At 37.8% G+C, this 144179-nt stretch overlaps 4 protein-coding genes across 10 annotated transcripts; 1 reads left to right on the forward strand and 3 right to left on the reverse strand.

Annotated features, from left to right (window-relative positions):
• Positions 1-1284: 1284 nt before the first annotated feature.
• WEE1 (WEE1 G2 checkpoint kinase) lies at positions 1285-21232 on the reverse strand. Its single transcript, XM_081935325.1, has 11 exons — positions 20411-21232; positions 13701-13909; positions 12228-12294; positions 11965-12137; positions 8235-8356; positions 6578-6724; positions 6120-6215; positions 5947-6032; positions 5614-5784; positions 5379-5524; positions 1285-2744 (listed from the first exon to the last, which is right to left on the reverse strand). Exons 1-11 carry the CDS (start codon positions 20999-21001, stop codon positions 2594-2596), a joined length of 1959 nt encoding a protein of 652 aa, XP_081791451.1. The 5' UTR covers positions 21002-21232; the 3' UTR covers positions 1285-2593.
• Positions 21233-36564: 15332 nt separating this feature from the next.
• Positions 36565-62952, reverse strand: ZNF143 (zinc finger protein 143). 3 transcript variants are annotated; one of them, XR_014175026.1, is made up of 17 exons: positions 62813-62952; positions 56373-56491; positions 56078-56170; positions 55070-55153; positions 54767-54853; positions 53340-53536; positions 51633-51707; positions 50520-50639; positions 49570-49645; positions 49281-49406; positions 44498-44677; positions 42368-42595; positions 40425-40570; positions 39873-40034; positions 38754-38900; positions 37140-37289; positions 36565-36941 (listed from the first exon to the last, which is right to left on the reverse strand). XR_014175026.1 is itself a non-coding variant. In XM_081948799.1 (16 exons), the coding sequence occupies exons 2-16, from the start codon at positions 56482-56484 to the stop codon at positions 37206-37208; spliced, it is 1911 nt and encodes a 636-aa protein (XP_081804925.1). In that variant the 5' UTR covers positions 56485-56491; positions 62813-62952; the 3' UTR covers positions 36565-37205. The 3 variants fall into 3 exon arrangements, 2 of the variants coding, with proteins under 2 accessions (XP_081804925.1, XP_081804924.1); XM_081948799.1 differs by having other exon boundaries at positions 36565-37289; positions 54767-54847; XM_081948798.1 differs by having other exon boundaries at positions 36565-37289.
• A 3909-nt stretch (positions 62953-66861) lies between these two features.
• IPO7 (importin 7) lies at positions 66862-115930 on the reverse strand. 4 transcript variants are annotated; one of them, XM_081948766.1, is made up of 27 exons: positions 115677-115930; positions 99990-100071; positions 96748-96901; positions 96255-96413; positions 94265-94421; positions 93991-94080; positions 93193-93287; positions 92996-93080; positions 91121-91255; positions 90782-90881; positions 90392-90468; positions 89361-89477; positions 88014-88103; positions 84169-84334; positions 81337-81497; positions 80528-80656; positions 79022-79088; positions 78799-78924; positions 78549-78646; positions 76819-76914; positions 74785-75005; positions 74316-74524; positions 73327-73533; positions 72131-72247; positions 69446-69481; positions 69295-69353; positions 66862-69200 (listed from the first exon to the last, which is right to left on the reverse strand). In XM_081948766.1, exons 1-26 carry the CDS (start codon positions 115830-115832, stop codon positions 69322-69324), a joined length of 3162 nt encoding a protein of 1053 aa, XP_081804892.1. In that variant the 5' UTR covers positions 115833-115930; the 3' UTR covers positions 66862-69200; positions 69295-69321. The 4 variants fall into 4 exon arrangements, 3 of the variants coding, with proteins under 3 accessions (XP_081804892.1, XP_081804890.1, XP_081804891.1); XR_014175022.1 differs by having other exon boundaries at positions 69114-69200; positions 69295-69481; XM_081948764.1 differs by lacking the exons at positions 69295-69353; positions 69446-69481 and having other exon boundaries at positions 115677-115928.
• A 5549-nt stretch (positions 115931-121479) lies between these two features.
• Positions 121480-143666, forward strand: TMEM41B (transmembrane protein 41B). Of its 2 annotated transcripts, none has more exons than XM_081949552.1 (7): positions 121480-121757; positions 128346-128463; positions 130596-130724; positions 134682-134775; positions 136234-136338; positions 137900-138038; positions 142423-143666. In XM_081949552.1, the coding sequence occupies exons 1-7, from the start codon at positions 121652-121654 to the stop codon at positions 142590-142592; spliced, it is 861 nt and encodes a 286-aa protein (XP_081805678.1). In that variant the 5' UTR covers positions 121480-121651; the 3' UTR covers positions 142593-143666. The 2 variants fall into 2 exon arrangements, with proteins under 2 accessions (XP_081805678.1, XP_081805679.1); XM_081949553.1 differs by lacking the exon at positions 121480-121757 and adding an exon at positions 124682-124769.
• Positions 143667-144179: the final 513 nt, after the last annotated feature.

Genomic DNA, 144179 nt, shown 5'->3' on the forward strand with positions numbered 1-144179 from the left:
TTACTGGTCCCAATTCCACCGAGGACATTTGTTTCTTGCACGTAGCCTTTCATTTCAGAATTACATCCAGCATCCCTTTTCCTACCTCCCAATAGCACAACTCTATTGCAATCTTTTTTTTTCCAATCCCAAGCAGCTTCCACATCTTCTCTTACATTCACTCTGTTGGGAAATGAATATTGCCACACTTTGCTAGTTATACTACACTGACTCATTTCTTTCAGGTTAATTTTTCAAAGACAGACTCCTCATGCTACCAGTCTGTCCAACAATTAGGATCTCTCATTATCCTTTTATCTTTCATTGCTTCAATAGTTCATCATTAATATGCTTTATTCATTCTTTTTCCAAGTTTACTCATATTATATTAACATTGTGCTTCTATTACCAAGTGGGAACAGTTCTTTTTCTAAGCAGATATTCATCAGTGACTCATCAATCTCATTAATTTTTAGGACTTGAACTGGCCCATAGTTTTTATGTATGCTCTCATCTTTCCATTTGCAATAGAACAACAATGAGCAGCCTTAGCTTATATTTAAAAAGCCGGATATACTGTAACTAAAATAGGTCCTAGTTCTTTCATCACCACCATTCATTTACTGGTGTTTAACGGTAACATACATCTAGGAATTCTTATTTTCATAGAATATGCACGCACAACTAGATAATGTTGCTCTTTTAATTTATAACTAACTTTTTTCATATATATACCACTCCACATAAGATTTTATTCAAGTCTATTTATATTCTCCCCTTTAATTTCACATTTTTATTTCCATTTCATCTGAAATCATGCTTTGCTGTTTACTCCCCTTTCATTCCAAACTGCAACTTTCCAAATGCTGTGGACATCACCAGCTGGACCTATAGATATTGATCTCTGATTATAACTTATCTTCTTGCTAAAGACGGTACCACCATTGTAGGCATTTTTAACTAGTACAAGCACAGCCAAAGTCATGTTTTATCCCAAGTATCTTGATGATATGCTATGAAAGTTAGGATTTCTAATCAGAGACAATCTTAATAGGGCAACCTTATTACCTGCATCTATCTAACTAGGAGTTATGTATACTGTAACTGGCACACATCCAGGATGAAATGAAGAGTACTAAAAGCTACATCCTGTCTCGAAAGCATCAGGCATTACCTCAGAAGACATACTGTCCTGAACAGCAGGACTGCATCAATGGGCCTAAACAGACCTAGGAATGTTTTTCTAGAATGGTACAGGTGTAATCTTTGTAACTGACCTCTTTCCCGCAAAAAAGACAATGTTAATTTCCAAGTGGCACTTTAATATTTTGATGCAATGCTAATTAAAAACAGAGTGAAACATTCAAGTAGGAAACTGGTTTAAACCAAAAAGCCAGTAATAGATAGCATCTATTTGGGAGATACTGAAACAGATTATTAAGGTACCGATTATATTATTCTCTTAACTAAAATGAAATAAATTTGAATAGGATCTTCTGAAATTGTAAACTACAGTTTTTATGTTGCACAATGTAACAGCTATATACAGTTATTTTGAAAAATGTTAAAACAGTATAGTTATGTACAAATAGTGAAACATATGAACAGTGACATTCACATATTAATAGAGGAGGGAAGAGAAGGTAGAAATGGAAGAGGAATTAACGACAACTTTTATTAGAAACAATTATAAAAAAGACATTTACACTAACAATGTAATTCAAATATAAAATTGGTGTGCTGTACACTAGCTTCAAAGAAGGAAGCTGCTTTCACTAGAGCAACTCTGGTATTTTTTTTCACATAATTTTTTAAAAGAAGGCCCATTAACACAATGATTGTTTTAATGCTACAGTTTACAGCAAAACAAACTAAAAATAGCAGCAGTTTCACATGGCATGCATCCACAAGGTTACTCCTGTGGTTTGCAACAATGCCTAACAAAGTGCTCCCAGTTGATTCCACGAATAAATTCACAATAGATTTACCTGACAGCAGGTATGGTTTGGCTTGTTGTCCTTTAGACTTTCTCCATGGCACTTCTTATCTCCATGCCCGATGGAGCAATTTATAAAGTAATTCTTTATATTATCAGGAAAACGCCTTTTCTAACAATGCATTAAAACTAAAAAGCAGCACACCATTTCAATGGTTGGCTCTGGATGATATAATATATACTATATTCAAAAGCCTGTTCAGCAGTGGCTCCATCCAGTGTTCTCTGAGCAGCCTTCCTTTGTGCATTGGGGTCTCCCTTTCTTCAACTCCACCAAACATCTCCCAAATCTACTCATGAGAATCCCTTTCCTGACAACCCTAAACCCTCTAGAATACATTTAGGGAGTGCATAGCACTGAGGAGAAATCCATTTCACTTGGCGGTGGCTATTTTTCCAGAAAATGAAGATCTTGAATGTAACTTCTAAATATTGGGAGAAGCAGAGAAAAGATAATTGTTTAACTGAATCTTTTAAAATTCAAATTGCATAAGGCTTCTTTATAAAACCATTGACAATGATTAAATAGAAACTTAGGAGCAGACTCCTCTCTACTGTTCCTAATTCAATCCTGCAATAATCAATTCTCTTCCTTTGTCAGTTTATGAAATAGAGTCATTAGTATATTGTGAGACTAACTGAACGGTTCATTTTTTTCCCAGTAAGACGAGCAATTCTATTCTGTGCTGTAGATCTAGTTGTCATTCGATCTGTAAATTGTGCTCGCTCCTCAGCAGCCGCTTTTGCCATTTGTGCTTTCTTCAATTCCCTGCAAAGAGGTAAAAGTCTGTTATTTCCCCTTCAGATAATGTTGCAGAAATTGAATCTAAAATCGTTAAAAAGAATCTGAAACAAAGGTATAACATAAATGGCATTGCTCCATATTTTACTTCTTCTACAACATGATTAATTTGAGATAAGAGTAATTCATAACACTCTGTACATTTGGGCTGTGTTACTTCTTTTCACACCAACTTTAATTTGATCTCTCTTCCTATGGAATTATTCTTGTAACATCCCCATCTTAAGATCCTTGACTCTTCACAACCAGTTTTACCCTCTCTTGTGCCCACCACCCCAAGAAAAAACTGCTCTGAATCATACTCCTGCCACTATTCATATACATAATAAATAATACTAGAACATCCCAAATCACACATATACAGTCTTACCCTAACCACCCCACTATTCTCTTACATTACAACCCACCATTCTCTTATCAATTAACATTCCTTCTTGGCCATCTAAACAGAATAGCCAACAAGGATCCCTTCTTACCACTCTCAATATAATCCTCTCAGATCAATCCCTCTCCAATATACAAAACCTTGATTATGGCACTGCAACTCATTTATTCATCCTTCTACTTCTCACATGAAGGATGATACCCAAGAACCAATTTTCTATTTTAATCCGCCACTGAAGTCCAAAAGTCAATTCACCCTGGCTACACCTCCAGAGATCTAACTATTTGAAGAACTCTACACAGAACTCCATCCCAGTTTTCAAACCAAGTCCAACTTTGTTCTTAAGCAGACAGCCTTGCTCTGCCCTACAGTCAACCAGCAGCTTACCAGGTGAGGCTCCAACCCCAAATTCAAATATCACCATTAATTCCTGAAGGATGTTCCAGCCTTCATATGTATTTTGGAAGCAGCCTGACAACATTCATGCTGCTTCTTCCTCCCATATACCAAGACTGTTCTCTTGCTGCTGTCATTGATGAAATCTTCAAGCCTGTCACCCACCAATTGCTTCTTCCTTCCTACTTGCCCTGGACTGCCAGGCTCTAATGGAGAGTTTTCAGGAATTAGCCCTAACTTAGGTCACATTGTCAAAATCACTGAAATGCTCTTGTAGTTCAATCCTTCATGAGGCTGTGAGCAACTGTCAAACCAACTGCTATATCCACACTAACACCAATGTTTTAACTTGTTGTCTTACTTCCCCAATATTGTTTTGCATATTCTGTAATACCCTGCTTTATACTCCTCTCTTAAACTTATCCCAACTGGACAATTTACATCACATTTAATACATTTTCAAAAAGGAAGGAGAAAGGGCTGCAATAAGTCTATATAGGTAGTACTCGACTTACAACCTTTTATTTAGTAACTGTTCAAAGTTACAACAGCATTGAAAAAACAATTTTTCACGGTTATGACCGTTGCAGCATCCCTATGGTCATGTGACCAAGATTCAGATGCTTGACAACTGGCATATATTTGTGACATTACAGTGTCCCAGGGTCATGTGATCACCTTCTAACAAGTGAAGTAAATGGAGAAGCCAGATTCACTTAACAACCATGTTACTAATTTAACAACGGCAGTGATTCACTTAATCACTGTGACAAGGTAGGTTGCAAAACAGGGGAAAACTCACTTAACTGTCATGCTTAGCAATGGAAATTTTAGTCTCAATTGTGATTGTGAGTTGAGGACTACCGATAAAACCTTGCAATTTTGAGCCAGTCAGGTCTCCTTTAAGAGCCCTATTGAAAAAAAAATCCATGCATCACAAAAGAAAAAAAAATCAGAATTGGGCGGGCGGGCGGGAGATCATGTAACAAAACTAAAATAAAAAGCAGATTCTTTGCTGCCAAACCAACAGATGGATGAATGAGGGGACTGTAGATGAGTTTCAGGATATATGCAGGATGGGGGATATTTCCTACCAAAATTTGAAAGCTTTTTAAGTTCCATGAGTACAATTTGGTACAGATGCCATTATCCACAAGATAATCCCAACTTATTAAGACTGAAAAGGATGCTATTTCTGACACTGGAGGCACTTCCTTTAAATTATCAATTTCAAGCTCCATTGATAAAGAAAACAAGTTATTTTGATTTTCATGGTGCAACCTGGCATGCCACACTTATGGGTAATTTTCACATTCAACTAGAACATTCACTGAATTCTCACCTTCCTTCTAATTTATATTCTATGTATATTCTGTAAATTACCTTTGGGTTTTGATTTCATCAACTACACTGATAATACTTTAGAAAACCATCCATCTTCCGGGGATGAAAGCTAGGATGGACTTTTGGTCATGTCTATATCATTCTTTTAAAAAGGTGATATAAGCATACCTCTTGCAGAACAGCAGCAACCACCCTATCCATTTTCTTCTTATTGGGAGCACAAAGATCTTTCCATAGCAAGTGAACACATTGTCTTTAAACACTTAGAAATCACAGTTTTACCCCAACTTTCTGTACTGGCACCCTGAATTATTTTCTAAAGCCAAAATATTGATGTTCTAGTTCAGATCCTTATGTATTAATGCTTTAGAAAAACTGCAGACCTCTTTATTTTGTTAGACAGTTGTTTACTATCAATATTATTTCTCCATACAGTACTTCAAAACTAAAATAGGCAGAGTATAGATTAAACTTACTTCTGCAACAAAGAGTTTTTGAACTTTTCAGCATTCAGTTCTATTCGTAGCTGCTCAGCACTTTTTCTCGCAGTGGATAACAATGCAGAATGCTTAACTAGAGCAACTGCTGAGGGCCTTTTCTCTGGGTCAGGGTTTATCATAACCTGAAATAGATTAAAGATTCGTTTGATTAATGTCTTCATTTTCATATATGAAGGAAATATGTATTGTTGCTATATATGCTTAAACTTACTTTTAGCAAGTCTAATAAATCTTGAGAAAGGACTTGTGGGATTTTGGGTAGTCTTCCTTGTCGAATTTCATGCCATTGATCCCCATTGGCTGGCAATGGTTCTGCCCCAGCAGCACATATCAGAGTTAATGCCAATGCAAAAATATCCGCTTTTGGCAAGTGATTATAGTTCTGGAAAAAAAATTGCCATACAAAAGACACCAAATTAAACTATATTTTCCCCTACATTCCAGCTCTGTTTATAGAACAGAAATCTAAAACAATCCTTCTATAAATCTAATCAAGATTAATACTCAAAGTTAGTTGTTTTGCCATAATTTGAAAGTGCATTACCTCTTGTAAAACTTCATTGGCAAGAAAACGACTATCTCCTTCCTCCACCTGAGGACTGGCTATTCTAGTGACGTGACCAAGATCACCTTTATTAAAACAGTAAAGGATAAAAAATTACTTTCTCAAAATTAAAAATGGTTTGCATTAATAGATACCGTTCTAGTATTTCCTACCTATTTTGAAAACAACTCTGCTAGATGACCATTCATCTTCATCTCCTTCTTCAGATATAGTAGTTGGAATTGAGGTCCTAGATATGAAGATATTACCTAACAAAGAATAAAATTATTAAAAATGTATCAAAATATAAATTAATTTCAGAGGTAGACTTCTCACTGCTCTCTTGTGCCTCTTTGAGTAATGTACACTAGTATTAACAGCTTCCTTGGAAAGAAGCCAAACTTTTAAAGACAAGCAAGCAAACTCCCACAAAAATATTTCCAAAACAAATACAACAGTTGGCCAACCACGTTTCAAAAAAATAACTTTTACACTGTATTCTGTAGTTGGATTTGAAAAGTTTCAGTTGCTAAGGTGTGGTTCACTATTCATTACTACTGTACATGTATGTTCATCGTGGAAAAACATTAAATCTTTACAATGAAGAAGACCTCAGATTTAAAATACTTACTAGGTTTTATATCCATGTGCACCAGTGACATTGAATGGATGTACTTTAAACCATGAGCAACTTGTAGTAGCAAATCTTTCAATTCTGGTTCACCAAAGTAACGCATATTTCTATAGTTTTCACTTATAGCATCAGCTAAACTGCCACCTGCATATAAAATTAAATGATATCTTATTTTTAGCATGTAATATTTAATAATTGTTCTCAAAAATATTTGGCTTCATAATGTTTATAGAAGCCATACGTTTACAGAATGGATCTGTTTATTGCTGGTATTTCTATGCCACTCTACTCCAAACAGCTCCAAGCACAAGTGGTTAAGATCACTACTAAGTTCACAATAAAGAGGAAATAGGAAGTATAACTCAAGACTTTATATTGATGCTAACTTTAGATGCAAGCAGCACAAGGAAAATCTATACTTTTTAAAGTACAAGTTCACAATGAACTGAATTACAAAATCCTCACAAATGTAAATAAGCCTGACTTTAATGAAATGCTTTTTAATAATAGTGTGGGAGCTAAAACTATGAATTAGAATGACTGAATTACAAACTGATAATAATCTCAGAAAATCTATTATTTTTAGGCTTCTCTAATTTATATGCAATAAGGAGATATTAACATTAATATTAACCAGATTGTCTAAATGATGTTCATGAATGTATATAAAACATTTGAAATACTTAACAATTATTGATATGCAAAGAAAACATTTCTTTTTGTGTAAATTAAGAGTCAAATTTGCTTGTACAGTCTGTTTGATTTTTATCAAAAGCTTCAAAAGTTTCCTCTGTTATTTTACATTATGGATGCATCAATACATGCCTCATAGATGCCACGTGTGACTTTTTCCATTGATTGGGCTGAAATCCTGCCTATAGTTAAAATATATCACTGGATCAGAAGGCAAGAAAAAAATTAAGGAAGCTATAGTACAGAGCTGTGGCCTGCTCACAAGAAAACTAAGTAGTAGTAAGACAACGAGAAGTTATAATTTTGGCTTCCATATGAATTCCTGGTTGTCAGCAGACCCTACATTTCCATTGTGGAATAAAAGATGATACTTTAATGTGTATGTTTTGAGGGGTATAACGAGTCCCTCACAATTAATATAAAACAGAATTAGCAGCAGATAAAATGTATTTCGATATTTAATTTTACAGCTTCAGTTGAACCTGAAGCACATTAGTCAATTACTAATAGTACAATATTACAATATTTTTATTTTTTTTAGTCAGGAAATTTGAAATAATCGGCCTTGATGGTAGATAGATCCATCAAGCAAAATACACAACTATTCTGAGCTCAGGGCAAAAAAGTTTTTCTTTTAATATTCGAAAGAAAAGCTTCCTGTCTCATTTTATTCAATATGCATAAATTTATTATAATTCAGCTTTGATGATTTAAAGTATCAAAGTTCTTCCATTTTTGTTCTGCTGTGTCATAATTGTAATCACATACTCAAACACCTGTACAAATTACTGAAACTGAAATCCCCAATTGTTACTAAATCTTTTAAGATATTTTATTTTAAGTAACAAGGATTGACAAATCTGTAACAGGCAATAAATATACTATTTACCTTTCTAAGCCACTTGCTTAACAACTTACTATAGGCATTTTTCCACAGTCATTAGAACAAAAGTTTACTTACCATTACAATATTCATTCTGAATAAGCATATGATCATCTTCAGCCCAAGCAGAAAAGTATCTGACTACATGTGAATGCTGTCCCAAAACCGCATGAGCATAAACTTCTCTAAGAGCATTTTGCCTATCATATTGGGGGGAAAAAACAATTTCACTAAAAGTTATTATCAAATATTAAGTTGTCAAATACGTAGAATTCTGGTCATTTCACTAAAGTAAAGTCCTGCTCAACCAGTCTGCCTGCATGTTGGAGGCTCCCAAGATGTGCTCCGCCCATAGGGAGAGGATGTGCTTCTCCACTCCACCTCTCATGAGCGCCTTGGAATAGGTGCCCCCTTGTCTGTTTACATGCGCTCTGGCGCCACATTGTCTGTGAACAAGAGAACATGTTGGCCTGATATCTGTGGCTGGAAGTGATGGAGCGCCAGATGTGCTGCTCTCAGCTCCAGCCAATTGACGTTGTACTGAAGGTCCTCTGGTGACCACCACCCCTGGGTCACCAAGGACTGGAGATGAGCCCCCGCAGCCAAAGAGACTGGCGTCTGACGTTATGCTCACACAGCTTGGTTCCTTGAACAGGTGTCCTTTTGCCATGGCTGGTGACTTCCCCCACTTCAGGGAGCGACTCACCCTGAGAGGGACATGGAACTTGACTTTGGAACTGCTGCTCCTGGACCCCTGATGTTGGAGCAGGAACCATTGAAGGGTTTGTGGGTGTAGCCTCGCCCAGGGAATGATGGCTATGCAGGAGATCATTTTCCCTAGCAATTGGGAAAGAAGAAGCACCTGCATCCTGTGATGAGATGTGACCTGGTTCACGATGGATCAGCTGGTGGCTCAACGTTCCAGGGAAAGAGAAACTTTGCAGGTCTCCGTGTTGATCACCACTCTCAGATGGAGAAGTCTGGTGGAGGGATTCATGTGACTCTTTTCTACGTTCACAGAAAATCCATGACTCTGGAGTACTTGGACCATGATCTGGAGATCCTGACCTGCCTGAAGCGGTGACGACAACTCGATGAGGATGTCGTCCAGGTAGCATTGTAATCTGATTAGTTGCTCCCGAAGACGGGCCACCACCACTGCTAGTAGCTTGGTGAAGGTTCTGGGGGCGAATGAAAGGTTGAAGGGCATGGCCCGGTATTGGAAGTGGAGCCCTGCATAGGAGAACCTGAGGAATTGCCTGTGGAGGGCCGAATCGGGACATGGAGGTAAGCCTCCTTGAGATCTATAGATATTAAGAGACCTCCCTGTCTGATGCAACCCAGGATGGACTGGAGGATTTGCATCTTGACTGGCTTGTATGCTAAATGTCCATTGAGCCATTTCAAATCTAGAATGGCTCTCCATCCCGCCGAGGCCTTCGGGACCAGGAAAAGGATGGAGTAAAATCCTATTCCCTGATGTCCCTGGGATACCGGCTCGATGGCCTGGATGTCCAGCAGATGCTGTATCTCCAATTCTAACTGCGTCCTTTTTGATTGTCCCTGGGAATGGGACACCAGATAAAGCATCTCAGGGGAATGGAGCAAAACTCTAGAATGAGGCCAAGCTGCACTGTCTGCAGAACCCAGGCGTCCATAGCAGTCTGTTGCCATTGGCTGATGAAAAGAGCTAATCGACCGCCAATGGGATGATCCATTGCAAGTCACTTAGACCAGTGAAAAGACCGGTTGTTAGACCCTTGAAAGGGCTGCCTGGACTGTCTGGTCCTATCCCTGAAGGAGGACCTGTCCTGAGGTCTGTCAACCGACTGGGGGTAAGGTCTCTGATATGACAGGGGAACTAAATCCTTTCTCTGGGGCCCTGCGATAGTAGGGAGTGGTCCTTCGCTCCGCCCTCCTATACATGTGCGGGAGAGTTTTTCTCTTGTCCTTACCCACTACTGAAATAGGGTCCAGGGCCTCCCCAAATACACTGTCACCCTTAAAGGGGGAGGAAGCTAACTTCCATTTAGACTTCATGTCTGCTTGCCTGTGGCGGAACAACAAGAGGCGACAAGAGGTGACTTTAGATGCCATGGTCCTAGAAGCAAACTTGGCCGCATTGAGGGTGGCGTCTGGTGAATACTCAGCAGCTGCTATCAACTTGTTGATGTCCTGCAGTAACCTGGTGTCCACTATGTTGGAAGAAAGGAGGGACAAGGAGGCTAAGGTAGCCATAGGAGCATCCACGGTTGCAATTTTAAGGAGCTCCTCGAGTTCCTGGCTTATCCCATACATTTTCCTATCAATCCCACTAGGGGCTGCGATGGCACCTGGTTGGTGACACTGTCACTGGATGACATTGATAAATAACTTAGGGGAAGGAACGACCTCTTGTTCCATCACCGGCTCCGTGAACAGAAGGGAATTAGGATCCTGTGCAACTGGAACCGAATCTGTGGGTCTATCCCCCTATTCCCATATTGGCCGTTGACTTGGCCTTAAAGAGTAGGGTTTGAAATAGGGCAGGATAAAACAGCCCTGTGAAAGAAGTCCTTTCTGGGATGAGGCCTTCATCCTCCGATAAATCCTGCTCCCCAGGTTCCTAATCACCTATGATCGAGACCTCACTGTGAAGGGGAGGAGGAGGAGAATGGGCATCCTGCCTATGAGATAAGCCAATTGGAGGCTGCAACTGCATACTACATAAGCAAGGGATCCCTACTGGAGGATGGCTCAGGAGACCTCTCTGGGTCAATGCTGAATCAATGGCCTCTGTAATGGTCGCAGCTATTATGGCATGCCATTCCTGTGAAAGAGCAGGGACTGGATCCTCCCCAAAGCGAAAGCCTGCCGCTTTGGGAATAAAGGTAGCTGAAGGGCCAGAGGGCATGATAGGTGTAGCAGCAGACCCCAAAGATGCAGGTGGCAGACAGAGGGAGGAATGAAATCCTCCTCATAAGGCGCTGTCTGAAAGGGATGCATCTCACTGGTATTGGGTGACCATTCTAGTTGACTATCCTCCAGAATCTGTGAAGGCAAATCAATCTCCAAAGGTTGAGAGATCTGGGACCTAGCCACTGGAGGTCTGGAGATTCTATCAGCTTCTGCCTGTTTTGGGGCTTTGGAGAATTGTTTATCCAATGCCTTCTGCCTCCTCAAAACAAGGGGAAGAAATAAATCAGTCCCTCTAGCCAGATTGAGGAAAAAAATTGAGGAAGCAGCCAAAGGAAGAGGCGTGGCCAAAGCTTTTAACTCCTCAGTTAGACTGAAGATAACCCATACTTGGACTCTCCAAGCAGCGCACAGGAGAATGTGTGATGCAATTTAGGTAAAACTTCAACCAAACTCATAGGAATGTACAGGAAACAATGTTTCCTGCATGAGGCAAACAAATTTGTGAATTAGAGATATGCCTGGCCCATTTCTGGTAGGGCCAAATCAAATCCTAGAACAAAATTTGGAAAGGTCTAATGGGGTAAATACGGCAAGGCTGGTGCTCCTTATCTTTTTTCCTTTTTTCCCCACAGCCTATGTGCTAGTCTTCCCCTAAGCTCTAATTTTTCTTGATCCTTGCTTTTGCTTAGGAACTGCACTTTGCATTTAATTGCAACTTGCTCAAATTGGTGTATCTGTATTCTGAATCCATGTCAGGAAACATAAAAATGACTGGTCTGTTCATGGAACATTTTATTTTGTACATCCCTAGAAAGGAGCTACTGTCAGTTATTTTGTCAGTTATATAGTCGGTTATATTTAGGATTGTTCCAAATATATTAGTTGCATTTAAATTGTTACTAATACTTACTCATCAATTGATCCAGCCAATGGTTTCTTAGATCGCTTTATTGCATAGATGCAACCATCAAGCCGTTTCACACATTTGAATACAGAACCAAATTCGCCAGAACCAATCTTCTCCAATTCATGAAATTCTGTGGCATATCGAGATTTCATATTGCTTTCTGTTATGCTGATCCGCTAAAATGGTGTAGACATAAACACTGCTAAATTCAATGTCACTGAAATGTGTTCATTTAGAAATAGGAAGTTTTATGGAATTTATTTTACCTTGGCAGGTCTGACAGTTTCATCCTCAAGTTCTCCATCACTTGCTTCCATGTCCTCATCACAGGAGCTAAATATATAAAAATATACAGAAATACAATGAAATCTTAACTTTCCAAGATTTTTTTCTAAGTAATACATCATTCATTCAGAGGCAAGATGAATAGAGGTCATGTGGGCAAGAATAATGCTAGGAGATGACACAGAATCTTAAATGAACTTCACTCCTTGAGGTAGAATTGTTTCTTACTGTATTATGCTGATACCACAGCATTTGACCAGAATAAGATATCTCTGTGAAGCAGTGAAAAAGTGAAGTGAGGAATGGAATTATTTAAAAGAGAAAAAATAGGAATATAAATTAAACAAAATGCAATTTATTTTTACATTAGTTTAGAATAAATAAAAATAGAAATCTGATCCATAGAAAAAACTTGGCCATAAGCTCCTTTCTTAAACAATAAGAACATTTATGCTAGCAATTCTTAACCAAGAACCAATCAGTATGTTTCTCCTGATATATAATGTCCAACATCTCTTTATCTCCACATCAGTGTAGGTAATAGCTTGTAGCAATTTTGGTAACAGTGACACATTTTAACATAATGATTTTGTTTTGACTATCACTCCTAGCTTCATGAACTTACCTTTTTTGCAGGGAGCAGGAATCAATTTCCATTCTGGTTTAGCCAGAATTCATGTTCCATAAACTTGGGTCTAATTTCTTGCTCTGTTAACTAACATTTAGCTTTCCTTTTCTGTGCCATAGTAGAAAGCGAGAGCTTCATTGTAAATATACTTTAAGTTATTGTTGCTTTCAATACAGATGGTTTGAAATGTTTTGCTAAGTCATAGTCTGAACACTGAAACCATGATTCAATATACAATAACGGATTTCACACATGTTATAAAATATATTTTATCAACAATGTTTATACATTAAGCGAACAATTTGTTAACAAACCATTTTGATTTAGTTCAATGTATAAAGCCAATTATAATTGATCTCAGGTTTATAGATTAGTTTAAATAAAATACAACATAATAAGCCATACCAGGCTCATATCTACTTTACTTCTAAAATTCCTGTTTTTACTTCTTCAGGCAACCACAGAAATTCTCTATTGTTCCCATTCATACTATTAAATAGCATTTATTGCTCATTGTTCACTATGAATCAGTAAGATGATATGGACAAAATCCATTTTCTTTCTCAAGGTAGGCGTCTGGCTGGTGATTGTAAGAACTATATTTTAATAAATGTATGGCAGATCAGATTAGCCAAGACTGTTGTTAAGTATAATACAGATTGTACAACACAGGTTGCAGAATTATACTTTGTATAGTAGTATAGTTTTTATTGTCATTGTACAAAATATAATGAAATTGGTTGCATTTGTAAGATCTCAAGTAACAGTTAAAAATTTTTTTTAAAAAAATATCCCTGATGTATCAAAGATCAATTTTGATACTCACTCATTCCAATGTGTTCTCTTTCTCCTTCGACACTGTCCAACCGAAGATTGAAGAAAGACAGAGTCTGGAGTAAAGGGATTAATGTTCACATGAGGGGCTTGTCCTATATCACATTCCTGTTTTACTAGTTTTCCAACATTCATAAAGAGAGAGCCACCTCGAAGTTTAGCTGAACTCGAGCCCATTCCTTCAGCTCGACAAAGGAGACTCTGAAAAACCAATACAATATATTTAATGAAATAATGAGCATTTAAAAAGTAATACATCCATATTCTTGTCATAAACCGTTCTTTGTGCTTTTTTTCTGACACATTACAGCAGAAATAGGCTTCTGGTGTTATTCTTAATGCGTAACTCCTCTGACAATGAACAAAACAAATCATTATGGGAAGAAATACTGTAAAATATTCAGCTATTTTCAGAGTTAAGTTGCAATCAAGGCCATGAGTTTTAGCTATTTTAACAGGCAGAGAAGTTATTTTCTGTCACAGGGGTGTCAAACTCAATTTCATTGAGGTCCGCATCAGCGTTTTAACCTGGGGGGGGGGGGGGCAGGAAGGCATGGCCAGCTCAAATCCACTCGTGTTGGGGGCGCCTGTAGCGGCCCAAGTACTCTGCCAGCAAAAGGAGAGCTCGGGAGGGCCTCATACAGCCACCCAAGCTCCGTTTTCTCCAGCAGAGGAACTGTGGGATTGGTCCCTTGCTGTTTCCAGGGTGGCCCCATGGGCCAGATCTAAGCACCCCGCAGGCTGGATTTGGCTCCCAAGCCTTGAGTTTGACACCCCTGTTCTATCAGTACATCTTGGAACTGAAGCCAAGATACGGTGTAAAAACCATCAATAATGCATGCTTGGTATTAAGTCTTTAAAAGTTTCTAACCAGAAATAAAATCCTTTTTTTTAAATTTATCAGAAAATCCTGCCATGTAAAACACAGGCTTATTTTAAAAAATCAGGACATAAATGGGCAAGCTGGCTGATAAGGCATGTGAAAAGGCCTGCCTTTCCCACTAACTCATTTAATTTCTCTCTGGGCATGTGGCAGTTTTACACTTGGCTACAGGAGTTCATGTCCTTTACAAATGTTACTCTCATCTTCTTGTTCTTTTGAATTGGAAGGAACACTATTCCTAATGGCTAATGGTTAAATATAATATATTATTGCAACAATGAGAGTATCTATTTCAAAAATGAAACAAAAATTGAAAATTTCTAGCAAATTTTGGCAAACTTTAGGATAAAAAGTGCTAATAATATTTTTAATTAACAAATGTTAGTAAAAGATATAGCTGTTGCTTACTTCATCAAATGCATAAAATGGCCTGACTGATATAAGACTAAATTGGGGCAAGATAGGGTGTCTAAAACTTTTTGATGCACATGAGTTTTGGCTCAATGATGCTGTTAGTTCTGCTTTTCCAAAACAGTCGCACTGAGGTCTGCTATAGAGCAGGGGTCACCAACCTTTTGGGCCTCAGGGACCACTAAATAAATCCCGCAGACCACTAGTATGATCTGCCTAGTGACTAGCTGGGTGAGTGTGGCAAGATGATAATATGACTGGATGGGCACGGCCAACTTGATGTCACTCACGTGGAGGGCGCCTTGCCAGCCTCTACTCACCACTCCTCACGTTCCTGCCCAAGCTCCTTAGGGCCCCAACAGGAAGCAGTTGCTGAAGCTAAGCAGTCACCAGGAGAAAGAGTTGGCAAAACAGCTGGCTAAGTTCAAATTGGATCTGACTGAGAAGAAGGCTCAGCAAAAGCACCTCACTGAGGACTAAGAGCATAGGCTTTCCAACCAGAGGGAAGACCTGTGGGAGTGCAAGGCTAGGTACCAGTGCCTGGAGGCTCAGTGGGCTGAGATGGTCAACCAGTTCCAGGCCATGATGCAGTCCCACTGGAACAAGGCCCTCTGGCTCTTCGCCACCAGCAGCACTTCCCTCCAGCCTTCAGCCCACACTAGGAGGCTGAAGCAGACCCCAAAAGACCCAGAAGGGGGAGACTCTCTACAGCAACACAAATGTTCATTGCAGGTACCCAGCCCAGCGGGCATAGTTTGAAGACCCCTGATTTAATGCAAAATAAAAAATATAAATAATTTTTCTGCGGACCACCAAAAATTTCTCACAGACCACCAGCTGGTGACTGTTCCTAGAATGTCCTGGATGGTTTAAAATGCTCTGATATACTTTTTTTTCTTGTTTTGAGTCCTGATATCAAGCGAGTACCTATTAATTATTTTATGCAAGCTTGCCCATTGTCCTATGTAGAATCCAGAGGTGAATGACAGCATATACCACATTGAAAGAATAACAAGTGAAAGTATCCCTCATCTTACTGTACAATACAATAGCAGAGTTGGAAGGGACGTTGGAGGTCTTCTAGTCCAACCCCCTGCCTAGGCAGGAAACCCTATACCGTTTCAGACAAATAGCTATCCAACATCTTCTTAAAGACTTCCAGTGTTGGGGCATTCACAACTTCTGGGGGTAAGCTGTTCCACTGATTAATTGTTCTAACTGTCAGGAAATTTCTCCTCAGTTCTAAGTTGCTTCTCTCCTTGATTAGTTTCCACCCATCGCTTCTTGTTCTACCCTCAGGTGCCTTAGAAAATAGTTTGACTCCCTCTTCTTTGTGGCAACCCCTGAGATATTGGAACACTGCTATCATGTCTCCCCTAGTCCTTCTTTCTATTAAACTAGACATACCCATCTTGTGTGTGTACTTGTTGGTGCTGCTGATGTGGAAATGGGAGCAAAGTATACACCTGGTTTATTGCAAGGTGTATACTCATGCTTGCATTCTTTCATGTTTCTTGTTGCTCATGACAATCTGATGATTGTCCATATGTAAGCATGGACCTATCAATACCAGAAAATGTGCAGTCATTGTCCAGTATAGGCTGTAGCTTACACATAATGTGTTTCAGGAGCTGGAGCTGTAGATGATAACTATTGGTATTCTGTTCTTGTCTGCTTTTTTAATAAGTCCTTCCTGGGACTTCAACATCCTGAGTGATTGATTATTCAGAATTGTAGGATGATTGCACTCATCTTAATCAAATAACCTAGAATAACTGAAGGAATATAAGAACTGATCTTATAAATTTAAGAAAAGCTGAAAGTTTCCCCCTGTCACTTTCAAGATGTCCATAAGGAAAATCAGAACTGATATACAAGAATCTAACATTTCCAGCAATATTTATACACTCTAACCTTCATGAACCTATTCTGTCAGTAACAGATTTGGCCAGAAGAAATGTTACAACTCAGATCTCCATCAGTTTAAGTAAATTTAAAATACGTATTAATCAGATTACATATTCTGATTCTATACAAATCCACTCATAGCCGAGAATGGATGCAGACCTTTATATGTATTATGTTCTACTTACTGAAACTTTGAATCTTTTGATAAATATGAAAGATTGATGTAGCAAGAAATAAATAAGAATTTCTATCAGTAACAATCAATTAATTATAGAATATCCTAGTGATTCTTCATCCAAGTAATAAGTAGCACTCACAAGCTTAGCTTTTTGAGATCAGCCAAAATGCAGTACAGGTATTCTTTGACTTATAACCACCATTCATTTAGTGAAGTGACCTTTCAAAGTTATAATAATGCTGACAAAAGTGACTCACAACCAGTTCTTGCACTTACGACCATCCAATGTCCCTGGGCACTTGGCAATCAGCATGTATTTATGATGGTTGCAAGATCCTAGGATTACGTGATTGCTGTGTGCTTCCCATAAGCAAAATCAATGGGGGAAACTTAATAACTGTGGCAAAAAAAATTCATAAAATTGGGTGTAGTCATGTGTTGATCATATCACTTTTCAGAGGACATTCTAGTCTCAAATGTGATCATAAGTTGAGGGACTATCTGTAAGTATTGCCACAAACCAGAAAATAAGGTCATTATAAATATATGAAGCTGTACAAATATAAGCCAGTTCATTAGTTTCTCTGGCCAAGTACTTCTGTGAAGTATCAATAGCTGTACATTGTTTGGGGCAAATGAGACATTTTTCATTACCAATCACCCAGTCTTTCTAATCACAGCAGCCATGCGATACTTAATACATTCTGAATACAACACCTTAAACTCAAATTATGCATTAAGCTCTGATCCCTTTTGACAGTGGTTTAAAAATACTGTACCTAACCTGTGACCTATAATTGCAGCAAGACCAAACTAGAGTCATTTGTTCTAACTAATGCATAATTTGAGCCTTATATTGTCAGATTACTGCATAATTTTCATTTTTATAGTAATTTTATTAACAGCTAGTTAAACTCTACAGAAAATTGCAATATTATAGGCAGCACAGCCCTGTCATAATCCATGATTAGAACATCATGAATTATCTCCTTGGCATTGTTATGGCTGAGGCAGGCAAACTTTGATCTCCAACATCATTTGTGATTTCCCAAACTGGGTGCAAGTATTTTTTTCTAGAAAATGTACAGTATCCTTTATACCTAGTACAGGTGAAGTTAAGGGATAACATGGATATTTAGAGCCTCTGCAAAGTTTAGGACAAGCATTTGACTCCTCAAAATACTCAAACCTCCATATTTCAGTTCTACCACTCCAGTGACAGGCACTAAAAAGGTTATATGGAAGATATGTATCACAACATTCAATTAAAAATGATAGCAATCCCCTTGTTTTAGGTCTTGAAATACCTAGGATAGGGTATAAATGACTAATATCCTAAATGCAAACCATTTATACATATTCCCAAACTCACAACAAAAGCTGTTATAAAAACATGAGTATGATTTCCAATGGAATCTTTGCAAAGAACATACAATTTTTCTATACATCTAAAGTTTCCCCCGATTCTTCATAGGTTCCTAAATATGTCTCAGTAATCCAATCTAGAATTCAGTTATGTCTTACTATAAGTAAAATCATAGTTATATTTCCTTCCAAATCATTTGGAATATTAAGATTATCTTAATAGGCATGAAAGCCAGCAGAGTGACTATCAAATCCAACCTCCCTCACAGGGTTGTTCTGGGGGAAAATGAGGAAGAAAGAGTATTATATATGTTCACCTCTTTGAGTTACTTATAAAGTAATAAAGGTGGGATAAATATTTAATAAATAGGCTTCCATTTTTAAGATAAGCATTATCTTACACATACAATATTGACAGAAAAACATTAATTGTATAGTATGAATGACAGCCTCATATGCTGCTATTACGAATTTAGAGAGCTTGATACATAAAATATCAACAGAAAATTAGCCAGTTGCAAAAGTATTGATTCTACAGTTTTGTACAACTAGACAACTGTTTCTTAATAAAAAGCAAGAAAAAGCAATACATCACTCTCAAAATCAACTCATTTACCTCTCAAGATTTCTTTAAAATATAAAATTTACATAAACTTTCATGGAAGCTTTACACATTTTAAAGTAAATGCTTTACTTAGAAAAATCACCACAAAACTTTCTCCATTATTCTTTCTTTTAAAAAGGGTGATTTCCTAATATATACTGAGCGATCCTTGAACTGATTTCTTTCAGGAAAGTAAACATTCCAAAATCACTAAGCAAACCAGTAGGTCAGCATTAGGATCATAAAGGTTGAGTACTTTTGTAAGCCAATTGTAGTGGATTTACCACATACTTCACAATGTGGGGGAAAATTATTTTGTTACAAATTTTAGTTTAGTTACATAATCTTAACTGACAATCTGTGGGCAGGCCTTATCAAGATGCTAAGTTTTTTGTAATAGGCAAGCAAATCTGTTACATAACTTATGACAAAAGGGTTTGGCACTGGAGAAAAAATTGCTCTTATTCTTGGCATTGATTTATGAACTGAGAAATGAAGGGCTGCCAAAATTTAAAAGGTCCTCCCGATGACTTTAAATCCACTCTGTCTTTAGCAGAGCTTGTCTGCTATCAACCACAGGTAAAGTGGCACGTAGGACATTCAAATACATGCTGAGAGAAGATGTACGTGTGAAACATGACCCTTATCATTACATACAGGGGGAAGACCCAGCTAAATAGACTGAAGGTTAAAACTCCATGTCGAATTCATCTTACTTCTTGAAAAATGTCTTTTGCCTTCCCACAGGGGTTGGGCATTGGTCAGCTTCTTTCCCTCATCGTTAACATTTGAGACCTTTAACAGTGGAGAAAGCACCCGCAGGGAAAACACTCTAAACCTGTCTGGCACCAAATGGATAATCCCTCTGAAATGTCCTGCGCAGAAAAACTGACAAAAGACAGAAAGGGGGCGTGGCAGTTAATCCAAGAGCGCCTTTTGCCGTCTTCCCTGAAAAACAATTCTTTTTTCCCCCAAACCAGACAATACCGACTTTAGTCTGACCACACAAAAGGCCAAGAGGTCATGGTCAGGGAGGAAACCAAACGATCTACTCGCCTGGCACGGGATCGATCACCTAAACTCGCCTGAGGTTCCCACATTACCCACGTGCTCGAACGAAACAAAACCAAACAGGGTTCCGACTCTAGGTTGGTTCCCCCCCCCTCTCAAAAATAAATAGCGTCCAGCTGCTTGCTTGTCCCGCCGAAGTGGCCAAACGTCCCTTTTCCTCCCAGCCCTCCACCGGCAGCAGAAGGAAGGCGCTCCTTCTCTCGGCCCGCGGGCCGCGCGTTCCGCCCACCTCACCATTGTCTTCCTCCAGGGCCTCTTGCCCTGCTAAGCCTCCTCTCTCACCTTCGGCGTATGCGGAGTATCGAAGAGGCGCAATTTGCGAAAGGTCTTGTGCGGCGGTGTGCCGGGATACTCGGGCAAAGGAGAACTGGGATCCGGGTGTTCCCGATACCGGATTGTATCCGTTCGCGGTGGCGGCGATGACGACTGACCGTAGAAACGGCGAGGACCCTTCAGCGGCGGGGAGCCAGCCATGAAATAAGCTCCGGGGGATTTCACTGGGGACGAAGAGCCGAAGCCTTCCTCTTCCCACGAATCTTCCTCTCCCGGGAGCGCGGTCGAGGCCAGTTCTCTGCCAACCTGCTCGGGGTTGCGCGGTGGCTGAGGCTCCAACCGAGCCGGAGTGCGATTGACCGAAAGAGGGGAGTCGGCTTCCTGGAAGGCCGAATCTTCCCCGGTGCTGTTACAGCTGCTGCCGCCTCCCTCCTCTTCCTCCTCCTCATAGCCACCTTCTTCCTCTTCTTCCTCCTCCTCGCAGTCGCTTCCGCCGCCCGAGAAAAGCAGTTTCTGCCGGATAGGAGACGCAGCCCTCCGGACCGTCAGGCGCCGCGCCTCCGTGGCCAACGGCGGTGGCTGCCGGCTCAGGAAACTCATGGTGGTGGCCGAGATCGTACACGCTCTTCTCTCCCTGCCGAGGCTTCCGTTCAGACAGGCGCCTTTGACAGGCCAAATCCTGCCCCCCTGCGGTCAGACTCTCCTCCGGCGTGCGTTCACACAGTCACCCGACGAGGTTCCCAGTTTGTCCCAAAAATCTCCGGCGCTCTCCACCCGACCCACAGAATCGCCTGTTCAGACTCCGCGGCTTTCCCGCGACCGTTAGTCACGTGCCGGTCACACTGGCCAATCACACACGCCCCCTCCGTTTGAAAACACCAGTGGCGAGAGGCGGGGCCCAACGTGATGACATCAGAGATCATTTGGCGCGAATTCGGGGGGTGAAAGAGGGAGGGGCTGGCTTATTGGTGGGTTGGAGTGAGCGTGTGGAGGGGGGGAGTTTGTCGTCTGAGAGAAACGGGAAAAGTGCTTCAAAGTCGTAAACGTGACTGGAAGTTTAGCATTTGATCTTGGGGGAAGCGCGCTGGGGGGGGAGATAAAGAAGGGTTTCAAGTCGGTCCTTCGAGCGGTCGGGCCTGACTCAGATGGAAACCCCATATCTAGAATAGGCCGAAACTGCGCGTTATAGTCATTATATGTGTCATCAATCTCCCAGTTGTTTTAAGGCCTCTTTCCTTTTGGATGCGCTTTGCTGCCTGAGGCCAACAGTTTTATAGTCTCCGGGAAGCTGAATCAGCGCTCGTTTAAGATCAGCGAGCCTCACGTTGAGCCGAAAAAAACTGCCAATCTTGATCAGAATGATTTAAACTGAGTCTAAACTGAATCGATAACGCTCCGAAAGAATGAGGGTGCAAAACTCCGGATGCAGACCGGCTTGCGCAAACGCGAACGTCTCCTATTCCCTTTGAGAGGAAACAAATGAGGCGCCCTGTGTAGAGACCCTTTCCCCCCCCCTCAGCTTTCTAGGCAGATTTCCTGGTTCCTCGAGGCTGCAGTCACGGGGCCTCCGTCTGTTGAACGTAGCATTGGCGTTAATTAATCGCTTTCTTGCGCTTCTTATTTTCTCTCTCCCCCCCCTCCACGCCCAATTGGAAGCAGCCAGAACGGTTTTTTTGCGGTTTACGTTTAGAATGGAGATCGTTGTGATAAATGTCTCCTCCAAACGGTTAACCGCAGGGGAATGTTGCTCGCGCTAAACTGTTTAAAGGGTTTCGTCCCTGCTGAAAACGGAAACTGACACTGCGAGGAGAAAAGCCTGTAGACGACTTTCGCCTGCCTGAACAGGCAACGCCCGCGGTTAGGCTTCCCAGCCAAAAAGAAAAAAAAATCGAGCCGAAAGCGGCCTGAAGGGGCAATGGTGGACTTTTAAGGCTTGCCGGGAAAAGAAAGAGCAAGTTGTCATAAGAAGGCGTGAGATTGTCGACGCGCTGAGAGAAAGCACCGTGTACAAAAGGCGGTCTCATCGATGGTCCCAGATGGGTTTTGACTGAACTGCAAAGTAGGGCTTTCTTCTGTGTTGTCTCCTGCACCATTTGTTTCCTGCTACGGTGCCATTGAGCCAATTATTATTGCGCCTTCTCTACAGTCGCTCCAGCTAAAATAACTACGTGAAAGAAAGAAGAACCCAGACCAAAGTTTGCAACAAAACAGCCCCGTTCCCATGGTTGGCCTGGCCGTATGAGGGCTGGACACAGTAGTATCTACAGCTCAACAGTTCATTCATAGTTTGTCTTTGAATTTACTCGAAATGTAAAACATTTTTTAAAATTCTAAATAAAACGGGCTCAGTGGACACAAATTTAAGGTTAATATACCGAAACCAAGACGTTTTTACTTTTGTCTCTGAAGATAAACTATGGCTGATTTTAAAAGTCTGTGAACAATATATCAGAAATTCTAATGTATGTTTACTTAAAATCAAATAAATATCAAAGACAAATATCTAATTGTCAACATGTATGTTGAGAATGACTTGTGATAATCACTTGTGCTGCTTAAGGGGAAACATAATCACTGATTTCTGCATTCATCTCTGAAGTGTTTACAACCTTCACCCATTCACAATAAAGATTAATGTATATCTAAAATTTGGCACGTGCATGTTTATATATTTAACTTTATGCTTAAGTAGCTGTGTTCACCCCTTACTAAGCCACTGTTTTACCTCTAGCTTATTAAATGAACCATAATCTGCATGGTCATTGTATGTTGATCAAAATCAACCAACCATATACTGTATAAATCAAGAAAACTAAAAATTAGGGTTTTTTTCTAAGTGCATGGTAGCATTTGTCAAAGACTGAGCCAGATTCTGAACTCTTGCTTCCTGTGATTAGGATGTGACTTCAATTGTTTTGTTACCTTAGCAAAGCCTCAATAAGAATTGTATTTACATAACCCCAGGCTAATTAAACCATAATTTGCTGAATTAACTCATTGGTATGTGCAATACACTAAACTACAAATTAACTAAACACCTTTTTGTATGCTGATCAAATCCAAACCCTGCCTTGCTTGAATTGTGCTTAATAGTTCCCTGGAAGCTATTTCCCAAGGGAGCCAGTCAAAAAATAGGAAACATACAAGTGCTGAGATTACAAGCTTTTAAAATTACAAATGTAATAATAAACTGGAAAGTAGTTTTGATGTACTAGTTAAGGGTCCAGGCTAGAAACTAAGAGTCTAAGCTCTATTCCTGTCTTAAGCAAAAAGCCAATTGAGCGATCTTGGATCTTAGAAGGCTGTGGCAAATGGCTTCAAAAAACATTGCCAAGAAAACTGCAGGGATTGTCCAAGGTGTCTCTAGGAATCAAAAACTGACACTAAAGGGGGGGGGGGAAGCTACACGTGGAGCAAGAAAAACAGAATACCAGTTGAAGATACTGGAACAGAAATGGGAAAGGTATTGTTGGGAGAAATGTCCTTCTGGGTTCGGCTCCAAGTGGGGAAAAAGACACTGGAGACATGGAAGCTGCTTGGAAAGATGGTTTTAATGGTGGACAGGACCACATGGCCTGAGCCCTGAACAGCAAAGGTGATCACATGCTTCAATGTTGGTGGAGAAGAGAAGAGAAGGGAAGAGAAGGAGAAGAGCAGACAAGAAGAAGGGCTTGCAGGGATTTTTATAATCTGTTCTGCCCCACCTATCTGTTTCCTGTTCCTGTGTAAGAAATGTATTCTGATTGGTTGCCAGACTCACATGGGCCCATGCAAGGGCAACCCTCTAGGCTGTTTTGAATTCAGGTTTGATTGAGTTCAGATGCCATGTGGTCAGTTGAGTAAAGGCTTATTATCCTGCCTTAATCCCATCACAGCTGAAGAGGAGAACTCTTTATTATGTAAAGTGGACTAGCTTGGCCTTCTTAATGGCCCATTGACAAAGTGGGGATGGGCAGGAAGCTGTAGGAATTTAGTGTTTAAAATGTGTTTCTCCCTTTTTCACATCCAGGAAAATATAATATTCTGCCTTATCAATATTTCCTAGGATATTTCATTTTTCTGGGAGAGGGCTAGGTGATAACTTCCTACAATCTGAAGAACTTTTTTTCATTTGTTCTTTCTAGCATTCTTCCATTCTTCTGGGTTAAAAGAAACATGACACTATATTGATATTTTGTTTAATTGTTTTATTGATTTACAGAGGAATGTGTTCTATTGTTAAATCACTGTTACCTGCATTTGCCTGCATATGTCATTGTGCTGTTCATTGGTTTTATGCACCTTATCTGAAGAACCATTCATTTACGGTTTTTCAGAAATTATTACCATCTAATTGTTTTTTGTGAAAGATCAGATAACCTGCGTAGAATAATCTACTAAATTTCCAAGATCAGCAAAGGGTTTGATTAAATAAATCCAGAGGCCCCTTCCGCTTCTATAATGACAAATTTATATGAACAATAAAATTGTCATCTGAAAGTGACGTTTTTTGCTGCAATTCTAACTGATTTTCTAAATATGTTGTGACAAAAGGAAATATAAAAGAACACAGAGCGAAGGGGTCAATACTGGTCTGCTGGAAAGGGGAAAGTACACTTTATATACTATTAATATAATAATTACAATCATAATTGTTCTATGTTTTGACTCTTAAGAGTGAGAAGTTTTTTTAAGTCTTTCAAAAAAACATGATTTGTGTAGGACTAATGCTGCCATCTAAACAGGTGCTGCAACATTGTAAGTACAATTTACGATACACAATATTTTATTTCCTAAGTATATGAACTGCTTTTTACCAGAGACACTTGATAGAAATATAAATACCATTAACGAGTCATTCATGCATAATGGGGCCACTTGCAATATATTTGGACTGATCTCACTCACTGGCTTTTCCAAGATAACCATTGAAGGCTCTTGGACAACCAGGAAACAGCACAAATTATGCCAAAATAGTCTGCTCCAGTAATAAAGTTGGAGAGAGGTACTGAACGTGGCATGCACAAACAAAAGAGGTGTGCCTTGCATGAGATGGTCTGACACTGCCTCCATTAGTTTAAAACCCCAGTTTCTCCCCCTGGCTAGATTGCGCTGCTACTGTTCTTAACAGTTTACTGCAGGACAAGAGATTTCTCAGCTGATGAAAGAAGTTTCTATCAACTACTCCATCACACGTGTTCCAGGTTTGGAGCTTGGAGAGAAAGTAAGTTTTGTCAGAAAAGTTTTAACCATCTCTCAGACCCAATACAGTTTGTTTTATACAGGTCCTGATCCACTGGATTCTGTATCAATAACAGTACACCAAGAAATCCTTGTGTCTTTTTCTAACTATTTGGTGTTACTACGGAATGTTTCTGGAGAGAACCAGAGTCCAGATCCTCTGTAAGCATAAATAGATTTATGGTGGTAGGAAAACATAGAAAATACTTCTTTCACATCATGTCAGAAAAAAAATCTGAGTTTAAAAAAAGTCTGGATCATGTGGAAGTATCCTTTAATAACTGATAAAGAAAGTTAAGGAGATGTTTGTAGATTGAATGACAACTTCCAGTGTCCCTTGCTACTAACCATATTTCTGGAGAAATGTCAGCATATAAAATTGCTAACACATGGATGACCACAGGTTGACTACCTGTAACAGAAGTACAATACATAAGATGCACCAATCAGATAAAGATAGATTCCACTATAAGTAAATTGGTACATTGTATTCAATAAGTCAGTGGGGAAAAATGAAAAAATAATGGGGCAAAATTCTAAGTAAACTTATAAAAAGAGGAACAAATGTTATTTACTACCTAAGAGAATGTGGGGATAGAGTATTGAATTAGATTTCAAAACTTTGTCCAGATTAGGCTGTTCTCACATGAGACAAGAGTTCTCATTTGAATAATGATAATAAACGGCAGACAGAGATCTTATAGCCGGCTGGGAGACCGGGGTCGCTGGAGTCGGCCGGTCTCCTGTCCCAGCCCCCGCAACCTAGGTGGTCAGGTCCTACAGAGCTGGGGCCTGAGACTGATGCTATGCAATGCCAGGTCCGCCTCTAATAAAGCCCCCCTCATTCATGACTTGGTCTTAGAGGGGGAGCCGGACCTGGCGGGGATAACGGAGACCTGGCTGGGTCACGAGGGAGGTCTCCCCCTCGTGGAAATGTGCCCACCAGGCTACCGTGCATTCCATCAGTCATGGGCCCAGGGCAGGGGTGGTGGGGTAGCGGTCATTATAAGGGAAGGTCTTGAGCCGAGAGAGTCCACTGTGCCACAGATAACCGGGTGTGAGTCCCTGTGTGTGAAGTGGGGCCCAGGGAGGCAGTTGGGCTTGCTGATTGTATACTTGGCTCCTCGCTATGCATCAGCGGCCCTGCCCGAGCTCCTCGAGGTGATCTCCGAGATGGCGGTTGAGACCCCCAGACTTTTGGTCATGGGGGACTTTAACTTTCCATCGGTAGGGGAAACATCCGAGGTAGCTCGGGAGTTCATGGCTTCCATGACAGCCATGGACCTGACCCAAGTAGTTCAGGGCCCCACACATGAGGGAGGTCACACACTGGACCTTATTTTTATCTCTGGCCAGTGGAGGAGTGATCTGGGAGTAGGAGATCTAGTCGTTGCACCCTTGTCATGGTCAGATCACTCACTTCTCCGGCTTGACTTTCCATCCGATACCCCCCATCGCGGGGAGGCGGAACCGGAATGTTCTACATGGTTCCGCCCCAGGCGCCTGATGGAGCCTGATAGGTTCCAGATGGAGCTTGGGCCATGTCCTGTAGCCCTGACCCGCGCCCGGATGGAGGACCTAGTGGCTGCATGGAATAGTGCGGCCGCGGGGGCCTTGGACCGGGTTGCGCCTTTGCGGCCTCTCTCGCGGCAGCGATCCACCCTGGCCCCTTGGTTCACCGAGGAGCTGAGGATGATGAAGCGCCGAAAGAGACGCCTAGAGAGCAGATGGAGATCGTCACGCTCTGAATCTGACCGATCACAGGTGAGAGCCCATTTACGGACTTACCTTGTGGCATTGAGAGTGGCCAAACGTCAGTACTGTGCCACTCTTATTGCGTCCGCAGATAACCGCCCTGCCGCCCTGTTTAGGGTGACCCGCTCCCTCCTTTTTCAGAGGCTGTGGAAGCCCCTTTACAGGGTAGAGCAGAGGAGTTTGGGGAATATCTGCAGGACAAAATCGCTCAGATTCGCAGCGAATGGGTCCCCTTTAGTGGTCCAGAAGAGACGTCGGAGGTGGTCTTGAGGGATTAGGCTGGGAGGAGTTTGACTCTGTTACTTCCGATGATATGGACAGGTTGCGTGGGCGACTGCGAGCCACCACATGTTTACTGGACCCGTGTCCCTCCTGGCTTATACTGGCATCCTGGGAGGTTACACGAGGCTGGCTCCAGGAACTAGTCAACGCTTCTCTTAGAGAGGGGTTCTTGCCGGACGTCTTAAAAGAGGCGGTGGTGAGGCCCCTACTCAAGAAGCCTTCCCTGGACCCGGCTATATTGTCTAATTATCGTCCCGTCTCCAACCTTTGCTTTTTGGCGAAGGTTGTAGAGAGTGTGGTGGCACAACAGTTCCCATGCCACCTGGAAGAAATGGATTATCTAGACCCGCACCAGTCCGGTTTCCGGCCCGGCCATAGCACGGAGACGGCTTTGGTCGCGTTGGTGGATGATCTCTGGAGGGACAGAGATGGGGGCTGTTCCTCCATCCTGGTCCTATTAGACCTCTCGGCGGCTTTCGATACCATCGACCATGGTATCCTATTGCATCGTCTGGAGGGGCTGGGGGTGAGGGGCACCGTTTTGTGGTGGTTCTCCTACCTCTCTGGCCGAGCGCAATGTGTGTTGACAGGGGGGCAGAGGTCGACCCTGAGGCTGCTCACCTGCGGAGTGCCCCAGGGGTCGGTCCTCTCACCTCTCCTGTTCAACATATATATGAAGCCGCTGGGCGAGATCATCCATGGATTCGGGGTAGACTACCATCTGTACGCTGATGATACCCAGCTGTACATTTCTACCCTGAACCACCCCAACAATGCCATCGAAGTGATGTCCCAGTGCCTAGAAGCCGTGCGGATCTGGATGGGAGGTAACAGACTCAGGCTCAACCCATCCAAGACGGAGTGGCTGTGGTTACCGGCACCCCGGTTCAACCAGCTATGCCCATCACTGGCCACTGAGGGCGAACAGCTGGCCCCCATGGATCGGGTTCGCAATTTGGGCGTCCTCCTAGATGCCCGGCTGTCAATGGATGACCATGTGACGGCCGTGGCAAGGGGGGCGTTTCACCAGGTTCGCCTGGTGCGCCAATTGCGTCTCCTATTGGACCGGGATGCCCTCCACACAGTCACCCATGCACTTGTGACGTCTCGGCTGGACTACTGTAATGCTCTCTACATGGGGCTCCCCCTGAGATGCACTCGAAGGCTGCAGCTAGTTCAGAATGCGGCCGCGTGGGTTGTTGCGGGAGTCTCTAGGTACTCCCACGTAACACCTCTCCTGCGCGGGCTACACTGGCTACCTGTGGCTTTTCGGGTGCGTTTCAAGGTATTGGTTATCATCTTTAAAGCGCTCCATGGCACAGGACCAAGGTACTTGCGGGATCGTATCCTGCCCCATACATCCCTTTGACCGATCCGTTCTCACAGGGAGGGGCTCCTCCGGGTTCCGTCCACGAGGCAGTGTCAGCGGGCGACGCCCAGGAGGAGGGCCTTCTCTGTGATGGGCCCGACCCTCTGGAATGACCTCCCCCGTGACATCAGAACAATCACTGATCTCCGCTCCTTCCATAAGATGCTCAAGACCCACCTGTTTAGCTTAGCAGGCTTGGCCTAATCCCGATCTAGTCCCTCAATTCTGTACTTTTAAATTTTGGGGGTTGTTTTTAGTTAATTTTTAACTTTTATTACCTTGTACAGCCTTATAGTTTAATTGGTTTTTAAGTGTATCTATTTTATATTAGGTTTTAATGTGGTGTCTGTACACCGCCCCGAGTCCCTTCGGGGATAGGGGGCGGTCTATAAATTTAATAAAATAAAATAAATAAAATAAAATAAAATTCAGGGTTTTCCTTCTGAGCTATAGGACTAAGAGGAAATGCTCAACATTCAAAATCTATCACTGGACAATGACTTTTTTAGGACCAACATGATCAAGTTATGTGGCAATTCTGCCCTAGTGTGCACAGCCACTCATGCTCTAGTCATCTCTTGGTCCAATTAATGCAACACACTCTACATGGTTTTTAAGAGTTTTTGGAATCTACAGCTGGTGCAGAATGCAATGGCATACTCTAGGGTGGTATGTAACACTCCTGTTGCATGTGCTGCATTAGTTACCAATTTGCTTCTGAGTCCAATTCAAGGGGTTGGTTACTACCTTTAAAGCCTGATATGGCAAGGGGCCAGAGTATCTGAGGAGCCATCTCACTCCATGGTACTAGCCACTGCATTCACACCAGCAGGCTTGCAAGGGACCTATTAGCCAAGGAATTCTGATGTGTAGGATCAAGGAGAAGAGCCTTTTTTGCTGTGGCCCTGACCCTGTGGAACACTGCACCATTGGATATGAGAACTATACCAACACTTTTGGCCTTCCATAAGAACATTGAAATGTTTTATCAGTTGGCTTGAGGCCTCAAAAGGGATGCTTACCTCTGTAGGTGGTTGACGGAGTAAGAAGACCTCATCTGTCACCTTTGCTTCTGGTTTTATGTGTAATTTCATTTTTTTTAAATTGCATTGTTTTAAAATGTTAAATTTTTCTATTTATCTTTTTATGATATGTATGTCACCCAGAGTTGCCTTGTCAGGGAGATAAGCAGCATATAAATTTAATAAATAAATACATAAATATACTTTATTATTTATCTTCAATATTTACATACCACCTCAATAATGAAAGCTCTTTGCATAGAAACAATTAAATACAAGAATACAGCATGCAATAATACCGGTACCTAATTTCAAAACCAGCCTGTGGATAAGCAAACAAGTGAACATTAAGAGATATATTGCAATGTGACCTTTGGGTGTTAATTATCTTAGCCTTTGTTGGATTGATAACATTGTTTGTTCCTGCTCCTAAACATTCTTAACCAAAGCTAATCAGCAACATTGTATATTGAACAACTCTAGTTTCCTAATTAGGGAAGGTAAAACAACACACTTAAGAGCTGTGATCCTTGCAAAATTCTCAGGAGAAAATTATACGGTATTAATATAACATAGCATGAAATGGTTCTAATTATTTTCCTGTACTTGCTCTGGCAGTAGTGGAATCTCTCCTGGTAGTTTTTAAAAGTCTTAGGCGAAATATGCTTGATTTAAGGACTTAGATTATTGTTGATTGATTGTTAGTTTTATATTCTGACTTTCCATCAGAAGCTTTAGACATTGTGCATAGTACACCTTCTGTAATTTTTCCACATAATCACAACCTGATCAGTTGGTTGGGCTGAGAGAGAGAGAGACAAGTCTAAATTCACCCAATGGATTTCAATAGCTGGTTGAATAATAACCATTACTTGAGGCTGCTTAAAGTTATCCTTAGTTGTTCTAGTACGAAATTAACATTTTATTCTTTAAGCAAATAACAAGCCATGGTAGTTTGATTGTGAGTATACTCTGACCCACTTCACTGACCATCTGATTGGTGGCAGAGTCAGGTGACCATAGGGGATGGGATTAACTTGAGACATAGTACAGGTGGTCTTCAATTTATGAAGTTAGGAGAGATCCTCCCCAAAAGGTAGTTATGACCCATACAGCAAGTTCTGACAGCCTACACCAACCCCACCTCATATGACCACATGTAGAATAGTCAGCAACTAGGCTGCCTTTACAACCGTTTGCTGCATCCTGCAGATGCATGGCTATGGTTACTTCTGCTTTCTGACAAACAACATCCATAGCAAGCTATGGGTTGCCAATTACTGTGGTATTTGCTGAACGGCCACCATTAAAAAGTGTGTAAAATCAGACATGGTCACATGACAACACACTAAAAGACCAGCATGACTTATGACTGTAAAATGGGCTCAATTACCATCATATCTTGACAACTACCTGTGGCCACCTTAGATTCGTGTAATCATGTGACTTCCCTGCTGCCTCTGGAGACTTTTTTCCATGGGCATTTTAAATTAGGCAGCAGAAGAGTCTTGCTCTTTCAGATTGGCCTTTCCTTCTGAACCCATAGGCCCAGAGACAAGGAGAAACAAATAACCAATGGTGGGGCAGCTGTGGGAGATGGATGAGCTGCCTAATGAACTTTTATTGTTGTTGGTTTTCATATACATTAAGTTCTTCCCAGGTTTTAAATTCCTCATCAAATAAAGCTGATGATTATATCCCTCATAGGAGTGAATTGCACAGTGGCCACTTCCTGCCACTGAAAAGACCGTATCTCTAGTTATTTCTAGTTGTCTTTCAGGTACCCTTGTAGAAGGCAAATTAAACTTCTTTGGTAGTATAACAGAGAAGCTATAAAGGATTTTTATATTAAAACAACTGCTTGGATTTGGCTTAGAGAGCAACAGGAAATCAATGCAACTTCACCAAGATGCATGTTGCGTGTTGCAAATATGGTATGACTGCCATAGCCTAAGATCACTGGAGTTTTCTTGATCCTTTAATTCCAGGCAGAAATTTAGAGTCTACTGGACAACGTTCGAACTACATCAGAAAACCTACAGGCTGTTCCATGTTACTTATTACAGGTGCACATTCTATGATATGTATGATTTGAAACTGTTCTTGTTGGTTAACTTCTTCTGCTTGGTGCAGCTTGGTCAGAAATACCCAATATTATTGAATGCCAGATGGCTTTCTGATGGAATTTAGTGAAGAGACATGTTTTATAGCACTAGTAACTGATACTCATTTCTATAGGTTAATGGAATGTAGACCTGACAGTTCTATTCATTTTTAAATTTATTATATATGCAGGCAAACTCACATGTGATTTGTTTGAAAATTTGGGCCAAGCATATATCATAAATTAAATCAACATGTTAAATGTGTAGGCTACTGTGTGCATAGATCTGCTGAAAATTAACTTGCACCTAGTTTTTTTTTAATGTATGCTTATTGTTGTATGACTAGTTGATTTTTTATGGTCTATCTGCAATAAAAACAAATTATAGGGGTTTTTGTATAAAATTACTATATTTCAATCTCAAACAAATAAATATGTGTTAATCTTGCAATCTTATATACCGTACATATTTAAGTGAGAACAAGTCTGACTGAATTCAGCAGAGTTGATGTCTGAATAGTTAAGTATAAGCACAGTGTAAGTGCTACATCTCTATTTATTAAAAAATAATTCCCATCAAATAGAATGGGTTTCCTCCTGAGCAAAAACACCTGCGTGACAATCAAAGATGAAGCCCAAAAGTATGCTTCTGTTTACTCTACACAAAGGAAAAAAATAGTCTGCTAGTGGAATTGAAATCAGGGGAGGGGAATTTCCTCTCCATGTGTAACTCCTTCATGTAGGCAAAATAAAATAATAATAAACCAAACACACACACGCAAGCACACACACACACACATACTTTGGAGGTACAATTGTCCAAAACAAATTAAGGGTGAAAAGGTTATCTTCTGGCTGTATCACTCATAAGCCAAAGCGCAAGATTCATTTCAATCATTAATAATATAGAGTTTTATTGGGGTTTATTTTTCCTAAAGAGGTCATAGGCTTTGCTTTTTTTTTTAAGGAGCTGCACTCTTAAGCAAAAATGTTGGTTAAAATTTAATGGCTACCCCTGTGGGTGGGCTTTCTATGTGCAAATTTAGCAGCAATAATCTTACAAAGTAAATATTGATAAAGTCGGTACAAGAGTACTGTGCTGGTTTTAAAGGGAGTGAAGGCCAGAAGTGTTGTCTTTAACATGCAGTTCTCATTCTGAATTGAACTGAATACCTACCTATAAAAACTGTATATAGACCTTGAAGATTTTAGTACTGTGGATAAAGATTCCATTAAAACACACATGGATGATTTATTAATTAGTCACTGTCAGAAAAAAAAAGAGAGCAACACATTCATAGCACCCATGTTTTCAGAAAACAAAGTTGTAGTGCTAGTCAGTTTTGTTTATTCATTGGCCCCAGGTAAGAGTTGCTATTCCTGTCTCTCCCTTCCAATCTTAGAGAGCTCATTTTGAGATCTTCAGCACAATTTTAGATTCTCTTCTACCTCTTATTCTGTATTTTGCTGCCAGAGCTGCAGTTTATTTCTGTCTTTGTAGCATAATCAGGATTAATTCTACAGTAATCTTAATCCCTGATACTACTTAATTCAGAAGTATCCTTTCAAAAGAAAGCCACATACAGTAATACCTGCATTTATCTGCATGTCCTTTAATCTTTGGCATTAGCTTAATGAAACACTCAGGTAGTAGATAGTAGATAATTTTCATGCCACCAACCTAGAGAGCAGTCACTAGTCAGAATAAACAATTTTTGCCTGATGGACTATGTATACTAGATTGTGTAAGGCAACATCTATGTCCTACCCTTCCTTTAGAAAAGTTCAGAAAAGTTTGATGTCTTTATGTTGGTAACCTTGTTCAGTAAATTTTCCAAGCAATTAGTATTGGTTTCTTCATCCTTTACTCTGAACATTTCAATTCAAAATATTGTATCCCAGCAATATATAATGAACTACAAAGATACAACAATATTTTTAGCTCTATTTACATATTTTCCTTACATATTTTTCCAGACTGAAAGATGTTAATTATAGTGTATTTGCAGAGAGGCAGCTGACCATATTCAATAAGTCATTCTGTTGCAATTGTTGTGTATAACATTTTGTAATGTATATTTGTGTATGATCATATTACATGTGATTTATACATAATTGTGATGTATTATACCCAATCTCATGTATTACTGTGTAATATACCAGCTAAGTGACAAGAGATAAATGAGGATATTATTTTACTATTCCAAGCAATTACAAGGTAGGGCTTAAATCAGTTATTATCTATCAAATGGGGTCAAATGTTTATGTGACTTTAATGTATAAATTTTTATTTTCCCTAGTCATTCTTTATCTTTTGCTACCTCTACAATCAATTGTTTTGTAGTCTTTTGTATCAGCAAAACAGGCATTCCAATTAAAAATAAACAATATAAACTGCATGTTTGGTACTTTTTTCCCCAGATAAATAAAAATATTGAAAAACAATGAAGTTGCTTTAAAAACCTTAGATTATATTAAATATTTTAAGAATCATGCAGCTATAATCTTTCTAAGATAAATTCCTTAAAAAAACACTGCCCCTTTTTCCCAGAAAAATTATAAAGTCAAAACCCAGTTATGGGAATAATTGCTCATTCTTTCATGTGATTAGAAAACATCAATAGGCTGTTAAGATACAATTTCTGTGTCAGGTTAAACAATCATTGTTTTAAACCTTAAATATTAGGCTCAAGGTCTAAGAAACTATCAGATACATTATTAAAAAAAATAGTGGCCAACATTTTCTACTGCTTTGATTTACAGTGGCAGAGTGCTCCTGCAGCTGCATTAAGTTCAGCTAGATGTTTGTTAACTTGTTTCCCATTTGTTTTCATGGTTGCTATAGTGACACCATTGGCAGGGCACCAGAGCTCCCAAATTACATAATAGTACCTTTGCAGAGGATTTTGAATCAGGTATATCTGTTAGAGATGTCTGTCTTGCTACGACAATTGTTGTATACTGCTCCATTTCCATTTTGGATTAAGGTTTACATTTAATTTGGGAACTGGTCGTACAGGTAACCCTCATTTACTGACTGTAATTGGGACTGGCAAATCTGGTCATTAAAATGGTCAGTGAAAAATATGTGATAGCAACAGAGTGTTTTTATATAGGATAGGTATTAATAGATTGTAATTGCAAACACATAACAAAGATACTACAGAAGTTATAAATGCAGGCATTGGTCATATGGTTACTTTTACAGTATTGCTGTAATTGCAAATAGTTGTTGTCCAGGACGGTTGCTAAGTAAAAACTATCAGAAATTTTCAGTTTCAAAATTTTTTCCCCATTTCCCCCCCACCCCACAATATCCAAATGTAGGTGCCTGATGAAGTAAATTCTCCTTTACAAGTTTATGCCATAATATATGTAGTCTTGATGAATCTGATAACCATTGACTTTTAAATGTCTACACATTGCAACAGAAAAAGTGGAAAGACCTGTCTTTGGACATCCTGCTTATAAAAAAAATGAATGTTTTTAATAATTTTTATATATTTTCCTGTAAGTTGAGTAAGATTGTGATGAGAGAAATGTAGGTCACTTTATACTTAACTAATCACATTCAAACTAGCTAACCAGTCTCTTATCCTATTTCAAGATGTTGATTTCAAGTTAAATATATGGGCAGAACAGCAAAATGTTAGAGTGGAATATTCCAGTTTAATGTTTCAGTTAGCCACTATATACTTTTTAAATACATTTGTTATACTGTATTACTGTCCCAGTGAGCATTCACAATCACTAGAGATTTCCTTCTTTTTCCCTTTCATAATTTTTTTTGCACTTCTGTAAACCTTACTGTAAACCTGCCAATGATTCCTCTCTTGTGGCTGTATTGTGTCAATTTGTGACATAAGAACCCATCTTTTACTTCTCCACAGTTGCTATCAAGCAGATATCCAATGAATTAAAATAGAAATAAGAACACTTGCTTCACTCTTTGTTACTCTATAAAGAAGAAAAATGACTGTTGCAAAGTGCCTCTCTCTGTATAATTTAGATCAGGGGTCCCCAACCCCGTCTCTGGACCCGCACCGGTCTGGGGCATGCCAGAAACCAGTCCGCAAAGCCCCAATCACAGCATGCAAGCAACACATGAAACCATACCCCCTGTGGTCTGTGGAAAAATCTCTCTCCACAGAACTGGTCCCTGGTGCCCAAAAGGTTGAAGGCCACTGATTTAGATCCTGGAAAATCAAGGTTTTAAATCACATGCATAAGAGTAAAGATATCTGATGCTCGCAGTCACTCATGTTACACAAAGTATGAATATAATAGAGAGGCCACAGCATAAGCAATATCATCCCATTTTTCTTCCTTAGAGTTTATAAGTATGTACTCCAAATGACTGAACAAAGATAAAGAAAAAATGTGTCTCATATATAACATGATGGTAGGCTAGTAAGTAGAAACACCAGTTTTAATTCTTTTAATATTGAACAACCAAAGTTTTAATTTTATACATAATCCAATTCAAAGGCAATATAATAGCAATTCTGGCAATTGTTTGTATTTACAATCAATGAGACGGCAGAGGAAACTAAAAATGATAAATGTTCAACATGTGTATGAACCACAATTAAAATGAAATATTTACAAAGGTTTCAAAATTCAAAACTACATATAAGAAACAATTAAATTCGTGCTTCCAAAGGATTTTTGAATGATGATTGCTGTTATGATTTAAAGAGTTGAAATCTTCAATAATGCCTTCGTTGATTTTGTATGACTTTAAAATTAATTCCAGCATTTTTTCTGTGACTGTTGCTTGTCTTTTGTCTGGTTTGGAATATAAGCAAGTAAATTTAATACAAAACCTAATTCTTTGTCCTGGGTAGAGAATAATGAATCTTAAGAGATGGAATTCAGTATTCCCAAAGTTCTTATACATAAACATTATACACTTTAAATGTTCTTCACTGTTGCGTAAAGTATATGCACAGTATTAGTGAGGGAAAAACATTTTATGGTTTTCACCTGGCATAGACTTTTGTTGAACAAAAATAAAATAGAATTCTATTGTTCCTTTAGCCAAGTTATGAGTTAATCATCAATTCCTGGTGTTTCACCTTGTTGTATTCTGGAAGCTATTCGAATTGCTTCTTCCAAAGACTGCTGTTCTCCAAGCTGAAACAAACAAAAAAATACCTTAAAATAAATATTCTAAAAGCGTTTAAGCATATTTTTCTTAAGTGTTTAAATGTGTACCAATATTACTTATATATGTATAATAGTAGATTGTTATGGGGTTTTTGGAGCTCACATACATAATTTCAAGTGATTTCTTTTTGAAACATAGGAACTTCTTTGAGGTACGTGTATTGAAAAAAGCAATTTATAGCATATTTCATGGATACATTAACTATTTTAAAAAAATTTTTTACTTTAAAATCAGTTGTACATACAAATAAGACCACCCAGATCTGTTGTTCTACAAAATTAAAGCATATTATTGGATCCAATGAAGGTTACTGGGTTATATTTATATTTATTTGTATCCCACATTTATTATTTTTACAAATAACTCAAGGCAGTGAATACACCTACCGTATTTTTTGGTCTATAAGATGCACTTCTCTTCCCCCCCCCCCCCCCCCAAAAAGTGGGTGGAAATGTCTGTGTGTCTTATGGAGCGAATGTTGCTGAATCCCCAGCCAGCCGGCCCCCACCCTTCGACCTCTGCCTCCCAGCAATTTGCCTCCTTGCAGCAAATAGCATGGTCAGCTTCAGCACAGCCTGATTTAGTACAAGGGTTGATTGGCATTGGATCGGCCTCCAGGAATACTGCCAATCAGATGTTCCAGGCTGCGGGTATCGCCACTGCCCATCACCGTTGCCTATCGCCGTCTCTGCACGCCCCATTTTTGGTCTCTGCATGCCCTATTTTTGGCATCAGCACATACTGTTTTTGGCCCATTCCAGGCGATGGGGATCCCTGCCACCTGGAATGGGCTGAAAACGGGATGCATGGAGACTGAAAATGGAGTGTGCACAGGGTGCGATGATTCCTGCAGGCTGGAACGGCTGATTGGCGGTATTCCGGGAGGTCGATCCAATCACCAATCAACTGCTCGTGCTAAATCAGGCTGTGCTGAACCTGACCAGGCTGTTTGCTGTAAGAAGGCAAATTGCTTGGAGGCAGATTTTTTTCTCTCTCCCCAAAAGCTAGGTGCATTTTGTGGTCCGGAGCGACTTATAGTACGAAAAATATGGTAATACTCTTTCTTCCTCCTCTTTTTCCCTACAACAACCACCCTGAGAGGGGATTGGACTGAGAATGATTGCCCAAAGTCACCCAACTGGCATTCTTTGCTAATGCGGGATTTGTAGAAGAAAAAAAGAGTAGAAGAGAAATTAGTGATCACTGATGCCCTCATCTCTAAGGCTCTCAAAATTGCTTCCTGTGGTGTTCCAAAAAATCAACAAATCTCCAGAAGCAGATTGTGGGGAGCATAAAAGGGTGCAGAGATATATAATTTGTCTGTTGTCTTTCTAGGCCTGCAGATTTTCCAATTTGTGAAATTCTACCCTAGATTCAATCCATATATTATTAATAAAATATTCCCAATGTATATTATGTATCAAAATTACCTGCACTGCAATTTGTGTTCCATTGGATGTTGCCAGCAAAGTAACAGGTCTAGATTCTGCACTGACTAAATGATGTCCATGTTGCTGATGTCCAATTTCTGGTGACGCACTATGAAAAGCTGCTAAATCCTGAGCCACAATGGCAACCTTAATAAAAAGCATACGGAAAAAAAACATTCTAAATACTGAAATCTAAAAATAATTAATTATTTTAAAGTTTTTAAAGTCACTGATGATCAGTCTTACTATTTTAAAAATTATATACTGGGACATAAAGAGGGATATATGAACAATACATATTCTAGAAGCAATAGTAAAGATAATGAATATTTGCAAAGAGTAAACAAATCAGTAAAATAATTTATACAATATGCTAAGATATATTATACATTAAACTATAAATAATTCTTCCTTCTGGCATTTGGGCACAGAGATAAATGGCAGTTACTAAGTATGTTGATTTATTTATTACTAACAATTCCATGCAGCTTCAATCTGACTTTAAACAATTTACAAAGTTGAGTGATAGTACCAAAATAAATTAATACATAGAACAGTTAAACAAAAGGACTTCCGTTGCACTGAGCTCTTTTTTAATTCACTTCCTATTGCATGTATTATCTTAGGCTTAACTAGTTTGGCTAGAACTATATTATAAATCCTGTAATATTGTTAAGCTTTTTATTGTTACAACAGTAAACAATAACAAGCCTACATATATTTACCTAAAATATTCTCTGTAATTTTATTTTTTCTGTTGTATTTTCTTCTTACTTTTAGACAATTGCTATGTATTTTTGACAATGTATCTTTGTTCCTTTCATTTTTATTTTTCTATTATTACTTTTAAAGCAATAAAAATATTTTTTTAAAGAATCTTATGCCGAGTTTCCCCCCCCCAAACATGTATGTTGTTTTGAACTATGCTTTTCTATTTTATTATGTGATTTTATTGGTTGTTACTGTTATTATTTACCCACCCAGAGTAAGGTGGCTCTATTAATTAATCAATCGAATTAAATCAAATGCCATACCAATGGCTAGAAAATCTGTTGTCAACACATTTATTTAGAAAGCCTCAATTGTTTGTTTTCACCTATATATTTAGAAGTAATTTACCTGTTGTCCTTCCGTGCCTTCCGCGGTGACCATTGCAACAGAATGTGTTCCTGCAGAAGAAATAACTGCATCATGTGCAGGGACTGTGATGGTAGTGCCATCCTGTGTTACCATAGTGATAGTATTTCCAATGGCCTGCATGTCAGCCTGAGATATATTAACCTGAAATAGTATATAAACATTTAGCTAACAGCATTGGGTATGAGCATATTTTGATTATATAAGATTTCATCCTGGGATATATTAATGTATCCTTATAGTAACTAAATAAGCTAATGAAAAAAATTAAAGATCAGAAGGTTCATAATAACTTTAAGCAGAAGTCAGACACAAAAAAATAGAACTGGCACTTTTAAAGTAAATTTACTCTATTCTGTTTTAAGTATTAGATGGTTTCCACAGTATTGAAGTCCATTTTTTAAAGTTAATGTATCATATGTTCCTAACATTATTAGTGTACTGGAAACCAATTTTAATGACACCTGTAAAAAAAACCAGGAACAAAATTTTTAAGCTATTTTGAAGGCTATCTTAATTATGGCAAATACTTACATGCTGAGTTCCATCTTGAGAAATAAGTGCTACCTGCTGACTCAGCCCAGTCTGAGTCACAGCAGCAACTTGTGAAACTACATCTTCTCCTTCAACACCCGTTACATATGTTATTTGTGATCCTTTGAGAACATCTTCACCTTGACCTATTTAAAGAAATATGAGTTTAATTTGCATTTTAAAAAGTTAAGAATTCTTTTATATTGAGCTCAAGCCCTGACTACATGGAAAGATAAATGTTGGGATTCTGGCAACAAATGGACATGGTTCGCATTTCTATTGGCAGCTTTCTAAGTATTTTTACAAGTTCCCTAGAGCGTAGTTTTTATAGTCTCCCAACTAAGTGCCAATCGGTTAAACTGTATTTTATTAGCTTTATTAAAATTATCATGGTCCCCTACAATCAGACCCCTAAGATCTTCCAAATATGCCAGGTTTTTTACTAGCCACAAAGGTAGGGGCTAATAAGCGGGAAATTACCACAGAGAATACTTGCTGTTAGGTCCCCTCCCATCACAACTCTTGATAGTAATAACCTTTTAGTAAGTGCCTTATGGCTATTCAGATTTGGATAGGCAGAATTATTTTGGAGAAAATAATTAAACAAAACAATTTGCGTTATAGACCAACTATATCTCAAACATGTTATGAAAGAAGAGTGAGAGAAAGAAATTACTCAAGTAATTAGAAGAAAATGAGAAACCCAGAAATGCAATCAACTGCAGATATCAAACCCCTGAGGTTACTGCACAAGTATTTGACAATACAAAGGACTTAACTATAATTTTGGAATAAAAATCTGATCCCAACAGTGCTTACTATGAAGATGATTTAATCACAGGTCCCCCAATGCAATTGAAAGAAGAATATCTGCAAGTAAATTTACAACCCCCAAGAAAATAAGTTTTTCATCCCCACTTCAAATCAAAATGGACAATGTCGACATATTTGCTTTAAAAATCATATTGGAGAATTTTTTACGAGAAGGAGAACTTTGTACTTACTTATTTAATAGATATTCCAAAGAAGAAAGATATTTTATTTTTTTTGAAATTTTATGTACTGCAGGGGTTGCCATTGCTAAACGATGTGGTCATACTTTACAACTTAGTAACAGAAATTTCACTCCCAATTGTCATTGTAAGTCAAGGACTGCCTATGCAATAATCTAATCAAGAAAAGGTATATGATGATATATAACTGGATATCATTAGATCAGGGCTGTCAAACTCGATTTCATTGAGGGCCGCATCAGGGTTGTGTTTGACTTGGGGGGGGCACGGAGTGGGTGTGGCCGGGGGGGCATGGCCAGCTCAATGTCACGTGTCAGGGGTGCCTGTGGTGGCCTGAGCGCTCTGCCAGGAAAAACGGGTTCCCAAGTTCCGTTTTCAGCTGTGACAGCTTACTGCAACTCTCTGCTAACAAAAATGGAGCTCAGGTGGGCCTCATGCGGCTCTCCTGAGCTGTGTTTAACATTGGCAGAGGCACCGTGGACTGGTCCTTTGCTGTTTCTAGGACCAAATCTAAGCACCCCATGGGCTGGATTCGGCCCACGGACCTTGAGTTTGACATCCCTGCATTAGATTATTAATGATACCTCACTCCAGATTGATGGATGGCCTCTTCTTATGGTGCAATTTCAGAAACCTATACAGCACATTCTGTATTATTTTTACATTTGTATTTTCTCTGAGACTGATTAGTTTCAGAGTACCTTAACTATGTTTGTAATAATTAATTACAAATGGCTCGTTGTTTACAAATAATTTTAAAACACAAAGAAATGGGCATCATGGAAGACATCTAATGTTTAACAGTAGAACTTAAAATATAATGAACTATTTGCAAGAGGTAAGGAACAAAAACCATTCTTACAGTTAACTTGAGAGAAAAATCTATATTTTTCTTGATTCTTGATTAAAAAATCAATAATTAACTGGTACCTGGAGGTGGCTCAAAAAAAGCTTCTTGTTCTTCCTCTATTGGCTCAGTATCATTGTGTGCTGTTCGCTTGTGCATTGCAAGGGTAGAAATCTGTTTGTATGTTTTTCCACAGTGATTACAGTTGTAAGGTTTAGAATGCGTATGTACCACATGGTGTTTATATAAACTGGAATATTCAGTAAAACGCTTATCACAGCCAGGGACTGTACATACATAAGGTTTCTCCCCTAGGCAAAAAAGAGACAAGCAACGAAGGTTACTGAATAGGTTGTAAAGTCTGGCAATCCCATACTATAACTAAAAGTCATTTTCAGATATTGCATACTATTGACATTTATGTTAAAAACAAGAACTTCAGTATATTGGTTTCTTTGTTACAATATTTCAAGTCAATCACCAATTTTCATTCTCTTTCCACTTGCCTGCCTTCTGTCCTCCATTCCATTTCCTTCTCTTGCAGATTTCTTCTAAGCACTTTCTCTTTCCTCTAAGCCAGGGGTATCAAACTCAATTTAATTGAGGGTCACATCAGGGTTGTGTTTGACCTTGGGGTGGGGGGCGGGGCGGGAGGGGCATGGCCAGGGTGGACGTGGCCAGCTCAATGTCACTGGTGTAAGGGATGCCTATGGTGGCCCGAGTGTTCTGCCAGCAAAAACTGACTCCTGAGCACCATTTTCGGCTGCAACGGCCTCCTGCAACCCTCTGCCAGTGAAAACGGAGCTCACGAGGACTGCATGCAACCCTCCCAACCTACATTTTTCATTGTCAGAGGCAATGCCCACCAGAAATAGCCCACCAGAAATAGCCACCTCCCATCCATCCCTCACCCTCCATTGCTGATAGGCACCTGAAATTGTCTTTTTCAGAGACTTCTCCAGCATCATTAATATTCTGGAAAATCACAAGGAATCATTTTACTTTTACAAAATTATATGCTTATAAAGCATAATAATTGGTAATGTACATATATTACAGTATTATTCTTTTAAATGCATATAATACAAAACATCTGATCTCACTAATGAGACCCAAAGTATAATTGTTTAGAAGGGTGCAAATCACTTGAAAGAAAAAGAAACTTTGGGTCCATTAGTGGCAAAGCCTTACAGGGAAATGTGCTAATACGGAAAAAAAAATATTTTTATTTTGGGAAACTTTGCCATGCACCAGTGGTGGGTTCCTGCCGGATCGCACCGGATCGCGCGCTCCCTTTCGGTGCTAAACCCGGAAGTACGGTCTTGCCCCGCCCCTGGAGACGGGACGACGCTTGCCTGCGCTCCACCAGCTCGGCTGGGACCGGAGACGTTTCCTCAGCGGAGCGGAGCGCCTGAAAGGGACGCAGGCTCAGCCTGCCAGGCTGCCACCGCTCCACTGAAGACATTGCTGAGCAGAGAAACGTCTGCGGTCCCAGCTGAGCTGGTGGAGCGCAGGCAAGCGTCGTCCCATCGCCAGGGGCGGGGCAAGAACGTACTTCCGGGTTTAGCGCCGAAAGGGAGCGTGCGATCCAGTGCGATCCGGCAGGAACCCACCACTGCCATGCACTATGTATCAGCAACAGTTTCTCAAAAAAGAAAGTAGCAAGCTTAAGATAACACACAGTATTATGTATATTGCAAAAAGAAAAGAAAGAAAAACAATACATATAAAGTTTTTAAAATGTCTTTCTTTTCATGGATGATTATAAAATCATTCCTGAGGTTCCAATCTGCAATTCAAAGTACATTATTCCTATTTTTATTTTACAATCCCAAAACATAACAATACATATCTTTAAAACCAATGTATTATAATTAACATAAACCAGATACCCAGGCTTCAAATCTAGAACTACTTTATCAGAATGAATGGTTAGATATCAAATGTGAAGATGAATACCTATATTTTCAGCTGTTTTACAATCTCACTTGCAATGACAGTTTGACAAATTCTGTTCTAAAGTTGCATTCACATTATTTAAAATTCTCTCCATTTTCTCTGATTATCATTAGAGAATATTTCAAAAGTTCCATGTTGTTAAGAGGAGAATGAATTGTTTCCTATTTTCCCAAAAGAGCGAAAATTATCCTTCAAATGAAACTGCAAAGTAAAAATAGTCAAGTACTATAAGCAAAATATATCAAATACCATACCTGTATGTATTCTCACATGATTCTTATAGTTAGTTGCACTGGCAAATGCCCTTCCACATCCTGGCTCTGTACAATAATACGGTCTTTCTCCTGTATGTGTCCTGATATGAACCTTTCTGATGTTAGATGTTGTAAATGACCTACCACATCCTTCAAAGGGACACTTGAAGGGTCTTTCACCTAAAAAAAATTGAGATAAACAAATTAGAATACTTTTTAAAAAGCATATTAATTCATTTATAAACATTTGGCACTGAATATGTTAATAAACAAATCTCTCCACCTTCTTCCTTCTTTTTTCACTATTTTTAAAATAGATTATAGTTTTCTGGTACAAATAAATTTCTAAGGCTGCCTTGTACAAAATTGTGAGCTCTAAAATATAGTAAATACACTATATTTTACTGAATCACTGAATTCACCTTTTGCTTCATTTGTTTTATATTTATTTTGTGTGAACAAACTGTTCAGGCATTAATATTTAATATTTTCATGTTTTTTTCTTTAACATATCATGCCTAAAGTTTGGGGAAATTTTGTAGATTCAATACCATTACTAGATTAAGTCAAAGATGCAGTTAGACAAACTTCTATAAACAAATAAGGCAATATTTACATATGTTTTGTGTTGGTCTATGACCGTAATAAAGGTTGAAAATTTACATATTTTATTTTTCTCATTTCTCTGAAGGTTAAAATGCCAATATACACAGAGTGGGTAACAGTATGAACTACTCATATGGCATATGAATAATTCACAAAAACAATAAAAACATCACTAAATGAAAAGCTAAACATTTTAAAATACAAATGAGACAGGATGGAAGGAAACCTGGAGGCAAAGATTTTGAGAGTTACTATGTACTTTTTGTTATTATGTATTGTGTACAGAGTCTGGTTTAACTGCTGCTGGCAAGTTTGTCATTTCAGTTACTCCTTAAATTAAAAGGAAAATTCCTTAGAAATAGACTATAATCCAGAACATTAAACTTCTGAATTTGTGCATTCCCAGTCAAATACTGAACTTTGGACACATATTAGTAATATAGTTTTTTACACAAAATTTATGTGTCATTAAAATGTTAAAGTGGTTTGTCAGACAGCATGAAAAACTGCTGCTTGAGAAAGAAAGGGCATATTTTGTTAGTTCTCTGGGTTGTAGCACTGGCTGTGTTTAAACAAATGGATCTCAATTATCCATCTGTAAAGAGAACACTCTAAAACAGTGATGGCTAACCTTTTTGTCGTTGCGTGCCAAAAGCGTGTACATGCATAATGCAATATGCCCCCTTCCCCCGCCGTGTGCTGCTCCCCCATGCTCCCCCCGCACATGTGTGTGCTATCCCTTCATTACCCCTGCACATGCACCCCATGTGCACCCCATCCACCGTGCACGGGCAACAGACCCAAACACCAGCTGGCAGGCGGGAGGCACGCGCGTATGCGCAGTAGAGCTGAGCTGGACGACAGCTCATGTTCCCGCAATGAGGACTCTGCGTGCCACCTGTGGCACGCATGCCATAGGTTTGTAATCATGGCTCTAAAACATATGTGTATTAAACTCACCTATGTAATAAAGAAAAAAAGTATCTTTTCCCTGTTTAACTTATATACAACTAGCATAAATATGTCTGTACTGATCAGTACTTAAATCCCTACAACAAATATTGCTAGCATACCCTTATGCTGGTGTGCGACACTTTCTCAAGTGCTTTTGCTAAGAACTGTCGAGTCTCTGTATACTGTCATGCCACAGAGAGAAGCCTAAGAGGGATGGGTGAAAGCACAATTTTTATAATTCAATGTATTATTGAATATTACCGAGATATTTATTAATCCCCCCACTACTATTATAAAATACCAAATAGGAAAAAGCCTTCAAATTATTTCTATGAAAGACAACTATTGGCTTCCTCCTAGAAAAAACTGCATTTTTTTAACTTTAAAAAGTCTCCCAGTTTTTTGCCAGAAAGATGTATGTTTTGAAGTGTTTACTACAATATTACATTGCCATAGTTTCCATAATCTTTTCATGATGCTGGATATCATATCGTTACAAGGGAGAAAAGAGCTGAACTGTGCTAAGACACACCCAACAACAGCTTTTCTTTAAAGGCGGTCTTTAGTTCAAATAGAAGGAATGGAATGCCTGTAAGAATGTTACACAACCTGTTTTGATTCTTTTTCTTCTTTTTAGGGCAAGCGTTAAGGATATGGTTATTTTAGAAACTGGACTTTTAAGAGGGAAATAAATTTATATAGTTTCATAGATCCCTCCACTGTAGATTTCAGTTTGTGTATTGTATTGTAATGTAAAGCTAAATTTATGTGAAGTCTGTCTCCCTTGTGAAGACATTTAAAGCTGAAAAGCAGAGCAGAGAAATAGGATATTGAGCTCTACCTGTGAAGCCAATTTGGTGTAGTGGCTAAGGCACCAGGCTAGAAACCTGGAGACTGAGAGTTCTAGGCAAGAGAGCTAATTGGGTAACTTTAGGCCAGTCACTCTCTTTCAGCCAAATTACCACACAAGGTGTTGTGGTGGGGAAAATGTGAGGAGAGAAGAACGTTAGGTATGTTCACTGCCTTGAGTTATTTATAAAAATAATAAAAGAGAGATTAAAACAAAATCTAAAAATAGATAAATTAACATAAAGACACACAGTTCAGCCTTGTTCTTCTATGGGGTTTTCAATTTCAATTTAGATCTCAGTATTTCTGGGGGATATATCCTTTATGTTTACATTAGAAACATACAAGAAAAATATATTATTATTCAGAATGTATGTGATAAATTTTGTTTGTTTTTCTTAGATGCCGAAGGCAATTCCTATTTGAAATACTTTTAGTATTAATATCTGAAAGCCAAATATTACCAATATATAACAAACATAACTAAGGATTACCTCCTAGAGAATATACACTGTGTTTAGCTATGGTTAAAAAAAACCTACTGTGGGTGTAAACTATCAGTTGTAATTGCTTTCTTCCTGAGAAATTGCAAGTACCAATTGTGTATAGGCTGTCTCCACATTTAATATTGAACAATGTCCAACAGAAGTTAAAATAATGTTTCTACAGCACAGATTTATATTATTTCATTTCTTCTAGAAGTAGAGAAATGAATTGGATGGCTATTTATTTCAGTCTTTGATAGTAAATCAGCAACTGCATATAGACTACCTTTGCCTGATATTCATTTACTGTATGAAATTCATGGATGAAACTATGAATATAGGTCAGTGATGGTTAACCTTTTTGGCACCGAGTGCCCAAACCGGAATGCGTGCACGTGTGTGCTGGGAACCCGAAGACCAGCTGGCTGGTGCATGTGCCCACAGAGAGGGCTCTGCGTGCCACTCTGGCACGTGTGCTATAGGCTCATCATCACGGGTATAGGTAACAAAAGCTTCACAGAGGAGCAGAGACAAATGAAGGAATGGAGTGTATACACAAGAGACTAACAAAATGAAGGAATAAACAGATGTGAAGAGCTCCATAATAGCACAGAGAAAAAAAGAATGAACTGGAGTTATAGGACTCTTAAATAAAAATGAGGAAAATCGAGATAATCTGTCAATACTGTTGAAGAAAATAATGGAAAAATCAGAAACAAAAACGCTGTAGTGTGTATTGGGCATGTACAGAGAAAAAGAAGGAAGGTTAGGGGAGAAAAGGGATCCTCAGAAGAAGCTGAGTTGTACAAAACTGTCCCTTTTACACATTTGTTAAAAATGTATTATTTCACTCTCCTTTGTTTAATATCTCAAAAAAATTTAAATAATGCTTCGGAACGAAACATCATCAATATGTTGATGATTTCAAAGTCCATTTGTTATCTGCATCTCAAGTATCAGGCTGAAATTAGTGATGTGTTAAGGGAGGCTAAAAAGCAGCCAATTAGAAGCTACTGCTAATAGATTGGCAGACTAACCAGGAATTATTTGTTCTATTACTGATAAAATTGTGCAAAACCAAATCTGCCGTTTTTGGATACTTTTAGGACAGGTCCATATGGCATAAACTGCATTTCAACAGTTTCAACTTTGTATCAGCTGTATATCCTCTTGGCAATCACCAGACAAGTCTATTGCAAGGTCTTCTATGTGGGTCTCTTCATGAAGATTATGCAAACACGATCATTGGTGAAAATACAATAATTAGCTAACCTAAGCTGTCAACCTTCGCCATACATAATCAATATTTAAAGAGCTTCATTTTTTTGTTTTGTTTCTAGGTTTCACTGATTTGTGAACAGAAATTGACTTTTACTCTGGTACTTTCCAACTGCAAACATCCTACCAAAGACATCAACTGCATGCAGAATTTTAGGTGACTGGTAAAAAAAAAAGTAAATTATTTTAACTAAGAAAGAGTATGATTGTTACTGCTGCTACTAAATATTACTAAACAGTTATGTTGTCGTTATTTTATTTTAGATCTATGGTGCCTTTACATGATTAAATTGCTGAATTTTGTTTGAATTTATGAATGTTTATTGGTAACAACAAACTTTCTAAGTTACGTAGAAAGAAAAAGTACTTTTGTTGAACATTTAAGTTTCAAAATGTTCAAAGTAATTTACAGTTAAGCCCTCTATTTGTTTATGTAGATATAAGAATTTCTGAATTAAATGGGACTTATCCTAAATAGATGCAGTAAAACAATACATTTGAAGCTTTAGGCTTTAGAACGGATTGGTTAAAGGTAGATGAGCTTAAAAAAATACTTTATGACATCCAAATATGCCATTATAAAAATTAAAGTGTATTAATATGCAAAATACCTGTATGGGTTCTTATATGTTTCTGCAGGTCTCCTGAAGTCTTGAATGACTTTGTGCAGTTTTCTTCTGAACATCTATAAGGCTTCTCTCCAGTATGAGTTCGGACATGACTTTTTAATCCATAACCTTGACAAAAATTGAATGATTTAAAATCTTTTATTCCATCTGTCTTTAATTTTCTACGACATTCAATGATTTGCATGTTTCTTTCACACCACTAAAGTAGTGAGTTTGCATTATTTACAAATCTTTAATTAAAATGTCCACTTAAAAAGAATTAACCCCCTACCTGTTGCGAATGCTTTTCCACAACCTGGATGGTCACACTGATATGGCCGATCTCCTGTGTGTGATCTTTCATGTACCTGTTGAAAGACAAAAATCATACATTTTGTAATATGACTGTATATTCGGAGTTTAAATAAAGTAAAAGCAAAAGTCAACTTGCCCATGCTGGTCAAAATGCATTAAAATGACCATATTACAATTTGAATGATGTCTTAATAAAGTTCAAAAAATTGTTTCCATCACATGTATACATAGCATGTTTAATAGTTTGCAAAAATGATGTCATTCTTAAAGCAATACTTTTAACACCTATCGGTAGTTAAAACTTTTGAAAGGAAAGTTAAAAGCAGAGAAGCAGAGTTTCATCATTTATCTAAATTGACAAAAGACCTTCTGTTAGAAAATTAGAGGAATTCTATGGTAAGATCGCCTGACTCAGTCAAAAACCTCCCAAAATAGGAAAGTCACAATGTTTTGATCATTTTCAAACAATTCTTATACAAAATGTCCATGTTAGGACTAATACCTGTATTGAGTGTGTGTGTGTGTGTGTGTGTGTGTGTGTGTGTCTGTGTGTGTGTGTGTGTGTGTGTGTGTGTGAGAGAGAGAGAGAGAGAGAGAGAGATTTTATATATATATTTTATATATATATAATAACATTATATTAAAATATAATACACATTTAATATTTTCTATTTGAACTGTAGCCTATTCTCCATAGCAGCTAGAAAATTAAACTGATGTTAGCAATATTATTAGTAGTTTTATTTATTAAGTGCTTATGACTAAGCACTTAGAAGTGCACTCAGAATTATAAAAATATATGTAGCATCCCTGTAAAAAGAGATAAAATTTAAACTATCATCTGTCCAATTTTGACTGCATTTCTATCATTTTCAGATTTATTTGCAAAGAACGACTGGAAGGTTTGAATATTTTTTCAACAATAACCTTAAGGTGATGAGCAGTAGTGTACAATTTTCCACAGCCATCATAGTCACAGCGAAAAGCCTTATCTCCAGTTGACTGGGACTTAGTTGTTACTCTTGTGCCATGGCTCTGCAAGACAATCTAAATGGGAAGAAATGAGAATATTAACATTTCAGTCATATCTAAATTCTAGAAAAGGACCTGCATTAAAAAACAAGAGTTCTTTAAAATGGTACAAATAAAAATGCTTCCTACATCTTTTGGCACCTAAATATCAGCATTTCCCTAAAGATTTCTTAATCATTAATTTTAAGATTTAAAAAAAAATTACATAAAGGTGCATTGCCTTGAAGTATGAAGTACAAATAAACAGGGATCTGTAGCATTAGCTTTGAAGGGGAGAAGGTGCTTTGGAAAATACAGGGCGCTCATCTAGCATCCATGGGCAATTCATTAAACGGGCATTATTTCAAGAAAAGGCTTTTTCAACACACACCTATATGTATCTAAGCTAGTCTAAAACTCTACCCAGCCCTCAAAGTGAATTGCCAATAAATGCTATTTTGGACTAATCTGATTTATTTTGATAGAAGTTTTGAAAGAAAAAAATCAGGCAGTTTATCAAAACCGCATGGTGCTTTTTAAACTAAATGTTATTTATGTTAATAAAATTGTATATAAAAAGAAAATCTTTTATAAGTATGTAAAATAGTTTGATACAATTTGGATATTTTATCAAATTGCCATGTACAATTTTGAAATGAGAGAATTCCACACACATGAAAGGTACAGTTCTCTCATATAATACATGTAAAAACGGCAATGCTCTGGGAAAGCCCACTTGTAGTCTTTTTCATCTTGCAATAGAGAGGAGGGCTTATCCTTGGATGAAATTTATTTATATCCATCTCAACCCTTTTCTGCAGTGAATGGACAATATGATTTAACGGTATATGGAAAGGCATTCTGCACATTCTATACTTAGTATAACACATTTCTTTTTATGGTCAAGAATAGAATATTCATGTTATATATATTTTTATACTGAGCAAGTCCCTTAGCGAACAAAACTAAGGATTTATTTTCATTCTAGTTTTTTTTAAAAACCAGAGGACAAATTAGATTATTATATACCTGCATTTTTTTATCTTGTTCACTGTCACCTATCATCCCAGTGCTACTAACGCTGTCACCTCCATCAATAGACACCTGCAAATAAAAAAGAATAATAACTTTAAAATCTGCTTTGTGCTTGTTCACTTTCACAAAATTTTATTCACTATGAACTCTTCATCAACCTAATCAAATAGTCTTACACAATAAATTAAGTTTCTACTTAATTAATTATTTCCCATGATTGTTTTAAATAACAATTAGGACATCCAAACTGCAATTGGTTTAGGGGCTGCAGAGTAGGTAGTGCTGCATTGTCCACTGCAGTATACAAAACTGCAATCTAAGGCACTAAAATTAATTATACTACCAAGTTTCCCCGAAAATAAGACCTCCCCAGATACTAAGCCCAATTGAACTTTTGAGCGCATGTGCTAAAATTAGCCGTCCCCCCAAAATAAACCCAAAATAAAATATTGCAACAGAGCAGCAGCCATGAGATGACCACATTCTCTGCCTCCTGCACCTCAAAAATAATAAGACTTCCCCCAAAATAAGGCCAAACACTTATTTTGGAGGTCAAAAGAAAATAAGACCCTGTCTAATTTTCAGGGAAACATCTATGCAAACGAAGGCCAAGATCTCTTAAATATGCCTGGTAAATTTCTTAATATTAGTTTGAATGCAGACATATTCCTTCTGCTTATAGAAGAGACTTTCCACAAGTGGAAGGTTTGTTGGGAAAAACAGAAGGTACAATTTTTGTCTATTTTCCATTATATTTGTCTAAGGATTCCATAATTCTTCAGAATAACATTTTAGGAGCCAATGCATATTTTCTTGCAGGAGTAAGAATTCCTAAAGAGGATAATCCTGCCCCAGAGGGGAAAAAAATCTAGCACACCACTGTTGACATTCCTAAACCCTTGTTATTTGTTATTAAAATCATCTTTAAAAATGTAATTATTTTAACATTCTTATCTCCAAGGAATTATATTATACAACTGATTTATTGACATTAAGATATGTTATGAACTGTGATGGCACAGTGGTTAGAATGCAGTACTGCAGGCTTCTTCTGCTGATTGCCTGCAGTTTGGCAGTTTGTGTCTCACTGGCTCAAGGTTGACTCGGCCTTCCATCTTTCCAAGGTCAGCAAAATGAGGACCTAGATTGTTGGGGGCAATATGCTGACTCTGTAAACCACTTAGAGAAGGTTGTAAAGCACTGTGAAGCGATATCTAAGTCTTAAGTGCTATTGCTATTTCTATTATTAATTTTCCTTGCAAGTGAATGATTTATGATAAGAATTATTTTCTTAAGATCTTTTTTGTTTGCTCCAAATATAAAATATTTAACATCTTGTATATTCATTATGTCTGCATTTCTTTGATTGTACTTCTAATGGTTTGCTGTACTCCTCTCCAGTCTTTTTTACTGTTTCCAACCTCCATTCAAACTCTTTCTGAATATCAATACTATTATATATTTAAGTACAGCCAGTTTGGTTTAAATAACAGGATTCACATACTGCACAGGATTACCTTAAATATGTTTTATTGAATAAGTCACAATTATGAGTTCACACAACATGCTAAACCATATACAAGCATATATGAGCCTGACTACTGGCTACTCCCGTTACATCATATTTTAATTGCAATATAATTCACTTTGATTTTATCATGTTCACCAATATAAACTATATGTAGTTATAGAGCAAAGTACCTTGGCTGCATATTGTTCGAGAGCAGTTATGGTATCTGGGTCAATAGTAGCATCTCCCGTGTGAAGACCTGCCACTGTGCCATCTGCCTGAATAGCTAATATGGTGTCTGATTGTGGCACTTGTACTGTATGGTGAATGTAAGCAGTGGTCCCATCTTCTAGTTGTACTGCTTGCAGGGCACTCTGGTCATAACTGTCTGATAAATTATTAAAAGATGAATATTAAGGCAATAGATCAACTATCTGTCATAAAAGGAATAGCATAATTAAAACGGCATCCTATTGTGAATTATCTCATTCATTATGGAATGGACTATGAATACAATGTTTAAATATAATTAGATCTACCAGCTCCCAAGATATATCCAGCAGCTTTTATAGATGGCCCATAATATCTTTAGCTGCCCAGGCAGGCAAGTAACCTAAAATCTGCAGGGTCCCACAAATTCACCAGTCTAAGTTTCTAATAGTTAAATCACCTATGAATAAAATCCTAGAGGTCTGGGATATTTCTTAAAGTATGGCATTTTAAGGTCATTGTTAAAATGAAGTATACAGTACATCAATTGACCTTTAAAACAAGAATATGTGTATGAATTTATTCATAGAAGGTTTAACAGTTAATATCCAGCATTTAGAGGGCTAAATCTTATTACCACTTTACATATTTATGCATCAGTAATTTTGTACATTAGCAAAAGAACTTTTTATGCTTCAATCTCAGTATGAATTTAAGAACGTAGGTATGAAGCCATATGGATTAGCAGAAAAAAATATTTTGAATGTCCATGGGTGCATTTGTCTCACTTCATTAAATAAAATCCACTCTCAAGGAATTATCAATTGGTAAATAAATGTGTTCTGAATTGCTTCCCACCTTTGAATCCAGATCATTGCACTGACCTACTATAGAATAAACTGAGTTGTACATACAATTATAGAATGTTTTAATTGTTTTTTTTAAACTTTAAAAACGGATTGTTATTGAATTCCAAAGATTTCAGAAAACAAAGTAAATTTCTTGTTTTATGGTATAAATACGACTTGAAATACACTGGTAATTTGCAATAGTTTAGAACATATACATTGTTTATGTGATTAGTAATAAACGTGTTGCTTTGTATTTTCTATCAACAAAATGTCATCAATGGTGCTTGTCTGTTGAAAGAAATAGCTCAGGTGATTTTGCTTGATGTCATTCTATAATCCCATATGCTCTCTCCGGAAATATGGGAATTAAGACTGAAAGCAACAAAGACAGTAATTGAAAAATACTTTCCCCAAGTGAAAACATATACTAACTTTTGGGCATTTCTGTAAAGAAATGTATTGATGTAAGGCAAATCTTGAATAATATATTTCATATATTGAAGAGAAATTGAGATAACCTTACTGGAAAGTCAATAATATATTGACATATAATTTACCTTTTGAAGTGTGATGTATAAAGGCTGTTGTTCCATCTTCAAGCTGAACTGCCTGCCCATCTTCTAAATGAAGACTGTCTCCTACATCAAAAAAGGAAAAACACCATTTCAAAGATGCAATATCCTATCATTACAAATGTTCAAGTCCTTATTTTAACATTTTAACTTGCACTAGAAACTATATTAATAATGAACTTCAAAATTCAAACAATTATATTTTATGCAGTGTTAAAGTAACAAAGCATAATCAATTTTATCATAAAGTCAATAGATTGAAATTTGTATTTAATTAAATATACTTACTACTTTTAGACATGGGAACATGTTGGACATAGGCAGCTGAGCCATCTTCCAGCTGTATCACCTGGCCATCCATTAATTTGCCATCTGAAATAGAAGTATATTGAACACTGAATAGCCCATCATTTCCATCAAGAGGAGGAAGCTCCAAAAAAACAGGCTACCCTGCAATTTTAACCATGGAATGCATTTTCAACATGCAGAAATATTTTCCATAGGTCATTCTCCAAACTCAGCATCCAGCATTTGGATTTTATATATGTCATCTTTCTTGCTGCACTGGAATTATTGTATACAGAAAATGTCCTCGTTGCTTATCTCAAGCTGAGTCAGATTACCTGTTGGGAGGCTGAGAAGCTGAATTAATACAAGTGTCCTCTCATTTTCCCAGAGAGATTATTAAGAAAGAGATCATATGGACTGGAAGACATCCTGGGGGTAATAGCATTCATATATTCTGCTGATTTTGGATTGGTGCTCATAATGCAGCCAAGAAAATCCATTTACATTAATGTTATTTTTTAAAAAAATAGCTACAAAAGTTCAATCTTTAAATAAAATGACTAAAAAAAGAACACTTTTTGTTCTAAGCCTCCAAAGGTCCCTCAAGATATGGTTATGTCAGCAGGCTTGCAGACCCAAGATCTTGTGACCTAGTGAGATGGCTCCTTGACTATTAACATCCTCTGTTTATTATTCCTAATTTTTAATGTTTTTAAAATTTGTTAATGATAATGATTTTAGATGTTTATTATTTTAGTTTTGTTTAAGTCTTGTATGCTGACCAGAGTCACTTGCTTGTGAGACGGGTAGCCAATCAGCCAGATATTCTCTAATTCTGAACGCACACAGAGGATCTACTGATTCTGAATTAATGAATATAGCCCTAATTATTTCAGCCAAGCTTCTATTAATATCATAACAAATACAATAACTTTGTAAACTGGTCACAATATGAAATAATAAATTTCTGAGATTATTTTTATTAAATAAATTGCAATAATGATATACCTTTAGAGTTGTGTTGTATGTAGGCAGTGGATCCATCAGAAAGAGTAACTGCCTGTAAACTCACTCCTTCCATATTGTCCAAGTTGTCTCCATCTACAACAATAAAAACAACTGGTATTAGCATTTGCAGCACTTACTACATCTCTACTGCATGAATTACTAAGACATTTTAACTTTTGGGATAAATTCTGAGTGAATTTTGTGCAGCATTTTAAAACCCACAGTACCAATGTGTTTTATTTTAAGTTCAAATATATTTGGGCTTGTTGGAAAGGGGATTATCCAAAAAACTTACCTTGTACAGCTACAGCTTCTGTTAAACACAGAGTGACATGCTGAGCTTCCATCCCTCCTCCAGAGAACTCTGTCATTCCCTGAGAATCCCGATTTATCTGGGCTAGTAACATTGTCTACCTAAATGTAACAGAAAGTGAATACAAATAATATTTGACTTAGATTCAAACCAACACTTTCTTTCTTACACCAACACTTTAATATTTTTCAGACCATTAAGTATTTGTGATTATCTTTTTAAAGAATATTTTTGCAAATACTTATAATCCTCTAATGAGGCATTGCAAGAATCCTTGCTCCTCCCAAAAATCTTGTCTGAATTTATTTTAAACCTTATTTTGAATAGTTTTGTCCTCCAAGGGAAAATATTGTGACATGTTAAAGACTCAAATAGTAATAAACATACTGAGGGGAATAGTTTATGCACCAAAGTGGAAAAAGTTCTAAGGAATTATGATATCCCTTTCTAAATAAGAAACCAGGGATTGAAACAGAAATATACAAGATTGGTTTAAAAGACCACAGCATTCATACAAGGTCAAGTCAGCTAATGCAATTGATACTATTAAATAACAAAATAGGGTCTTCAACTGGTTTTTCTACATTTGCTCTGCACATGTAGGAAAACCAGCCCAGGATGGTTGATTTGTTCTGCAACAGCAGAATAACAGAAAGCAAGTGGCAGCCCTGAGTTTTCAAAAAGGCTTATCAGATCACTTAAGACTAGCTACCACATAAAATTCCAGGGAGAATAGGGTATACTGCAAATTGAAAACCTCTTGGAAGATGACAGTAGCAAACCAATTCCAAGTAGTTGCGAAAAACCTGACAATTTTCTTTGTATGTAGCTATTTGGAGCTGAACTTGTCTCAAGAATATTAAAGACTCAAAGGACAAAATATTGATATTACAAATTATGGATTAAATTAGAATAGACATTCCTGGGAGTCCAGTTTCACTTGTTGGATATAGGCTCTGATATTGCATATTTTTGTGACTGAGGACTGAATAAAATGAAATTCAGGTACATGATAATGGTATTTTTTGGTCTTTTGTGGCTTTAGCAGGGTTTACTTGTTAATCAAATCTACTTTATTTATACTTTTTTAAAAAGCAGAAAACTGAGCTGCTAATTTTTAGTTTTTCGCTGTTGAATTGCAAGAATACAATCCTGCAAAAGACCCCAGGACCACAAAAAACCGGTTAACATGAGCAGACACAGTGCCTTTGACTACTAATTCCTCATATATGCTCCTCAAAATCAGCATATATTCTAGCTTTTTGTTTCTCTATACATGCTTTACGTGTTGCTTATGCAACAGCCCTGTACTGTCACTGTGATTCCTATCTTTAAATTTTTTTATTTAATTATTTATCCCACTTTTGTTGTTTGTTTATGTATTTATTTGTTTATTTATTATAGTTATTATTCAGAAACATGGATAAGGAAAACTGAAATGCAATTCATCAACATATCCTGGCTTATACACAATTATAAATCCAGTAATAGAATCAAGGAGCATCAGAATAGTTACAGTATGTTCCCATTCTGCAGCAGCCCATTTACAGTTACACAGAGGTGGTTGCCCAAAAAAAAGTACTTTTTCATTTAAAATTACAATTATAAATATAATCGAAACTCAGAAGTATGCTTTGGTATATTGTGTGTGTGCATACCAGAGATGGTATTCAGCAGGTTCTGACCAGTTCTGGAGAACCAGTAGTAGAAATTTTGAGTAGTTCGGAGAACCGGTAAATACCACCTCTGACTGGCCCCATCCCCATCTATTATCTGCCTCCCGAGTCCCAGCTGATCGGAAGGGAATGGAGTTTTTACAGTATCCTTCCCCTGCCACGCAGTAAAACTTTTTGAATCCCACCATTGATGCTTAAGATTACCAAAATCAATGCTTAGAACATTTTAACTCTTAATGCTAATTAATTTGACAACAGATCATAGGTTTTTCTTAAATGCATCTTAGTTTTATTAATTTGTTTCATTAAAATTACCAAGTACATTTTCAAAGAGAAAGTTGTTTCAGCTGTACCACATGAATTTTTCAAGATAAAAGCTCTGTTGCATGAAAAAAAGGCAAAAATGAGGCAGTTTGTTCTAATGGTTAAGGCACTTGGCTGGAAGGTAGGAGATACGGAGTTCTAGTCCTGCCTCAGGCATGAAAGCTGGTTGGGTGACTTTGGGCCAGTTGTTCTTTCTTAGCTCAATGTACTTCACGGGGCTCTTGTTGTTGGGAAAAATAGGAGGAAGAAGGAGTATTAGATACACTCACCACCTTGAGTTGTTTATAAATGAATAATAAAGATGAGATTACAGTTACTTATTACTTTTCCCCCCTAAGAAAAATATTATCCAATGATGTATTGCTTCTGAAATAGAAACTTCATTTAACTATAATGGCTACTATTAATGGAATCCATTTTTTTCATTTCTTTTTAAAACCATCTATGCCCACAACTATGACAATTTATGACACTGCATAAAAAATACTTTTGAACTATCAAATAGATTCAGAATAAAGCTAATTTCATTGTTAAAAAACTGATTAATATTTAAATTAATCCATCTGATTATTATATATCCAAATGAGTTTACCTATGAACAAGCAACATCTGGCATTATAATAAACTTTGCCCGTTTTTAAGATCTTTCTTGCCAGTTGTTAAGCAAATCACTGCAGTTGTTAAAGTTAATAACATGTTTATTAAATGAATCTGGCTTCCCCATTGACTCTGCCTGTTAGAAGATAGCAAAAGGTGATCATGACCTTGGGATGCTGCAACTGTTATAAATACATGCCACGTGCCAAGCACCCAAATTTTGATCATGTAACCATGGGGATGCTGCAATGGTTGTAAGTGTGAAAATTGGCCATATAAGTGTATTTTTTCAGTGCCATTGTAACTTTGGTCACTAATAGTTGTAAGTCAAGGATTACCTGTACAATCAAAGCTTGGTTGTTTTAGTAAAGGAAAATCCTCATCTTGTAAAGTGAGTTATTGAGAGGAAAAAATATATGGAAGAATTTTCAGGACCCAAGACCCAATAGACTGATGATTAGGATCATCTCCATCTAAGCACAAATGCTTCTTCAATATATTTAAGTTTTATTAGATTTATAGACCACCCCCTCTCCCCAAAGGGACTATTACAATTTAATATTGTAATATAGAATATAATAATTATAAATTCAGTTCTCCATTAAATGCTTTCCCTCTAAGGGTAATATATACCTGGGTGAATGCTCGAAATATTTCTAAGGTAAAAAATAAAGGCTTATGCAGTATATAAAGGCTGTACCTCATAATAGCAAAATAAAGACCTGGGAGAGCAATATCAGTCCAACTAGTGTTGCAGGAAACTTAATCTACTTCCTCTGATGAAAAGAATATTGAATTAATTAGGTTGACATTTCAGAATGGCAATGTTTCTTCAAGTTAATCACAGTATAATAGTTTTCTCTCCTTGATATTTGAGACTGATCAGAATGAAACTTGATTTCTAGGCTCACATTTTAAACTTCACATTAACCTTATTGTCTTCGCAATGTAAGATGAAATGAAAGCAATTATACTTGCTTAAACATAGATCTGACTCAATTATCCAGGGATTTAGAATCAGTTTTAATTAGAACAGCTAAATGAGATGGTTCCAACAATTTCTACCTGTTGCTTACCTGTCCACAAAAGGCAAAATCAACTCTTTCCCATTACCACCTTGGCACAAGCCTCTGCTGGATTCCAGTTCCTTCTACATGTGAGATTTTCCATTCAGAGAATGGTCATTCTAGATTTAATCCAATATAACCCAATTACTTATCAAAAGCTCTAATATACATATGGGAAAAATACCTCTTAATGAACATCTGCAAGATTAGAGCAGTTAGGCACTATCTTCCAGGACAACATAACCGTGTTAGGTTTAGAGATTTCTGTGATCCAAGGAAAGCAAATAGATGCTACTTTTTGTACCCCTGGGTTCAAAATTACCTTCTTGACAATGAACTCAAAGCACTGATCGTTGCCACCTGGGTCATTTATGATATTCCAACCAGCTTCTATCTATAATAATTAAACTATGATTGAACAAGAAGAAACATTAGATGGAAAGATTTGAGAGTGATTCTTACATAATAGCACCCAAGCAACTTTGAGTGTTATATCTAAATATAGTTATAAATCAGTTTTTCTTAAATTTTTCCCTCAGGACCCTTCTCCCTTTTAAAAATTATGAAGGACCTCAAGAGATTTGTGTGTATGGAGTGCAATTATCAATATTTCATGTATTAAAAATAAAAACTGACACATTTGTTGTTACCACTTCTAAGAATTACTTGTTGGGGTTTTAATATTGCATTATTTTTCAACATAGGCTGGTAAATAATGGTGATCTTGTGGTCCCCTGAGAGTCTTGGGGGGACTCCCAGGATTTTAGGACCACCCTTTAAGAATCACTGCTATAAATGAAACAAGAACACATCATTAAGCTTACTTAATTATCAGAACTTTTATTGAAAATAAGTTTCCTTACTTTTGTAGGACCAATAAATAAAACATGTCATAAAAACTGAGTTTAAAAAATAAATAATTAACTGGGTTTGTGACTTAGAAGCATGCCTGATGTTTTCTAATTCAGTGGACTGGAATTAGATTTAGATGCATACATCTGTAAGTAGACTCTTACTCTTTCCCATGAGTCCCTGCCTACACCATGACCATTTCATTCCAGTGAGTTCAAGTCTCTAGCTGTTTCATAAAATTAAGTTGTAATTATGATCACTAGATGAACAAATCTTTTATCAATCTTGTTCCTTCTGGATGCAATTATTATTTTCTACATAAATCTATTTTGATTAAAGCGTATTTACTATAAGTCCCACTAGTGTTTGCAACTAAGCCCTCTTGATCTTTGATTTTTGATCTTCCCTTAAATGGGCAGATAAATCCCTTTTAAAAAATTGACATTTTATTTATATGTAGCATGCAATTATCTATATTGCATATCATACACATATGATTTAACTGACTTTAGAATCCTCTATTATTTTTAAGAGTTCTTAAATAAGATTTGCAAATCATGTTCTTGTATTAGGGGAAAATGTATTTTTCTGGTACGGTACATGTATACTTTATAAAAATTTACTGAGATGATACCAAGTCTATGTATGTTTTATGGGAGAACTGGAAATGTGATTTATTGCAAAATGGCAAAAATACTATATTAAATGAAGAAAGTAAGATATTGAGTTTTCAAAAGCATGTCCAAATTATCTTGACAAGTGAAATTACTTTCCACTTTTATGTATTTTTGTGAAACTAAAATATTTGTGGCATTAACATTAAAAAAAAATCTCAAGAAATCCAGTCCACAATCCTAAAATCTCTGAAAATAAATCAGTGAGCCAGTTCTGATATGTATTAGATTCGCAGTCCAACCAACAGACACCAACCAGATCTAGCTGAATTTAAACAAAATAAAATAGTAGGACCCACAAGAAAACTTCCTTTCCTATACCTAAAAAAAGCCCACCTCCTCGTCCGAAATGGGCCTGTTGAGAATCATGTTCGCAGAGCTTCTTCCATCAATCATATTTGCGTATTATAATCGGAAGGGAAAAAAAACGTGTCGTGCCCGTCCTTAAATAACGGGTAAAGTGTTATCAGGCTTTAAAAGATCGACACACAAGTTGTCGCACACAGTGATTCGGAATCTCCCTTTCCGAACCTGCAGCTTTAGGTCGCCGCTCCTTCATATATACGAGGTTTTGTCAAAAATGGTTCCGCTGCTTTTTTGCTTTTTTTTTTTTAAAGCGCGGCGTGGGTGAATTCACCAGGGAGCAAGGGTCGACGGTGACGTTTTGAGACTCCTTGGGCTCGGGATCGATGTCGGGAGAACAAAAATGCCTCAAGAGAAGATCACCTTTTTCTGTCATGGCTTGCAAAGGGCTATATATACACAATATGAACCTTCTCCAGTGACGCAGCCCCTAAAGAGAAAGCTTCCTCAAGCACACGCCCCTGGAAGTCATTCGAGTAACATGTCGCTCGATTCCGCTTCGCCTTACAGCCCAAAGACCCGAGCGGGTACTTTACGCGGCGACTGTCCGTCCCCCCCCCCGAATCCACCCCGAGACAAATACATCGCAGGAGAAAAGACCTGGATCCAGGGAAACCGAGAAGGCGGGAATATGAAGGAAGGGGTGGGGGGTGGGGAGAGGGAACGGGCGGGCGGCGGCAACGCCTCGGCTTTATTATTAATATGAGCCGCGATCCTAGGGCGACTCCCCGTTTTCTCACACATTTCCCTCTGTGGAACATCGCCGCAGAGGGATTAGGCCAGACCAAACCCGAGAGTGAAGCATCCCAGTCGGAGATGGCGGCGGTTAGAATAAGGCACACTGGGTAAAAACACATTTATATACGAACCTCGCTGAGAAATTTTCCAACAATTCCTTCGTCCGACCACCATGCACCAGGACAGGAAACGGCCGTCTCAGCGCCCGCCCGCCTATCCCAGCACCGCCCAGAGCCGCGCGGGGAGGCCCTGCCACCAGCAGTTGCTTATGTTCTCATTGGCCACTTGGCGAATCCAAACTCCGCCCATAGTCGCCATTGGGCGTTTTAGCTTTAGATGGCACCATCTATTGGTAATCGGCCCGTGGGATCGCCTTCACGCTACAGGGTACTTGACTATGCTGAGTTCGGGGCCGTCGCAGCAACCATTTTATATCACGTCGGGCGAGGCTGTAATGCGTCAGTGAGGGGAAAAGGGACTGGCGCCATTTTAGTCCCCCGCCCCACCCTCTCGGGACTTTCCCCATGAGGAAAGTCATGTCGCTACCGTTTGAAGCAAACTATTTGAATTGAACCGAACAGCTTTGCGTTTAGAAGGGCTTGATGGAATGGAAAGTGAAGAGGAAATTCCGTCTTCGCGAAGTGCTTTTGTTGTTTTTTGAATGACCATCTTGCTATTCACCTCGACCAGTGCTGAAGCTTTTATTTTCTTGGGTGGGAAGGCTTTCTCTGTCATCACCGCGATGAAAGAAGGTATCACTAGAGGAAATCGCTTCAATTTACTATCGGCCAACTTAACATAGTATTTTCGATGTCGGTCGAGCAGTTTATAATAATAACAATAAAATAATAATAATAATAATAATAATAATAATAATAATAATAATAATAATAATAATAATAACAACAATAATAATAATCCGCTTATTCGGAATTGCCTATATACTCAGATGTTTCCTTAACATCTGTTAGGACTTGAACTGTTAAGTTTTTACCAGTCCCAGACCGTGAATCAAATTGAAGATTAAATCTTAAATAATATAAGTGGGTTGTGACAGTTCTAAACTACCTTAGAGTGATTTTCGACAAAATTTTCTTTAAATAGCTTAAGTACTAAATTACAATTGAAATATTTCACTTCTTCCTGCCTCAGAATAAATCTCCGAATACGCTCATTCTGATTTCCAATCCAGAATGATTATAGCTAATTCCGTGAGCAGGTAGTATGCTTTCTCGTTCTTTTTGTCGCTGTAAAAGTTTAGATAGTCTTTAGACTTCTCAATTCTTACACTATTAGGATGAGAAAGGTCACAAAAATGCACAAGTGTGCAAAAATCTCCGGATATTACACAGATGAAACGGGTAGGGAGAACATGTGATTCTGAAGTGGAATCCCGTGAACCTTAAGAGATGGGTGAAAAAGCTGCAACTCTTCAAATTAGATTACCTGGTTTAGTGGTGGATATGATTGCTGGATGGAGTGCCTTTTTTCATTAAAGCTATTTTTACATTGTGTAGTTGATAAAAAGCTCAATAGAAAACAAGTTGAATTCAACATACTGTAGTCCTTTTTGCTTCCTCAAACCATCTCACTTTTTGCAATCTTAATGCATTTTGTGAATAGTTCCAAACTGGAAGTATCTCACTTTTCCTACATTTTAACATAGGTTGTATTAAAATGTTCCCAATTAGGTGGCAATACTTGGGTGCTTCTAAAATAGAATATAATTCTTTATTGGCCGAGTGTGATTAGACACACAAGGAATTTGTCTTTGGTGCATATGCTCAGTGTACATAAAAGATACATTCGTCATGAAAAAATTAAGCAATCAGACCTAATTGAAAGTTGGATTGTTTGATAAGTAATTGGCAATTAAAATACCTCAAGTATCCTTAGCCATCTGTCATGTATATATGGGCCCTTATTGTCTACTTACATTTTTGGTGGGTTTAGCCTCATGACTTGACATTCCTGAAATAGCTTACAAAAGAATGCTGACAATCTCTTCTATACAGAACGGTCAACAGTTCTGCCTTTTTCTTTATTCATTGGTCTTCAAAAACATTGATTCATAGTGAACGAGCACTGCAACTATTTTAATTGAAAGAATTGTTGATTTGACACCTTTTCAGATGCCAGTACAAGTTATTGCACTCTTCACAAATATACTGAAGATCACTAACCAATAAGCGGTGTGCATTTATAGGAAAGTTCTGTATTACAAAATATGGAAATTGTTGCTTGTTCCACAAATAGGTTGTGCTTTTTAAGAACTATTAATATAAGAAAGAACAATTAGCAGTGACAAAAACTGCAACTCATACTATTTTAGCTTATATTACAGCATCACAGAGAAAGCTTTTTTGCTGCTAGAATTTTACCCATGCATATATGCATAGCAACTCCGTGCAAACAAAGCATAGGATACTGTCAGCTAGTTCTGAAATTTCTGCCAATCTATTGGATAAAATGTTGTTAAAATAGTAATTTAACTACCACAGAATGTCCCACATTTGTGTCTCAAGTTATTGCTTCTTGCATCTTTTTTTGCCTAGTGGCCATTTAGAACTGATTGGTTTAATTGGGAGTCATAAGAATATCAACAAAGATCTTAAGAAAATATGGGCATTTTATCTGAAAGATGACTGAATTTAAAAGTAATCCCTGCTCCCCAAAAGAAAAAAAAATACAAAACTGACTGCCTACCCTCCACATATTGGCAAACTGGGATTTAGTTTTGGTTTTTATTAACTTCTTGAGATTATCTCTACCACAATAAGTGTTTCTTGCATTTGGGGTACAACACATGCTAAAAAAGCTATCAGGGTAGTACTTAACTACTGTTATAATTGATGGATTAAAATAGGGCAATCATTTATAAAATGATCTTCCATTTGCACAAGAAGTTATTCTCCTGCATATTAACATTTATCTCTCCGATATTAGACACATTAAAAAAAAAGGAAGATGAACAAAAGATAAAAACTGAGTGGAAAAACAAAGTTAACAAAACTTGCTATAAATGAAAGATGTGACAAAATATTTATAGGCATATAGCTAGTCTCATGCAAAGGCTGACTCAGAGATCCTCCTTTTCTATCTTTGTAGTCATTTGCACATTCTGCATATTTAACAAATTATCAGTAATGACTCAGTCATTATTTTACCACGCACAAGATTTTACTCCCAAATCTAGAAGAATACAAGATTTTAATAACCAGTATCACTTATTTCCTACTCAGGCCATCTTTTCCACAGGTAGGAATATTAAATCAAAATTTTCCAATAATGGAAATTTCTTATGCAAATGCCTGCAAGGAAAGCAGTACAGTAACAATACTATCACTGCATTTCATGCATTTTTTATAAGCATAATGTGATCAAGTGAGAGTAGTCCTCATTGAACTACTTTGTATAGAGTCTTTTTTTAAATGTAGGTATAGATACCACTTGGAGAAAGTGTTCATAAATTATGACATTCTAAATTAGTTATATGGATTGCCAAATTTTGTAAAATTTGCATGTAGCACTTTTTGATTATCCAAGTTTAAGTATCACAAATAAAAGCTGGAAGCTTCTTTCTTGATTGTTTCCTTTCAGATAGCATTTATGTACCGTAACATAAGTACATATTGTCTGTGAAGGATAAACTTCATTCATTTTAGCCTTTATTAAAGAACATCTAGAAAGGAAATTCAATTTGATTTATCATAGTATATAACCATTTGTAAAATTCAATTTATACAGTAATTGTTACTGAAAATGGCACAGCATTTTAGGAGACCTGAAAGTTTACTGTACCCAGCGAGCACTTCAAAGGGGTTTTAATGATAAACCATTGCAAAATCATTAGGTATGTAACGCTAATGTGATAAACATACAGATAGGCCAGCAAAAAATAGGGATTTACTTTTCCTGAAGTAAAACTTCCCAATTTACAATGATTTAGACATGATGATTTATAAGTTTTACTTAGAGTTCTGGTGCAACTAGTATTGAACAGTTGTTCATTTTTAATATAAAATTTATACTAAAATTCAATCTATTTAAAATATTCATAAACTTAATGTTACTAGTATTCATTTTTAAGATTAGGCTCAAAATTGTTTTCTGAGAACCGACACTGTTCTATTCTAATATGTGTATTTTAATCTTGCCTGAACTAATAAAAATCTACAACTGTAGAAAGAAATGTTTAATACCTGGGAAAAAAAGAAGGAAAAGTGTCCAATGACATAAATCTCAGAAAACAGAACAGCATAAAAGTATTTACAGACAGATACAAGAACTCACTTTAAATCTACCCAAAACTGAATGGGAAATGCTCTAGCCACTAGCTGTAGAATTAGAGAAGTCTTTAACTGAATCTGTATTCAGTTAAAAACAGTACAAGGGCTCTTGTATCAAGATTGAGACAATTGAGAGGTAGATAGTCCACTAGGAAGTCAACACTCCAAGCAGTCTGCCCCCACTAATACATAGAAAACAAATACTCATCACACAAATTGGTTTTCTGAAGATTGCATTTTTGAATATCATAATATATATGTTTCATTTCAGTTTTATTTTTATATATATAAATTCAGTTCATTTAACCTGTCTTTAAAGTTTTGGAGGCTTACATTTAAATTAAGGTAGCTTGTTCAATACCAGTTATAACAGCAGATGACCATTAATATAAAAACAGCCAGGAGAAATAAAACATTTTGCTTAAAAGATTTGACACCAATGATCTTACTGCAAGATCAGAAACTCAGCATCTATGATTTTATCTATGTATTTATTTTGTAGATGGGGCACTAAGCCAGCCCAGTCACATTATTTGATGTTCCCTTCTTCACCAAGTCACTCTTCAATAGTGGTCCCAGCAGGAAGAAGTCGTCTAAAGTATAGCCAAAATGCTAGCTATTATATCACCTGACATTAATGATAAAACTGTTGCTTCAAAGATAGGACTTGGTAACCCTGAGACCATGTCTAGATGACCATATCTAAGTTTCCTAACTCAAAATATGAGACTTTTTCTGAGGTGCAGCCCTTTCATGGCTAGAAGTCTCTGACCACAGATCCCCATTTCAGATCAAGGGCTTGTATTATGACAACACCTTAAATTTCAAATTGTTAGGATTCTGAGTTTTTCAAAACTGATAATCAAAGGATCTTATCTTCAAATAGAAATCTATGGTTAAAAACAGTTTAAATGCTGCATGAAGAGGCTGCATTATTGACAAAATTTATTTAATTCTCAGTTAACTAGACCGCTGCATTAACTGTACCACTGTTCTAAATGATTAGGCAAAAAATCCTGGATTTTGGGCATCCTAAAGTGGGAAGGGACATAGATGAGAGGAGATCCTTGAAATGTAATAAATTCTGACCATATTCCCATATATGGGAATAAAACTTTAATCAACTCCAGCCCAAGTTAGCCAAATTATATTTTAATAGATTGCCTATGTAGATGTTTCACCACGCATCAAAATGCACTCCTGGAAAAGCAGAACTTCATGTCAGTTTTCACGTTGCTGAGAAAATGAATTTCCACTCAGCATTTAAACATGAAGATTTCTATTTTCAATTTTCCATTTGTACAATGACAGCTTTAAAAAAAACAACGAAGGACACAAGAGTGTTGCCATTTTTTTCTTTTTTTAGCAGCAATGAAATACCACTAGCCCCTTCTTTACATATCAAATTCAAGTCACAACCAGTGGTAGCTGCACCACAGTTCACCAGGTACAAAACTGCTAGTTTTAAATTAATAACCTGAAATTTTCCCCAGAACATCCCTTTTTTTATAAACAAACATTTTGCTAATTTTGTACATAGGCTAGCAGGCTTGTTTCAATATGAAAGTGCTAAATCATTTACAGATTTTATCAGTTATGTAGTGCTACAATAAGTGTCCGATATTCTACATATGAACAATCTTGATAAATGGAAATAATGAAATGTTAAGTAAGGCCATCCAATTGCCTTTATGTACATTAAAAGAATAGATACCCATTGGGGGAGAGGGGGAGAATTGGGCAAATACTCAGTCCCACAGTTGTAAAAATTAAATTGGCCTTCAAGCTTGTGTACTGTAAATGAGACCTTTCCAACAGTCCTGCAGCCAATGCCTATTTTCTTCATAGAAAGGAAGCTGCCTTCAAGACATCTCCTCTTGATTTCCAATATCCACAGTGTGTCATTTGAAGCTCAAGTTTCAGGTTCTTCCTATCTTCATAAAACCTTCTTTCCAGTATTAGGTTGCATGATCAAGTCCCACTCCTGGGTTGTTTTTTTCTTTTTAAAATATTCCAATCTACCAATTCATTTAGCGTGAGCTGTAGATAACATGAACCAGTTCTGGAACCACTATATTGGGAGGAACACAAGCTCTTCACTACAATCACACAGGAGGAAAAGTAGTGGTAATTCAATTCATTCCTGGGGCTGGGCCACCAAAATTAAATGAACTTGGCACAACTGGAGCACTGAATTTATATCCACCATGTTTTTCAATCATTTTAGATTCTAGAAGAGAGAAGATACAATTCTTTAGTGTCACAACTTGTTTCTGTAAGATAAGTTATTTACAATCAACAAAAAGTTCTAATGTTAAAAATACCTCAAGAGATCCTCAAAAATCAGTTCTTTACAACTGCATATTAAAAAAAGAGGAGTGTTCTATAAAATAATAAGCAGAAGAATGATTAATATATTATATATACTTTTCCAGCCTTAAAAGAGAAACAAATAAAAATTTAAAATTATCATACTCATCGTATTGAATCTGGCTGGTTCAAAAAAGTGCCCTGATTTAAAAGAAAATGCAAAATCAAAATCAGAGTCACACAAGTGTGATGAACAATATAGAAAATTGATTAAAACGTAGATTTCTCCCCAAAAAAGAGAAATATATTTTAAGCTGTTTCTGTGTCCACAATGTTTTTAAGAGAAATGTCTTTAGACATTCTCATCTATAAATAATTGAGAATGAAGTTGAACATTTTAATCCCATCAGTTTATTTTGTTGCAAACCACATACTGTTATTGAAAATATAATTATTTACACAATTTGAGCTGCAGATGTGGCTGGCCCTCAGACAGAGGGAGCTGGGATGACAAATGAGTGCTGATTCTTTCTGACTGAGAATTCCACAGCAACATACACTTTGACCTGTCTGATACAGCATTTGATTATGTAGTTTCAAAGACAATAGGCTATTGACCTTACAGAGAGCACCTGAGAAATATTTTAGCACAAAGTACACATCTAATTTGAGACAGATTCATTCTTTAGTACAAGAATGTACTAAAGAATGTACTTAAATTTGGAAATACAGTTTCTTGTTTGGATGGAGTTTGGATTGGGTCCAACAGGAACCCTTGTTTGGGACCGAAGGACAAGTTCCGTGACAGAAAGAGATACATGACCGGCAATGAAAGGAGGCATACATCTCTGAGGAAGTGGTACATGATAAGGATAACAGATATGGGGAAGCTGTTCCCGTCAAGAAGATAAATCCCAAAGTGCAAAGTATTTGCAGTAATTTCCTGATCCACCTCCAGAAATCTCATAGTTCAGAAACTATGCAAAATCTTAAAGTTCATTGCTTACCCGGCAAGCACTTCAAAGAGTCCTCATTGAAAACTGAATGTAACAGCTAAGCAGAGACCCATAAATCCTTGAAGTGCAAGACTGACTTCCTGAAGAATGGTATGGGTATCAGTATCTACTCTGACAGGTAGCAACTCTCCAGGGTCTCATTCAAAAATTGAATACACTATTTGTAAACTAGAGCTACTTACAATTGCACCTGGAATTTTCTGTAATCAGAACTTTTACAAATGAGTTACAACCTATCCCTTTATGCCAGCAGATACTGACTGGATAGGCAGCTTCTAGTTGAATGTTTTAGGTTACATATTATAGAAATAAGAGCATTAAACAGGTTATGGGGTGATTGTCTAGGTTGCATAAAATCATTCTCTAAAGGCTGGCCTTCTCAGCTGGAATCCCACAGGTACCAGGCCTCTGATGTCCTGTGATATTTTGCAATATTCCTTGCAAGATACAGGATTTTGCTGGGTGCACAAAAACAGAACAGCCAAACCCAGATAACAAGGTTCTGTCCAATACAGATGACTGGCTCCCCATAAGCTGGTTAGCACTATATATTTTGTTTTGGTGGGATAGCAAGATAAGAGTTTATTTTCATGATCTACGTAATTCAGACTGAACAGAACCATGTTCTTTCTTAAGGTTCTGGGTTGTCTCTTGCAATGAATTTTGTATCTTGTATGTTTCCTGCTGTACCAGAATAAAAATGAGTCCTCCCTCTCTTCTCTAACATATCATATCATATGGCATTTATCAATTTGCTATTGCCATTTTAGCAATGGACAGAGGACAGTCAGGTCAAATCCATATGTCCTCAATGTAGCCTTAAGGCTTGGATCTTGCTGTGCCTTTGTTCTTGGCAGTCAGCTGATCATGTTGACTGTCAGCAAATCACTGCTAATGATGCTAACTACAACTTCCTCAAGCTACATAAGGATTACTAAACTTGGAGCTGACCAGGTCTAGTCCTGAAGAAGGAAAGGCTGTTAGAGAATTGTCACAATGAGTGGCACCTGTAGTCTAATACAGTGCTCGCTTTGTAACCTTCTTCTCTACCTCTGGAATTGCTTCTAGAAACTCATCTGGCTTCAGTTTGACTTGTGAAATAGGGTACATATTCTTCCCTGAAAAATTCCTATGCTTCTGCTTCCTTATGACAGAAAACAATGGTTCTATGTGGCACATCAACCCACATCAGCTGTGGCTGCTGTGGACTGCTTTTTAATGAAACTATTGCTCATGAAACCATGATCAGGTTGTTGATGCTGCTTCTTCCTATAGCTTCCTCTTTGTTGCATAGGAGTTTGACGACCAGTGACTTTCATTCTCTCCAGTGTTCGCTGAAACTTTTTTCTTGGGTATTATCTTCTTGCTGCTCTAGAGTTTGAATATCTTTCTTTGGCTTTTTCTACAGAGATCTGAGGAGCTAATTGCTGACCATGCCTCTCTGATTAACTTTACTAGGCTTACATTGGTTTTGCAAAATCCTTCTGAAAAGGATTCTTTGACCCTTCTGCACTGCTTGCTCTGAAGGCCATCTGAAAAGGACATGTGATTGTTCTTTTCTTTTTCTCGTCAGCTCTAATATGGAGCTGAGGAAAAAGTCATCCATCTTGAAAACGCAGAGTTAAAACTAAAGAAGAGGGGATTCCTCCATAGGAGGGGAAGAAGTCTAAACCAACCTTCTAGTAGAAGAGTTAAAGTTAGCTGATTCTTTTTGGCTCCAACTTTAGTGATCAAGACTTTCCTAATTTAAAGAGGAGGTAAGATGCTCTTTCAGGGCAAAATGCTAATGACGTGAACTTGAAATAGCCATGTAAAATTCAATTAAAATGCATACCATGAGCAGCTCTTCTCTGATCTGCTAATGTTGCTATGTCCTGTAACTGTTTTCTTTGATCTTCATTAAGACCACGTGTCAATGCTTGATACCATACCGGGTTACGATTCTGAAGTGCTGCAAAATATATAGATCTGTAAGCATTTGTAAAGTTCTATGCAAATAAGTCTTAATTTACTATTTTTAGATGCCTCTTGATTACTATTGGTAGATCTTAGTCTGTTCTTTGCTTTCTTGCAGATGTTCTAATTTTGCTTTTGCTGTTTTAATTAAGTATCCTGCTCTGGGATTATTTTTACTAAGAAATGTTATGAATAAAATAAATAATATTAATTATGCAGTCTTTAACCCTAAGGGGAAAGAATGTATAATTAAATGCATCAATCCAATAAAACCTATTTTTATATATGCTTTGAGATATCCTTTTTCAATTTATTATGAAATTAGTTTGATTTGCATATTAATGTGCAATTGAAATTTGACTTTATTACAGAGTAGGATCAAAATCTATTTAATAATTGTTAGCTGGAATGCATCTACAACTGTTGATTAGAAATAATACAATGTGTATCATCACTTGAAATTATTTTATCTCTTCTATTCTTTGATAAGGCAGACATGTCAGAAAAAAATTCATGCAAAATATTATCACCAGAGAAATATTAGGTAAGAGTTAACTGTTGTTCAATTTTGCTGAGAACAAAATCTACTTGTTTCTATTATATGTATGCATATCTTACTTCCCCCCACAATTGCTTAAGTTTTTCTTACCAAAGTTGAAAAATCCAAGGTTGTTCTTTCCTTCCAATGTCATTTATAGATTTTTCTGCCTAGCTATTTCTATAGGAAATACAACCAGTAATCTGACGCTGTAAGATCATTTTGCTACAGTAATAAAAACATTTGCTGTAGCCAAGATAACCTAAATATTTATCTCTGACAGACTAATTTTTACAATAAAAAGTTTAGTATCTACTAATAATTCTGCTAAACTACCGACTTCCATCAAACCTGACTCATTTCAGATTTGCTGAATGCTTATGGTGCAGCTTTTCAAATTCCTTTAATGTGTCCTCTGAGTCTTTTCAAATTACATGCATCCCTTGAGTTCCCATATTTCTTACAAGCACAACACAATACATATTTCAGCAGACACAGGAATACAGATTTCCAATGGAAACTATGGCAGCTCTTACTCTGAAAAATTGCTTTAAATATTTGATATTCATCAACAGGGTTATCTTCATCATCAATAATAGTTGAATATCCCTCCAGTGCTGTCTCTTCAGCATCATCATCTTCCCAATCCTCATCATCTCCATCTTCTCCAGCCTGTTTTGCCAAAATCTCTAAATACTCTTGACCATCTTCATCGATATCATCTTCATCACTTCCCAGTTCTTCTGTGACCAAACAAACGGTTTTAAGAGTGCCCCAAATTTCATTTAGTCTCTTCCCCTTTAATTATTCTATTATTTGTATTGCATAAAATTCCACGCTTTTTAAAAATCACATGGTCTTTAATAAGGAATAGAATACAAATTTAATCATATGATACTATATTACCCAGCTGCCAAATGATAACTGCAAACCAGATAGAACACAAGAACATCAAATGAATTGGGCCAGTGATTTAACAGTGTAAGTCTGCTTAGCTTTATTTTCAAAAATAAAAAAATATTGGAACAGATTGAAGAGCACAACAAATATAACTAGATATATGCAATCAAGGCCTGTGTTCTAGGGACAAATAGTTGCAGAAAGTGAAATATATGTTTCCTGGACCATACTAAATTTCCATTTTGATTTTATCACCACCACTACTCTATTCTGCTGTTCTGAAATTAATCTTCCAAATGGAAAGATCTTTCTAATTTGAAAAATTAAATTAAAAAAACAACAACCGGTAAGTCCATGAACAAGACAATAGAGAAGAAAATGAAACATTCCAGAGAGGATGATAGTTTTTGCATATTCTTAGACATGGCAAAGGACCAATTATTCATACGCAAGAGACCCAAACAGAACAGAAAATAGAGTACTGTAGGAAAAATGAGATGTACATAAATACTTCAGTCCAATTAAAAGGCAAAAAACCACAAAACATACCAAAAATTTCCCGAAAAACTTTCTATAGCTACCTCAGTAACGTTGCTGATCAGCTCTACAGAAAAAAACACATTACCTGCTTCTTCATCTTCCTCTGCTTCATCATCGTCATCGTCACTGTCATTTTCATGTTCAGCATGGCAAGCATATGCTCTTTTTAACCCATTAAATAAAAGTATGAAAGCTGGCAGGATCTGACCCGAAACCTGATTTAAAACCTGTGGTACATGCTCCAAATCAATCAATGCACACAGGCCTAGCACACACATTTTTCTGTCATGAAGTCTGCAATAAGAAAGAAAACATCATATTACTTTTGGTTTTAGGAAAGATGCTATGGATTCTGAGATATTCACAAAGGGCATGGCTGAAGAGATCAATGTACATGCCCAATAGACCTTGTTACGTTTCTTCTTATAAAAGTAGCCCACGTTCCCTAAAGAAGTTAGATGGAAAAGAGGTACCTGTTGTATCTATATAATCCCTTCTCTCTACATTAGAATTTAATGAAGTTAAAGCCATAATCCCAGAGACAACAAGCTTACCCCAAGAAACAGTCTACATCATTAAGCCACTGTGTAATGAAGTGATTTGTAACAGGCTCCACGTTATTGGGGAAGCGAAGATTTTCCAAGGTATTCAGAAGTAAATGAGGATTGTAATAGAGAGCAGCTATGGCAACCTGGAGGCACATTGTCCGTAATTCGCTTGTTTTAACTTCTCTAGTTAATCGTTCTAAAGCAGCTTCCACAAATAAGGGTATACACTAAAAAGACGGATGGAAAAATGTTACTAAAGTCAGAGGCAAATGTTAACACATCGCTGTAGTGATAAACATTTGATTTTCAATATCCATATCTTGCAATGCATGTATTAAATTCTTAACTTTTAAACTCTCTAGTATAACATAAAACACTTTCAGTTATTCAGATCTGCTCTTTCTCTATCTCCCCTCCCCTCTCAGATTTCTTTTTAGGATTAACGGAGATAATACAGATGATCCTAAACTTAAACAGTTTGTTTAATGACTGTTCAAAGTTACAATGGCACAAAAAAAAAAATGACATGACCATTTTTCACACATGCTACATCCCCATGGTCACGTGATCAAAATTGAGACACTTGGCAACGTATTTATGACAACTACAATGACTGCACAAGATCAAGGTGGTTCAAAATTGAGAAAAAAGTTTAATGTTTGGGAGTTAGATAGGATTAATTATGAATTTGAAAAGAACAACACTGAATTTGATGTATAGTTCTGTGCAAATGATGATATTATTGCTTAAAATAAACTTTTACTGAAAATAAAAAACAGGACAAGATTGTACAGATAATCCTCAACTTAACAACAGTTCATTTAGTGACCGTTTGAAGTTAAAATGGCACTGAAAAAGGTGGCTTGACAGTTTTTCATACTTATAACTGTTGCAGCATCTCCTTGGTCATGTGATCAAAATTCAGACACTTGGCAACTGGTTCATATTTATGAAGGTTGCAGTGTCCTGCATGTGATTATGTAAACGCCTTTTGCAACCTTCTGACAAGCGAAGTTTTTAAAGTTTTTATGAACAGAGTGGACAGCAACTGGTCTAAAATGGTAGAGTCTCCTGCCCGAGTAGGAAGCTGAACTAGAAGACTTCCAAGGTCCCTTCCGGTTCTATTCTGATTGACAAAGTCAATGAGAAACCAGATTCACTTAAGATCTGTGTTAGTGACTTAACAACTGTTGTGATTCATTTAATAACTGTGGCAATAAAGGGCATAAAATGGAGCAAAATTAACTTAACTGTCTTACTGAGCAACATAAATTTTGTACTCATTTATAGTCATAAGTCAAGGACTACCTGTATGATAAAATGGGCAAAAAAGGGGATATAATATACAGTTGAACTAAAGGGCAAATTATCTGGAAGAAAGAGTTGAAATTTACAATGAATCATAATTTTAAAGAGAATTTTTATAAAATGAGTAAATATTGGTACATGACAAATGATAAATTGACAGCTTTGATGAAAGAAAAGATTTAAGACAAATGTTATTTCTACTTGGATACCATTTTTGGACTTTTTGTGAGAAACTGAAAGAAATGAAAATTGATTTTGGGATTCAATGATTAGAATTATGGGACTGTGGAAGTAATTTAGACAAGTGTTAACCTTAGAATAAAAGTTTCATGTATTCTTTTCTTTTTAAAGAAAGCTTACTTTCCTATTTATCTTTTAATTTTATAATTGTTTTGAAAATCAATAAAGTTATATGAAAAAATGTTACCTTGTATTTTTTTTAATTCAAACACCCATTATACCCATGATAATGAAAGTTCAGCTTCTGTATTCCTTCTTGATGGAACAAGCTTTTTAAAATTCTTTCCCTTTTTATTTACACTGAAAACTTGATGCTTTTTTTTTAAAATGAGCAGGAATAAAACAGAAAACTCAGAACGTTATAATATTGCTATATTTAGAGGACATGTATTTATTATGACAGTGTTTATTTACATACAGGTGAGAAGTAACTGATTATCTCCACAGTATGGCTTCCTTCACAGATTTCTGAAGTCACCTTATTTAACCTACCTGATCGATTCCACGGCCTTTACATTGCAAAATGATAACTTCTAACAGTTTTGCTGCATGACATTCTGCATCTTCTCCTGCTACACCTGTAAGGACCTAGGAAATACATGAACTATGAATATTGGTACTCAGTATTATCACTTTCTATAAATAAATTCAGCTATATAAAAATGTTGTCATCTCTAGGTTTCATCAATATATAAATGACTACATCTTTTTACATATCTATATGAAAAAAGTATTTTTTTTAAAAAAAGGAATTTTATTTCACATTTTAAAAGCTAAATTCCAATGAAGACTCCACAAATACAAACCAGTAAAAGATCTGAATGTGACTTGCCAGTTTTATACACTTAAAGGAGGGTGCCACAGGGCCCAGGGAACCACTCCATTTTGCTTCTGTAGAGTGATTTGCGCAATGCTGAGGAAATCTCCGGAAGTCTGCACAGTGCTATGCATGCAGTGTTAGGGAAGCAGAATTGAGTGGTTTGTCCCTGGGCCATGCGGCAGCCTCCCAAAAGCACCCGCCATTTTCAGTGTGTCCATAATCCTCATGCTCATGGCAAAATGGTGACAGCTTCCAAGAGGCTGGCATACAGCCCAAGAACAAGCCACTTCATTTTGCTTCCATAAAGTGGTCTGCACAGTGCTGAGGAAAGCTCCAGAGACAATCAAAAGATAAGCGTGCAATGGGTGATGGAGGGTGGGGAAGAGATCTAAGCCCTACTTGACCCGATCGGGGGGGGGGGGGGGGGGCTAAGGGGACCTGGGGCGGGGGGGGGGGGGAAGAGGCCTAAGGGCTGTGGGGAACTAGGTGCAGGAAGTGGAGCTTAACATGTCTCAGAATGTGGAGGAAGCATTGAGAGGTGTGGGGCAGATAGGTCTGGGATTGAGCTAGGCCTTCCCCCTGGGATACCCCATCCTCCACTGAATGATCCACATGTATGCCTAACAATTGTTTCAGGGATAACAGGGGTGGAGGTTATTAAGTCAGTCCATTTCACTTGCAATCTTAATAGGCAAGCTCCATTACGATCATAGGTAGAGAACTACCTGTACTACATATAATAAAAAGGATGGGGGAAGGCAGAAGGTAAAACTGAATTAATATACCACGTTGGAATTTGGCTCTAGACTGAAAATCCTCTTGTACATAAACACATTCTGTGCAAAAAATCTCCAATCAAAACAGAGAGACTTTTCATTTTAATAGCAATGATCACCAAAATAAATGAAAGCCAATGAGAACTCAGACTCATTCCTGTTTAAGGGAAAGGACTTGTCCACCAGATTTTAAAAAGCCCAACATTCCAAGAGATTCCTAACATTTAACTCTGCTTGGGTTATTGAGAGCACACCTGGAATTACCATTCATGCAGCAGTTAACAAAATAGTAACAAAAGTGTTTCAAAATTTTGCACCATTATGTTTGAGAATTTGGAGGCTGGACAATGGTAAACTTGTCTTTCAACATCATTAGACCAGTACTATGATCTCATATTGCTCTTTGGCTGCAGATTGTATGTGAGCAATATAGTCTATGTGCAGAACGCAAATGGACTTTATCACTAGACATAGATAATTATACTATGCACATTTGACTGCAGCCATTTAAATCTACTATGGAAGATGAATTAAAACCATAGCACACATAATATTCACATCTCTTTTTTCCTAGTTTTAAAAAGTCATGCAATATTATTCTGAGGAAGATACAATGGGTTACCTACCTTTTTACACATACTGTAGATCATTTCTAGGTATTTTGTATCAGACAGGAGTGTGTCTGTATCAACAGTCACATAGTTATGCAACAGTGGCATCATATCTGTATTTAAAAAGAACAATGCTACAAATGTTATTTATGTTCCCACCTCTTAATAGTCATAAAAATAAAAATACGGTATACATTAGCGTTTCAGTTTATGTCATATCATTTCCCCTTTGAAACATGAGCTCCACAAGACATAATGTATTCACCTGTAAAGTAATCAAAACCGTCCTGCTGAAATACCTCAAAGACCAGAGGCAGAAGCTGCCACATCTGTGCAGAGACCTGCTGACAGGTCAGACTGTGAGCCAAGGAGAAGATTTCCTCATAGAATTCTGGAACAGATCAAAGTATCATTAAGTGTGACTTTGATCAAATTAGCAGTAGATTGTTAAATGTGTTTATATTATTTAATACAATTTTAAAAAATACCTAAAACATGCTGTTGTAGAACTGTTCCAATTACTTGTAAACAGATACCTTCTAACTGCTGAGTAATCTGAAACAGAATATTTAAATATAAGACAAGATATGTATAAAATTGCGTACTTTAAAATGAAAAAAAAAAAACCAATTTTGAGATTCAAATAGTATGTGATCCCCCATAATCCATATTCATTCTTTTCCCCCTCCTTATATAATACCTATAAATTTTTGCACCTTTTCAGAACAACATTTTACATTTGCTTTATCTTTCTGTTTTTATTTTTTTCTTCCAGTCCAGGTGCAGATTTTTTCAGAAGCTATTTTATTCTAGAAAATGGATGTAATACTGAAACCTGAAACTTTTTTTTCTGGGATAGCTGATATACAGGTGGAAAAAAATATGGGACTTTTTGATATATGGCTATGGCAGCAAAGTTGTTATATGCTTAAAATTAGAAAGAGTATATACCAACAATGGAAATAATGGATTTTGAAATTAACAGAGTTAGCTGAGATGACAAAATGCTCTGCTCAGAGATAATGATTTGATTAAATTTCATGCAACCTAGAAGCCATTGATAGATTTTTTTTTGCAGGATAAAGGGAAGAATCAGCTATTGACTTTGTATTTTGAAGATTAGATTAGACTTAACTAGATAAATAATTGCAGTGTTTAAAATAAAAGGTTAACTACCTTTGATATCTTAGAGGTTTTTTTTTTGATGAAATTAAAAACATTTACCGTATTTTTCAGAATATAAAACACACTTTTTTCCCTTTTAAGAGGCTGAAAATTTGTGTGTCTTACACTTAGAATGTAGACCTGCCCACCCGCCGGCCCCTACTCTTCGGCATCCGCATGTCCTCTTCCTGGTTGCAGATTGCCACTGACAATGGCTTGTTTTTTGGGCTGCGCACATTGCGTTTTCAGCCTCCAAATGCTTGACACACAGTGCCCAAAATGGCTACCTGGAACAGCTGCTGCCTTCTCTTACCCCTTCCCCACTTTGCCCGCTTTAGTCAGTCGAGTTTCCTCTGAGGATCAGCTGTGCTTTTGAAGCTGTTTTTAACACGAGCTAAGCAATCTTAGGTGCTTTGCCTGCTTTTTTAATTGCTCCAACCTCAAAACCAGCGAGCTAACTAATGTGCTGAACCTGACCAGGCTAAGAACTAGCCAGATGAATACCTGGTAGGCAGAATTCCCCCCCCCCATTTTCTTCCCCCAAAACTAAGTTGCGTCTTATAAAGTTGCGTCCAGTGTGTTTTATACTCAGAAAAATATGGTAATCAATATTGATTTTTAGTATGAAGACTATGAGTAATTTAAGATATTTTATAGATTGGTGTTCCTTAAACCCAGAGAGGTGGTTGAATTTTCAATATACATCATATTAAAAGAAAGTTATTTTTGTTATATTTGATGCATTTTTATCACTTTGTTTTGTCATTCTCTTTTCTTTTACTTTGTTTTCAAGTATGATGTCAAAACTTAATAAATGCATAAATCCTTACCTCTTTGTGATCTTCAACTACACTAAGAAGTGTATCAATAGTATTCAAAATGCCCATAGCTGTTACTGCTTTATCATCACTCCCTTCTTCATCTGGTCCTGTCTGAATCACCTGGTTAAAAGTCATTGCCTAAAAACACAAAAAAAGTCAACTAAAAGTTATACAGTTTGAGAAGACGGATAGTAAAGAACCAGGGAGTAAAGAAATCTAACTATGTTTCCAAGAATGTATGCATATTTACATTATACATTAATTAAATATTTGCTTATTTATGTTTATTAAATAAATAAACATACCTGTGTGAGAGGGACAAGCTATAATCAAGAGAATTTGAATGTTGTTTTCTTATGGCTCAGGGGCTTTAAAAAAATGATGCGGGGTTTGTTTGTTTTTTTGGCTCATTGGGAGTTATCAAAGTAGCATGTTTTTGCAAACCATTCAAAACAGACACTCAACAGAGCACTGTCATTAGCGAAGCACGTATCCCAATTTAGGTGATCTCAAATGAAAGCAGAAAAATGAATTCACATCTTATTTTTTAGTATTTCAAAAGGGTATTTCTTCATACTTTCGTTATTCCGTGTTATTGGATACATATGCTGCACTTAACTACAAACACAGGTTTACCAGAGTGTAAATGTACCTATTATCCCTGGGTAGCAGTCAAACTTTAGCTAACATCCTACACAAATATTTAGGAAATATCTGAAGAGAAATACAGCCAATGAAGACGTTAAAATAGATGAGATGGGCAGCAAATATATCTAATAAATAAATAAATAATAAAAATGTACTGGGGCCAGACTTACCAAGTGCTGAGTCATCTCAACTGCTATAGGAGTAACTTCTTCACTATATTCACAGATCATTTTTTGAATTACATTGGTAAGATCATCATTCTCAGTTTCTCTAATTATGTGAAGAAGGGCCTGCATTACAGGTCTAATGAATGGTGTTATATATTCTTTAGCTGCAAAAGAAGTACGTATAAATATTACTTTTTCATAATCATTAACAAAACTGAATGACTTAAGCATTTTTATTTGTATTTTAAAAATATGGTCTGAAATAGACCCGTTCAGCTATTATTTAACTAATTTTATAATTAATTTTATAATAATAAAGCTGGCTGGCTATATTTTGAATAAATATTTTAGTAGTACACAATCTGCAAAATTCCAGGTATTCCCTATGTCCCTCCCTGAATATTTGTGCTTATTTTTCTCTTATATGAAAAGAAGAGGCACAGACTTGGATCATTATTCTTTCTCTGTCTGCACCCATGGCTCTGTTTTTCTAAAAATTCTCTCCTTTCCTAGCTGTAAGATGCTCCAGCCCTCAAGGTCACCATTCAAATGGCTCCAAGAGACAAAATTAAGAGGTCATAAATTCATATCATTCCAGAATGCACCTCAGTCATATACAACATAAGAATGATAACTAAAAACAGGACACCATCTTCTGATCTTCCCTTAGAATGACAAGAAAGTAGACTTCATGTGTCTAAAAGTCCACTCTTAGGTTGGCAATGGGGTGGTCTCACAATTAGAGCTAGGATCTGCCAGCTTTGGGATTGTGTTTCTGACCTTAAACTTTCAGTTTTATGAATACAAATATTGCAGCAGCCCTGGTGGTGATGGCATGCTGATGTAGAGTGCTATTCCACCTCAACTTGTTTCTGCTTGGACAAAAAGTTGTTTCTTGCTGGAGAAGGTGGTGTCACAGGGCTAAGCAGAGCAAGTTCCAACCTCCAACCCTAAGGAGGAAGTGGCAGGATCTACAATTCCAGTACTTTGGTCACCAGCCTAATAAGAGGGGGGTGAAACACATTTGCTGTTGCAGCTCCTTTCTGTGCAATAGCCATCCATCATACATTTTCTGTTCCAATGGAAACAGAAGCCCCAATTCATCACTACATAGATATTATAGCTGCTCAGGTTCACGAACGACCATTGTATCACACTCCCTGTTACATTATGCAAGCATACAAAGACTTCTCTGCTTTGGCACCTGCTTTATGGACATTCTCAACTCTGAAGTTAGATTACACTATTCCTTTTAATGTTCTGTAAATCCCTCAAGGCCATGTTTTGTCAAGAACAGGATATTTTAAGATGGTTCTAGCACCGTGTTTAAAAATACCAGATGGTTGTATTTTTAATATGACTGTTTTTAATAACTGTTTAATATTTCTACTGTTTTAGTGGATGTATACCACCCAGTCACTTGGTGTGAGATGGGCAGCCATCTAAATTTACTAAATAAAATAAGACTACATTTTTTGTAGATACTTAGTTGAATTTAGCAGCGTTACTCAGAAAGGTCACACTACCTTGTTTTGCAGTTTATTAATTAGACAGTACTAGCAACCGCACTGAAAATATTCAGAAACAGATGTAGCTATTCTATGCAGCATCCATTTTGATGTGTATCCCAGAATTCAGTCTTATCAATGTACAAGTAGTCCTCAACTTACAACCACAATTGAGCCCAAAATTAATGTTGCTATGTGAGAAATTTGTTAACTGAGTTTTGCCCCGTTTTATGACTTTTCTTGCCACAGTTGTTAAATGAATCACCGCAGTTGTTATATTAATAACACATTGTTAAGTGAATCTGGCTTCTCCATTGGCTTTGCTTGTCGGGTCACAAAAGATGATCACATGACCCTGGGACACTACAACCATCATAAATATGAACCAGTTGCCAAGCATCCAAATGTAAATTACATGACCATGGAGATGCTGTGATGGTCCTAAGTGCGAAAAATGGTCCTAAGTCAATTTTTCAGTGCTGTTGTAACTTTGAACGGTCACTATGTGAATTGTTGTAAGTCAAGGACTATGTGTATAAAAAAGATTTTACTGTTAAAGCCTTCGTGTTAACAACCAGGTCTGCTAGTCTTCGTGATAATTTCACTTTAAACCCCCTAGAATAAATTACATGCTTACTTTTTTTCCAATGATTCATTATTCCCGCCCCGTCCCCTTCTCTAAAAAATGACAGCAGGAAAAAAATCCTAACTTATTAGCTAATCAAGCAAACACTGAGAATTCTATCCCAGGTTTTGTTGCATTTGCATGTGTCCACAAGAATAACCCTTCAAAGATAATATCTATAATATGTGTTTATATTTTGCAAAATACATGATATATTTGTGGAAAAAATCCAAATAGGAAAAGAATTTTATAGAGGTAAAGATATAGTCCTTTTTCTAAAAAAATGAGAAAATAGAAAATGGGCAATGGAATGGAATAGAATTTTTTATTTGGCAAGTGTCACTGGACACACAAAGAATTTGTCTTCGGTGCATAAACTCTTGGTGTCCATACTGAGAGAAAATAACCTAGGTATAAATTTGGTTTCTTCTAACAACTTCAGCTAGACAGAGTATAATTTTCTTTTAAAATAATTTAAAGTAAAGTGGTGACTTGCATTTATATAATAAAACAATCAATAGGGAAATAAATATAGCTGATTACCATTGATATCTTCTATACGGACTTATCACAAGTCTGGCTATTTTTCTTTTCTTGTTTAAATAACTACATGCAATGACATTTTGTGCTGACAAATTATTTCATTTTTGCTTTTAATTTATTTCATGATTCTCAGTTTCTTTGACTAAGATGAAAATGTACCTCTCTCTTGATTGCTAATCAAAACTTGCAGTGCAATGGCAGCTTCCACTTTAACAGGCATTTCTCTATCATCAATCAGGCATCTTCTTGTTAACTCCAGTGCTGTCTGAAGGTTTTGGTCACTCTTAAATTTAACTTCACAAAAATAATGGAGAACCCAGCAAGCCTGGTAAAGTTGGTAAGCAGTAAAACACAATTATGATCAACATGCATATTACTCTACATACATATAATTATGCCCTGGATTAACTGTCAAAACTGCAAAAATATAATGCTTCAAGCACATGATCTTTTTTCAATTCCCTTCCCACTGTGATTTTTGAGAATTTGTAATTAGTTAATGAGAAACTTGTCTTTAGACAGCCAAGATCAATATTACAAATGCTACTTACTGCTAATTACAGCTACTTTAACCCACTTATTTATTTTTTAGCAGGGATAGGGTTACACAATCAGCTTTGTAAGTCCCTAAAAAAATTCAACAATATACTTTTGTATATTGTGCATTAAGAGCTGTCTCACTTTTTATAACATTCCATTATTAGTCTGGTTTTATAATAGCAAAAAGATTTAGTATGTAACTTATATACTAACTTGCTTGATACTAAAAGTCTTATTCTACAATCCTTATAGAAAACTATTTTTCTGGATACTCAAAATATTATTCTACAATTGTTACGGGAGACAAAATTAGTTAATATTGAAATATTCTGTAATATTTGCTATATACCCGTGATGGCGAACCTATGGCACGCGTGCCACAAGTGGTACGCGGAGCCATTTGTCAAGGCACACGAGGCGCTGCCCTGTTAGCTGGCCAGCACGCATGCGCGCGCTGGCCAGCTGAGTTCACCTTTTTAAAAGCTATTTTTCGCCTTCCCCAGGCTCCAAAGGTTTTATAGGAGCCTGGGGAGGGCGAAAAGAGCCTCCCCCGCCCCCCTGGAGGCTTCAGGGACCGTCCGGAGGCTTCCCTGAAGCCTTTGGAACGCTTAAAACCACCCTCCGAGCAACCCAGAAGTCACTTCCGGTTTGCTCGGAGAGTGGTTTTAAGCATTCCGAAGGCTTCAGGGAAGCCTCCGGACGGTCCCTGAAGCCTCCAGGGGGGCGGCGGAGGCTCTTTTCGCCCTCCCCAGGCTTTTATAAAGCCTCTGGAGCCTGGAGAGGGCAAAAAAAGCATGTAAAAATGGGGGGGGTCACGCGTTGTGCGCGCATGCACAATGGAGGGTCGCGCGTTGCATTATGGGTGCGGCACGCCCGCACACGACCCCCCTGCGCTCCCCCCACTTGTGGCACGCGAGCCAAAAAAGGTTCGCCATCGCTGCTATATACTGTATTTTTCAGAGTGTAAGACGCACCTTCCCCCCCACACACACACACAAAAAAAGTGGGTGAAAATCTGGGTGTGTCTTATACACTGAATACAGCATTTTTGGCCTCCTAAAACCCCATCCCCTTCACAAAAATGGACATGCAAAGGGTTTGGGAGGCCTGCAAAGTGCTCCTGGAGGCTGGGGAGGGCAAAAACAAGTGAAAAACGGGCCATTTTTTGCTCATTTTTGCCCCCTGCTCCAACCACCAGGAGCACTTTACAAGCCTCCTAAAGGCTATGCATGCCCTTTCTTTGGCAAAAAAACAGGCCCTTTTTCATGAAAAATGGGCCGTTTTTTGCTCGTTTTGTCCTGTTCCTCCTGCTCCCCCTCCCCCCGGCAGCACTTTGCAGGCCTCTCAAACTCTATGCATGCCCCATTTTTCACAAAAAACGAGCCGTGCAGAGATTTTGGGAGGCCTGCAGAGTGCAAAAAGATTTTTTTTTAAATTGACCTCTTCAAAATCTTGTTGGGTGTTATACCCCCAAAAATACGGTAAATACAGATTACAGAATCTTGTTATAGAAAAATGTTATTAAAACTAATGAAATGATTTTAACAGGAAACCAATATCATCTAGAGGCAGAGCAGGCAAGCCACAGTTACATTTATCTATTTCCCTTGAAAACAGCCCTTGCAACTGAAGAATGAGTCTACTATTAATAAATGTGTTTGTTAGTTTAAATATACAGTATATCTCACCTTTTTTTTTTTCAAAAGCCCAAAGCAGTATCTCCATTTATCTCCAGTCATGAGACTGAATTGAGAGTGACTGGCTGTCTAAAGTTAGATGGTAAACTTCCATGACTGGAATGGATTTGAGTCTTCATCTCCCTGGGCCTATACCTTAAATATTACATCATGCTGGCTGATGATAGGATTTTATGGAACTCAAAATTCTGACTGTAGTTCTGGACCAAGAGGCTTTAGAAACATTAAAGTCATATCCTTGTAACCTTGCCCCTAGATTATTGCAATGCAACCCCACACTGGATTGCCTATGATGTCAATTTGGAAGTTATAGCTATCACTAAATGCTGTCTACAGATAGTCCTCTGGTTATGACTATTCATTCAGTAATCGTATGAGATAACAATGGTGCTGGAAAAAATGGAGTTATAACCATTTTGAATTCCACAATATCCCATGATCAGCCAGCATGATGTAATATTTAAGGTGTAGGTCAGGGAAATGAAGGTTGAAATCCAGTGGTGAAATTCAATTTTTTTTTACTCCTGGTTCTGGTTCGCGTGGCTTGGTGGACGTGGCAGATACTGCAAAATCTCTATTCCCACCCGACTCTGGGACCAGCCAGAGGTGGTATTCGCCAGTTCTCCGAATTACTCAAAATTTCTGCTACTGGTTCTCTAGAACCTACTCAATTTCACTCCTGCTCAAATCCATTCGTCATGGAAATTTACCATCTTAACCAAAATTTGGGTGCTTGGTAACTGGACTGCATTTACAACTGTCAAAATATTTGTGGGTCAAATTCTCCTAGCCTACACCTACTGCCTCCACTTCAATTACCCCCAGGTGGTGACAGCAGAATATAGCAGCCTCTTAGTGTCAGCCATGCTCTGCAGGGTGGTCAAAAAAGCACAGATTGGGAAGGAACAAGGGGAGTTGTTTTGCAAGGCAGAAAAGAATCTGCATCTTCTGACAATGATTCCCTGAAATCCCCTGCAAGAACCAAGGCTTGGGGTTCAGAAGGACCAAGTTGGGAATGGCGTGTATTGGGTTGGGAGCTTTGGAGAGACAGAAAACATGATTTCTATTTTCAACTTTCCCTGCAGCTCCTGACAAATAAAGCCAATTGGAAATCTGACAGGAGGCCACAAGTCGTGGCTGCAAGAGGTTCTCATTTAATGAGTTCAACCGGGACTGCCAGAACTGCCATTGCTGAGCAGTGCAACCATGTGATGTTTTGCTTAATGCTACTTTGCTTAGAGATGGAAATTCCAGTCTCAATTAGGGTTATAACCTGAAGATGATCTGTAATATCAACACTGAGTAAGCTTTCTACTTGCAGGACTATGTGCTCCAAATAAAATTTGCCCACATACGTGTTCACCAGAAAGACATGCCATAGATTCCTTATTTAACATTCAATAGATTTAGCCTGTATATATACACACCCCACAAATACATTTACATTCTGGAAGGTTGTGAAAGAAATGTTTTTTTCAGAGGATTTTCAAAACAGACAGAACATTGAAGGCAAATGTTTTTGGGGAAGGGGTAGATATACTATAGTTGCAAGATATTTCATATTGTATTTTATGGTATGGTATAACATATGTAGGATCCCTGAACGAAGTAGGATACAAACACATGTAATAAATATATTGTCAAACTGCTTATCAGAATCATCTATTTTCCGTCACGACACATTACAACTTTTGTAAGACTAAGGGAACTTTGTGTTCCTTTACATTCTAGAAACTTCCAGAAGTCTGGATTCAGCTTTGTACTTACCCTTGCTCTCATGTAGCCTAGCTCACTACTGAACAGAGGAAACACATGATTTTGCAGCATGTACTCCATCTGATCTTTGTATATCTTTTTCTGTTGAAACATTTTTCCAAAAAGTAGATCAGTCTCTTTTTTTTACATATATAACTCACTTCTCAAAAAGATATTTTGATTTTTTCCATCCTATTAACTTTAGTAACTGGGCTAAATAGTTGCTAAACTAATACACAATACAGTACTAATACTGACTCTGGCCAAAACAGTACATCATAGATAAGAAACTTTTACCTAAATTATTGAAATAAAGCAAAGACAGTGTAAATCAGGAGTGTCAAACTCGTGTCATCATGGCGTTGTCACGTGACATGTTGCTTTTCCCTTCGCTAAACTGGGCATGGCCAGCGTGTGACACATCCAGCCTGCTAACCGCGAGTTTGACAACCCTGTTGTAAATGATTCATGTATTACGGAGTTATCTAAATCTAACCATGCAATTATTTCAAGCAGAAATCTGTTACTAAGTCTGAAAGTCAAAATTAATTGACACAATTTAAGAGGTAAAATTCTAGATAATCTATTCTGTTAGATATAGAATAGTGATAAATCACAAAAGGTACAAATTCAACACAGATATCATGCATTTAGCACCATTAACTTATGTCTATTTTACAATGTCTGTTTCTTACAATTAATCAGGGTGGATAAAAATTGATGATTTTTAAAAAAATATGCATATAAAAATCAGATTGTTTAAATTTAAATTGTATTTTTTTATTTAAATCAGATTTTTTTATTTTTTTATCAAATGTATCTTAATAAAATGCTTATGGAATAAAAATCTATCTAAAGATAGTTTTCTATTTAAGATACATTAATAACAGGACATAGATGACAGTTGCTCTTTAAAAATTATGATTTAAATCGAGTTAAATCAATCCATTTGACTTAGTGACTTAAATCGTGATTTACATCGACTTGATTTAAATAAAATCCACCCTGCGATTAATTCCTTTGAATTAGAAAATATGCCCCATTGATCATGTGGTGTGTTTGGAAAGTGTAGCTGCTTCATTAAGTACAAACCTTCCGCTACCAGTTTCAGGAAGACAAACACTTTAGATTATGTGTTGGATATATTCCAACACATAATCTTAATATGTGTATGCAGGTTGAGCAGACTTAAGTTACTGAACCCATTGCCCACTGTAAAAAAAGGGCCATAGAAAAATATTCTAAGGCCATCATGACTGAAATAGTCATTAAACAACCAGTCATAAGTCAGACTACCTGTAGTGAAAATAAGGCAGAAGAATCTTAAGACATTTAAAGAATCAACAAAATTCTACTTACTTTCAGAAGTATTTCAGCCAAAGAACCAATCATATGCAATGCTCCATCTTTTTTACGAGGATCTGCATTTGGCTCTGTGAGGATTTGGTAGCAAAAGCCCATTGTTTTTTGCAGGACCTAATATGAGAGTCAAATAAATGCCCAGATACATTTCATTAAACAATTATATCAATCAATCCAAAGGTTCAACCAATATTCTGAGTTGAGTAACTCCTATTGCCAAAGATATTATCTGCCTATGTATAATTTTTCTAAATATTGTGCATGAAAATTGCTTAAATGTAATAAAGATACCAGGATTAAAACTGCATTTAGGGAATTCAGTTAAAGTGAAATTCTACTGACTGCAGGAGCTAATTATTAACAAGAAAAATCTAAATCTAAAATCTAAATCTAAAATCCTTAAGACGCATTCTGATTTTTTTCAAAGCTATAAAAATACTGAACACAGATCTAGCCCCATCATCTCCATGATGGAATGGATTCTCAGGTAAGAGGAGTAAGAGGCAATTCAGTTCAGATAATTTGCGTGACAGAGGGTAAAGACAGCTCCTCCTTAATAGTTCTCAAAAAAAATCATGCTTGATGGTAAGATTTTTTTCATAGATGTGGAATAATAAAAAACCCAGCTGGAAGATTCACATGTCTTTCCTAGTTTTGGAGGCTGCCATGCTTTGAGTCAGAACCTGACACAGTAACAACGCCAATGGTACAATCACTGCATCTTACATGAATCAGCTGGGACTTCAATGTTAGGGAGGTGGTGAGAGGCAGTCAGCAAATCTGAATTCTTGCACTCGTGTGCCATATTCTGACAACAAACTAATGAATATAGTGCAAGCATGCAGATTGGAAACTTTGCTTGTCACAAGTTTTTATGGAAAGTAGCTGTGTGTGCTACCTGGAAAAGCCCATGATGCCCACAAGAGATACTTCTTCAAAATCTTCTACAAGTAAAGTATCCAACAGTCTACATATGAGATTTTGAAAGAACTTTTTTTGGGATTTAAGGTAATCTTTATGGAAAATACCTCTTTCCTTTTACCACACGCCGTAAACAACAATGTTTGTGCAGCAGTTGTGGGGGAAATGAAGTCTTCAAACACATCTATTAAAAGAAACAATTTGCATTATTTGCCTTTTAAAATATTCAGAAATCAATGCAAAACAAAAAGCAAAATCAGACATAAAGGATTTTTGTAATCACCAAGAATCACTAGAAATTTCCATTCTGAACTTCCATAAAGCATTTTAAACATTTTTAAACTTTTATTTGGAGAATTATGGATATAAATGTCTCAAAACTATAAAATGCATTAATGTTTCTATATTTTTAGAAAGTGTAAGTCAAAATATTGCATATTAATATTATTTTAACTGGAAAAACTCTCTGAAAATTTAGTCAGTTCTGAATCACTTACCAAATTTCATACGTATATATTCGTAAGGGTCTTCCTGCCACAACTCTTCATCCGCATCTGTATAGCACATCAATGGGAAGATAACATCTTGGATAATTCCCTGCAAATAAAAATTATTTGTTTTGATAGGCTGCTCTCAATTTTTTTTAAAAATGGGGAGAGGCTTCCAATATCAAATAAATTTACAAATATCAATGGTCAAATCAAATGTAAAACTCATCAACACAAGTTAAAACTCAGTCAAATTCTGCTACAGCAGAGCTTCAGGGGAAAAAAGTCATAACTTATTATTTAGCTATGCAGGCTTCATTCCAAAAAACCCCAGGAAAAACAACTTACTTGAATATGAGGTTTCAGATTTTTCCAAGTAACTGCATGTGATACCCCTTGATTGATATAGTTCAAAGTCTGCTGTAGAACTCTCGGAGCCATATACTGCTTTTCTTTATATTGATATAACACTTTCAGCAAAACCTAAGAAAATGGACTGATTAGTTGTTTTTAAAGATTTAAACTGTTTTCCAAAATGTGTTAGATAGCAGCTTTCCACACAGCTAAGATAGAATGAGTGTGTAGCATGTGATCAGTGGCAAACCGTGAGTGTTTGCTGAAAGTGGCAGAAAGGAAAAAGAAAAAGAAGCTAGCTACATATAACAGCATTTTCTTGCCCGCTTATGAGTGGTGGGTACCGGATCCCGTTGCAACTGGTACTTCCACATGAGCGCGCGCACGCACCACGCGCACATGTGCGTCTTACCATCCAGCAATGCCTCCACGACACTCCAGTTGCTCGGTGGAGTGTTGCACAGGCACTGTACGTGCCATGTGCGTGCGCGGAAGCACTGAAGGGTTTAAAGACAGGTAAGGAGCATGGGCGGGCGGGCCCTCCGGAGCACCATACTGGGACTGTACCCGGCGCTCTGGGTAGGCTCTGGTACGCCCGTACCAAGGGCATACCGCCTGCAACCCACCACTGCCGCTTATATGCTAGAAAAGTGGATATTAAACATGCCAGAAGAAACATAATAGCAAGTGAAATAAGATTTGGTGACTTAAGAAATGTATGCGATTAAAAAGAAGAGGCAGGGTCCACAATAAATGAGGGTTGAATGAATGTGACCAAGTACAAAGTAAATAAATTAAGGGGCAGGAAAAAATAAAAAAGGCTTATGACTGGATGGAGATGAGACCCTGAAAAGAAGACAAGTTTGAAAAACTTGGGCAATGCATGAAAAGCTGTATGGATATGGTGGAAAACTAGGATGATTTATAGATATAACTAGCAGTGTTCCAATATCTCAGGGGTTGCCACAAAGAAGAGGGAGTCAAACTATTCTCCAAGGCACTTGAGGGTAGAACAAGAAGCAATGGGTAGAAACTAATCAAGGAGAGAAGCAACTTAGAGGGAGTCAGGAGAAATTTCCTGACAGTTAGAACAATTAATCAGTGGAATAGCTTGCCTCCAGAAGTTGTGAATGTCCCAACACCGGAAGTCTTTAAGAAGATGTTGGATAGCCATTTGTCTGAAACGGTATAGGGTTTCCTGCCTAGGCAGGGGGTTGGACTAGAAACCTCCAAGGTCCCTTCCAACTCTGCTATTGTATTGTATTGTACTGTATTGTGTATATATATAAAGGTATGGAGAAAAGTATAATGAGTGGTTATTGGTGTGAATACATTTCAATCAGAATAGAGCTAGAAGGGACTTTGGATTTCTTCTAGTCCAAATATTTCAACTATATTTTCTCATTTCATTCTTTGGATTACTATTTCTTACTCTTTTCTGTGCAACAGCTTATCCTAAAATGAGATAGAGTGAAATTATGTTATATACAAATGAACTGTCTTTAGTATGAAGCAATGCTTTATGTACTGCAAGGTGATACATACAGAGAAGGAAAGATGGCAAAGTGTATGCAAAGTCTAATTGCTTGGAATGCCAGGAATTTGGCCTCAGGGAGCTTGAAACTGACTCATATAGATCAACATTAAAATGCTTCTTTTATCAACTGAGGCAGATTTTAATCCCTTTGAAGAAATTGTTCTCTCTAGGAAGTAATAAATTCTATTTGGCAAAAAGAAACAGAGACTAGCGATTTTATTTCAAACATTTTCTACTTAAGTTTAAATGATTTTTAATTTTTAAACAAAAAAAATGATAGTAAGAATCAGTTAATTCTCAATCAAACCCAAATTATAAAGAAAAAATCCTACCTGTTGTATACCAACAGCAAATGCCTTTAAAAAAACTTCAGCAAATTCATTGTATTCCTTGGAAACATTACCAGGGCTTCCATACCTATTGCAATATTAGTAAAAAAACAACAACACTGTAATATATTATGTACAGGTAACAAAAAAGAAAACATCTAGAATACTTAAAAATGAATCTTGAGGAGGAGAAATGTTACCTTTCAAAAAGTCTGGCTAAGATGTGGAGTGCCCACTTCTTACATTTCCACCATGGCAATTCAGGCCTATCATCTTCATCCACCTGGAGGGTTTCCTTTTGAAGCCAAATTAAAATTTATAGTATTAATTTATAATGTAATATGCTTCTGGGTTTTTATTTTAAAGTCTAATTAAACTGGGGAGAGCCATCTTTTGATGGGTAGGAATCACCTTTAAAATTATGGGGGATGGATGACAGTTACAATCAACAGAGAAATGTCACAAAATCAGCAGATCTTGTCTTGCATCTCTACAGGATAAAAGTTTATTTTATTTGTATATGCTCCATAGATGTAGCTTGGGGCATTTTTTAAAAAAAAATTAGGATCATATTAAGATTACAATTTTTAAGTTTCCCACCACAAAAATGTGGGAAAAATTCCTGTCAGTTTTTAACTTTTGGAGGAAACCTTGAAGTTGAGAAAAGGGAGATTGGGGTCATAGGATGCTCATCCCTTACTATAAATATGTTTACTCTCTTATCAACAAAAGATTTAGAATGGCAAGATACCAAGAGAAATAACAAAAGGGCCCGCAAGTTTTATTTTTGAATTTTCAAAAGTCCAAGGGACATGCTTGTAAAAAAGGAAGAGAAATCTATAAATGTAACTAGAATCCCATTCTCCAAAATTTACATCATCTATAGATAAAAATAATACGGCTGTGTATATCATTTATTTGTACACTCGGTCATACAACCAACTCACATACAACGTCATACACATAAAACACATAGTCCGTATAAAGTAAATACTTACAGCTGGTACATCTCGGTCGACAACTGTCTTCAAAATTTCTATCCATTCTGCTAGGTTTTGCTGATTGATCAACTCCAGGGGTAATGTGTACTATTGAGAAAAATTATGAGCAAAGCAATTTATGATTATAAATTAAGCAAATATATAAACAACCTGAAAAAATCCACTCAATATTTAATTTCTTAAATTATCCACTTTCGTGACTAAGCATCAATATATAATTGTTCCAATCAGTATGTAAAGATTAAAACAACTTAACTGTAAAAGGACAAACCTGAACAAGAGCATAAAATATTTTGAAGATCTGTTTTTGGATAAGGACAGACTGATCAGATGGATCAGAAAGGAGCTGGATGAAACGATCTTTCAGAACAGGCAAGAAGTGTTGCATTGCTGCTATCAATGGAGTCCTCTCTTCTGGTTTTTTATATCTTTGAAAAATAGTTAAGAGCTGATTTTAGAAAAAAAATCTATTAGATCCACTACTGATTATAAATGAAGAAATTTTATCCTATCTCCAAAGAAAGTACTGCATAGGAAACATATAAACCTCTACCTTGTTAATTTATCTGGATATACATTGTTATCATAATTACGTACGTCTTTCCTTTTTAAATGCATGACAGAAAATAATAATAAGAAAACTATGTGCACTGCAATCCCATAAATGCAGTTTATCCAAGGCATCTTTTGTAGCCTCCACTGTAGGTGCAGACATTAGTCTGCGTCAATTTTTTCATTGTTATTGGGTGTCAATTTAAGGAATGAAATGGGTACCTTAAATTAATCCCACACACAATTTTCCTTCTGTCAATTTAGGGGTATCTTAATGGATGAGAAAAAGTTTGAGCATATACAATTTCACACTTTAAGGTTTTCATTTATAGCTGATATTCTTTAAGAAAAATGTTTCTGCAAAACACGAGCAGTCTCTAGAATTAGACTTACTTCAACTCAGTTCAGCACACTTTCCGCGCTGCAAAATAATCAAACTTTTAAAATAACCTGACATAATTCCTTAACTGAGAATGGTTTAGATACTTCTTAAAGACATAATTTTTCATAACAATATTTCGTTAAAAATAGTGCAAGTTAATATGGGAGAAATTTTTGAAATAATTTAAAGAGGAAGCATCATCACAGAATATTTTCACAGACAAAAATCCAAATTGGTTACACAGATGTTAATACTTTGAAAGCATTAAAAAAAAAGAGAGAGAAAACACTGTAAAAAATTAACTCTTCTTAATTAAAAAAAACACAAGGACAGTAATATATTCATATATAAGTACAAATAATTAGAAGTGTAGCATAGTGTTTCTTAAATTTGGCAACTTTAAGATTTGTTGACACCAAGTCCCAGAAATACCACATATTGTGAGTTGAAATCCACACACCTAAAAGTTGTCAAATTGAGAAACACTGATGTAGCATTTCAGTAATATCTGCAAAAGAGGCAAGCATACATATATTTTAGTAGGCATATTCTATCTCAGCTCTAAAACTCCAAATTACCAATAGATAACAGCAAAGAGATATAAACCAAAATATCTCTCTGCCGCCATCTAGCAGTTTGCTGAACTTCTGCAGCAGATGCACAGGTAGTTTTCAGGTTACAATGGCAAGTGGGACTGAATTTCTCTTATTAAGCATGTCATCATATGACTTGTTCACTTAGTGACAATTCCTATTGCCTGTTAATTGGGGACTATGCAGGTTGTTCAGCTCGGAACTAACCACAACATGAGACAAATATGGAATCCAAAAGTGCTTGCTTATATCATTGTAACTGCATCCCAGGTAATCAGGGTGAGAACAATGGGCAGAGAGGTGGCTGCTGTGAGTGCTACAGAATACCTGTGTGTGCGCGCACACACACACAAAGAGATCCCCATCCCACACAGGACCTCCTTGGGACAAAAAACAGCAATGGCAGGAGCAACTTGCTTCCTCCTGCCGGCTTCCCGGCTTGCTTGTGGAAAGTTGGCAGGCACGATTGCAAACAATGATTACATGATTAAGCAAGGACTATCTGTATCGCATGTTTAAGTCTACAATTGTAGAAGACATTCCTTATGAAAAAGTCATTTCTCCTGTATCTCAAAAGGTAAACAGACAATCCGTCAAATCCAATCATAAATTCAATTTCATGTTTTATTCAGACTAGAAGGTTATACAACTCTAATGTATAAAAAACAGTAATGTGAATTACAAATAAAGCATGCCAATATGTATATATATGTACATAACACATGATAACTTACTCATAGTTCTTTACAAGTTGATAAAGACAAAGGAGTATTCCAAGCCAACAGGCACTATTATCAGACTGGAGATAAAATCCAATTTTCTCAACAACAGCAGTCCAACGAGTGGGATAATCATGCTTGATAATATGATGAATGCAAGTAGTAAGCTGTACTCTGGAACATATGAGATATTTCATGAATAATATTGCTATTTTGAGTTTCTATACATTAATAGATTAATGTTTGAAATAGATGTAAATAAAATGTGAGGATTTGAGAGCACCAAGGAGTTTGCTTAAACGTCAGCGTTTTAATACAGTAGAATACAATAGGCATTATCTTCTGTCAATTACACTGTGTAATGCCCAAAATGGGATAGGAATATCCCTATCCCAATATAAATTTAAGAGCATAGTATCAGCATTATGCTTTCTAGTACAACTGAAAATACTCCAATTAAGTATGAATTTGAAACAAAAATACTTTGTGACCATAACTTTAAATATACCTGATCAGTTCAGGAGAATGAATAATAGCTTCTACAATATTCTCTCGAATACAATGTCTATCTTCTTCTGGTATTGAGTAAGGCGGGTTATCCCCTGGAGTAATTCCCCGGTCAGGCCAATACTGGGTTATCATATTCTTCAAGTATATAACACCTGTCAAATAACAGTATTAAGATGCCCTAAAATTGTATTATAATTCATCTATAATAATCTAGTAGACATAACTATTAGGTCACAACCAGCACACAAGCAGAACACAGAACTTTATAAAGTACTCCTCCTGTATAATTTTGTCCTAAAATTTGCCACTTCTTTATTTTTAAAAAAAATGGAAGAAAAGTGAGCTATTTGCATATTGCGGAATAGGAACCTTATCTACTGCAATCACTTATGCTACGACAGCCTATGTGTTGTGGTAGATTAAATCCCTAGACATCAAACTAAGTATCAGTCATTACTCTCATCTCACAGACTATCAGACTATAAAATGCCTATGCATGATACTATGAATTTTTGCAAAGAAAAATGGATATGAGAATATTTGTCACAGAACTTAAGGTCACACATTATTTATTTATTTATTTATTTAACTTTCAAACTTTATGACTGGAATACTCAACCTGGTATGTATGGTACCTATCAGTACAACTAATATCAACATTAGGGAACTAGAATTAAGCTGAAGGAGGCTGAATTACCAAAATGTCTTGATAGGAGAAAATATTAATGTATTAAGAAGTCCAATTAATAAACTCGAAGCAAGATTTTAGTAAGAATTTAATTTCAACAAACATCCAGGATTTGCTTTTCCAATATATGCAAAAATATTATACCCGATATTGATAGCCATACCAGTCTATGTTTACTCCTCAATGGAATCATAACATAGTATTTTCCTTAAAATACTTCAGTTGATAAAATTTCCATCTAAATGCATAAGGCATGTATTACATGACTAGATACCTAATTGTATTCGACAGTATTGATATTCAAGTAAGCAAGATTAATAATGTATGTTTCTCAGACATAGTAGTTGGAAAAGTTTATTGTTATCCAGTACACAATTTAAATCAGTAAATACTTTTATGTCTTTTTCAAAATGTGGAATTGCAAAGAAAGATGAGATGACCTCTTTATATATATATATATATATATATATATATATATATATATATATATATATATATATATATATATATATATATATATATATATATATATATATATATATATATATATATATATATACATACATACATACATACATACATACATACATACATACATACATACATACATATATATATATATATATATGCTGGTTTTGTTGTATTCGGGTCTTTTCCCGTGTAAGGTTGAGATTGTCTTTGCAACGTTTCGGCAGGATCACACCTGCCATCTTCAAGCTGTGGGCTTAAAATGGGAATGGAGCTGCAGTCTTTCTGTAAGTCTTGGTGGGAGGGGATGGGGTGGTGGCTTTGTTTCAGTAAGTGGAATGATTGGTTGTGTGGTTGTATCATGATTGGTAGATTGGTGCTGATTGGTGCAGGTTGTGTGTGCATTGTTGTTTTGTATTTTAACGGCTTGGGTGGTGGGTGGTGTTCGTTTGTTGGCTAGGGCTGGTTTCCAGATGTTTGGTAGGCGGGAGGTATCATCACGTTTGTTCATGCTGTGGGGGTGTTTCTCTATTTCGATGGCTTCCATGATTATTCTCTTGTGGAGGTGTTCTGTTTTGGAGATTAACCTGGCTCCTTCAAAGTTGATTTCGTGTCCTGTAGCTTTAAGGTGCTGGAAAAGGGAAGAAGTTTTTTCTTTTTTATTTACTGCATTTTTGTGTTCTGTGATGCGTGCATTTATTCTCCTGTTTGTTTGTCCTATGTATATTGCTGGGCAGATTTTGCATGGTATTTCGTAGACTCCTTGGTTTTCTAGCTGGATTTTGTCTTTGGGGTTTCTTAAGATGTTGGCTATTTTTTGGTCAGTGGTGAAGGCTGTCCTGATATTGTGCTTGTGGAGAATTTTGCTGATTTTATCTGTGGTGCCTTTGATGTAAGGGAGGAGGGCGATGCCATTTTCCTGTTCTGTATCTTGGTTTTTTGGGGGAGTCTCCTTTTGGATTAGGTTGGTGATTGTTTTTCTTTGGAAGCTACAGGACACGAAATCAACTTTGAAGGAGCCAGGTTAATCTCCAAAACAGAACACCTCCACAAGAGAATAATCATGGAAGCCATCGAAATAGAGAAACACCCCCACAGCATGAACAAACGTGATGATACCTCCCGCCTACCAAACATCTGGAAACCAGCCCTAGCCAACAAACGAACACCACCCACCACCCAAGCCGTTAAAATACAAAACAACAATGCACACACAACCTGCACCAATCAGCACCAATCTACCAATCATGATACAACCACACAACCAATCATTCCACTTACTGAAACAAAGCCACCACCCCATCCCCTCCCACCAAGACTTACAGAAAGACGGCAGCTCCGTTCCCATTTTAAGCCCACAGCTTGAAGATGGCAGGTGTGATCCTGCCGAAACGTTGCAAAGACAATCTCAACCTTACACGGGAAAAGACCCGAATACAACAAAACCAGCATACCTACACCCGTGAAAATCTACGAAAACAAATATATATATATATATATATATATATATATATATATATGTATGTATGTATGTATGTATGTATGTATGTATGTATGTATGTATATATATATATATATATATATATATATATATATATATATATATATATATATATATATATATATATATGTGTGTGTGTGTCTCCCTTTATTTATTTATCAGTACAAATACAACACAAACATATATATATATATGGGTCTTTTCCCGTGTAAGGTTGAGATTGACTTTGCAACGTTTCGGCAGGATCTCACCTGCCATCTTCAAGCGTGGGCTCAACAATCTCAACCTTACATGGGAAAAGACCCGAATACAACAAAACCAGCATATATATATATATATATACTGTCATGTAATCAAAAATTCTGAGGGATGTTTTTGTACAAAAATAATCATATCCACTCTAGCAAACTATTTTAAGCACAAGGATTATTCTCCCGACCCAGATTTCAGAGACCATCCTGTTCCTGTTTATGTAGTATTACTCCACATTAAAATCTACTTTTCATTATTTCATTTTGCTACTCAGTCACTTATTAATAGCGCTAAATATTTATACTATAAAAAGTGATGAACTGTTACTTGCCTGCCTGTCTCACTGGTAAATCCAGTTGTTCTGACATAGTGATTTGAAGGAGAGTTGAAACGAAGTTCATTGATTTATGAGCCTATAAGCAAAATATAAAAATTGTCAGATGCTTACAATTTTAGAAAGCATTACAAAAAAGGTTTTTTAACCTTTTAAGATCCACATTTTAGGGAAATGTGCATAGACGTTAATTACCCTCCTATTCCATTAGCTTAGAGGCCCCCATCATTCAATGCCTACTAGTTCCTTTGGGGGGGGGGGAAGTCTTCCCATTCCATTCCTCTTACAATGTTGCATAATCTCAGTCAATCAGACAGCTATCAGCAGAGCTTTGCTTTTTATGCTGCTCAGGCAGTGGAAGAAAAAACCATCCTTGACTTAGACTGGATTTAAGGGTGCCTATTTAAGAAAACAAAAGGCCATTGTTTCACCTTTAACCTTCACTATATTCACAATTAGGAAGGTCAATATAACACAACTGCCGTTTTTTTTTTTCACCTATCCAATGAATAGTCAACAGCCACTGTGAGAATGGGTTTAAAAGTGTTGTCATTTTGCTATGCTAACCACAAACATGTAGCAATGAGTGTAAGATAAGAGACACCAAAATATGACCATTATTTGCCAAACAGTTGCCCATATTGGAGCTTTTCTAATAATTTTCATCTGGAAAGAACAAAGTTGAAGATGTAAAAAATGTATTAGTGCTTTAAAAGAGGCCATCTGATTACTTCATGAAATATTAAGGTGTATTACGTATCCAAGAATGAGTTGCTTTTCATATTAATATTTAACTACGAAGATTAGAAAAGTCAACATTAAAAAAGGCAGCAAAAAGAATACAGGTAATCCTCAATTTACAACAGTTCATTTACTGACCGTTCAAAGGTACTACGGCACTGTAAAAAGTAACTTATGACTGTTTTTCACACTTATGATCATTGCAGCATCCCCATAGTGATGTGATCAAGATTCAGATGCTTGACAACTGACTCATATTTATGACGGTTGCAACGCCCCTAGATCATGGGCTCGCCTTTTGAAACCTTCTGACAAGCAAAATCAATGGGGAAGCCAGATGAACTTAGTAATTGTGTTACTAACTCAATAACTACAATGATTCACTTAACAGCTGTGGCAAGAAAGGTTGTAAATTGGGGCAAAGTTCACTTAACAAATGTCTTGCTTAGCAGCATACAGTAAATTTTGGGCTCAATTGTGGTCATAAGTCGAGGACTACCTGTAGAGAGGTTTTCCATACCTCTTGCTACCACTTCTTGTTCTAGAAAAAGAAAACCTGGAAAGAAACCATCTCAAGAACCCCTCTTGCATCCGGGTGGAGTCAGGATGACTGAACAGAACTGAACCTTCAGTTTGGCTGCAGAAGGCCTGAGTGTTACTGGTTGCATGGGACAGGGGAGATAAAGTGCTCCAAAGTGACCTGAAGACCCACTGAAATAAATGAACTGAAAGTGATCTGAGGAAGAGGGGGAATCATGATTCAGAGAAAGATCAAAGTAAATGACATATTGCAATCTGATTGTCAGCCACGTGTTATTGATACCTTGCTTAACTAACACAGAAGGGGGGACGTATAGCTAGTTATATAAACATGTAGACATAGGTATAACACATTAGAAGCAGTGGTGGGATTCAAAAAAATTTACTACCGGTCTGTCGGCATGGCTTGGTGGGTGTGGCGTGGCAGGGGAAGGATACTGTAAAATCTCCATTCCCACTCCGCTCCAGGGGAAGGTTACTGCAAAATCCCAATTTCCTCCCAATCAGCTGGACTCAGGAGGCAGAGAATAGATGGGGGCAGGGCCAGTCAGAGGTGGTATTTTCCGGTTCTTTGAACTACTCAAAATTTCTGCTACCGGTTCTCCAGAACTGGTCAAACCTGCTGAATACCACCTCTGATTAGAAGGATATGGTTAATTTAGAAAAAATTGGCTTGAGTAACAATAAATCAATGCTGCACTCCTTTTATGACCAATGTAGATAAGAGAGTGCACTGGCAGAGAAAATGACATAATTAGCTTTGCATGGATGAAAATGAAACTAAGTTTGTATGTATCTGATGTTATGAATAAAATAGGGGAAAATCTCAAGACGATACTTCTATGCTGAGTATTTGATCATTTTCTGAAAAGCGAAGACATGTGACGTGTGCTGTGGGATCTGAATAATTTAAGAACATAATCTTGTGTATAGAAAAGCATGACGAAGCTTCCTCAACCTGAGCAACCTTCTGCTGCATAAACGTTACTCTCAGAAGTAAATAAGAGCTGTCAGTTCTGTAATGTGAAGTCTGGACATATGGAGGACCCTTCAATTGTAGGATATTGTTTTAGACCAATGTTTCTCAACTTTACCAACTTTAACATTGAAAGTTTAACTTTAAGATGTTAAGGTTGGCCGGGGAACTGAAGTCCATACATTTTTGTTGAGAGGATAAGAAACACACTGCTCCAGGCACATACATTACAGAATAAAGAAGTTGCCTGCTTTCTTATGATGGCTTCAAATGACCACTCAGAAAGATCAAGAAATATAGTGCTATATTAAAATACAGCATTTAATCTGAATCCCTAATCCTAAAATATTGTTTTGTGTCAATCACACATCTGGCCACACACCTCATTACTCTTAGGCAAGAGTAAAGTGCAATGAAAGAGTTGATAATTATGAATGTTCTAGAACTTAAATCAGATTGTTTCTAAATTTATACATTATAAATTAGGGTAGTTAAGCCAATTATATAGGAAGATTGGTAATAATTGACTGAGCAAGAACATGATTAGCCATGCCTTAATCTAGATGGACTGTGTGGTATTGTGAACTAGTGGGTAAAAAAGTGGAAGACAATAGGGAAAAAATAAAGGAAAGGGTTTTTTTTAAAAAAAAAATTATTTTAAAACAAACAAAAACACACACAAAACATAAAAACCATCCTCCAGTTACATACAGTATGTCGATTGGTGACAAAGCTTTTGCGCTTCCTCACAAGTCTTCACTTGCAATTTATATAGAATCTCATATCAATCTAATATATATGTATACAATTATTATCATTGTTAAACATTCATTTGACTATAACTATTATTACATCCTTTTATGTGAGATATTCTAAATTTAAAATAAATTTATATTATGGCGTTTCATTACTTCATCCTAAAACCATCCAATATTATATTCTATATAAAAATGTTTATCTTTAGTTACAAAACTTTTGAGTATCCTCTCCATAGTCCTCACAATTTGTATGAAATTTCATATTATCAATCTAGTATATATATATATATGAAATAGTGATTTGAAGGAGTCTTAACCACTAAGCCACGGGTTCTCTTCCTTATCAGTTGAGCCAGGGAAATAAGTATATATTTGTGTTGCCTTCCTCCCATATTTAGGCATACCAGGGGTTGTAACACAAATATATATATATATATACACATTATTATTGTTAATCATTTATTTGACTATAACTATTATTACTTCATTTTATGCATAATGTTCTAAATTTAACTAAATTTTAATTAGTTTTTATTATAACATTTCACTACATCATCCTGTATCCTTTCAATAGTAGTGCAATCTTATATCTCTTGCCATTTGTAATATTTGTGTTCTGACTGCTTTCTTGGTAGATCTTTTATGGACTTCTCTTGGCAACTTGTTTTTCATTGCACATCTTGTAAAGACTCAAAACTCTCCATCTGTTCCTTCCATCAACTTCCCATTGGTTATCACCGATGCTTCTGCCAAAATTTCTCTCATTACTTCTGCCAAATGTTCTCTCTTTTCTTCTTGTTTTGGAATCTGAGGTAAAGTTCCATTTGGAATCTGACGTAAAGTTCCAATCTGTCAATCTCCCATTTCAATATTCCACTCCTGTCATTTCCAACCACACTCAATCTGCTGTCAATATCAGCAATTTTCTTATCTTTGTTCATCTTTTTCTTCAATTTTTTGAACTCTGTCCTCAAATTTCATTTGGTAAATATTCTCAATTTTTTCATCTTTTTTTCTGTTTTTTGTTCTATATTCTCCATTCTCTTTTCAATGCTCTGTGTTCTTGTATTTTTTGAATTTCTTGCATAATCATTTGCAATGTTAATTACTTTTCTTTTTCATGTTGCGCCATTCCTCCAGATAGTAAATACTGCCACTATAGCATCCAAAACTTTTTTTATTAAATTCCAAACAAGTTCACTGCAATCTTTCAAGTCAAGGCTTTCTTTTCACTCCAGTCCAGCTACTGATAGTACCCCTGAGGAGCACCTGTATAAACAATCTGTGCTCTTCCCGCTATCATTTTCAATAAACAAGCTCAGAAACCTTGAAATGTAGATCAAATGTTCAAAGAGAAAAAAGAAAAACAATGTTTCCAAGCCTCCAAGCGGCAGTGTTACTTCTTTTTCCTCTCCTTTTCCTCCCCTCTTTATATTCCAAACTTAAAGAGAAAGGTTCTTAGAAAAACAATCCAATAGTGCGTTGAAAAAAGAAAAAGGAAATCTTAATCAATAAGTATTTTAAAAAAAGAAAAATAGAAGAAGAAAAACCAGACCAGTTTAAAAAGTAAAATTAAAGATAACGCACTAAGTTTGACTCAGGCTTAATCTTGTTGCTTAACCTCTTCTGTCTTCAATTTTAATTTTACTTTTGATCTTTTTGGTTCTCTCCTCTAATAATAAAATTTATCTCACCAATTTGACACACTTTCTTTCCCACTTTCCTTCCGTTTTGGAGCTGTTCCAACTTTCAGCAGCTCCAATGGCTGCTTCTCTGTGGCCGGAAAAAAGAGCTTCTCCTGGATCTACCAGGGACTTTGCGATGTCCCTGGGATCAGCAGGATGTGCCCTTCTCTATCTCTATCTACGGGATGGTTTGGGTCCAAAAGGACTGTCCAGCAGCAGAGATATCGATGGCGATCTTGGAGCTCCAAAATTGCACGTCATATCGTTGCAACATCAGCCCCGCCTTCCTCGCACCAAGGTTTTGAAGAGGCAAATTTTTAAAAAAAGTTTTCCACTCTGCAGACGTCCCAAAATTGGCCCGCTTTTTGCAAAAACGGACCCATTGTTGTTGTTGTTTTTAAAGGGCATGAATAGCCTTTAAGAAGCTTGTAGAGTGCTCCTGGCGGGAGGGAAACGAGCAAAAAAACAGCCCATTTTTCGCTCATTTCTGTCCTCCCCAGACCCCAGGAGCAGTCTGCAAGACTCCTAAAGGCTATGCACAGCCATTTTGATGAAGAGGCGGGGTTTCAGGAGGCAAAAAATGCTGTATTCAGTGTATAAGACACACCCAGATTTTCAGCCTCTTTTTTGAGGGAAAAAGGTGCGTCTTATACTCCGAAAAATATGGTATCTCACAGTTGAAAATAAGAATCTGAAAACCGAGTAGGAAGCAATCCTCTGGAATGAGAGAATGGGATTATCTATAACACAGCTGGGTGAGAGACAAGTGGAAAATAGAGGAGAGTAGACAAGGAAAGTGGATAAAATTAAGTTATTTCTATTTTCAGGATTGATGGTTTGGAATATGTGAGAAGACTTGGGTGCAGTTATCATGTTGGTATCTACTGTGATTAGGATGCTGTTAGCTATTATTGGGTTGGCTGTGAGAGGAGAAATAAGTAACAAAGAAATACGGAAGGAAGGGAAGGTCTAAAAAATAACTATTAACTATCACTTCTAGCACCTCCTCCCTTCATTATCATGCACATATAAATCAGCAAAACCTAACCTAATGCAAACATCATTTTCTAAAGAGAAATTATTGTGCCATCCTAACTTTAAAATCACTTTCAACCAGCATATTGAGAAATTACTGCCATTCACTATAAGGTGAGAACGTCGCCAAACAAAGCTGAGTCATTTTGCAGCTATTATACATTCAAGATGTTTGGACATAACATACTACTCAGTAGTGACTCATTTTTATGCCTGTCAATAAAAAATAACCAGAAAGAAATAGGCATGTCAAAGAGAAAACTATTTCACAGTCTTGTTTGACAGCATAATCTAATCTTGGTTCAAATATAATGGAGTAATGTCATTATTACATTGATACAACTTTGACAAAAATATGGGCAACTAATCTTGAAATAATTCTCTTATTCTTTTTCACTCAGGAGTCATTCATCATCTGATATGTATTGATTTTTTAATAAATCCATTTATCATAGAGAAATTATTTATTTTAGATCTAAGTAAATCATTACTCTTCTTCAATATGTTGCTTTACTCAAGATAAGCAATGCTTATAATTGGCAACATTGCTCTTATAAAACTAAATATGCAAAATTTGAGGAAATATATATACAACATTATGCTATCTATGAGTTCAATATATATTTGTTTATTATATACTAAGTTCCACCAAGTTCAAGCTATAAAATGGTTAATCGCCTATATTTTCAACGACAGTAAGTTTCAAAGCCAGAAATATATCACCTTCTTATACATAAAGATGTGAAACATCAGTTTAAGAAGCAGAAAGCTAAGACAAGGGAAGAAAATGGAAATCTGAGATATCTTTTTATTTCTAGATATTCCCTCTGCCCCTCCCCACGTTGTACTGTTTATTTTCCTGATTTACTTTAAGAAAAATGATTTTAAAATACTGTAGTTCACCTCTGACATGACTCAACTTTCATCAGAAGGCAATCCATTTGCCATTCTGAGTATATCAGTTGATTTAAAACCTGCTCATTTAAACTGCCTTGTATAAACATGACATAAACTTTTGCTGTGCAAATAGTTCCAAGCTCAGCAAGTTTTACTGAGTGTGGAACAAAAGGTCTCTGAATTCCAAAATGTTGTCCCAAAGTAGGATATAATGTTATATCAATTGCTCCAGCATCCCACCGTGCACATTGACCAAAAGAAAAAGAAAAACAGGTCACATTCCTGGTGATATCTGAGGGGAGAAGATAGTGGAAATCATCAAGAGCAGTGAAAACATGCATTCAAATTTCAAACTTATTTGAAGGACTAATAGGTAGGTAACTAAGTCTATTGCTACTATTATTATTATTTTGTACAGGAAAGTTTGAGTTAAATGTAACATTGTTGTCTTTATATTCTCTGTGTATGTTGTGCTTTATCAAGCAGACTACCAAATGCAAAATTGGACACTGTGTATGTATATTAAAAACAAGCCTCAACCAAAGCCAGAAAAGTATTTCTCCATTACGTTGTTCCTGAGTATGTCGAAATGAAGGTATTTTTATTGCTTCATTTCTGGTGTGTTCTGAGGCTGTTTGTGAAGGCAGAGGTTGCAGACAAATATGTTTAACTGTTGCTTCTACGGCATGGTTCAGAATTTTTAAAAAACATTATCCCCTTGATTAAATACTTTTTTCTGCCTGGGGGACAAGACATATTCAACATAGAAACACCAATCCAGGTTTTGTGACTCTAAGATGAAGAACAAGAAAGCTAGGGGCTTGTTTCAAGAGGTTTTTTAAAAAAAGAATTCCTTAGGACAGAAGACACAAAATAATAGTACTGTTGAATTGGAACAGAGGACAGTCAAAATGTTACAAGAGAACATTCCAAATGTCGCAATAAAATTTCAGAATTATTTTGTGCATACTCTAATATTTTTCAGTTCAACTAAACTTATTTCCTAGATGTATATAGTTGCTCATCTCAGATAAGAGATTTGTGTAAGCTAAAACAATTCAAACAATAAAATTTATAATAAATAAAACAAAGCAAAAATGGACACCAATGATAAACCAATCAACAGCAAATACATTTACCTCAGTGGGTGAACCGTTCATAACTTTCATGTGGTTGTAGTTAGTTTAACATTGGAAGGGAATGGTGTCCCTGAGAAGCACTTCTATGGAAAAGACATGCTTCCTAGATCCTTAGAGATGACACTTTTTAATCAACAGGACTCCTTCTGTCAAACCTCATGGGACACAGATAACTGAAGAGGGATGGTCCCTTAAATAAGGCACCTCCATGTTGTAAAGGGCTTTATAATAAACAACAAGTGAATATGAATATGAATAGTATCTGGAAAAAACTGGGTGACACTGCAGCTTGGGAAATAAAGGCTTAAGATCATTATGGGCACACCCATAATTGCTCGTGCCACTGCATTCTGGGCTAACTGCAGTTTCTAGATGCTCTTCAAGGGCAATTCCATGTAGAGCATAATGTCGTACTCCAATTGGGAAATAACCAAAGCAATGGGTACCACTGATATACAACACAAGAGTTTTACAAAAGCCTTCCTGGTCATAGCTGCCACTTGTTCTCTGAACAGAAGCTACAAGTCCAGTCCCCAAATGTACACTGAATCTATCTAAGAGAATGTAATCCCATCCAGAATTAGGGATGGGAAATGAGATCTAAGAGACGAAAAATCCAGACCCGCATAGTCTTTCTCAAGTTTTAGTTGAAGCCTATTCTTCCCCATACAGCCTTGAATGTAAGCAACTTATTGGGGGAAATGATTATATTCACATGTAGAATTAAAACCTTCTTTTCCAAAATCTGGATTTTTAGATCATAATATGCATAGATGTTAATACCCTAAACTCCTCCTCTCTCCATTTCCAAATTTTAATAAGAAAGCAATATTAATCACTGTTTCTGTTGTACTGGAATCTGAGATAAACACCAATTGCTCCTAAATATACTAGGGTTCAAAATCAGATTTAAATTATGTTTTGAAGTTGGCTTATAGAAACTGATTTGATAGGAACTAATCAAAGATATACTGAGAAACTATGGTTAATTGTGAATACCTACTTAACTTTGCCACTTGCACAAAAGGAAAAATGAAGCGGGGGGAAAAGAGATTAAAAATTACATACCAAATAATCTGCCTTATTTAAGCCAATTTTTTTAGTCAGAAGTGTGATAGATTAACAGTCACAGAAATAAATGAAATATTACACACACACACACACACACACACACACACAGACACACACACTTGATAATGGAGCACGCCCCATACTACCCATCAAGCACTAAGCTAATGCATAGCCGATCTATAGAAGACAATGCAAAATTCAGTTCAGAAAATAGCCGTAATAATTATGTGACCATTTTTAATAAAACTACTTATACTGCAATATTATTTATTCAATTCAATTTAGGCACCGCCCAACTGATAACTAATATCAGAAAATCCAATACTAACCAAAAACAAGATGCTATCTTCATACAACATACATACAAAAAGAACAGGCACATTCAACAAGGGGTACCACCCACTCACCTTGCTTACCGAAAAGTGAAGCAGGGATTTTATTATTCTAAACAGAGATCATATTACTATAATACATATAGAAAGTTGTTCATATTAATGAACAAGGATTCTCTCACCATCTTTATGTAACAATCACTAGCTGTGTAAACATTTACCAATTTGTACCCCAAATGTGGTATGCATCAAAGGAGGTGGGTTTATTCAAGTTGGACCATCTAGTTCACATAATCTCAACAAATTTCTTCCCTTCTTTAGAACTCATTACATTGCAACAGCCCACCTTACCATATCAACAGGCATTCATTTCCTTGATCGATCAAAGCATATGATACTATTTATGTTATTTCTGTTGTAATTTTCCCTGGGAGGAAGGTTCAAGGCAAAGAAGCCAATCTAGATAACCACTTAAATATTTTGATATGTCTACGTGGTGTGTGTGGATGTAACCAGTATGTACCACATGTTTGTGGTAACCAGGCTAAGCAACTCAACTGTGCATGAAAACATGGGAACTGGGATGTAGAAAAATGGCAGAGGGTGCTCTTGACTGATGAATCAAAATTTGAAATATTTGGATGTAGGAGGCAGTTTGTTCACCAAAAGGCCAGAGAACGGTGCAATAACAAGTGTCTGTAGACAACAGTGAAGAATGGTGGAGGTTTCTTACAAATTTGGGGCTGCATTTCTGCAAAGGGAGTTGTAGATTTGGTCAGGATCAAAGTTGTCATCAATGCTGAGAAATACGGGCAGATACTTATCCATCATGCCATACCATGAGGGAGACGTGTGATTGGCCTCAAATTTATTCTGCAGCAGGACAACAGCCCTAAACATATAGCCAATGTCATTAAGAATTATCTTCAACATAAAGAACAAGTCCTAGAAAAAATGGTTTGCGCCCCACCCCCACGAACCCTGATCTCAACATCATCGAGTCTGTTTGGACATGAAGAGACAGAAGGATTTGAGGCAGCCTATATCCACAGAAGATATATTAGTTCTCCAAGATGTTTGGAACAACCTTGAAGAAACCTTGCCGAGTGCCTTAAAAATTGTACCTAGAAGAATTAATGCTATTTTGAAGGCAAGGACAGTCACACCAAATATTGATTTGATTTTGAATTCTCTTCTGTTCATTTACTTTCTCTTTTTTAATTGACAAAGTATTAACATTTCTATTTCTGAAAATAAATTTACAGTATTTTTGCACAACTGCCTAATTCTTTTGCACTGTACTGCTCATACAGATACCAGTATATCCTGTATCCTTGTTAATGCTCCTATTTGATTAAAATAGGTAGACACATTTGCATAAATAAATACATAAATGTGTGGCATGTTATTTCTGGAAAACTGCATTGCTAGGATCTTTAAATTATATCAGGTAGTAGATAATATCAATGTTTTAATAATTTTCTAGATTAAAAGATAAATACCATTTGTCATTTACCACTAACTGGCAGTATTTACAATCAGAACATTTACTAATATCTTTATCTGGAGATTTTCAGCCTGGTACACATTTGGAAGGCCAAAATGCCTAAAACATTATTTATAAATACCTGTTATCAAAACATTAATTTGACATACAAACATAAAAGAATGGCATAAAGTACTGATTTTTTAAAATAAATAACAGAGAACTTTTTTACTCCAACGTTAAAAATGTACTTGGATCTTACTATTTACTTTAAACATCTATCTCAGATTTAGTGGACCCTACCGTGTTTATACAGAAAATGAACAAGTAAATTACTGTCTTGTTGGGGATGCAACAAATAACTCTTTTTGCAATGTCTTAATGTTAATTTTTGGATGCATATATTTTTAAATTACAGTATGTGGAATCAGACAGCTAGACAACAGAAATGGATTCTATGTGACCTTATTGTTACCAAAAGACTAATTCTTCAGCATTGGAGACCTCAATTACCCCATGGATTGAAGACTGACACAAATGAGTTTCCTACACATTTAAATTACGTATGGACAATGACAATAAAATATAGTGAAAGAAAATTTACTTCATCTGGTAAGTGTATATTGTAAATAAACAAGGTAGAGAAAGCAAGCTGAGCATTTCTGGAATTCTTTCTAAACCCTTAATAGCTCTGCATAACTAGGAGTGAGTAAGGAAGCAGGCTTAGAATGAACTGATCAATGTAGGGATTGGGGAATTTAAATTATATGCAGCACCAAGTGGATCAAACCCATTTTAATGTGATTTTTTTTTCTCTCCAGCTTCTCTGCCATACCAAATTTGGGTCCCTTCTGTTCTCTCTTTCCATTATTCTATGTGTTTCCAATATTCTATTAAGTTGGAAAGAACTTTTCTTTCTTTTTCATCCTAGTATTTTTTCAGAATGGTCTGCTTTTTTCAGATCAACCAAGTGTTTATCTATTGGTTGTGACAGGAAGTGACCCACTGGCTTGCAACTGAAACTGATGTCATGGGCTGACACAAGTGATTGGCCCAAAGTCACCCAGCTGTCTTTCATGTCTAAGGTGGGACCAGAAAGTCTCCTAGTTTCTAGCCTGGTGCATTAACCATTATACCAAATTGACTCTTGCCGAGTTGGAAAAAACAAGAATTTAAAATGAATGCAAAATATAACAAGAATGAAAAATTAAATAAATATGAGTACCTTTTTCATAAAACGTTAAAAATACTGACAATTCTTTATAATTTTATTCAGAAAAGGCAGGCTATAATATACATTAAAAATGCTGTAAAATTGTTACTCTTATTTTTCAAAACTTATCATGTTCCCTGTACTTAACCGAAGTATTGTAATGGATTTTATGTACACTGGGTATGACAAATAATCAAATTAAGCGTGTTTTCAGATCACATCAGCAATTAGCATTTCTGTGCTCAAAGTCTTCCTTTAAATTATATACTATTAGTTTTCTATTTCTCTCATGTCACTATAGGATGTCTTGATCTCCATGTATGTATGTATGTATAGCAAGGATAGTATTTTTTCCACTGAAAAAGAAAATGATTTCTGAGTTTATCAAGAAAATCTGAATTTAATTCAGTTTTTGAACATAAAGTATAAAATAAAAAAATCAGAGGATACTATTCTTTTGTGTGCTATTATCTTCTAGTACATTATATTCCTTAACATAGGAATATAGAATATCAACCACCTGGCTCCATTACAATTCTATCACCTGCAAGAATAAACCAAACAATTCAAAAATAGCACTAAAATAATATCATTGTTGCAAAGATAAGCTTTTTCCAGCCTTCTCCAGGTGCATCACTGAACGAAGCTCCAGGAGGCGAAGGCTTATTTATTATAATAGTACAATACCATAAAATATGATTATGTATGTATACGTATACGTATATATTCCATTTAAAAAATAAGAATAAAGAAAAGCAAATCTCATGGATTCCCTCTATCGAATACCTACAGTAAAATGTTAATCATAGATAATTTGTTAGTAAATCTTCAACAAATAAAGGTAGAACCTATCTACAATCTTTTTGATGTCACTGGCAGATTTTTCCACCACCAAAGAGCTCATACAATTGTTCATGAGGCAAACATTTGCTGCTTGGTTTTATGGAAGTGCATCCCACAATATGCTTTCTTAATAATCAGGATACCAAGTGTGAAATAATATATAACCTAAAAGAATATTTCACTGCAAAAATAGAGCATTAGTGACATCTAGAAAACACTGCAAACCAGAATTGTAAAAAACTTTTGACATATTCATGAATGAGAATGCACTTGTCAATCACATGTGCACATAAAAGTTTCATCCACTGGTTGTGTGGCATTAGGTCCAAACAAGTATTTTGGCTTGTTTTTCTCTTAAGAAGCCATAATCACATGTCATGCTTTATTCTGTTAATGGTTTGGTTCAAACTGTTCGGAGACAAATAAATCAAAACTTCAGATTCAAATATGTTACAAAGTACGGAAACCTATTGCCTTGCAAACGTCGCTGAAATGCAAATTCCATAAGCCACAGCAATTTTGGCCTACAATAAGAGGTATTGGGACTTGGCAGTTCATTAATATGTGGAGGATCACACGTTTCCCTACATTAAACAAAAGCTTAGACAATCATCTTAGCTGCTTAGGCAAGTAGGAGACAAATGGCACACCAGCATGTTGTTTAAGTAAGGCAATTCTCATTTTTACAATTTCCCAATATACAAATTATCTCAATATTTCTGATGTAACAATACTACTTCATTACTTTATCAGATTTTTTTGCTCATGAAAATTAAAGCTGCACCCTTTTTGGTATTTGTGCTAAGAATGATTATAATTTGTAATTAATAACATAGAACTTTGGTGAATATGTGTGTGTCTATGTGTGTATGTAAGTGTGTGTGTGTCTATATGTATGTATATATGTATATATGTATGTATGTATGTATGTATGTGTATATGTATATATGTACACACACACACACACACAGTTTCCAGTAGCAAGCACACATGAGGACCTATTTTAGACAAAATACCTTAATCTCTTCTAAACCATGGGAACAGTAGAACCCAAAGAAGCATAGTAAATTACCTAAGAACCACAGTGGACCTTCCCATTATTTGATACTTAAGATAAGCTGCAATCAATAAAGCATGGTCAACACCAACTTTACTTCAAGCTTCAACATTCACACCAAACATCCTTCATACATTAAAATGCATATGAAAGATGGTTCACTTGACTTAATCTGATCAAATTTAGCAGTATAATTCTTATCATTTATTTTATAGATTTATACACCACCCATCTCTGAGTGACTCTGGATGGTTTACAAACGAAAGCTAAAAACCATTAAAAAAACAGCATTTGGAACACCCAGGACTGGCTACCACTCGTAGATCCTCATGCAGCATAATAAAGAATTACACATAATTTGGGTAATAAACAGGATTTGTAAGGTCCTTCATACTTCACCCAATGTTTTTTCCTACTTTGATCTTTATCCTGGCTGGTGTTTCATGTGTGTTATTGATTTCTGGTTTTATGCTTATATACTTTTCTTTTAATACATTTAGACTCCCAGAGTCATCTTGAATGGGTGGCCATAAACTGAAATAATAAAGTACCCATTTTAGAGAGCTTGAATATCCTGGCTATATTATATGTTTAAAGATTTGGATTAGAAAACAGCAAAAAAAAAATTAAGATACCATTCTTTAGCAAAAGCTAGGCATTTCAATCAGTTCACTTATACCAAATACACACTGATTCTTCATACTTGTGGGGCTTTCCATTGAATCATAATGATGTAAGTTGCATGTTGCCTGGCTGCTTCAGGACTGCAAAATGTTGAAAAACAAACATGGTTTAAAATAGGATGCCAATTTTAATATGCCATTCAGACTACTTCCACGAGGTATCTTGCCTTTTAAAATCTGTTTCCCAATTAGCTTATTACATACAAATTTTGATTGAAAACTTGGGCATAACACTGTGGAACTATACGAAGCCGGTTTGAAACGCACTTTTCGGTTCACAAACGTGCACCCTTATAAAAAAATTAAAGTTTGTGCTGTGCCATTCATGAAAACGAAATACGGGCTACTTCATTCTGAAAGGTGTCTTCAGCAGCCGTCTTCTTTTTCCCGCCGCTAAATTTAACCTTAAACAGCAAAGTTTGCCTCCATATAAGGAAGAAGGACACCCTCGGTCTCCTGCACTAGAAAGCCTTCTGCCGTCAATTTCAGACAGGACCCGTTTGAAATTTTTCTCGCTGCTATCATGAGCAAAGCGACTCTGGCTCCTGCCCACAAGGCATGGCAGAAGGCGGGCAAGGGCCGGGCACACTGACGAGCTTCCCCAGATGAGGACGGAGCTGCCACGTGCCCGAAGACAATGCTTGAGGGAGCGGGAAATGGCCTGACATTAGGCTCGATCGCGGGAGAGGCCTTCTTCCCTTCCGCCCCAAAACCGCGCTTCGCCACACGGCCTGGCTTCCCTCGCCCCGTCCACGCTCTTGCCGCCGCCGCCGCCGCCGCCTCCTTTCCTCTTCCTGCCCACGTTTCACTCTGGGAAAGGCGGCTCCGTCAGGCCCACTCCTGGGCCGCTCCAGGTGCGTGTGCACGTGCGTAAATAGCAAGGCGACCGGCGACAACCTGGCCCAAGTTTTCAATCTTGAGCCTGGGCTCCTTTCCTCTAGGTTGGAGGTGACCTCCCGGGTGCCACCGAGTGATCCCTCCTCGCCTGTCCGGAGCCCATCGCGGACCTGCTTCTCCTCCCCTCCTCCCCCGTCGCCAACTCCAGTGCAGGGAGACCATTCGGCATTCGCAAGCCCGATTTCCCTTCACCCCGCCTACGCCTGGACCCCAATTCGTGGCCACGAGCGGTGTCCCCGACTCGCAAGCCACCCCCCGCCGGCCTTGTCGCCGAGACTGCTTCTCCTGTTTGCCGCGCTCCCAGGCCGCGCCGCCGCCGCCGCCTTCTCACCTCGTTCAGCTGCCTCTCGGCGGCCTCCCGCAGCGTAGAGTCCATGGTGCCCCGCAGGGCCTCGATGATGGTGTTGGGGTCCATGGCGGTGCGGTCGAGGCCGAGACGGGCAACGCGGACGAGATCTGGGGCGGCAGCGCCGTTCGATGCGCACATGGACCCGCCGCTCTACAGCGGCAGCCGGCGGCGCGAAAGGAGGAGAGAAGCGCCAAGGCCCCGGATAGAGCTACTCGCCGCCTCTGCGAGGCCGACGCCTTCCGCTCGGCTCTTGCCGCCTTTGACAGGCATCACGGGAATTGTAGTTCTGGAGGGCGGGAGAGGACGAAAGCGGCATCAAATGCCACCCCCACCCCCTTCTTGGAGCCCTCTGCTGTGCAAGATAGGACGAGGTGGGTTCGGGGAAGGAGGGAGGGGGAGAAGATTCTGTCGCCACCCATTAAAAATTGGCTACAGTAGTCAAACGGGGGGGGGAAATAAATCGCAACAACATCCACATATCTGGACCAATCTTATTCTCACTGATCGATATGTAGTGCAGTTTCCATTTACTTTTTTCTCACAAGGCTGGGGGGAGAAATGTCTAGGAAGGAAGAGTCGCGAGATTGTCATCCCCCCCCCCATTGTTTTCTATTCTGTAAGTTTGAATGAAGTAATGAGAATGAAGTCTGACTAAGTGGAATGCCTACTAATAGAATAAAAACAAAAGAAAAGGCGGATGTGAACTGTCTCCTCGCATGAAATGTATAATAATTGATCTGTTCATTTGGCTGAATGACCAATCGTCCCTAATAGTTCCATTTCAATTAAAAAGAAAAAAAATGTACAAATGACATAACAAGGGTGTGTGTGTGTGTGAGTGAGAGAGAGAGAGAGACTAATACTTTAGGTGAAAGAAGATTCAAAATTAAATGGGTTTGAGCAACAGGTTGAAATGAATGAAATTAATTTTAATTGAAAGTTCTGCAACTGAGTATGAAAAATGTAAGGCACAAATACAGTATGGCTTAGTAATTTAAAATACCAGCCAGCAATGTGATATGGCTGCTAAAGGAATAGACGTCATTTGGGGGCATATTAATATGGGCACAGATAGCAGAACTGCCCTGGTCAGACCCCATTTGGAATATCATTCCAGTTCTATGCAGTTCAGAAAGGTGAGTGATGTTCTGGATTGAATTTACAGGAAAGCTACCAAGACTGAAAATATTTGGATACCAGAATAGAATAGTTACCAGAATAATGTAGAATAGTTAAAGATATGGTTATGTTTAGTGTATACAAAGCCATTTTTAACTATTGGAAGAGCTTTCATAAAAGAGGAGGCGGTTTATGCTATCCACCAGGAAGAATTTCCTGATTGTATTGTCGATGAATGGAATAGGTACCACATTATATGACGAGTTCTTTATTAGAGGTTATCAGAACAAGCTAGGTGGTCATCTATCAGAGATATTGTAGTGAACTTGAAATAAGCTGAGAGTTGGGCTAGAGCAGGGGTGTCAAACTCAAGGTCTGGAGGCCAGATGTGACCCATGGGTGCTTAGATCTGGCCTGCGGGGCTGCCCTGCAAACAGCAGGGGACTGTCCTGTGGTGCCTCTGCCAGCGAAAATATAGCTCGGGAGGGCCCTCCTGAGCTCTGTTTTTCTGGCAGAGAGTTGCAGGAGGCCGTCGCAGCTGAAAATGGAGCTTGGGAGCTCTTTTTCGCTGGCAGAGCTCTTGGGCCACCACAGGCACCTCCAACAGGAGTGACGTCGAGCTGGCCACACACATCCTGCCCCCCCTCCCAAGGTCAAATACAACCCTGATGCAGCCCTCAATAAAATCGAGTTTGACATCCCTGGACTAGAGGATTTCTATGATCCTTCCCAAATCTAGGTTTCTAACAAAAAAGGAAAATATAATATGATGACACTAGAGAAGACAGATATTGTCAGTTCCTTATCTTTCTCTGCAGTCCTCTATATAAGATATAAATGTAATGTGGATATAGTTATTGTACTGTAATACTTAATAAATCATTTTATTCTTACCACAACTGTTATTGTTAAAAATGTAAAACCTTTTATATGTTTATAATTATAACTTATAACTAACTTTTGACATAATGATACCTTATGCTTTATCGATTTATGCAGTTTCATTTCCTTGTTTATCACATTTTAATACACCCAGTGCAGTCCATAAATGTGGAACTTCAGTTTCATAATTCCCAGGATTTTGGTACTGCTGTTTGGAAGATTATGAGAGCTTAATTCCCAACAAAGCTGGCGGCTTCAAATTGATAATGGTGACGATTAGAGTCAGCTTGAAATAAATAAATTGTATTATATGTGTGCAATACTAAAATATTCCAAAAAAATAGTTGTTAGGATTTAAGTATTTAAAGAATCATATTTAGATTCTGTTGTTATACAGAATGCACAAATTTTAAGGTCTCTTAATTCTAAGTTAACATGCAATTGATTTAATTAAAAATATGCAAAACAACATTTTCATTTGCTGTTCTTCCTTTATCGTAGAAACATTTTAGACATTTTAAATATTCAAAAGAGCAAATAGTTACATAATGTGATTAAAGAAACTGATTGTTTGGGCTTTAATTCCTCTTATTTCTATACTATTTTGATCATCTAAACCTCATTTACATTGTTAGGAAATGTTACAGTTAGAAATAAATTATCAGTTGAAAAAAAAATTCATCCAGCACTTGATATCATTTTACATATGTCTCTCCTGCTTTTCCTATGAGAAGCTTCCATAATAGTTTCTATGGATTTCTCTTCACTGTAACCCCAAATCAAAACTCTTATGAATTTGGCTGAGTTCAAACTTGGTCTAGCCAAACCTTAGCAAGCAAACTCCAAACTAAAATGAAAACTTGGTCTTGGATCTCTCTAATGTAAATCTGTCATAATTTACCACACTACATTGTGTTGGATTTTCCTTCGACCCTAGATTCCACTCTTTTTCTCATGCATGGTTATGCACACTTACGCAAACTTCATCAATGTAGTATGTATAAAAGGAAGTATTGGTTCCTGCTTTTCTTCAATTTATGCAGGTAATTAGTCACTGAGTGCCTATTTATATATTCCCAATACCATCCTCATTTTCTACCAACATCAATGAAAGGGGCAAGAATTTTTTTTTTAAATGAAGGTTTATTATCCACACTACTTTTTTCTGTGCACTAAATACTCTGGCATGCTGGCATGATAGATAATTTTAAAAACCTAACACACCTTATTTGCAAATAATAGGTAACACTGATTATGTGAGAACCAGTAGGGAGATTCTCCAATTTTTTATTTCTTTTTTTAATAATCTTTAGTTTATATTTTTTGTTCATCAGATTGCTGAAAAATCAGACAATTCAAATGATAGTTTTGACTTATTTATGTTTGAGAAAGACACTCATCTGTCTGCTTAGCATTGTAATGTTGCAGTTAACTTGCAGATCTATCTAAGTCCTAACCAATTGACACTTCTGGTATTCTAAGCAACTAGAAGACAACACAGACTCATGTACCGGTATGTGCAACAGAAAGGTCCTATAAACAGCTTGCAGAAATTAAACCAAGGTAGATCTGATCAATTCCAGAATTTGAATCTATCTGGGAACAGTATTTTGAGTTCTATAATCAAAGAAAGTTAAAATATAAATGCGTGGAATAAAATAAAGATCAATGTGCTAAAGAATTGCCTAAAGTTAATAAAAGTAAGTGCATTGTTAAAATTGGAGACAATGGAGGATGAACTTAAAGTACTTGGACTAAGTCTATAACTCCTTTAGCAACATCACATATACTTACTGTCTTCATAAAAGGTAAACACTCCTTTAAGGGCTTAGTACCTGGTGACTTCACAGACACATTCATGTACGCTTCTTGGTGACAATGTAAACATAATTAGACAATGACTCATGGCATGTTTTGCAGTTTCCAGGCAGGGCTGGTAGTCTCTTGTCCTAACCAAGCCTGAGTTAATTGAGTTTCTGAACCCAGAAAGCCACAAATTTTAGACAACAAGCTTTCTCACTTGAATCAGAAGTTTAGTAGCAACTTTATGATCAATAACTAAATCTAATTTATCACCTGAAAATTTTCATTATTTTGGGGAGCCTTGCATTGAGCGGGGAACTACCAGTAGTTTGTTAGCTCTTTGTTTTTCTCTGATGAACATAGAAAGCAGCATTCCTGATATCCTTCCACCCTTTTACAAAGTTCTAAATGTGCTTTGCATTCTCTAAAATAGCCTCCCCAGTCTGTTTTATGTTACAGACATTGGATTATGGAGGCTCTAGTCTCATCTGCAGCTAGAGGCACCAAGTTGGAGAAGAGTAATTTGCAGCAAACAGAAGTTGACAGTTGATGCTGCTTTTTCAGTATTGAAAGTCGGTGGCCTTTTATTAGGTTGCACAACACCCACAAATATTGCATCAGTCACCAAGTCATATACAGGATATACTGTATATCCTGTTCTGGTTTTCTTGAGACAGTACTAAATGGAGCTTACTTCAATTCTACAATTCTTGGTTTTTCTACTCAAGTCTCAACACCCACCCAAGAGCCAGTTTCCTAGTTATGTTAATGAGATTTTTCATGATTCCTAACTGCTGTGTGTTTTTGTTTTGCATTAGGTGAATTTCATCAATTCTATTATAAGCTGTCCAGAGTCACGAAACATAGGTTAGACATATAAAATAAATAAATAAACTGGATTTGAAATGAAGCCATGCTACATAATTATTATTGCCAGGGTATTTTAAACTTAATTTTCTAGTTTCTCCTCAACATAAGAAAACGTCATGATAGCAGCACCAGATGTCTGTAGCCAATCTATAGCTGTACTAAATACAGGTAGTCTTCAATTTACAGCAGTTCATTTAGTGACTGTTCAAAATTACAACAGAACTGAAAAAAGTGACTTAGGACCGTTTTTCACACCACCTTTGTAGCATCCCCATGATCACATCAGAGGTGGTATTCAACAGGTTCTGACCAGTTCTGGAGAACCGGTAGCAGAAATTTTGAGTAGTTCATAGATACCACCTATGACTGGCCCCACCCCCATCTATTTTCTGCCTCCCGAGTCCCAGCTGATCAGGAGGAAATGGGGATTTTGCAGTATCCTTCCCCTGCCACGCTCACCAAACCACGCCCAAGCCATGCCACACTCACAGAACCGGTAGTAAAAAAAATTGAATCCCACCATTGGATCAAGTGATCAAAATTCAGATGCTTGGCAACTGACTCATACTTATGACCGTTGGTGTGTCCCAAGGTCATGTAATCACGTTTTGCCATCTTCTGACAAGCAAAATCAATGGGGAAGGCAAATTCACTTAACAACCATACTACCATTGGGCTCCGTTATGGTCATAAGTCGAGGACTAGCTGTAGCCTTGCTAGTTCTCAGTGTTTTATATATGAAGGAAAGTTTGTACTATAGCCATATTAGGAGAGGAGAAAGAAAAATAATTCAGCCAATATCGCTATGCTTTTAAACAAATACTCTAAGGGTTGTGGTTGATCACCCCATCCCAGAGACCACAGCTATTCTTTTCGTTTATTTAAAAAGTTGGGAATATGTGACTAATTTAACACTCCTAGGTTCAGAGAACCATTTCATGCACGTCCGTACCCTCTTGCGTTATCTCAAGTATTTTGATCAACTCGCAGCTCCTTCGGCTGCTCCGCCTTTCGCAGAAGAAGGTCAAGTTTGCGAAACACCCAGCGCCTCCCTCAAACCCAACCCGAGCCAACAACGCAGTTGCGAGGCAAGCAAAAGCGGCTCCGCGGCTAATGCAACTCTGCGCCTGCGCCAAATACATCAGGCGAGGTGGTGGCGTGGAGGAAGAAGCCGTCACCGACCCCGCCTCCTCTCGCGGTTCTTGGCGCGGGCGAAGGTAGATCCGGGCCTGTTTGTTGCCGGCCGGCGACAGTGGTTGGTTGGCTCCGTCGCCGAGGGGAGTATGGCTCAGCGGGGCTCAACGCAGGCAGCCTTGGGGCGGACGATGGAGGCGGAGAGGCTACAGGAGGCAGAGATTGCCTTGGAACGGCATCAGCAGTTGATTGCAGGTCAGAAGCGGACGTGGAAGGGGACTACAAGCGAGGAATGCGGGGCATCTCTGGAATGAAGCAGGCTTTGTTGGACCTGCTGGGCTGCGTTACCCAGGACTTACAGGACAACAGATTCTTCTTCCAGGCACCAATTCATAAGGGTTTACGTTTGCCCTGGCTTGTTTTATTTGGCGGAGGGGGCGGGGGGAGGCTGCATCATGGTGACAAGGTCATACTGGATGCCTGCATTTCACACGTTTTCCAGTTGACCTCGGCAGTTGGAAACGTGTTCTGGCTCTGAGTCCTATCCGGAACCGTAACTATCTTTGTGAGATTATACTGTACAGGCTTGGAATCATGATGTGGCGTGAGGGCAGGTTTTCCCATGGTTTAATCCAGGCTCCCTCATGATAAATATCTATAGGTGATGTTGGGCAATTAACTCGAGGAGTTGCAGTAACAGTTGACTAAATCTAATGGAATGGGCAACCTACACAGACTTCGTAAATATGATCATAGCTTTATTTTTAGAATGTATTAATCTGTGGTTTATTGCACAGCATCATGCTAATTTTTTTTACTGAAATTACCTTTATTGCCACATGCCTAATTATAACTGGCCTAGCCAATCATATTTTAGCATGCTGAGCTACGCAAATACAAAATGTTAAGTGAATGAAGGTTTGGTACCAGTTGTTATAGTCTAGAATGTGTATTGTAGTTTGGCAGCAAAGGAGAATATTCTTCACTTTTAACTATCAGCTGTATTTTATCATGTAAATCAAATATTACAAGTCATAATGTAGTTGTACTTGCACATGGAGAACATAAAGATTTGCCACTTTCAGTCAGTTTTTCTGTGTAATCTGTTTTGAAGTAATGATAATCATATGGTATTTTTATTTTGCTTAGTGTGTTCTATGAATCTATGAAACCAGCCATTTAGTCTTATCTATTCATGCTGAGCATGTTGTATCAGCCTTACTGTTGTTTCTGACACCATCAACAATGCTTAAAACTTAGAAATATCAACTTGAAATCTAAAGTCTTGCTATATGCATAAATATGGCCATATATTTATACTTGCATCAGAAAAAGATGTCCATTTATGGTGTACTTTCAGCATTATTTTTTGTCTCCTTTCTGAGTCGTCCAGTAATTTATATCTTCACAATTTGTAATTTAAAAAATAGGTATAAACTTTGCTAACAATAATTTATTCTGCCTTTCTTAGGCATACTGGTGAGGAAGCTCTATTTTTTAAAAATTTCTAAAGACAGAAATAGGAACACACTTTCTTCATTTATTGTCTATAGCTCTGTTTTATTAATGTATAAGCAATTAATCCTGTCTAGTGTTGAAGCATATGGATATTGTATCTCTAGCATTTTTATTAAATTTATATAATTACCCATTTCACTATCATGTCTCTGAGCAGCTTACAAAGATAAAATACAGAAAGCAGCACAAATCAAAAATAGCTACAAAGCCATTACAGATAAAAATATTAAAAACATAATCACTGGAAAAGTACCACTGATTTTCCTAAAAGTCTAGCCACTTAGCAGGCTCTATACCAGATTCTTGGGCCAGATGACAAAGCCATGATTTCAGGTTCTTCTGGAAGCCATGTCTTATATATGTTTTGTATGAGCCAGCACACTGCATATACCTCCTAGTTGGGGATATTCAGAGAACAGTATGAATTGAATTGAATTCAATATTTGATGAAGTGTGATTTGTCTCTGTAATATAAGTATCCTGTGTACTTGCAAAACAACAGAGAGAATAATAATACCAATACAAGGGGGAGAATAATAATACCAATACAAGTAAAGAAGCTAATAAAAAGGATACATAATAATACAGCCCCACTGTATGAGTTAATATATATTGAATGTATATGTTAGACAGAACTGCAAATATTAATTGTTCAGTAGAGGGGGAAACCGTCCCTGTATCTAGTTAGCTTGCAAAGTAGGCTGTAGATGAGATATCCTGGTTTTCAATATTAGGAGTTTGCTTGGAGTAAAACTTGAGCTTTTCCTGTTCTTATGGCATTCTTGCAAAATGTGCTCAAGCTGATCAGTTATGCCCTTAGGAGTGCTGCAGATGGCTTAGTTGTAATTAAAACTAGCAAGTTCATCTAATCTAATAAGAGCGTGTTTCTGCCCACATTGGGGATGTCAGAAAAATATAACGGCAAGCTGAATGCAATGAAAATGGATTATTTAAGAAGTGTGCATGACAAAACAAAAAACCTAGATAGCGGTGCTGAACAGCTTTTGAATGCTTTTGAATTTTCAATATTTCTACATAAATGTCCTAAAATGTGATCTATTTTTCCTCAATAAATAAATGAGCAAGTATAATTTTTAATTAATTTGGTTGATTAGGTTGTATCTGTTTAATTTTAGGATACGGATGGAGATCATATCATGTTTTAGGTCACATTTATGCAGAAATGCTGAAAATTAAAAACTGTTCACAAACTTTTAAGTACTACTGTATGTCAGGAATGAATGGATGACAGGTGATTGTGGACTGAATACAAAAATGAGTGATCAGTAAAGGAACACGTACATTGAAATTGGTTATGTGGGGAGAATGATTGAGGACCAAATTAAAAAACAGATTTAAGAAAAGTGAATAGATCAAAAAGATGGAAAAGATTTAAAAAGTCACAGCTGGATGGAGAATAAACATCCTGAAAAAGAGAGATGTATTGGTATGATAGAAGCAATTAGGGTTTGTAAATACAGATAGTCCTTGACCAATAGCTTAGATTGTTCAAAGGGAGGCCCCCCCACCAAGGTACTTTTCACCTGGTTCCATCTGACAACTGGTCTGTATTTATGACTGCTTGTAGCATCCTATACACATGATCACGATTTACAACTTGTGTTTATTTCTAGTTTTTCGCAACAACAAAAAAGTCCCATAGAGAACAACAGGCTTCCTTTGTGATCATGGATTCATTTAATCACCATGGTGACTCCCTTAATAACTGCAAAAAAGTAGTAAAAACAGGTCAGTCACACAATAATCTGCTTTACAACTGTTACAACCTATGACTGTAATAGTCTTCATTGTGGTCATAAGTCAAGGACTACCTGTGTAAATATGAAGAGATATTATGTAGTGACTGATTTTTATCAGGCCTCTTGTAGGGATGACTCGAGCCTCTTTTTAACAGATCGTATTCTTTTGTACCACACAGTTTTTTATTCTGTCATCTCTACACTTTTCTGTTTCTTTTTTTTTTTATTGCCAGGTTTTCATCATTTGTTAACTGCCCAGAATTGCTGGGAGTTGGGCAGAACATAAATGTAATAATAATATATTTGCAAAAGGCAGTTTTACTTGGAACAGCTTGTGTCCTGCAATGATACTGTTAATATTATTAAACAACTTCCTATCCCAGGTCCTTGAAAAGGATTCAATAATTGGACAAAAGTACCAGATCCAGTCTAAATATCTGGCTAATTGTACAACCATACTAATAATGTCAGTGTAACCAATTTATTTTACAGACTTATATATCATTCCAGTTGCTAAATGAAGTGGCTTGCAGTCTTTAGTACTACACAGATCTGATTACATTTTTTTCCTTATCTCCTACCTTTAATTTCTTTTGCTTAATTTCTTTTTTCTGCATTGCATTTTTTACCATAATGTGGAATAGTGTTGAGTACCTGTGTATGCATGTATGAAAAAATGATATATTTTATTTTTGTATGTTTGGTAATGGTTATAATCTGCAACTCATCTCAGTGAAATGATACTTATAGGCCAAAAACTGGTGTTTGTTAGCATGTATTAAAACTCAAAAATTTAAAAACTGAATGGATAAATCATTTTGGATAGGCTTCATTAGTTGGAGGAAAATTATAGCTCATAGTTGAACGATCTGAAAGATGGACAGAAAACCTTCTAAAGTGACCAAAGGTGGTGGCTGATAAGACCTGTGAAGTAGTATTAAGCTTTAATGAGAAAGTAGAGGATTAAAAGAAAACCTTCACTAGAAGGAACTCCAGCAAATTGTCAAGGAAACAAGTGTTTCCTCCAAGCAGCCAAAAGTAACAAGAAGAGCCTGAGGCTGAGGCAGACTGTTAAGCAACCTATATTCATTATGTAAGAGTAATTGGAGTTAAACTTTATAAATCAAAACACACCAACATCAGGGATAGTGTATTACATTCTGCGGTACTTGGCATTTAAAAATGGGTGCTATAAAGTACATATGTTATCAGTTTTACATATATTTGGGCAATGAAGAAATATAATAAAGTTTTAACATTTTCTTAACTGTTTAAAATTTGCATAGCAGTTTTAAACTCAAGTTTTATGTTCTAATATGATTAATGTTATTGAATAGTTCAGTAAGTGAAGTGTTTATTTTATGTGGTTGCTAACATATGTTAAATATAACCTTTATAGAGAAGGTTTTGCTAACATAAGATGTTAAATCCTTGGTTTTCTTAATTATGAAGATTTTTAAAGCATTACTAAACACAACTGGGCCGGTTTACCTATTATGTTAAATAATAATCAACCATGAATTATCCGCCTGTACTGGCTGACTTCGCATAGCATGCTAAGCCACGTGCTTCTATAAAACCAGACAATTTTTGTAATTCAATTCAGTTTAATCTATTTTTTTCCAATTGTGAATCAACAATATAGGACAAAACAAAAAATGCAGAAGTTAAGTAAAATGATACCTAACCTTAATTTAAATGCTGTGTGTGAGTGTGCGTATGTGCATGTGTACCTTTGAGTCAGTTGACTGACTCCTGCTGACTGCCTAGATTAGTTTTTGCAGTTTTCTTGGCAAGATTTTTTTTTTGGAAATGAAGGCAAGATTGCCTTCTCCCTAGGCTGAGAGGAGATGAGAGTCCAAGGTCACCAATTGGCTTTATGATTAAGACAGAACTAGAATTCAATCTCTTTAATTTCTTAATTTCTAACCACTGCACCAAACTGGCCTTCTAAAATACATTAAAATATATAGAAATAAGTCAAATATCTAGAGCATTCTAGGATAGTGATTATAAAACTAAATAAAAGAACTTGTAAGAAAATCATCATCTACCAGCCTCTCAAGCAAAACTCATCAGCCTCCTTAATTAACTTTCCTTGTTTAAATTAATCAAATATTCAATTGTATTTGAATCAGGACAAGATATTTTTTCCTTTAAGAGGTGCTTAAATTTTTTTCCATGGGCAGAAGTGGAAAATGAATAATATGAAAATAGTTACGTGGTTTTATTACAATATGCACAAAAACACATATGGTATTTCAGGGAACTGACCATTCCTGGTAGCTGAATTCATTTTTTGAAATTGTAATCTGGTAAGTGCCTCTGTAAGGGAGAGCTCCGTTACATATCTAATACATTATTTTGATTAATGATCGATCTTTTTTTTTGAGCCTGATAATAAGAGCCCCAAATATTTGAGTCCATGAAAAGAGTGCCCAGATATCAATAAGAAGGAACTTGTTTTGTTTTACGTCCCCCAACTTTTGTTACCCAGATTCCAAAATCTTTGTCTTTTCAGCATTAGCATTAAGGGTTTTGTAGAACAATAACTGTCCAGTGTCTATAATACAGGTAACTGCTGATTTATGACCACAATTGGGACTAGAATCTTGTTCATTCAGCAAAGCAGTTGTTAAGTAAGATGTCACATGATTGCTTTGCTCAACTACTGCAATCCTGGCCCTCCTGGTTGCAGTTTTTAAGTGATCTCATGGGCCGTTAAGTAGCCAGAGTTCCAGGTAAGGAGCACAGGGTATCTCACTTGGATGGAGGAGGCTGTAGAAGGCCTGGCACACATTGTATGCAAGTTTCTCTTCTCTTAGGAGTTGAAAATTCTCCCTGCCCAAATCTAAGCAGGATTTTCAGCTCTTGAGCAAAGAGAGATTTGCATGTAGCCTGCACTGCTCCCCCCACCCCACCCCCTGGCCAGGCATCCTATGCTCTTTACCATACCCTACTGCCTCTCCACTCAGAGTCTAAAAATCCTCCCTGCCAAAATCAAGCAGGATTTTCAGGCGTTTACCCCAAGTGTTTGAGGGCCTCCCCCATCCCTGTGAGGCACCCTGGACTCCTTACCCTACTGCAGCTTGGATTTCAGCTCCCTTCAGTTCATTTATGTTACATACCGTAGATATTCTTACATTCATTAAATTACATTTAATAAAACTTGATGTTGCGTTTTGGCTCCTCAGCTTGATTTCATATATATTTTCAAATGTAACTTGGATTGTAATCCTAGAGAAATCTGTGTAGATTCTCAGTGTCCCTTCTCACTGCAATTTCTCATGTAAATTTATGGTCTAGTGGTTAAGACATCAGGCTAGAAAGCGGGAGACTATGAGTTCAAGCCCAGCCTTAGCCATGAAAGCCAGCTGGGTGACTTTGGGTGAGCTGGGTTGGGCTGATACTCCCTTAGCCCAACCCACTTCACAGGGTTGTAAGGAAAATAGGAGGAAGAATTTGTGTTGGACATCTTTACCGCCTTGTTATTTGCAAAAAATAATAAAGACAGGATACAAATAAATAAAAAAATTAAATTCATTACATTTTCATTGCATTTCAGGAAAAGCACATAAAGAAGGTGGATCTGCACGAATGTCGCTCCTCATCTTAATATCCATCTTCTTAACAGCTGCTTCTGTTATGTTGATGGTATATAAAAACTTTCCTCAACTTAGTGAGTAAGTATACCATGACAAACTCATTCCATTTTTAACACCTGTAATTGTATACACTTAGAGAAGTTATATAGAGTCTTGTGAGGTATTAAAAGATTCTAAGTATCCCCTAGAAAAGCAGATGATGTAATATCAATTTCAAAAAATCCCAACAAATTACATTTAGTTTTTTCTTGTTAGCAAATTATTGTACTATAGTTATTTACAGATAATACTTTTCTTCAAATGATAAAATATGCATGTTAACTATAAAAATCATTTGAGATCGGTTGACATTGATAACCTGCATCCTTGCCAATTCAGATTTAAAAGGTTGCCCAGTTTGTAAGTAAACTGGATGAAAGTTCCAATAGCATAAAGATAATCTTAAAATAAACTTAAGAATCCATCCTTGGATTGAACACATAACTTTCATCCAGTCTCCAACCTTCCCTTTTTGGAGAAGGTTGCTGAAAGGATGATTGGCACTCAGCTTCAGAGCTTCCTCGGTAAAGTGAATTATCTGAACCCTTTTCATTTGGGGTCCAAGCTGTGGTACAGAACTGCAATGGAATTGGTTGTCTTGCAGATGACCTTTGAAGGTTCCTGGAACAGGGGTGGTGTAACCATTCTGGCTCTCCTAGATCTCTCCATGGCTTTCAAGTCCATCAATTATGCTATTCTTCTGTACTAGCTATGGGTGTTGGGAGTCGAAGGCACTGTATTGCAGCTGTGCTTCTCCTTTCTCCATAGCCAGTTCCAGTGGGTGTTGGTGGGGAGGGAGAGATTGAGCCCTAGACCCTTGTAATGGGGGGTGCCTGAGAGCTTGAGTCTCTTGCATCTTCTCTTTAATATGAAACGATTGGGCAAGGTCATTTGATAGCACATAGTGCAGTATTATCATTATGCTGATTTACAGTTACACTTCTCTATCCTGGGCTGTTAAGGTTATACTGTTGTACTGCTGACTGACTGCCTGGAGGTTTGAGGGTTTGGATAGAGAGGAACAGTTTTGATTCAATCCTGGCAAGATTGATTGGCTTTGGGTTTTGGGTCCCCAGGATCTGTTGATATGTCAGCTTTGACTCTGGGCACGGTTGCTCTTCCCTAGACTGAACTGGTGAATAATTTGAGGGTCCTCCTGGTCTCATGGCCCCTACTCAAGTAGATAGCAGTCATGGCCAGCAGGATGGCCTTTGCACATATTCGCCTTGTGCGCCAATTGCACCCTTTCCTGGACTGAGAAGATCCTGCTCACAGTATCTTCATATCTTAGTCACTTTCCATATGGACGACTGCAATGTGTTGTACAAGTGTCTGCCTTTGAAGATCACCAAAAGCTATAACATACAGAATGCAATAGCATGATGGATCCCCCTACGTTTGCCCACTTCACACCCCTGTTGAGTGAGCTGCCCTGGCCCACAGTTTCTTTCTGGGTGCAATTCAAGGTGCTGATTATTGCTTTTAAAGCCCTATATGGCATGGGACCAGGTTCTCTCTGAGACTATTTGCCAATCCCATCAGTTCTAATAGGACAGGCACACTCCAGATACCTTTCCTGAAATGTTACTATCAAGTGGATCCTAGGAAACTTCAGTTAGGGTTGGCCTATTATTGGGGTGGGCTGTGTTTTCAAGAGAAACACGGTACTACTATGAGTCGCTCTGAGTTTTATATTTTAAGATAGGTGGCCATACAAATAAATAAATAAAATAATATTTTTATCACAGCATAAAACTTCAATTTTTTGTCTGCTGTACAGTGATGAAAATGATTGAATCTGAGAGGTTTATTTTTTGCTGAAATCTGTTCTGCAACCTTGTTTAGAATGATGACTCTGAAATTGATTCATAATTGCCAAAAATTTAAGTTGGAAGAATTTGGTCATCTAAAACAATCTAATGATTTCTGAAGTAGACTTGTTGCAGTGAGTATACAAGAAGACTACTGGTAGCAAGATTTAACGCTGGATAGATGAATTAGTTACATAAATTGAGCGATGCAGGGTTCCAAAATTATTTCAATGGGATCGAAGCTTTCATTAAAAACTGGGAATTATAATATCAAGGTAGTGTATATGTAGTAACATTTTGCTGACTGGAGACAAGAGTTCACTATATCTATTAATAAAATTGTTTATTTTTCCCCTACAGAGAGGAGAGAGAATGTATGAAAGTTCCTAGAGACATGGATGATGCTAAAGCTTTAGGAAAAGTACTCTCTAAATACAAGGATACTTTCTATGTTCAAGTATTAGTGGCCTATTTTGCTACCTATGTCTTGTATCCTTCCTTAAAAATATATACAAATTGCTGTGGAATGTGATGTGAATTAATTATGATATATTAATAATGCTTTTAATGCTATTGTTTCACTTGTAAGATAAAAGAGTGAAATAGATGCATAGAGATAAACCATGTTAACATACTGTGGTGGCGCAGTGGTTAGAATGGAATATTGCAGGCTAATTCTGCTGACTGCCGACTACTACCAGTTTGGCAGTTCGATTCTCACCAGCTTAAGATTGTCTCAGCCTTCCATCCTCCCAAAGTCAGTAAAATGAGGACCCAGATTGTGGGGGCAATATGTTGACTCTGTAAACTGCTTAGAGGACTGTAATGTACTGTGAAGCGGTACATAAATCTAAGTGCTATTGTTATACTATACCAAAAAACAAAAATGACTGTAAAAAAACTAGGAAAGTAAAAGACAAATCCCCTTCAGCAGCCAACATTCATATAAGCAGGAATCAACATCAATAAAAAAACAGTATTCTAGTCAAAGAACCACTAAGAAGTAAATCATACCCCCGTCAAAAGGGGCAAGGAAGCACTAAAGCAGCAAACCCCACCGTTCGGTTGAACTGCTGATGTTACCTAGTTGGGTAATGAAATATCTGCCAGTTCAGTGAACATCAAGAATTCCACGTTGACTTTAATGGATGAAAGAAATGCCTTTAGGAGGCTTCCCTGAAGGCTCCCGAGGCAAAAAAACGGCCCTATGAGCAAACCAGAAGTCCATTCCTGAACCGGTTTGCTCGTAGGGCTCGTTTTTTGCGCTCCGGAGGGAAGCCTCCAGAGGGTGAAAAATGGCCTCAAAAGAAGGCCGAAGTCAGCTGGCCAGCGCGCACATTGAAACAATTATCTATTAAAAGTTAATGTTATATTAGAATTCTCATATAAACAATGTTTAGCAATTAAATTCAGGGACATTACTCCCATCTACCAGCAATTTATATTACCAATAAGGCAGTTTTAAAAAATTGCTTCAATTTTTCACAGAAGTAAAGTGGCCTGTAAAGAAGTAATGTTGATTCATTGATGTGGACATTTACTGATGAATGATGATTATAGTTCAAGCCTAATTTTTTTATGCCAATGGTAAGAATTCTCAGTATTTTTAATAGTTTAAAATAGTAATCCTAACCTTGGATTTTAGATTCTGATTCAGTCTTTCTCCTAGGCGTTGCTTGGAGTGTCCAAGCATGGGTTAACTTCAGCTTGCTGCCCAAGGACTGAGTTCAAAGTTTGTGGACTCTCCAAGTCAGTGTAGTGTAGCCTTTATTATTTTTGTGTTCAGTTAGGTTACATTCCCTTAGCTCCTTTATTATTTTCTTCCACTCTGTCAAGAGAGTGAATTGCCTCATTGCCTTCAGACGTGCGAAACAGGCTGCCTGGAGCATGGCTGGTTTTCGCGTTGCCACGATCACAGCAACACCATGGGAGGCTCGCTAGCGGCTGCTGGCGAGCCTTTGGAGACAGGTAGGCAGTCAGGGTCCCCCAAAGAGCTGTCGGAGACTGGTAGATAGCCGGAGGCTCTCCTGAGTCTTTGGAATAGCCGACAGTTTCTCCGGTGCCGTTCCAGGCGCACGACGGCTATTTTGAAGCAGAAAAAATTGGCACGATTTATTCCTGAGGCGTTTTCAAGCCGCGGCAGCTTATTTCCTCAGCAGATCACCGCTGGGAGGGGTCCTAATCAACTGGCCTCATTCCGGGTCTCCAGACAGGCCTCCCCCTCCCCAGGACATTCATCAAGTGGCTGCAGGGACTTTGGCTATTGCCTGGCCATTCCCTGGTATTTAGAAATTTTGTGGATCTGCGAGCGCCTTGGACAGATCTGACCAGCGCCATTTTGTCTTGCCTTTGCTTCTCGACTGGGACATTGATAATGTCTAAAGGCCTCCTTCTCAACACGGCCAAGCCATCTTCGGCCCTAAAGCCTCGGTTCTTTTGCCAGCTCTTCAAGCCAGTCCTGCATCTGTGCCTGACATCATGGCCAGCATCATTGAAGCTAAAGCGAATTCCCAGGCAGGACCCACCTCTAGTAAGCGCAACATGCTCAATCCTGCTACTAAGGGTGAAGGGGCTGGGTGCCCATCCGGGAAGCAACCCAAGCCCAGGAAGGTGTCCAAAGCTGCTGAGAAGATGGCTGAACGGCACCAAAGAGCCCTTGAAAAACAATTTCAAAAGGCTCAATCACCCAAACACAGGCAGGGGATCCCTCTCCACCCAGGGAGGAGTTTGCGGGTCCTTCCCTTCCCACTCCCCAACGAGATAGGTCCCCATCCCTGGTAGGTGAAGAGGACTTTGGGTTCTCGACCAATCCCTCTAGGGCATCTCTTGGGTCCCCCTGCCCTTCTCTGGCTGAGGAGTCTGTGAATGAGGTCTGCTCCATTATGGAGAGGAATCTTTGCCTCCATCTGGGGCTGGACCAAGCTCGCCTAGGGATCAAGGGCCTCAGCTGTCCAGGGAAATGCAGGATGTAGTCGCACGTGCAATTTCCCAGGGGATTGCGGATGCCATCCAACAGTTAGGCATCAAATTGCCCATTCAGACCACCAATCCGAGCAAGGCCCGTGCCGCTGGGCCTAAGAATCCACTGGCTAGAGCTGCCTCCCCGGCTCCTTCGGGGGTCAGTGAGGTGTCCGAGGCGGAGGAAGGTGAGCAGGATGCTCCTGATTTTTCAGAGGACGAAAATCCTCTTCCCAATACGCCCATCTTCTTAGGCTTATTCAAGCCCTCTATGTTTAGAGCTATCCTTACCAAGCCAGGGTTTCCGTCACCCAAATGGGTCTCCCAGCTCAGGCAGACAAGACTTCCACTGATCAGGGCAACAAAGATACTATTGGGCCCCGGGATCTGGGTGCAGGGCTCTTCAAGGAGACCACTCCTCAGGATCTGGTCCCAGCCCCCCAGCTGTTCCTGGATGTTATCCAGTGCCAATGGGCCCAACCGGGTTCTATGGCTAATCCCAGTGGGGTAGATAAGAAGCTGTATACCATGGAGAGTAGCCTTGAGGATCTCTTAAAACTTCCTCAGGTGGATGATCCCATTGTAGCATTAACTTCCAATTCAGTGCTTCCAGCCAATCTGCTGGAAGTCTTAAAGGTTAAGGATAAGAGGGCGGAGAAGGCTTCTCATAAAACTCACCTGCCCACTGCATGGGCCATGAGAGCATCTTCTTATTTTAGCAGGGCAGCGCTGTTTTGGTTCCGTAAACTGCGCCCATCGAGGAAATATGCAGGGCTACGACATGGTCGTCACCATCTCCTTTCGTGAGGAACTATAGACTGGGTGCCTTTGCATCTGCAGAGGCTTCCTTCAAGAGAAGAGTTTTACAACAGGTCATTGCGACTCCCATGGGCCTGGACATTTCTTCTTCCCACCCTGGGACTACATAGCTTGGGTATGTCCCATCCTTGGACACTCCAAGCAGCGCCTAGGAGAATGACCGTTGACTTACCTGAATGGTCATTCTCTAGGTGCTGCGGGAGTGTCGAACCCCGCCCTGGGGTCATCCGCGGGTGCGTGTGTACCAACTTTGAGAGCATAGAACATTATCTATATATCTTCCTTTTTGATCTTATTCTTCGTTTTTTAAACTGAGCCTCGGAGGGGAGCAAGAGGCGTGGCTGCACAAACTTTGAACTCAGTCCTTGGGCAGCAAGCTGAAGTTAACCCATGCTTGGACACTCCCGCAGCGCCTAGAGTACGACCATTCAGGTAAGCCAACAGTCAATTTGTTAATATTCTGTCATACAGAATATTAAATGGAAATTTATTACTGCTTATTCAGGAAATACTTTTTTCCCCCAAACTTTATCTTGCATTTTAATCTTTTATAGTTGAAAACATGTCTACCCTTCAGAAATCTATAAAATTATACTATAAGACTTAACAGAAGGATTTGTTTGTTCAATAATTTATCGAAATTTGTTCTTAACTAGACCCATCATCTAGCCTGCAAACATTTGCCATTCCTGGATCTATATTTTTGAGTATACTTTCAGGATTTCTTTATCCTTTTCCATTAGCTCTATTTCTTGTTTGTCTGGTAAGTATATATTGCCAAGGGTAGTATGCTCTTTCTTTTTAAAAAATGCACTTAAGCTATTGTGAAAACGCAGAGTATGTGAATCGTGGTCGTGTAATGGTGAATGTAATGACCTATTCTTACCTAATAAATGGCATGGGAATATATTTGTACTTTTTAAATGCTTCCAAGGGAATTCAAATGTATTTAAAATAACAGTAATGCAATTCAAAATGGTAACTCAGTAATAACATAGAAATAACTATTGCAAGTAATATTGAACACAACCAACATCTGGATATTTATATCTGTTAAAAACTTTCAGAGGTCATTTTCCATACCTTTTTTTTAGGAAGGCTTCAAAAATATAATTATTAGTGAAAATGCCTGACACCATTGTCCAAAGCTGCCACAAATATGATATGAATAATAAGACCTGCTAGGATTTATAACATGAACATACTAACAAATACATGGCTTTGTCTCTGACTCCTAAAGTTTAAAAGAGGCTTGTATTCTGTAGCAAATAAACAAAGAATATAGCTGCTATAATATTGGTAAATATACAGTGTGCTCTTTTCCTAAACTGTTGGAAAACATACAGCTGTATAAGGCATTGCATTAATTGAACCTGAATGTAACAGAAATATAGATCAAGGTAGTGTAGTAAGTTCTGTCAAGGAATTTGAGATCGAACAGTTTGGATTGAGTTGAAATTCACATCTCTCAGCATCATGCATTTACTGTAGCTTAAAGCACCCTTAGCTAAACAGACTTTCCAAGAAAAATATTGTCTCCGCTTACTGATAGTTTGATAAGATAAAGATTAGGTTACTGTAATGTGTTTCTTGTAAAGCTACTTAAAAAAACAAATCAATGTTTTAGCTAGACTAGAAACTTATTTATTTTTACTTTTAAATCTGCCTAGCCTAATGCATTTATTTCTGGGCACAACTTAGATAATTGAAGTCCAGATTATTTGAGAATTTCTGCCTCATTGAAACTTGTTCACTGAATTTTTCTAAACTATTAACAAGTTACACCATCATATTTAGAATGAAGACAAGTAGTGGTTAGGAATTTTGCCTTCGTAATGGTGATAGTTACTTTGGGTACTCTCTTTCTATGCTTGTTTGCTTGGTGCCCATCTTAAAGTATTCAGATGCAAGGAATATAGTGTCTTGCTTTCTCAGGCTTTTTCTGTTGTCAAAAATGTGCTGCTACTATCTGTTTTTTTTTGTGTGTGCGTGTTAGATACTTTTTTTTCCCATGCAGTCAAACTCAGACTTGTGTTTTAAACATTTCCTTTCAGACAGTTTAAATTGACACAAATGCAAAGAAGGAGCAATTTTAAATGTACACATCAGCTTTTTGTATTATTTTGAAATTTATTTCATTTCGTTACAAATCATTGTTGCATGTTAATTACATTAAATTGAGTATCTCTCTGTAAGATACAGCTTTTCCATTTATTTGCAGTGCTCTGGACTTGGAGCTTCTTTTTGTTATATGCTATCGTATTTAGTTGGAAGACCAGTTGTATATAGATATTTAACAGAGAAAGCAGTAAAATGGTCAAAACAGGTAAGATCACTTTGGCGGAACATATATTCTGAACCATTAAATTAATAAAAGGATATCTCATCATTTTTTCCTACCTCTGGTTATAGAAGCTAGTTTATTCCTACAACCGGTTGTAGTATTAATGTGTCTCACATGAGCAGAAATACTCACATATTTTTTGCATGCGGAAGCCCTGCTGATTACCCAGTTTTCCAATACTGGTTCTGCCTCCCTTCTGTCATTCAACGTCTCTAGTCCCTTTGCTTTCATTTTCTGAAAGGCAAAATAATGGTGGGAGAAGGCAAGAAGGACCCATCATATGAACAGAGTTTTGTTACTTCATGTCTGAATCTTGTCCTATTTTTCTAGTCAACAAGCAATCAGGTGGAATGTCTTAAGAACTACAATACAATACAATAATAATACAATACAAAAGTAGAGTTGGAAGGGACCTTGGAGGTCTTCTAGTCCAACCCCCTGCCTAGGCAGGAAACCCTATACCATTTCAGACAAATGGCTATCCAACATCTTCTTAAAGACTTCCAGTGTTGGGGCATTCACAACTTCTGGAGGCAACTTCTGTTCCACTGATTAATTGTTCTAACTGTCAGGAAGTTTCTCCTCAGTTCTAAGTTGCTTCTCTCTTTGATTAGTTTCCACCCATTGCTTCTTGTTCTGTCCTCAGGTGCCTTGGAGAATAGCTTGACTCCCTCTTCTTTGTGGCAACCCCTGAGATATTGGAACACTGCTATCATGTCTCCCCTAGTCCTTCTTTCTCTTAAGCTAGACATACCTAGTTCCTGCAACCGTTCTTCATCTGTTTTAGTCTCCAGTCCCCTAATCATTTTTGTTGCTCTTCTCTGCACTCTTTTTAGAGTCTCCACATCTTTTTTACATCGTGGTGACCAAAACTGAATGCAGTATTCCAAGTGTGGCCTTACCAAGGCATTATAAAGTGGTATTAACATTCACGTGATCTTGATTCTATCCCTCTGTTGATGCAGCCTAGAACTGTGTTGGCTTTTTTGGCAGCTGCTGCACACATCTGGCTCATATTTAAATGGTTGTCCACTAGAACTCCAAGATCCCTCTCACAGTTACTACTATTGAGCACGGTACCACCTATACTGTACCTGTGCATTCCGTTTTTGTTGCCTAAATGTAGAACCTTACTCTTTTCACCATTGAATTTCATTTTATTAGATAGTGCCCAATGTTCAAAACTGTTATAGTATTTGGGTTTAAAGATTATCCATGTACAAAACAATTGGACGAATATGTCTTTCAATGAATGACAGCTTTTAACAGATCAAGATATGTTGGAAAAACAAAATATGTTTCATGGGCTAATTAGGAATTCTATGAAATGTGGGAATCTTGCAATCTGCTACCAAAGTATTCTCCTCTATAATTTTAGGTGGCTGAGGTCATTGATGTCTCCCTTTTCTGTGGCTGGAACTGATTTAATTACACAAAGGCTAACACTCCTAAGCTCCAGTAATGGGATTTATTACTTGGTTAAGATGAAACTGCTGAATTTCAAAGCAAGATTATTTTAATTTGGTATTCTTATGTCCCACAGGTTGAAAGACATAGAGAACATCTCATTAACTACATAATATTTTTGAGGATCACTCCTTTCCTTCCTAATTGGTTCATCAATATAACTTCTCCTGTAATAAATGTGCCATTAAAAGTATTTTTTATTGGTACTTTTCTTGGTAAGAATTCTGTTTAATATTTTAAAATATATATGTTTCCTTGTATGCATGATTTATTAGTGCATAGTGCCATCTGTTGGGCCAATTATAGATATTTTGGATAATTTTCATATTTGATTTTTTTAAATAATAATTGCTTATACAAGCACAAGTATAAAAAAAATGACCTGCAGCATCAGTGTTAAAATTTTGTATTTTCCTGTGCACTGCTTGGAGAGTCCAAGCAACGGGTTAAATCAGTCTGGTTGCCCTAGGACTGAGGAATCCTTTTCCTTGGCCACGCCTCCTGGTGTTGCTTGGCCCCATAATTTTTCCTCAATCTGCCCATTCAGGACTTGTTTTTGTGAGCTCCAGCTTAATTTATCTTAGGCTTGTTCCTCTTTTTCTTTTTCCTTGTTCTTATTTGTATTTTTTTACCCCTTACTTAGAGTAGGCTACTTAGAATTAATTTTTTTCACCGTCGTTGACTTTCTCCTTGAGACTCGGAGGTAGGCGTGGAAGTGGGGGGTGCTCCGCTTGCCATGCCACCGAATCAATTTTAAAGCGGTTCAACTACCGCAGGTCCAACCGTGGTGGGGCTTCCAACAGGCCCTTCCGCAAATCCAAGTGACCATCAACGGTCCCCTCCCATCGGGGTTCAGCTTCAACTGTTCGCCCCCCAATGGAAATGACCACGGAGGATGCCTGGGTCCTCCAGACCATCAGGGAGGGACTCTCTTTGGAATTCCTCTCTCAGAATTTCGTTCGCTGCCCAACCCCCTCTTGCCCTCTCAAGAGGGAGCTCATGACCCAGGAAATTCACCATCTCCTGGAGACCCGACCAGGAAGGAAAGGGGTTTTATTCCATTCTCTTCCTGGTACCCAAGAATTCAGGGGAGTGGAGGGCTATCTTGGACCTCAAGAACCTCAACCATCACATCGCATACAGGAGGTTCAAGATGCAATCCCTGCAGACTATCCTAGCAGGGATCCGCCAGGGGGATCTCCTCACGTCCATCGACTTAAAGGAGGCTTATCTACATATCCTATCCGACCACAACACTGAAGGTTCCTGCGGTTTTTCTACGCCGACCAACACTATCGGTACAGGGCCCTTCCATTCGGCCTGTCGTCGGCACCCATGACCTTCACAAAAGTTCTGTCGGTGGTTGCAGCGCAACACAGGTGCAGGCCCGTAAGAATGCAATGTTACCTGGACGACATTCTCATCCAATCGTCGCCCAGGAAACAGGCCTTACAGGACCTCCACATCACCATGAGGTCCCTCCGGAGTCACGGGTTCTCTTTGAATCTGAAAATGAGCCATCTCACTCCAACTACCAACCTTCTCTACCTGGGGGCAGTGATAAGACACCTCATCTTGCAGGGTGTTCCTTTCCCAGGACAGGATAGACAGTTTAGTATCCCTGACCTACAAAGTTCTGAGCTTGAGGCGAGTCTCCGTGCTACTCCTCTCACAACTGTTGGGGAAGATGATCTCCTGCATCTCAGTCGTCCCCTGGGCACGGCTCCATTCCAGAGAGTTGCAGTGGCTTCTCCTGCCCCATTAGAGAGCCAACAGGAGCAACTCATCCATGATGGTGCGGCTTCCCCTGACCGTGAAGAGATCTCTCAAGTGGTGGCAATCAACAGATCTACTGAAGGGACACCTGTTCAAGGAACCTGCGAGAGTAGTCATCATGACAGACGCCAGCCTTGCTAGCTGGGGGGCACACATGGGACATTGCATAACTCAGGACAAGTGGTCTCCAGCCGAAGCAGATTGCAACATCAACTTCTTGGAGCTGCGGGCAGCGAGACTCGCCCTGAGACATTTTCACTGGGACATTTTGCATCAGGATGTCCTGATGATGGACAATGTAGCCACCAAGGCACATATAAATCGCCAGGGCAGCACCAGGTCCAGGAAACTCATGGCAGAGGCAGAGGCCCTGGACAGGTGGGCAGAGCGTCACGTTGCTTCCATTCACTCCGACCACATCTCAGGAGTGGACAATACTCAGGCAGACTGGTTGAGCAGGACCACCATAGACAATGCAGAGTGGCAATTGGATCCGGTCCTGTTCCGCCAGTTGTCTCACAGATTCGGCACCCCAGTCATCAACCTGTTTGCCACCCAAGAGAACACACAGCTTCAACGCTTCTTCTCCTGCTTCCATTCGCCGGGGGCGGAGAGGATGGATGCCCTTCGATGCAGGTGGCCTCAGGGACTGCTGTATGCCTTCCCTCCTCTCCCACTGCTACCACAGGTGATCTGCAAAATCATTGCAGAGAGGGCGGAGGTACTCCTCGTCACATCCCACTGGCCTCGGAGATCCTGGTACCCCAACCTTGTCAGCCTGTCGGTGTCCACTCCATGGTGAATCCCTCAAGACCAGATCTCCCTCAGCCAAGGGGCGATTGTCCACCAGGACCCCCAGTGGCTCCAGCTGGCCGTCTGGCACTTGAGGGGGACCTCCTGAGGAGAGAGGGTCTGTCAGAGGAGGTGGTACATACCATCCAGGCGTCCAGGAGCCCTTCAACGAACAGGATATACGATTCCACCTGGTCCACCTTCGCCAAGTGGTGTGACAACCTCCAACTTGATCCAGTCACTGCACCCATTTTCTGCATACTGGACTTTCTACAGGAGGGCCTAGATAAGGGTCTCACCCCCAACACCCTTCGTCGTCAGGTAGCGGCACTATCCACCGTTTGGTCCAGTGATCCAACCCAGCCCTTCAGCAAACTATCAAGGGTTCGCTGTTTCCTTAAGGGTGCCTCCAACTTACGCCCTCCGGTGGTTCACCGTTATCCCACTTGGCAGTTATCGGTGGTCCTACAGGCGCTCACTTCACTGCCCTTCGACCCCCTACGTACAACTTCACTTTGACACCTCACCTTAAAGACTGTCTTTTTTGTCGCAATAACATCTGCGAGACGCATATCAGAGCTGGCGGTTCTATCGGTCCGGGAGGACCTTTGTGTCATTCATCTGGACAGGGTCATACTGCGATTGGACCCTGCCTTCATCCCAAAGATCAACACCTGGTTCCACAGGGCGCAAGAAGTCATCTTGCCAAACTTTTGCCTGCTCCCCAACCACACAAGGGAACATGTTTGGCATAAGTTGGACGTTAGACGGGCCCTGCGGATATACATCAAGCGTTCTGCAGACTTCTGCAGGTCAGAGGCCCTCTTTGTGTCATTCCAACCAGGCTCCTTGGGTAAGAAGGTGACATCTTCTACGGTCGGCAGGTGGCTGAGAGCATGCATTGCAGCTGCATATGAACATCAGTCCAGGGCAGTACCTCGACACATTACTGCTCATTCCACAAGGAGCATTGCCACCACCGTGGGCTGGGCTACCAGGCTACCATTGACGATATCTGCAGAGCAGCTACCTGGTCTTCACCATCGCCCTTTGTCAGGAATTATAAATTGGACATGTATGTATCGGCTGAAGCTTCGTTCGGCAGGCGGGTTCTCCAGGCGGTTGTTTCCACAACCGAATTCCAGGACTGACCTTCTGCCAGCCCTAGTGACATATAACTTGGGTATGTCCCATTGCTTGGACTCTCCAAGCAGTGCACAGGAAAATGACCATTGGCTTACCTGAAGGGTCCTTTTCTGTGCACTGCGGGAGAGTCGAACCCACCCTGGCTTCTCTATCCAGGGATTCGTGACCGTCGTGTCAACTTGGACTTTCCTTTACTGCTTCATCACGCTCCCAGACTTCACGGGTTCCAGCCCTTCTCAAAATTCTGGGGCCAAGCAACACCAGGAGGCGTGGCCAAGGAAAAAGATTCCTTAGTCCTAGGGCAACCAGACTGATTTAACCCATTGCTTGGACTCTACCGCAGTGCACAGAAAAGTACCCTTCAGGTAAGCCAATGGTCATCTTCCACAAAAATCTATTTTGAATCCTTGAAATAAGGTGGGTAGATAACATAACAGAAACCTGTCATGTTTGTTTGTTTTGTGCCCAGAATGTGGAAGTTGTAGCTCACTTAACTTAATTCATTTAACTAATTTAGCCAACTAATACAAATTTTTCATCCAGGGTTTCTACTTATTACTTTCATTCATTCATTATTTTGTTAGGTAATATGTATGCCACCTGTAAGAGTTATTGGGAGTCAGGTGGCATACAAATTTGAAAAACAAAGTATCTGCTTTAACTTGTAGATGTAAGGCAATCTTTTTTGGATACTGGCTTCATAACGCCTTGTATTCTTTTGTTATAAGAAGAATATACACAGGAATTTAACATAGCTGTCCACATTTTCTGTTGCAACTGCTTGGATGAGATAAAATAACAATCACTTGCTAATATTAAAAGTGTGATTCTGCTTTGAAGCTATTTATAATTTCTAACCAAAATATTTTTACCTTTTGTTTCCAGGTGTTGCACCACCATCTTTTGTAGCAATTAAAGCTGGAACCACACTTTATCAGCTTACTACAGCCGGTGAAGCTGTTTCCTGGAACTCAGTCTTTATTCTTATGGTTCTGGCAATTCTGTCCATTCTACCAGCAGTTTTCCAGAATAAACTTAAACAAAAATTTGCATAAGGATCACCCTGGATCTTCGTTTTCCATTTCATCTCAGGATCTGCACTACTTCTGTGATTCCTTTTCAAATGGATGTTAAGTATCTTAGAAAGAGGAAGCTGAAGACAACACGGAAGTTTTTAGATCTTTTGTTCAGTTATATTTATGGGGGTGGGGAGACAAAATCCACAGCTAGAAGAAAATTTTAAGGTGAACCATACCTTTTGAAGAATTCTGAGGCATTGCCATTTTAATCTATAATATTGAATCTAAATTTATACTTTTTGATCATTTAATGTGAATAATTTGTTTCTCCCATCTTTTCCTCATCACTGGATAATCCTAAGAAATTACAAATTGCACAATGAATTCTATAATCCCAGTGGAGTAAAAAGACTGCATCATTTGTTTATGCAAAAAGTCTTCATTGAACACATGATTAGGTGGCTTGACCAGTGTTTTTCAGAAATTTTTGGGTCTTTGTTTTTTGCTCATTTTTGTAAAAGATTGAGTGATTTAATTGTAGGATATTATTTTTTGTTTTCTTGAAATGGAGCTAATTTATCATGGCACATAGAAATACTACTTTCAATATTCTTACCTTGTTTGTGAGCATTTCAGTTATTTGGTTAAAATTTTATGGAACTTAATTGTCTATCAAAAAGCAGCCATCATAATACATTTTATAGTGGTGGTTTTGTAGGAGGATGTGTAGGATTGACCATTTATTTTGCAGTCATTTTCTTTTGGGTTGCAGGATTTATTAACATTTCGAGGTGCTGTACCATTTTTAAAACTTATAAATACAATCTGGCTAAGTAAAAATTCAATGAATTGCTTGAATCTAAAATGCCAAAGATATTTTCCAAGTTCCCCTTAAAGACCAGATTCCTTCAGTCATATTTTACAAAGCAGTTGAAATGAATGAGAAGTGCCTAAGTATGAACAAATTCAGTCTGCAATGGAAGAAGTGTTATTTGTTCACTGGGCAAAGATTAACCTGCAGAAATTGTATATTTTGTAAATAGGCCTTGCTATTATAATGTATCATTTTTCTAATGGAAGAGTAGCATATTAAAAATGGAATGAAGATTGGCTTTTGAATTTTAAGTACTCCTTAGGGGTTTTACTTTTAAAAGTAATGATACTTTTTGCTGAATTACTATTGTCATGGAATATTTTTCCTCCATTTACGAGATCTAATATACTGTTCTACTTCATAGCTACTTCTACTTATCAACCATTCCCTATTTCCCCAAAAATAAGACCTCCCAATCGGGCTTTTGAGTGCATGCGCTAATATAAGCCCTCCACTGAAAATAAGCCTTCCCCGAAAATAGCAGCAGCCATAAGTGGCCACGCTCACTGCCTTCTGCACCTCAAAAATAATACGACCTCCCTGAAAATAAGGCCAAGCACTTATTTCGGGGGTCAAAAGAAAATAAGACCCTATCTTATTTGGGTGGAAGCACGGTATCAGGGGTGTCAAACTGGTGGTCTGTGGGCTGGATGTGTCACGTGCAAGCCACACCTACCCCAGCTCTGCCAAGGGGGAAAACATCACGATACATCATGTGACGCAACATGACACAGCGAATTTGACATCCT

This window comes from Natrix helvetica, assembly GCF_964273705.1.
Source record: "Natrix helvetica genome assembly, chromosome: 1".
In the NCBI taxonomy this organism is placed as follows: domain Eukaryota; kingdom Metazoa; phylum Chordata; class Lepidosauria; order Squamata; family Natricidae; genus Natrix; species Natrix helvetica.

Coding starts and splice junctions, on each gene's coding strand:
- WEE1 (XM_081935325.1), bottom strand. CDS start 21,001: ATGAGTTTCCTGAGCCGGCAGCCACCGCCGTTGGCCACGGAGGCGCGG. Junction 13,910..20,410: donor ATACTCCGCATACGCCGAAG/GTGAGAGAGGAG, acceptor TTGGTTTTTCAG/AGTCTCCTTTGTCGAGCTGA. Junction 5,525..5,613: donor ATTTATTAGACTTGCTAAAA/GTAAGTTTAAGC, acceptor AATCTATTTCAG/GTTATGATAAACCCTGACCC.
- ZNF143 (XM_081948798.1), bottom strand. CDS start 56,484: ATGTTACTAGCCCAGATAAATCGGGATTCTCAGGGAATGACAGAGTTC. Junction 53,537..54,766: donor TATACATCACACTTCAAAAG/GTAAATTATATG, acceptor ATAATTTATCAG/ACAGTTATGACCAGAGTGCC. Junction 37,290..38,753: donor GAACACAAATTGCAGTGCAG/GTAATTTTGATA, acceptor TGTTTGTTTCAG/CTTGGAGAACAGCAGTCTTT.
- IPO7 (XM_081948764.1), bottom strand. CDS start 115,832: ATGTGCGCATCGAACGGCGCTGCCGCCCCAGATCTCGTCCGCGTTGCC. Junction 91,256..92,995: donor TTGCTGTTGGTATACAACAG/GTAGGATTTTTT, acceptor CCATTTTCTTAG/GTTTTGCTGAAAGTGTTATA. Junction 79,089..80,527: donor TAGTTGAAGATCACAAAGAG/GTAAGGATTTAT, acceptor ATTCTGTTTCAG/ATTACTCAGCAGTTAGAAGG.
- TMEM41B (XM_081949552.1), top strand. CDS start 121,652: ATGGCTCAGCGGGGCTCAACGCAGGCAGCCTTGGGGCGGACGATGGAG. Junction 130,725..134,681: donor TATTTTGCTACCTATGTCTT/GTATCCTTCCTT, acceptor CCCATCATCTAG/CCTGCAAACATTTGCCATTC. Junction 134,776..136,233: donor CTCTATTTCTTGTTTGTCTG/GTAAGTATATAT, acceptor ATTTATTTGCAG/TGCTCTGGACTTGGAGCTTC.